Consider the following 134634-nt stretch of genomic DNA (forward strand, 5'->3'; position numbering starts at 1 on the left):
CCTTCCCATTCGTCATACAGACCAGTTAAAGGCACAGTTCCTGAAGGGTCAAGACTGAATAAAATTAATAAGTTTCACTGCTTCATAGAGGATATTCTTAAGTGAAACAGCATCCTTTTTTAAAAATTGCAAGTAGATGGCAGTAAAGAATACAATGAGCCCTAGTATGGTTTGGTGTCACCACTTGATTTGTGTTAAAGCATTTGCAATTTTTTTTAAGTTTATTTATTTATTTTGAGGGTGGGGTGAGGGGCAGAGAGAGAGAGAGAGAGAGATGCACAGCCTGACAGGGGACTCCATCGCACCGTTCAGGAGATTACGACCTGAGATACAAAGAGTCAGATGCTTAACTGAATGAGCCAGCCAGGCGCCAGGCGTTTGCAATTTTACTCACCATTTGTGCAAATGGCAACATCTTGGTGTTAATATGCATATAAACCATTCTCCCCTACCCCAAAGATTCCCAGATCACACTTTGAATATTACTGTTCCGAAGGCTTTCTACCCAAAGTATTTTCTGAAGATCAGCAGTGGCGTCAGAAAGGCAGACTCTCAGGCCTAACCCCAGTTATACTGAATCAATATCTGCATTTTAACAAAATCCTTAGGTGTTTGGTATCGTATTAACTTTGCACATTAGAATCACCTCATGACAGGGCACCTGGGTGGCTCAGTCAGTTAAGTGTCCGACTTCAGCTCAGGTCATGATCTCACGGTTCGTGGGTTTGAGCCCTGCGTCGGGCTCTGTGCTGACAGCTCAGAGCCTGGGGCCTGCTTCAAATTCTGTGTCTTCCTCTCTCTCTGCCCCTCCCTGCTTGCACTCTGTCTCTGTCTCTCTCTTTCTCAAAAATAAATAAACATTAAAAAATTAAAAAAAAATAGAACTACCTTGTGAACTTTTAAAACATTGCCATATCCAGGCTCCCCAAGACTGACTAAATCAGGATGTCTGGAGACCCTGGCATTGGTATTTTTTAAAAGCTCCTCAGGTTATTCTAATGTGTGGTTAAATTTGAGGACTACTGCTCTAGACTTTCCCCTCACAGAAAAATACATCTACTCATGGACACATTTTCCCCCTGTTTAAAAAAGACTTTCTTTGGGCGCCTGGGTGGCTCAGTTGGTTAAGTGTCCAACTTCCGCTCAGGTCATGATCTCACCAGTTTGCAAGTTCAAGCCCTGCATTGGGCTCTGTGCTGACAGCTCAGAGCCTACAGCCTGCTTCCAATTCTGTGTCTCCCTTTCTCACTTTCTGCCCCTTCCCCGCTCATGCTCTGTCTCTAAGAAGTAATAATTAAATCTTAAGAAATTAAAAAAAAAAGACTTTTTTTTTTTAGAGCAGTTTTAGGTTCACAGGAAAATTGAGAGGAGGGTACAGAGGTTTCCCATATACTTCCTGCCCCCACACACGTAGCTTCTCCCATTATCAACATCCCCACCACAGTGGTACATATGTTGCAATTGAATCCACACTGACACATCATAAACCTTCAAAGTGACACAGTATTTTTGTATACAATTCTAGAGAATTTAGAATACCTCAAATGTTACTCATGAACCCCAGTTCAAGAACTTTTACACTAATCCTTTAAATAAAAGAAGCGTTGATCTAATAAAACCAGAAGAGAGTTGCTTATCTTCTGGGCAGCAGAATAAAAATAAAATAATAATAATAATAATGTAGTAATTAATACAATAATTATTAAATTATTATACTAATAATTAAAATTATATTATTTGCTTTTACTGAATGGTATATGGCTGTAATGTTTTCAGCTTTTATTAGAGGCACTGTAAGAAACAGCCCTTCAAAATTGATCTCCATGCTTACCATAAGGAGGATGCTGTTGAAGGTGACATTGCTCACAAGATTTGCAATCAGAGAAGACACAGGAAAAATTGATGTCAAGCCTTATCTTCAGGAAAAGTAGTGATTTTCCTAAAAACAAGGCTGCTTTTGCCTGTGAACACTGCCAGTACTGTTGTAACTGATCACATTTTCATCTTTTTGTTAGTTGCCAAGGAGCTTGAAGTAAAAGTTGTTTTTGACCTTATTAGCAAGCACATAGAACTTCATGGTATGCATGTTTTGTAATTCCCTCATTCTTGGCTCTATTTTACTTGCCTCCCCTTATATGCCCTTTGCTTCACCTTTCTTATACATACTTTACATATATACATATATATGTATATATGTATATATTTAAGTTTATGTATTTATTTTGAGAGAAAGAGAGATCGTGAGCAGGGCAGGGGCAGAGAGGGAGAGAGAATCCCAAACAGGCTCCATGCTGCTAGCACGGAGCCTGACATGGGGCTCGAACCCACAAACCATAAGATCGAGACATGAGCTGAAATCAAGAGTTGGAGGCTTAACTGACTGAGCTACCCAGGTGCCCCTTATATATAATATATTTTGTCTTGCTCTTTGCTTTCACAACTTTCTAAGCCACCTTAAGTTCTCTTTGCAATAAGACAAACTATAGATGAATGAATTAATGAGTTCAATTATAAAATAAGGTGATTCCATAAAGCCCCATCCTGGAATCTCCATTAAAGACAGAGCTAGTCATTTTTCTTAGATGGGCTTTTAGATCAGATACTCTACATGTATTTAATAGTCATGAAATAAATATTTATTATCTACTTTCTGTCAGGCTCTAGGCTGGGCAACTCATCAAGAAGTAAAGGAGCCCACTTTTCTTTTTTGCCCTAGAAAACAAGATGTTTATTCTGCCCTGTAAGCACCCGCTTTTCTTTCTTTCTTTTTAATGTTTATTTATTTTTGAGAGACAGAGAGACAGAACACAAGCAGAGGAGGACAGAGAGAGGGAGACACACAATCTGAAGTAGGCTCCAGGCTCTGAGCTGTCAGCACAGAGCCTGATGCAGGGCTTTAACTCACGAACCATGAGATCATGACCTGAGCCAATGTCAGACGCTTAACCGACTGAGCCACCCAGGTGCCCCAGCTTTTCTTTTGTAATAGAAAAGCTAAATAGAAAGGAGGGAGTAGACAAGTCCTCCAAGTGAGAATAGTTATTGATGATTTGAAAATCTTTATATTCTTTGACCTGGTAATTCTGCTTCTGAAAATTATCCTATGAAAATAATTCAACAGAAGAATAAAAAAGTATATATGTGAAGGCGGATTATCTTTATCATAGTGAAAAATAGGTTTTTAAGCAAGGGTGTCAGATGGGCAATAGTAACAGCTACTTCTTAGAAAGGTGTGATAATTAAATAAGAAAATGCATGCAAACTACTTGGTGTAGTGCAAGGCAAAAAATAAATGCTTAATAAAAGATGCCTGGCATATATAGTCAACTAATATTTGACAAGGTGTCAAGAATACACCATGAAGGAAGAATAGTCACTTCAATAAATAGTGTTGGGAAAACTGGATATTCATATGGAAAAGAATAAAACTGGACCCCTATCTCATGCCAGTTGCAAAAATTAATTTGAAATGGATTAAGGACTCCAAATGTAAGACCTGGCACCATATAGTTCCCAGAAGAAAACATAGGGACAGATGTCCTTGACATTGGTCTTGACAATGATTTTTTGGATATGACACTAAAAGCACAAACAACAAAAGCAAAAGTAAACCAGTAGGATGACATTGAACTAAAAAGCTTCTGCACAGCAAAAGGAACAGTCAATAAAATAAAGAGGCAACCTATGGAATGGGAGAAAATATTTGCAAATCATATGTAAGATAAAGGGTTAATGCCCAAAATATATAAGGAAGACATAAAATTCAGTAGCAAAAAACCCCCAAATAATCTGATTTATAAATGGGCAGAGAACAGGAATAGATATTTTACCAAAGAAGACATGCAAATGGCAAAAAAAACACCCCAAAAAACAAAAAACCATGAAAATATGCTTAGGTATAAAAAATATATTTTAGTTTTCAGTTATCTCTATGCCCAACATGGGGCTCAGATTCATGACACCAGGATCAAGAGTTGCATGCTCCTGGTGTCTGGCTGGCTCATTTGGAGGAGCATATGACTCTTGATCTTGGGGTCATGAGTTCAAGCCCCACGTTGGGTTTAGAGATTACTTAAATGCATAAAACTTAAAAAAAAAAAGATCAGAAAAAAAAACTGTCACATACTGTACTGACTGAGTCAGCTAGGAGCCCTAAAAAGATGCTTAATTTTACTAATCATCAGGGAAATGTAAATCAAAACCACAATGAGGTATCACCTCACACTTGTTAGAATGATTCTTTCTAAAAAGAAAAGATGTAGGAAATGCTGTCGACGATGTGAGGAAAATGGAACCCTTGTGCACTGCTGGTGGGAATGTAAACTGGTAATGGCCACTGTGGAAAACAGCATGGAGGTTCTTCAAAAAATTAAAAATAGAACTACCATATGATCCAGGAATCCCACTTCTGGATATTTATCCCGAGGAAATGAAATTGCTATCTTGTAGAGCTATTTGCGCATTTCAGCATTATTTACAACAGTCAAGACATTGAAACCACCTAAATATCCATTGACAGATAAATGGATAAAGAAAATGTGAGATTATAGATATAGATATAGGTATGGAATATTATTTGGCCATAGAAAGAGAAGGAATTCCCATCATTGGTGACAACATGGAAACTTAGGACATTATGGTATGTGAAATAAGTTAAGCAGAGAAATGCAAATACTGTATGGTCCCACTTACATGTGGAATCTAAAAAAGCTGAACTCAAAAACAGAGAGTAGATTGGTGGTAGCTGGGGGGGCAGGGGGCGGGAATGGGTGAAGGTGGTCATAGGGCATAAACTTCTAGTTATAAGAGGAATAAGTCCTGAGAATCTAAGGTATAGTATGGTGACCATAATTACAATACTGTCATGTATACTCGAAAGTTACGAAGAGACTAAATCGTAATTGTTCTTACCACTACCACCACAACAAAATGGCAATTATGTGAAGCGGGAGGGGGGGGGAAGGGGCTAACTAACTTTATTGTGGTGAACATCTAACAATATATGTGTATATCAAATCATCGCAGTGTACCTTAAACTTACATAATGTCATATGCCAATTGTATTTCAATAAGGATGGAGGAAAAAGGTGGCTGGTCTTATGCTAGCAAGCAATCCACACCTCTGGAATGCTGATCTCCCCCTCTCTCCCAATCCTTCACACTCACACTTTAACAGACACTTGTACATTTACAGAGCTGCCTTAGGGAAGGCAGGAGAGCCATACCCAACCTCTGTTCCCCTGTCCTTCAAGTAGATCCCTGCTACCTCAATTTCCTAACTTTTATATATACATTACCTTAGAAATAGAACCTTAGAAGTTTATATATACATTACCTTAGAAGTAGAAGTAGAATTTTTGATGAATTTCTTAGGGGTGGAAGCTCAGAGAAAGAAAAGAATCAAGAATGACTCAGGCTTTTTTAGTAACTGAGCGGATGGTAGTGTCATTTACTAAGAAGGGACAAGCTCTGGGAAGGTCAGACTTGGAAGAAAATCAAGACTGATAGAAAAGAAAAGAAGGTCCAGGACCAAGCCTCAGGAAGCAACAGTGTGCTAGGTATTTGTCGTGTTTTTTAAATATATCCACAGTGGCGCCTGGTTGGCTCAGTCGGTTACACTTCTGGCTTCGGCTCAGGTCACAATCTCATGGTTGGTGAGTTTGAGTCCTGCATCAAGTTCTCTGCTGTCAGCATAGAGCCCGCTTTGGATCCTCTGTCCCCCTCTTCCTCCGCCCCTCCCCTGCTTGTGCTCTGCCTCTGTCTCTGTCAAAATAAATAAATAAACTTAAAAATATATATATGTATATATGCACAAAATCTTTGATACTCCTCTCTTCAAGCTTGATCCTCTTCCCTTTGAATGTGGGCTGGACTTAGTGGCTCGCTTTTATTGAACAGAATATAGCAGGAGTGATGGTGTTTGACTTCAGAGACTAGATCATGAAGGACATTACAGCTTCCTCCTTGCTCTCTCTCAGATCACTTGAGGGAGCATTTGTGGGAGGTGGCACACAAAACAGCCCTATGGAGAACTTGACTTGAGGAGGAACCTGATAGCCTTCTCCTATCAGCCATATGAATGAGCCCTCTTGTTAGCAGTTCCCACAGCCTTCAGAGAACTATAGCCCTTACTGACATCTTGGTCTCACCTTCACGAGAGACTCTGAGCCAGTTAAGCAACTCACTTTCATATTCCTGACCCTCAGAAACCGTGAAATAATAGATAGTTGGATTCAGCTACCAAATTTTGGGGCAGTTTGTTGACCAACAAAAAATAGCTAGTAAAATACTTTGCCTATATTTCCTCTGTTTTTTACAGCACTCAGGTAAATGGTATTATTTACACCCATTCTACCAAAGAGAGAACTGAGGTTCGGAAATAGTAACTGGGAGGATGACGGAATACGGGGCATTCTGGGCTCACCTCATCCCCTGGATACAACTAGGAGGCACCCACATCAGGGTAAATAACCAGAGAATAACCCAAAGACTGGCACAACAGATTCTCTATAGCTGAATGTAGAGAGGAGGCCACAGTGAAGAGGTCAAATAAAAAGTGAAGGAATAAAACGTTAACTGATTTGTCCAAAGACTTTTAGCTAGTGATTTTTGGAACAGATGGTAATTTATGGAACTAGATTTGAACTCACACTAGCAACAACTCTCATGTTGTTTCCTTGCCTTCCATGTGTGTGCGCGTGTGTGTTCTCTCTTTTCCTTTACCCTCTCTTCTTCCCCTCCATACAATTCTCTCCTTTCTATAATTGCAACTCTCGCTCTGTGGATGACCCCAAATCTGTATATTTCATTTAAGTCTCTCCTGAAGTCTCATTTTATTTTTGATTTTTCTGAGTGTACAAAACTTAACCTGTTCAGGGTGTCTGGGTGACGCAGTCATTTAAGTGTCTGACTCTTGATTTCAGCTCAGGTCATGATTTCACTTTTCCTGAGATCAAGTCCTGCATCGGGGTCTTGGCTGACAGTGTGGGGCCTACTTGGGATTCTCTCCCTCCCTTTCTCTCTCTGCCCCTTTCCTGCTCACACACACACTCTCTCTCAAAATTAACAAATAAATTAAAAGCAAAACAAAACAAAACTTAACCTGTTCCAAACTGAAGACATTAGTTCCTAATCCAGCATCTCTCAGCCTGTCCAAAATAAAAGGGTTCATCATTCTGACTTCCTCTTTCCTTTTTTTTTAAAGATTTTATTTTTGGGGTGCATAGGTGGCTCAGTCAGTTAAGTGTCCAACTTCAGCTCAGGTCGTGATCTCACGATTCGTGTGTTCAAGCCCCACATTGGGCTCTGGGCTGTCAGCACAGAGCCCACTTTGAATCTTCTGTCCTCCTCTCTCTCTGCCCCTCCCCTGCTTGCACACGTGCTCTCTCTCACAAATAAATAAACATTAAAAAAATTGGTGTGGGGGGGCACCTGGGTGGCTCAGTCGGTTAAGCATCTGACTTCAGCTCAGGTCATGATCTCACAGTTTGTGAGTTTGAGCTTTGAATCTGGCTCCGTGCTGACAGCTCGGAGCCTGGAGCCTGCTTTGCATTCTGTGTCTCCCTCTCTCTCTGCTCCTCCCCAGCTTACACTCTGTCTCTCTGTCTCCCTCTCAAAAATAAATAAACATAAAAAAATTTTTTAAATATTTTATTTTTAAGCAATCTCTATACCCAGTGTGGGGCTTGAACCCTCAAGATCAAGAGTCACAAACCAAGACAGCCAGGCACACCCAAAAACAAAATCATTAAAAACTAAATTAGTGCTATATGTCTATTGCATAAAATGTGGGCAAGCAACTATTTTTTAAAATTTAAAATTATCTTCTTTTTTTTAAGATTTTATTTTTTTAAGTAATCTGCACTCAACGTGGGGCTTGAACTCACATCCCTAAGATGAAGAGTTGTATGCTCCACTCACTGGGCCAGCCAGGAGCCCCTTAAAATTATCTTTCAACAACAGTATGAATAACTGTAAATAAGGAACTTGTGAAATGAGTTAGGGAACATCCATACAATGGAACATCATGCACCAATTAAACATTTTCAAAAAGAAGAAGTAAAGTTTAAATTTTATATTATAGAGGGGCGCCTGGGTGGCGCAGTCGGTTAAGCGTCCGACTTCAGCCAGGTCACCATCTCGCGGTCCGTGAGTTCGAGCCCCGCGTCAGGCTCTGGGCTGATGGCTCGGAGCCTGGAGCCTGTTTCCGATTCTGTGTCTCCCTCTCTCTCTGCCCCTCCCCCGTTCATGCTCTGTCTCTCTCTGTCCCAAAATAAATAAACGTTGAAAAAAAAATTCATAAATTTTATATTATAGATAAAGTCAACTTTCTCAACTATAGGTAATACTTGCAGGGCAATACTCATTTTCCTAGATATAGGCTGAAAAACAAAAGAAATGGATATATTCTCTTCATTGTCCACAGACTTGCTTCTCTTATATTCTTTAGCTTGGAGAATGGCAGGCAGTACCATCCATTCAGTTGCAAAGCCAGAGACCAGAGAGTTATCTTTAACCAGTTTCCACTGCTCACAGCTACAGCCCATAGGCAACTTCTTCCATCGCTTTGTTCTCTTCCCGCTGCTCAACAGATTCCTAGTGCCTCTTGCCCAGACGACCACAATATCATCACAGATCTCCAGGATTTTAGAATCTCCGTCCTCCAACCCATCTTCCACATCGCTGCCATAGTTATCAACCCTAGACTCTCGTAATAATAAATAATTTTTCTGCTGTTTGCTTCTAAGACCTACAGGAGAAAGTTTAACCACATAATAGACTCTCAAAATGACATGACTTTACTTATACCTAGTAATACTGTGTGTTTTTTTCTTCTTTGCCTGACAAATTCCATCTCATTGTTTTAAGGTGTCTTCATTTTTGAGAGAGAGTGTGTGAGTTGGGGGAGAGGCAGAGAAAGGGGAGACAGAGGATCCAAAGTGGGCTTTGGTTGACAGCAGTGAGCCAGGATGCGGGGCTCCAGCTCACAAGCCATGAGATCATGACCTTACCTGAAATCGGGTGCTCAAGCGACTGAGCCACCGAGGCACCCCAATTCCATCCCATTAAAAAACATTTTTTTTAGGGCCACATGGGTGGGTCAGTTGGTTGGGCGTCCAACTTCACCTCAGGTCATGATCTCTCATGGTTTGTGAGTTTGAGCCCCTTGTTGGACTCTTTGCTGTCAACACAGCTTTGGATCCTCTGTCCCCCACCTCCGCCCGCCCCTCCCCCACTTGTGCTATCTCTCTCTCTCTTTCTGTCTCTCTCTCAAAACAGATAATTAAACATTTTAAAAAAGGGTTTTTTTTAAATGTTTATTTTTGAGAGGGGGGAGGGGCAGAGAGAGAGAGAGGGAGAGAGAGAATCCCAAGCAGGCTCTGCACTGTCAGCACAGAACCTGACGTGGAGCTCAAACTCACAAACTGCCAAGACTATGACCAGAGCTGAAACCAAGGGTCGGTCACCCAACCGACTGAGCTACCCAGGAGCCCCTCCATCTCATTTTTAAACACAGCTCAAATGTCACTTCCTCTCTGAGTCTGCCAACATTACTGTACCCTTTGTGCTTCCAAAAGCTCTTTGCCCATACTCCTTTTATGACACTTATTATATTATACCACCCAGTTTAACAACGCTTATTATCTAAGAATTATCTTTATCTAACTTTTTTTTTTAACTTTTTACTTCTTTCTTTCTAGAAGGAAGCACAATACTATATGGGAAGTCAGAAACCCATTTTATATTAATCTTAGCAAATGTTTTAATGTACCATTTAAAATATCTATGTTCTTTTTTATTAAAAATTTCTAATGTTTATTTTTGAGAGAGACAGACAGAGAGCTAGTGGGGGAGGGGCAGAGAGAGAGAGGGAGACAAAGAATCTGAAACAGTCTCCAGGCTCTGAGCTCTCTCTCAGCACAGACCCCAACTTGGGGCTCAACTCATGAACTATGGGATCATGACCTGAGCCGAAGTAGGAGGCTTAACCGACTGAGCTACCCAGGTGCCTCTCTATGTCCTTTTAAAAAAATGTTTATTTATTTTTGAGAGAGAGAGAGAGAGACAGAGCATGAGCAGGGGAGGAGCAGAGAGAGAGAGAGACATACACACAGAATTCAAAGCAGGCTCCAGGCTCTGAGCTATCAGCACAGACCCCAATGCAGGGCTCGAACTCATGAACTGCAAGATCATGACCTGAAGTCAGATGCTTAACACACTGAGCCACCCAGGCACCCCCACGTTCTTTTTTTAAAAGTTCTATGCCCAGTGTGGGGTTCAAACTCATAACCCTAAGATCAAGAGTGGCACATTCTACCAACTGAGCCAGCCAGGTTCCCCTAAAATATCAATGTTTATATTTGAATTGAGTTGGGGTTGAAAACAAAGCACAGAAAATGGAAGGAAATCTATCTTTTGCAATTATTTAATTGACTCTGGGATATAGTCATTTTGGGTTTTTTTGTTTGGTTTATGTGTGCATGTGTGTGTTTTAAAGTAATCTCTAGGGGTGTCTGGGTGGCTCAGTCAGTTAAGAGACTGACTTTGGTTCAAGTCATGATCTCGCAGTTGGTGGGTTCAAGCCCAGTTAAGCATCCAACTCTTGATTTCAGTTCAGGTCATGATCTCACGGTTTGTGAGTTCAAGCTCCACGTTGGGCTCTGTATTGAGTGTGGAGCCTGCTTGAGAGTCTCTCTCCCTCCCTCTCTCTCTGCCCCTCCCCATCTCATCCTTTTTCTCTTTCTCTCAAGATAAATAGATAAACTTTAAAAAATATAAATAATCTCTACACCCAACATGGGTTTGAACTCATGACCCTGAGATCAAGAGTCGCATGCTCTTCTGACTGAGCCAGCCAGGAGCTCTGTTATTTAGTTTTATTAAGGCCAAATTGGTTTTTTTTGTTTTGTTTCAAAGACCTTATTTTTCAGTAACCTCTAAATTCAACGTGAGGCTCAAACTCACAATACTGAGATTAAGAGTCACATACTCCACCAACTGAGCCAGCCAGGTGCCCCAAGGCAAAATTGTTTTTGAATAGATTTTTTTGAGTAGATATTTAAAATCTATATTTATGACATGGAAAATTTTTTGATAGTTTTTCATCAAAGTGTGGAGTGATGGCATGTCAATAAAATATCAAGAATTCTATGAGTTAATGTTTAAAAATATATCTTTTTTTTTTTTTTTTGGTCTATGGCAGCTAAAGATGATTTCATTTGGCTTTTCAACTGTTTATATTTTTACAAGACGTGTTCTTCTTTTCGTATATGTTTATTCTTTGTTTCTCTTTTTTAATATATGTGTGTTCCCTGCTTCCTCTTTCTTTTTTTTTCCCTTTCTCTTTTTTTATTTATTTTTTAAAATTTACACCCAAGTTAGTTAGCATATAGTGCAACAATGATTTCAGGAGTAGATTCCTTAGTGCCCCTTACCCATTTAGCTCATCCCCTGTCCCACAACCCCTCCAGTAACCCTCTGTTTGTTCTCCATATTTAAGAGTCTCTTATGTTTTGTCCCCCTCCCTGTTTTTATATTATTTTTGTGTCCCTTCCCTTATGTTCATCTGTTTTATATCTTAAAGTCCTCATATGAGTGAAGCCATATGATATCTGTCTTTCTCTGACTAATTTCACTAAGCATAATACCCTCTAGTCCATCCACGTAGTTGCAAATGGCAAGATTTCATTCTTTTTGATTGTTGAGTAATACCCATTGTATATATATACCACATCTTCTTTATCCATTCATCCGTTAATGGACATTTGGGCTCTTTCCATACTTTGGCTATTGTTGATAGTGCTGCTATAAACATTGGGGTGCATGTGATTCTTCAAATCAGCACACCTGTATCCCTTGGATAAATACCTAGTAGTGCAATTGCTGGGTCATAGGGTAAAAATATACCTTTTTCTAAGTTTATTTATTTATTGAGATAGAGAGAGAGAGACAGAGAGTGTTGGAGGGGCAGAGAGAGGAGAGGGAGAGAGAGAATCCCAAGCACAGAGCCTGACATGGGGTTTGATCTCATAAACAGTGAGATCAGTGAGATTGTGACCTGAGCTGAAATCAGGGGTCAGATGCTTAACTGACTGAGCCACCCAGGGGCCCCTAAAATTGTATCTTTCTATACCTAGTTGCAGTATAGGTTTTTAGATTATCAAACATGGTTACTGGAGGCGCCTGACTGGATTCTTGATTTCAGTTCAGGTCATGATCTCACAGTTTGTGGGATGGAGCCCTGCGTCGGGCTCTGCGTGCAGAGAGTGTAGAGGCTGCTTGAGATTCTCTCTCTCTCTCTCTCTCTCTCTCTCTTTCTGCCCCTCTGGGCTCACTCTCTCTCTCGAAAATAAATAAACTTAAAAAAAAAAAAGAAACATGGTTACTGTAGTTTTGTATGCTAGAATTTGTCTGTGTCAGACAGGACTCTATGTTGCAAATGTTAGAAAATCCAACCAGCACTGCCTAAACAAAAATATAAAACAAAACAACAAAAGTTTATTGGTTCACATACCACTCAAACAGTTTCTTGCTTCTGATAGAGTTTGATCCAGGACTCAAACAATGTCTACTTCCTTGGTGATGACTCCATTTTCAGGCAGGCTCTCTCTTCTTGGTGCCAAGCCAGCTGTTAACAGGTCCTGGAGTTATGTACATCTATCTGGCAGAAAAGATTTCCCTGATAGCTGGAACAACAGTCCCAAAACTTAGGTCTTATTAGCCCTGCATATCCTGTCTTGGGACATATGCCCATTCCTGAACCAATTTGGGCGTTAGGGGAATTAAGGGGAATATGAGATATGGTAATTGGCATGAGTTGTTATCCAAGAGTTGCATATGCACAGAAAGAGGAAAGTGAAAGGGAAAATATTGGATCAGCCATTATTTTAAAATATGCTTTCCATAGGAGAAATGCCATAGTCATCAACCACAATATTTATGGAGCTTCTAATTTTAGAAACAGCTTGAAGGTCATTAGACTGATTTTTATTGCTTCTGCTTGCTTGCTACAGGAAATTTATTAAGGAAAAAAAAAAAGACAATCAATAATTGTCTTGATATTTCTTGGTAAAGTGTAAAATTATTTTTCTTTAAAAAAGATTCTGTTCTCATCATTTCCTCCAATCTTTCTGGTTTTTCGTTGTTTGGAATTTTCATTTCTGCCAGCAGGAATTTCATCTTACACAGGTCGAATACTGGGAGCGCTGTTAGCAGATTTCAGGGCAGTATTTTGAGTTCGGGTGGATTGTAGAATAAGGATGGCTTCATCAACTCGGGCATGGAGAGACTCAGGACATTTGAGCATATGAAGAATTTCAGCATCATCCATCTCCAATAATATGCCAGAGTTTTCTCCAGCCGGAGTTGGGTGAACAGATTGAAGCAGAGGAACCAGCTTCTCACCCAAGATCTTCTGAGTAATAGCTGATGCTAACACAGATACATTCAACATATCATGACCTTGTCTACAGACAGGGTTAGGCTTCTGGATGGATGATGGGCTTTCTACTTTAAACTTTAGAGGCCTGTGAACACCTGCAACACCTGCAACTTTTTTGAATCCTTGAGTCAGACATGGTCTTGAGGCAGAAGTTAGAAGGTGAATAGCCAAGGTCTGGGTTGTTGGACTGGTGATCTGACAGGCTGGCTTGACTGCTAGAACTTGCGGTGGTCTGCAGGTGCTAAATGATGATTTAGGTGCTGCTGCTGCTGCTGAGGGGATAACACCGCATATATTGGGATAGATGAGGTTTGGCCCTGACCACAGGCTTGCAGAGTTGTGCACTTCCGTGTTGTCTGAAGGACAATTGGCATGAAGTTACTTGATGTTGCTGCTGCCCGTGAGAGTTGATGATAGCATTACCTCCAATTCCCATAGTCTCCATTTTCTCCATTTAGTGCTTGGTGAGAGCCTGGCGCTCCTCCTTGCTTTGTGCAATGGCCACATGCAGCGGTTTGGTGCTCACAATTCTTCCATCCATTGCCATGATGGCTCGTTTGCTTCCTCGGGAGATGTAAAGCAAGTGAAGCTGAAGCCTTGGCTGCAGCCAGCCTCTCTAGTGACCTTGGCACTAGTGATTGTGCCAAAGTGGGAGAATTCTCTTCTTAGCCATTGATTAACAATAGCATCTTCAACAACTTTCACATAAAGATTAGCACCCTTGCACCTGGTGGGTTTACCGTTTTATTTGCTCAAATTTGTGCTTTAATTCAGATCGTCTCTCTGCTTCGTTCTGTGCCCTACTGGCATAAACTGGTTTCCATTAAGGATTTTTCAGTGTGTGCCTTGGATGGCTTTCTGAGCATTTTCAAAATTCTCAAAAGTTACAAACCCAAAGCCTCTGGAGTGTCCACTTTCAACAGTCATTTGGTGTCAATTTATGTATTATGTTTCAAAACCCTAAAGACTTCACCAAAAAAAAAAAACAACCCATCAGAACTAGAAAATGAATTCAGCAAAGTTGCAGGATACAAAATCAGTGTACAAAAATCAGTTGCATTTCTATATATTAATAACACACTATCAGAAAAGAAACTAAGAGGGGCACCTGGGTGGCTCAGTCGGTTAAGCATCCGACTTTGGCTCAGGTCATGATCTTGCAGTTCACAAGTTCAAGCCCCACATCAGGTTCTGTACTGACAGCTCAAAGTTTGAAGCCTGCTTCAGATTCTTTGTGTGTGTCTCTCTCTGCCCCTCCCCTACTTACGTTCTGTCTCTCTCTCAAAAATAAATAAAAACATTTTAAAAATTAAAAAAAAACAAAAGGAAACTAAGAAAATAATCCCATTTGCAAATGGAATAAAAAGAGTAAAATACCTAGTAATAAATTTAATCAAGAAAGTGAAAGACCTGTACATGGAAAACAATAAAACACTGATGAAAGAAATAAGGAAGGCACAAATAAATGGAAAGATATTCCCTGCCCATGGATAGGAAGAATTAATATACCTAAAATGTCCATATTACCCAATGCAATGTGCAGATTCAATGCAGTCGCTATCAAAATTCCAATGGTATTTTTCACAGAAACAGAACAAACAATCCTAAAATTTGCATGGAACTACAAAAGATCCTGAATAGCCAAAGCAATTTTGAGAAAGAAGAACAAAGGCATCACAGTTCCTGATTTCAAACTATATTACAAAGCTATATTCATCAAAACACTATGGTATTGGCATAAAAAGACACATAAATCAATGGATCAGAATAGAGAGCATAGGAATAAACCCACACATATATAGTAAATCAATTTATGACAGAGGAACCAAGAATATTAAATGGGGAAAGGTAGTTCCTTCAATAAATGGTGTTGGAAAAACTGGACAGCCACAGAAAAGAATGAAACTGGACTGCTATCTCACCCTATAGACAAAAATCAACTCAAAATGGATTAAAGACTTGAAAAGTAAGACCTGAAACTATAAAATCCCTAGAAGAGGGATGCCTGGGTGGCTCAGTTGGTTAAGCATCCAACTTTGGCTCAGGTCATGATCTCACAGTTTGTGCGTTTAAGCCCCATGTCAGGCTCTGTGCTGACAGCTCAGAGCCTGGGGCCTGCTTTGGAATCTGTGTCTCCCTCTCTGTCTGCCCTTCCCCCTCTTGTGCTCTGTCTCTGTCTTGCAAAAATAAACAATTACAAAAAAATTTTTAAATCCCTAGAAGAAAATGTGGATGGTAAGCCCTTTGACATTAGTCTTTGTGATGATTTTCTGGATTTGACACCAAAAGCGAAGGCAGCAAAAACAAAACTAAACAAGTGGAACTACATCAAACTAAAAAGCTTTTGCATAGCAAAGAAAACCATATGCAAAACAAAAAAGCCATCTATGAAATGGAAGAAAATATTTGCAAGCCATATATCTGATAAAGGGTTAATATTCAAAATATGTCAAGAACTCATAAAACTCAATAGCCACAAAACCAAAACAAACAGGCAAACAATCCAATAAAAAATAAGCAGAAGTTCTAAATAAACATTTTTCCAAAGAAGACATACGGATAGCCAACAGGTACCTGAAAAGGTGCTCAACATCACTAATCATCCAGGAAACGCCAATCAAAACCACAATGAGATATCACCTCACAACTGTTAGAATGGCTGTCACTGGGGAGCCTGGGTGGCTCAGTCAGTTAAGTGTCCGACTTCAGCTCAGGTCATGATCTCACGGTTCATGAGTTTGAGCTCGGCATCGAGGTCTGTGCAGACAGCTCAGAGCCTGGAATGTGCTTCAGATTCTGTCTCCCTCTCTCTCTGCTCCTCCCCTGCTCACGCTGTTTCTCTCTCTCTCAAATATAAATAAACATTAAATAATTAAAAAAAAATTTTAATCTTTATTTATTTTTGAGAGAGAGAGAGACAGAGCATGAGCAGGGGAGGAACAGAGAGAGAAGGAGACACAGAATCCGAAGCAGGCTCCAGGCTCTGAGCTGTCAGCACAGGGCCCGACGCGGGGCTCGAACCCACGAACCGCGAGATCATGACCTGAGCCGAAGTCAGATACTTAACTGACTGAGCCCCAAACATTAAATACATTTTAAAAAAAAGAATGGCTATTACCAAAAAGAAAAGAAATAACAAGTGTTGGTGAGGATGTGAAGAAAAGGGAACCCACATGTGCATTGCTGGTGGGAATGTAAACTGGTGTAGCCACTATGGAAAGTAGTGTGGAAGTATGGAAGTTCCTCAAAAAATTAAAAATAAACTACCATGTGCCAGCAATTCTACTTCTGGGTATTCATCCAGAAGAAAGGAAATCACTAGCTTGAAGAGATATCTGCACCCCCATGTTCACTGCAGCATAACTTACAATAGTCAAGAGATGGAAGCAACCTAAGTGTCCATTATGTATTAATAGATAAAGAAAACGTGACACAGGTGCACGCATGCACACACATGCACACACACACAATGGGATATTATTCAGCCATAAGAAAGGAATCTTGCCATTTGCAGCAATGTGGAAGGACTTTGATGGTATTATGCTAAGTGAAATAAATCAGAGAAAGACAAATACTGTATGCCCTCATTTATATATGGAATCTAAAACAAACAAACAAAACAAAACTCATAGATATAAAATAAGTAAGTCCTTATTAGGTTGTGATATGCAGCATGGTGACTACCGTTAATAATGCTCTACTGTATACCAGAAAGTTGCTAAGAGAGTAGATCACTTAAACATTCTCACCAGAAGAGGGGCGCCCGGGTGGCTCAGTCGGTTGAGCGTCCGACTTCAGCTCAGGTCACGATCCCGCGGTCCATGAGTTCGAGCCCCGCGTCGGGCTCTGGGCTGATGGCTCGGAGCCTGGAGCCTGCTTCCGATTCTGTGTCTTCCTCTCTCTCTCCGCCCCTCCCCTGTTCATGCTCTGTCTCTCTCTGTCTCAAAAATAAATAAACGTTAAAAAAAAAATAAAAAAAAAACATTCTCACCAGAAGAAAAAGAATTGTAAGAATGTGTGATGGTGGATGTTAACTAGAGTTATTGTGATGATCACATTGCAATATAGACATATATTGAGTCATGTGTGCACCTAAAATTAATGTCATATGTCAATTGTATCTCATTTTTTTAAAAAAGCAGGCAAAATAATATTTCCAGAAATACAATTAAGATCTTCAGGAATTAGGAGTCAGAATATTTGCCCACTTGCCATCCACTCCTTTCACTTAGTGGCTACTCCAAGCTATTTTAGTTTCTGGTCCCATGTTCTAGGTTGAACTTCGATTTCAACCCATTCTTCTGTTCAAACTTACTTCTTTTTTTTCTTTTTACCTTCTTTCTTTCTTTCTTCCTTAGACAGCACGTGTGAGCAGGGGAGGGGCAGAGAGAGACTCTTAAGCAGGCTCTACACTGTCAGCACAGAGCCCAATGCAGGGCTCCATCCCATGAGCTGTGAGATCAGGACCTGAACTGAAATCAAGAGTCCCAGGCTTAATTGACTGAGCCACCCAGGCACCCCAGAGGGGCAGGGGTAGAGAGAATCTTAAGCAGGCTCTATACTCAGCAAAGAACCAGATGCAGGGCTTAATCCCACCACCCTGGGATCATGACCTGAGCCAAAATCAAGAGTTGGAAGTTCGACCGACTGAGCCACCCAGAACCCTTCCAGAGACATTTTGACTGTCGCAACTGGAGGGGTTGTATGTTACTGTTATCTAGTGGGTACAAGCCAAGGATGCTACTAAACATTCTAGAATGTACAGGACGGCCCCCTGAAAGAAAGAATTATCCAGTCCAAAATGACAATAGTGCAGAGGTTGAGAAACCCTACAAATAACATCCTGTTATTATTACCTGTTTAAAGTGGCTTTATTTCATTGCCATGTTTATTTCCTTCACAGTACTTACCATAATATGAATTTATCTTATTTCTTTGTGTGTTAATTCTCTCCATGTTCCATGAAAACATGAGCTCCATGATGTCCAGATCCTCATTTGCTTTCATCACTGCTGACTAAATGGATGAATGAATTCCATGAACCTGTAACTACTCAGTTTCCCCAATAATTTAAAATTTTATTTTACAAATTAATCTAATTCATTACCAAAAAAGCATCTACTTTTATTCATTAATTCAACTATTATTTTGTTCTGAGTACCAACTATGTGCCAAGTAAGAAGCTAGATGCTGGATCTATAATAGGGAATAAGACATGGCCCTTGGTCTTAAAGAACTTATAAGTCAAGCACTGGCTGGGGAGGGTTACATATAAGTAAAAAGTCCATTTATAGTTTGGGACTGTGGGGAATTAAGGAGAATATATGGTCTCTGCTCTCAACAGGCTTCATTTCTTCCAAGGGCGGGGCTGTGGAATGAAAGATACAGATGAAATAAACAACTACAGATATCAGAAAAGAACACAAACAAGAAAAGCAAGATCCATACCAGCTATGGAAATCAGAGAAGGCTTTGCGGAAGAGGTGTTATTTGATTTGAGACATAGAAGACAGATGAGAGGTTGATAAAATAGAAGGAGGAGATGGAGAAAAGGGGAGAGGGCATTCCAGGCAGAGAGAATAGCATGAGCCAAGGCACAGAAGTGTGTGCGCCAGGAACAAGTAGACGTGCTTGGCTAAAGCACAGGAGACCAGTGAGAGCTAAGGCTGGAAAGGGAATCTGGGTCCAAACTGGGTCAATTGACTATGAATACAAATGACCCAGATCTTGCCCACATTTCCGCTATTTCAGAGCAGCATTTCCTTCATGCACACCGGGAAAGGGAAGCTTAGAGAAATCGGGTGACTCACAAGTCATTAGTAGACCTTTATTGTTTTGACTGTCAGGATTTGGGGGAGGTTCCTGGCTTACCATCCCTCCCAGGACCTTGGTATGATGACACATGTGAAGGGACAGAGCTCCTGATTTATAATAAGGACACTTCCTGTCTCAGTGTATAAACAATGTATTGCCAGATTGAATTTGGCAGGGGGGTAGATAAATAGGCTCGAAAACGAGTATTATTTTTCCTTTAATTCTGAGGTAAGATAGGAATGGGTGTACACTAATGAAGGAAGGATAAGGAAACAGGAGGGGGACCCAATAACGGAAAGAATAGGTCAGTTTGTTTGAGAAACAAGCTATGCTGAAGTATTTATTTGCAAAATTCCAGTTGCCATAGCAATTGGATGCTGTTCTTCCCACTGTTCCTCCTTTTATCCTTTGCACGGCCTTTAAAGAAGTCATTTCCTAGGCGGATGTAGTCCTTGCCGTTTATCTTAAAGATTTGGGGTCATTTCTTGCCACCTGCTTTCCCCTTTCCCTTTTAGCAGTCCAAATCCAGCCACTCATCTGGGAAGAACTGGATGGTACTGGCCATTTCAGGAGCAGGGTCTTCAGTACAGAGGAGGTTTACTCAGCCAGATCCTAGTGGAAATGCCCAGCTGCTGCCTTCTGTAGCATCCCAGTGTATAAATAAGTGATAAGTATAGGGACTAAGTAAAATGTGGCATGGCTTGAGAAACACACACACATACACACACACACACACAACTTGCAGGTTATAGACACTATAGTCAAAACTCTCTAAAACCCAAGGGTGCCTGGGTGGTTCAGTTGGTTAAGCGTCTGACTTCTGCTCAGGTCGAGCCCCACGTTGGGCTCTGTGCTGACAGCTCAGAGCCTGGAGCCTGCTTCAGATTCTGCATCTCCCTCTCTCTCTGCCCTTCCCCCTCTCGTGCTCTGTTTCTGTCTCTCTCTCAAAAATAAATAAACATTAAAAAAAAATTTAAAAACAAAAAACAAAAGCAAAAACCACAACACTCTAAAACCCAGAGTAAGGGGTGCATGGCTGGCTCAGTCTGAAGAGCATGCACGTGACTCTTGATCTTGGGGTTGTGAGTTCGAGCCCCATGTTGGGTGTAAACATTACTTAAGTAGATAAAACTTTAAAAATTGTTAAAAGAAATAAAATAAAATAAGACCCATAAGAAGAATTATCCCTTATTGGAGGAAACAATAATGGTTATGAGTCACATTGTCTTATTCCCCTGGGTCCTCCCAACAACCCTGTGAACCGATTGTAGGTAATATTTACTGAGTGCTTACTTTGTGCCGGACACTCTTCAGACCCTGTGTTATCTCATCTAAGCTATCCCAACAACCTTTGTTGCAGATGATTATCATTATTTCAAAATTGAAAAATAACATAGACTTAATTATTGGATACAGATAACATGCCAAGGTACTGGGTAAGCATTTGGCATGCATTTTCCTGTGGCAAAGTGGTTCTATATTTTACTGAGGATCAAGGAGGTTAAATAGCTTGCCCTAGTCTATATAGGGCAGAATGGGAAGAAGCAAGATTCAAAGCTAGGCTTTCTTATTCCAAAGCCCATGAGCTTAAGCTCTCCAAAAATAGAAATGGAAGTTCAGAGAGTTTAAAAGTCTTGCCCAAGTTTACACAGCCAGCAAGTCTCAGACTGAATCCAGGTTGATTCCACAGTTGAAATGCTGACATTTCACAATAAGGAAGATAATAGCATATAATTCAGTTCTTTCGTTTGAAGCTAACTCTGAGAGCAGAGCCATCTAACTGGGTTTGATTCCACTATAGTCTTTAAATATAGTTTCCTCTGGGGCACTTGGATGGCTCAGTCAGTTAAGCGTCCACTTTGGCTCAGGTCATGATCTCACGGTCTGTGAGTTTGAGCCCCGTGTCAGGATCTGTGCTGACAGCTCAGAGTCTGGAGTGGAGTCTGCTTTGGATTCTGTGTCTGCCTCTCGTTCTCTGCCCCTCCCCCACTCGCACTCTTTGTCTCTCTCTGTCTCAAGAATAAATAAACATTTAATAAATTAATAAATAAATAAATAAATAAATAAATAAAGTTCCCTTAGAAGTTAGTGGGTGAATCACTAGCCAGACTTTTTGGTATCTGGCTACTAAACTGTAAACTTACGGGGCAAATGCTTCCTATTCTAAAGGTGTTTACCAACTATTTAGGGGAAATAGACTTTAAAAAGGAGAGAAGGAAAGGAGGAAGGGAGGGAGGCAGACAGGCAGATAGGAAGAGAAGAAAGAAGTAAGGGAATAAAAATAATAGTATAGGAGGCAAGATACATTATTTTTATCTTTAACTTCTGGAGCTAGTGAAGATCGACTTTTACTATGTACATTTTGTAAGATGAGACCAGGATGGATTTTGCTACTAACTGGTGAGTGTTCAAACTCAGTGCTTTTCAAATTTTAATGTACAGATGAATCACCTGGAGGATCCTATTAAATGCAGATGCTGATTGAGTCCTCTAGGGCAGGGTTGCGATTCTGTGTTTAGAAGACGCTGATGCAACTCTTTGTGGGTCACACTGAGCAGCAAGGCTCTAGCTTAAGTGGTATGATTTATTTTCATGTAAAAATGATGAACATAAATCTGTAGAAGAGAAAAAAACCGAATTCACATTAAACTGTATTTATACTTACCTTATTACTTAATGATTGCCATGAGGATCTGCTTCCTCCAAAATAAAATTTCCACTGGCCTGTCAGAGCATCCAACATTTTTCACTATAGTTCTGCTTTGGGTTAAAATATGTCTCCTAAAAGTTTTATTCAAAGGCAAACATATGGGGGTGCCTGGGTGGCTCCATCGGTGGAGTGTGTGACTCTTGATCTTGGGGTTGTGGGTTTGAGCCCCACGTTGGGTGTAGAGATTACTTAAACAATCAAATCTTAGAGGCACCTGGGTGGCTCAGTCAGTTGAGTGTCCAACTCTTGATTTCGACTCAGGTCATGATTCCAGGTTTGTGGGATCCAGCCCTGTGTCGGGCTCCACGCTGAGCATGAATTGGGATTCTCTTTCTCTCCCTCTACCCCTCTCCCTGGCTTGCGGGTGCACACGAGCTCTCTCTCTCTCAAAAATAATAAGTAAACTTTAAAAAAATCTAAAAAAAAAAAAAAAGGCAAACGTGCCTCCCTGACTGTCTTCTTGCTTGCCTTCCTGTCCTCCTGACTCCCTCTCTTCCTACATAATCCAGTCCAAAAGCCATTTGGTGGCGCTGAGCAAAGCAGGTGTCCACATAAAGGGCAGTGTCAACTGGGTGAACATTGTTGCAGTGGGAGTGGGGTGGGGAGAGTGTTTGCCTGGGGAGGAGGCATCATGGATATGGGTGATTAGCCACTTTGCAAAATGAGGGAGAATTAATTCAATAAGTAAATATCGAGGATATTTCTCTGTGGGAGTCACAGATACAGAAAGGGAGAAAACTAGAATGGCCCTCTAATATTATATTAGAATTAGACTTACAGTGTGAACTCAAGGTTTAACGTGTATAGAAACGGACATAAAAACAAATATTATAGATGCAAATGTCTGTGTATGTACATACACATATATGTACACAATATATACATGTAAACAATATTATATATTGTACACAACATAAATTCTATACATATATATGTATAAACAACCCTTAGCTTCTAGAGGGTCTGGGAACAGCAAAAACCCAATAGCAATGAGCACACAGTACCCATATCTTGGTTTCTAAATAGTACTCTCTGTTAAAAGATATCAGGGATGCTGGGAGAAATAGCTTATTCCAAGGCTGGGATATGGAAAATATAAAATAAGCTTGGAACATCTTACTCTGGCAAAAAAAAAAAAAAAAAAAAAAGTACTCAAAAGAATGATAGGGTATGTCAAAAGGACACAGAAATCAGCTCAAAGGGACTAAATAAATAAAACAAATAATGACAGTAATGTATTATACAGAAATCTATAAGTCCATATTGATATAAATAAATAGATGAATAAACAAACCGGAGGACTAGAAAGATTTTCTTTACATTCAAATGCTAACTAATAACCACAGAAAGAAGACTAGAATGAGAAAATCACCATTTGGCAACCATTGTAGCCATAGTTAATTCAGCCAGGAAACATCGTGAATACTAAAATTAATGGGTGAAAATTTGATGAGGAACAGAATTTTCACATAGTCTCAAAATACTTCCCCATAAAATACTTAATTACAAAGTGAAAAAGAGAAACTTTAGGGTGGAGAAACCTGGCAGATACAACATTAATCAAGTGATCAAAGTTACCATCACCAGTAATGGCACAAATTGAAATTGTGTACCATTTGATAGGATGCGATGAGAAAAATACAATGTTACTTCTGTGAAAATTCTACCAAAAATGCACTACCTGAATCTAATTTTTTAATTGTTTATTTATTTTGAGAGACAGAGAACATGAGCAGAGGAGGGACAGAGAGACACAGAATCCAAAACAGGCTCCAGGCTCTGACTTGACAGCACAGAGCCTGATGCGGGGCTCAAATCTATGAACTGTGAGAGCATGACCTGAGCCAAAGTTGGATGCTTAACCAACTGAGCCACCCAGGTATCCCTGCCTTACCTGAATCTAATCATTAGGAAACATCAGTCAAACCCAACTTAAGAGGCGGTCTACAAAATCATTGGCCAACAGTCTTCAAACGTGTAAGATATTAAAAGTCAAGGAAAGATTAAAGAACTACTATTCCAGATTAAAGTTCACAACTAAATGCAACATAAAACCTTAGATCTAATCCGTAGCTACAAAGGACATTATTGGGACAATATGAATAGATTCTGAGTATTAGGTGGTAGTCACGTATCAGTTTTGATGATGGATTGTAGTTATGTAGGAGAACATCCATGTTTGTAGGAATTACATTCTAAAGTATTTGTGGATAATGGGACATCATGTTGGCAACTTTCACCCAAATGGATTGGGGTGGGGGAGGAGTTATTCATATTATTCTTACCAAAAAAAAAAAAAAAGTATACTTAGGATGTTGAAGTGACTTATTAAAGAGCTCTATTATCAATTAATAACACCTAAGTATACAGGATATTACTATCCAAACTGTATGTTTTCTGGCTTTAGCCTACGGGTGTGATGACATTAAATAATCACTATTTAGTAGTGTGGTTGACCCTGTTTGTTGCCTTCCCAACTGCTGCTCCCTTCTATTTTTTATCGCTAACAGAACCCCAACTTTATTGAGATATGGACACCTTGGTCCTTCCTATCTCCAGGAGGTGAATTTTTATTTGGTCTAAGCCAATCATGGTTTAGGCATGGGCATGTAATATAATTCTAATCAATGATGCATGAAACAGGTATTTTGGGGTGAGAGATAGACCCTTAGGGAAAGATACAGACATACAGAATGAAAAGTTTCTTTTGATGTGGCCATGTCTACATGTGATACCCTAGAACTGCAGCAGCCATCACACAACCATGAGGAGATAACCCTGAGGATAAACGCCAACACACTAAAGATGACAGAGAAGGAAGGGAGAAAAAAACAAACAAACAAAAAAAACCCATCAAACCTCCTATATCCATGATAATGTCATCTGCTGCTAAATTAAACATCTTAGTAACTACACTACCTCCTGTCTATTATGTGAGATAATAACTTTTCTTATTTATTTAATATTATTATTATTATCATTATTATTTTAAGTAAACTCCAACCCCTAACGTAGGACTTGAACTCAAGGTTCTGAGATCAAGAGTTGCATGCTTTACTGACTGAGCCAGCCAGGCGCCCCTAAATTTTCCTTACTTAAATCATTTGAGCTGGAGTTTTCTGTTGCTTGCAACCAAAAGCAGCTTAATTGAGAAAGACAGCCCAGAGGAATTTTTAGTCCCCAGATTTTCCAAGATAGACCTCGTTGCCCTCTGGCTAGGTAAACTAACATGTACCCCATTCCCACAAATTTGAATGGAGTTTGAACTCATGGAAAAAGACAGTTACCTGAACACTTATGTGGCTCACACATGAAACCTGACATGCTGTTTCTGAAAACCTAATGGCGTTGCACTGGCTGGAATATAAGCCTTTGATTTAACACTTCCCACAATCTGGACTGTTTTGCTTACTAGACAACAAAAGTCTCTGTAAAGATTTATATGGAACATTCCATTCTTTAGCATATTCCCAATGATATATGCTATTGTTTATTCTTTCTCATCCCTTAATCTGTTGATAAAATTTTATGTAAGGGTCAGAAATTAAAATTTTGTAAAAATCACTGTTAACTGCATACTAAATAGATTCTCATTGAATAAGCACATCTTTCTCTTACCCTTCCTTCGTAGTCATATACTATGAGTGCTTGAATAAGTTTTGTGTTTCTGTCTTACTTTTTTAAATAATCTTCACTTGTTTTTTTTTAAAAATGTTTAAGTTTAGGGGTGCCTGGGTGGCTCAGTTTGTTGAGCACTGACTTCAGCCTCCGTCATGATCGTGCAGTCCGTGAGTTCAAGCCCCACATCAAGCTCTGTGTTGTCAGCTCAGAGCCTGGAGCCTGCTTCAGATTCTATGCCTCCCCCTCTCTCTGTCCCTCCCCTGTTCATGCTCTGTCTCTCTCTGTATCTCAAAAATAAATAAATGTTAAAAACTGTTTTTAAATAAAATAAAATAGGGGCGCCTGGGTGGCTCAGTCGGTTAAGCGTCCGGCTTCAGCTCAGGTCACGATCTCACGGTCCGTGAGTTCAAGCCCCGCGTCGGGCTCTGTGCTGATGGCTCAGAGCCTGGAGCCTGCTTCAGATTCTGTGTCTCCCTCTCTCTCTGCCCCTCCCCTGCTCATGCTCTGTCTCTCTCTGTCTCAAGAATAAATAAACGTTAAAAAAAAATTTTTTTTAATAAATTAAAATAAATTTTTAGTTGATTTATTTATTTTGAAAGAGACAGAGAAAGCATGAGCAGGGGAGGTGCAGAGTGAGAGGGAGAGAGATGGAGACTCCCAGGCAGGTTCTCCACTGTCAGCGCAGAGCTGGATGCAGGGCTGAAACCCATAAAACCATGAGATCATGACCTGAGCTGAAATCAAGAATTGGACGCTCAACCAACTGAGCCGCCCAAGTGCCCCTAATCTTTACTTGTTTTATCAGATTTTTCCCAATGTTCAATTTCTGTCTTTTTGTTGCTCTTTTGGTCACGTGCTCATTCTTGGATTTAGAATAATATGGTGGTTAAAAGCTTGAGATAGGCTTTTCTTATTTGCTATATGATCTTAAACAACTTACATAACTCTTCTGGGCCTCAATTTTCAAATCCATCAAATGGGGATTCAGACAGCACCTACCTCACAGGGTGATTATTAGAATCAAGTGAGAAAATGAATAGAAAGATCTTTGTAGAACACCTACGATTTCATTTGGTAACTCATTAAATAATAGGAATGTAGTACTAAGGTATCACCTATACATCACCTTACATAACTTTCTGTAGGATTTTACTATTATAATTTGTTTAACTGTTTCCCTATTAATAGACTTTAGGAGATAATAGCGGTTGGAAGCATTTGGCTTTGGAGTTGAGCAGAACTGTTGAATCCTATATTTACCGCTATTTATTTATTTATTTATTTATTTATTTATTTAAGATTTTATTTTAGGTAATCTCTATACCCAACATGGGGCTTGAACTCACAACCCTGAGATCAGAGTTGCATGCTCCACTGACTGAGCCAGCCAGGCACCCCTAACACTTTTTATTAGAATGATCTTGGGAAAGTGACTTCACCTCTCTGATCTTCAGTTTCTTCATCTGAATAATGAAGATCATAAACCTACAGTCGATCCACATTATTTATAGATTCTGTATTTGTAAATTTGCCTGGTTGCTAAAATTTCTTTGTAATTCCCAAATCAGTACTTGTGGTGCTTTTGTGCCTCTTTGTGGACACGTGCAGAACAGTGAAAATTTATTTTTTATTTATTTTTAATTTTTAAAAAAATGTTTTTATTTTTGAGAGAGAGAGAGAGAGAAAGGGAAGGGGATGGGCAGAGAGAATACCAAGCAGGCTCTGCACTGTCAATGTGGGGCTTGAACTTACAAACTGAGAGATCCTGATTTGAGCTGAAATCAAGAGTCAAATGATTAACCGACTGAGCCACCCAGTCGCTCCCAGGGCAGTGAAAATTTTGAGTTGTCCACCTTGCAAGTTCCCAGCTTGAGATCTGCCTTCTCGCTTCAGCTCTCACACTGTAAACATGTGTCCTTTTTGTGGTCTAAATAGTGTGGTCTAACACTAAATAGTATTACATTTTTTTGCATTTTATGCTTTCTGTTGATTTCACCAATTAGATGGCCTCCAAGCATATTGGGGAAGTGCTGTCTACTGTTCCCAAGTACAAAAAGGCTGCCAAGGAGACGATGGAGAAAATACACGTATTGGATAAGCTTCATTCAGGTGTGAATTATAGTGCTGTTGGTTAGGATTGCAATGTTAAGGAGTCAGTATATATTAAATATGGTATCTTTAAACAGAAACACACAGAAAACAAAGTTATGTATTGTTGATCAGCTGAAAAAAATATTATGACCAGAGGTTCACAGGAACCTAATCTGGTATCTACCTTAGTAGCAATGGTTTCCACATTATAGAATAACTACTGTAAATAATGAGAATTGTTATTTATAATAACTATATAATTAAATAATGAGACTGGATTTCATAAGGCTGTTACGGCAAGGCTTAACTGAACTATTGCGTGCAAGCGTTCAGCATTATGCCTGGCACATGGAAGTTAGGACAAGTGTAAGATGGAGGGGAAGACTTTGGATAGATTTTTGTCATTTTGATTGTGACACGTATCTAAGTACCACATGGTTAAAAGCAGGAATATATTTGAGTGAAAACCATGAAGATCTAGAAATTTCACAATGAAACTCTCAGGCTAAGCCACCGGATTCCCCTTAAGGTTCAAATAGACCATTTCCTTGTAAACAACAGTTTACTTTTACAAAAATAGATGACCTAGCTCATGATCATAATTAGCCTTCTGGAATTGAATGACAATTGCACATGAGTGACTATTGTTCCTTCTTCTCACTTTCCTAAACTGCTGGAGAGTTCCTACTCCTTTTTCTCAGAATGGGCATTGTAAGAGTGAAAATGCCACACTTTGTTGATGATTCCATTATAAATACGCTTAAGTAATACAATAAAAAGGGCAAGTATTTTACAGATGAAATATATTGCACTTTCACAAGAAGCTCCAGAAGGAAACTCATAATTCTCATTTCAAGGATGTCGAAACAAGGCCCAGCAATAAAGTTGAGCAGCTAAGTGACAGATCTGAGTAAGACCTGTGCCTCGTATCCTGCACTGTGCTCTGCAATTACTGAGATTAGAAACAGTGGAGCCTAGACATGCCTTTCCGTAAGAGATTGCACTGATCCTCTCTCAATTACCCCAAGGCTCCAAACTTTTTTCCCCCTACTTTATGGGCTGTGCATATGCCATTTTCTTTTCCTGGAACACTCTTCCCCATCTTTTCCCCTAACTCTTACTCATCTTCTGGGTTCCGGCTGAAATGTCACTTACTCAGAGAGGGCATGTTGAACCACTCCCTTCTCCTACCCTAAAATATCCCCTCCCCCAATTATCTTTCATAATATTCTGTACTCTTCTCTGTAATCCTCATCACAATTTGCAACTATATGTCCATTTGTATAAGTATTTGTCTTCTCCACTAGGCTCTTGGCCCTATGCGAGCAGGGACCCCGTTCTCCACTGCAAATCCACTCCCTAGTACAGTGCTGCATGTATAACAATAGGCTCAGAAATAAATATTAACTGAAAGACTAAATGAATGAATGAAATGTCGTGTTTCACACACTACCTGGTGAAGATCGCTTGGAGTGGAAATGGATGTTACTAATAACACTTTAATGATTGGTGGTGGGCTTCAACATTCTCTACTCTCCCTGCCCCCCAAACCTCTACCCTCACCGTCAAGTAGTATTTGTCTAGTACATCTTAATCTCCTAGTGCCAGACCTAGTCTCTGTAAATTTGGAGACTGGTTTTTGGAACAGATACACATACCAGGACTGATTCAATTTGTAGGATTTTAGGCTTAAAAATCCTTTCTGAAATAAAGTTTGATTTCATATTATTTTGGAGTAACTCCAGGCATTCACCATTCAATGTGAATAATTCAATATTATTCTGGAGTAACTCCAAGGCATTCACCATTCAGAGAAAAAGACATTTGTTTTGTTTTGCTAAAACTGAACTCAGACTATTTGAGAGACACTGCTGCATTTACAGATAATTTTGTGCATTTTAGGTATCTAAGAATGGATATTGCTTTTGGATGGTTATAATATATTCTTTCTATTTGTACTGATACCCTACAAACTTTTTATCATATTTTTTAATTATATATGATAACTTTTTCTAATTGCAAAAGCAAGCATATTCTCTGTAGAAATTTTGGAAAATGCAGAAAAGCAGGAAGAGGAAATAAAAAGTATAAAGAAACAAATAAAAATCACCCCAAATTCTACCATCTAGAGATAACCATTGTTAACATGACACACACAGATATTATATATGACTTATTATACATAACATATAAACACATATATAAACTATATATTAGTGTGCATATGCAATATATGTACATACATACATGTATAATCTGAATACTGTATAATCTCTGTCTCTATATAATACACACACACGTATATATTAGTTATCATTTACTGAGAATGCCAGTTACTTTGATTTCCTTTTTATACATTTATCTCTTGTAATCTTCTCAGTAGTTCTCCAAGAAGATACTATCATTCTCACTTTACAGGTGAGTAAATTGAGGATGAGAGTTAATTGTTGGCCTAAGGTCATCAGTTAGTAAATGGTAGATCTGAGACACAAATCTAGATCCAATTCTAAAGTCTATAATCAACCATTATGCTGCAGGACTGCCTGTCCATTTCTATATCTTCAATTAAATTGGAATTACTGTAGAAATAATGTTGATCTTGCTTTTTGTTATATTTTGTATGACATACCATATACTTTGCTAACCTAATTTTTATTTATTTATTTTTTAATGTTTATTCATTTATTTTTTAATGTTTATTCATATTTGAGAGAGAGAGGGAGGGAGAGCACTAGCAGGGGAGGGGCAGAGAGAGAAGGAGACACAGAATCCAAAGCAGGCTCCAGATTCTGAGCTGTCAGCTCGAACTCAGGAAAGGTGAGATCATGACCTGAGCCAAAGTCAGATGCCTAACTGACTGAGCCACCTAGGCACCCCTTTACTAACCTAATTTTAATGGCTTTATGATATTCCAGAATATTACTGAAATAATAAGTGAATAAATGAAATACTGTTTATCATAAACAGTCAAGGATAGATTGAATAAATACTTTGATGTTTTAGAATTTTTCTGTCATCTTATTTTCTTTAAAAAATATTTTTTAATGTTTATTTATTTTTGAGAGAGAGAGACAGAGACAGAGAGTGAGCAGTGGAGGGGCAGAGAGAATGGGAGACACAGAATCTGAAACAGGCTCCAGAGCCCGATGCGGGGCTCAAACTCACAAACTGTGAGATCATGACCTGAGCTGAAGTCAGACGCTTAACTGACTGAGCTACCCAGGTGCCCCTCATCTTATTTTCTTAATCTTTTTTTTCATATTCTGCATAATTTTCTCTTTTTCTTGTCTCTTACTGTCTGGACTATGTATTCTTTGCTTTTTATTTTATTTTTTAATTTTTAATTTTTTAAAAGTGTATTTATTTTGAGGGGGAGGGGCAGAGAGAGAAGGAGAGAGACAACAAGCCCAAGTCAGCTTCACACCTCCACACTGTCAGCACAGAGCCCTGTGGAAGGGCTCCATCCCACAAACTGCGAGATCATGACTTGAGCCGAAATCGAGAGTTGAGTGCTTAACTGACTGAGCCACCCAGGTGACCCTCTTTGCTTTTTAAAGTCTGTTTAATGATTTGGGGCGCCTGGGTGGCGCAGTCGGTTAAGCGTCCGACTTCAGCCAGGTCACGATCTCGCAGTCCATGAGTTCGAGCCCCGCGTCAGGCTCTGGGCTGATGGCTCAGAGCCTGGAGCCTGTTTCCGATTCTGTGTCTCCCTCTCTCTCTGCCCCTCCCCCATTCATGCTCTGTCTCTCTCTGTCCCAAAAATAAGTAAACGTTGAAAAAAAAATTTTTTTTTTAAAATAAAGTCTGTTTAATGATTTGGAAGTTATATATCCTGTTTTTATTCTAAAATTATCTACACTTATTTTTACTTTATTATTTTTTTGCCTACCTTTAAATTAAAGAAAACAACTTCTTTTCAATATCACAGTGAAATCACAGCTCTTGATTTCTCCAGTGTAAGATGCAGTATTTAGCACACTTTATTCCCCCTCATTCTTTTTTTTATTAAATTTTTTAAATCTTTATTTATTCTTGAGAGAGAGAGAGAGAGCACAGCAGGGGAGGAACAGAGAGAGGGAGACACAGAATCTGAAGTAGGCTCCAGGCTGTGAGCTGTCAGCACAAAGCCCGACACGGGGCTCGAACTCACAAACCATGAGATCACAACCTGATCTGAAGTTGGACGCCCAACCGACTGAGCCACCCAGGTGCATCCCCCCGATTCTTTTTCTTTCTTTCTTTCTTTCTTTCTTTCTTTCTTTCTTTCTTTCTTTCTTTCTTTCTTTCTCTCTTCCTTCCTTCCTTCCTTCCTTCCTTCCTTCCTTCCTTCCTTCCTTCCTTCCTTCCTTTCTGTAAGGTCTATGCCCAACATGGGGCTTGAACTCCTGATCCCGAGATCAGACATCTCATGCTTTACTGACTGAGACAGCCAGGTGTCCTCCCCTCATTCTTTACCTCCCACTCTCCACCTCTCCCAGCTTGATTGTAGTGCAATCTGGCCCTTTCTACCTTGATTATTCTTCTTGGAAAAACAAATTTCTTTTTTCTTTTTTTAAAAAAAATTTTTTTTTCAACGTTTATTTATTTTTGGGACAGAGAGAGACAGAGCATGAACGGGGGAGGGGCAGAGAGAGAGGGAGACACAGAATCGGAAACAAGCTCCAGGCTCTGAGCCATCAGCCCAGAGCCTGACGCGGGGCTCGAACTCACGGACCGCGAGATCGTGACCTGGCTGAAGTCGGACGCTTAACCGACTGCGCCACCCAGGCGCCCCTCTTTTTTCTTATATTCTGTATTTTCTCTCATTTTAGACACTCAAAGATCTTTTTTTTTTTTTAATTTTTTAATGTTTATTTCTGAGAGAGAGAGACAGAGCACAAGGAGGGGAGGGGCAGAGGGAAAGGTGACAGAATCCAAAGCAGGCTCCAGGTTCTGAACTGTCAGCACAGAGCCCAATGAAGAGCTCAAACTCACAGATCATGACCTGAACCAAAGTCAGACGCCCAACCAACTGAGCCACGCAGACACCCCTGACACTCAAAGATCTTTTAAGCATAAGTCCTTTCATGCCATGACTTTCTTCTCTCTTCTTGAGTTCTAATTCAGCAGTATGTGTTTGAGCCATTTTTTCTTTCAGAACAGATAATCTGGGTGGTTTAATTTTTGAGAATTTAAGCCCAAGCACTTATTTTTGAGGCTCTCACAACTGCATGACAACTTGGCTAAGTCTACACTTAATTCTTAAATTATAAACATTTACCCTGAGAATTCTGTGGGATATGCTTTGACTTGTGTCCTACAGCGTTGCAGAATTCTGAGGCCAGCTTGAGTTCAGTTCCTTTGGAGATAAACTGTTTTGTTTTTGTTTTTCCCTGGCTGGATTCTTGAAGGCTTTTTTCTTTATCCTTGAAATATTTAATAATGTCACCTGGTTAGTCTAGATGTTGGTTTCTTTTCATTCATTTTACCAGCAGGCTTAAGTCTGGGGACAATTATTTAATTATTGTTTCTATTCCTACCCTGTTTCCCCCTTCTGAGATTCTTTTTTTTTTTTTTTAGATCTTTTTTTAAATGTAATCTCTACCCTCCACGTGGGGCTTGAACTCATGACCCCAAGGTCAAGAATCGCATGCTCCACCAAATGAGCCAGCCAGCATCCCCCCACACCTCCCCTCCACCAGATTCCTAATGTAATCAGTCAGCATATTCAACAAAGATTTATTGAGCAACTACTTAATGGTAGGCACTATTTTCTTTTCTTTTTTTTTTAATTTTCTTAAATGCTTTTTTATTTATTTTCGAGAGAGAGAGACAGAGCGTGAGCAGGGGAGGGGCAGAGAGAGACAGAAACACAGAATCTGTGCTGACAGTTCACAGCCTGAAGCAGGGCTTGAACTCATGAACTGCAAGATCATGACCTGAGCTGAAGTCGGCCGCTTAATCCACTGAGCCACCCAGGCGCCCCTAGACACAATTTTCAGTAGTGGGGAAATATTATTAGGGAATGCAAATGCTTACATTTTTGTTGATTGGATTTCCTGAATCTGCTCTATATATTACCCGCTTTTGTTCTGATTTTTCTTTTTTTAAAAAAAATTGTTTTTAACATTTATTTATTATTGAGAGACAGAGAAAGACAGAGCATGAGCATGGGAGGGGCAGAGAGAGGAGGAGACACAGAATCCGAAGCAGGCTCCAGGCTCTGAGCTGTAACACAGAGACCGATGCGGGGCTAGAACTCACAAACCGTGAGATCATGACCCACGTCAAAGGCAGATGCTTAACTGACTGAGCCACCCAGGCGTCCCTGTTCTGTTTTTTCAAGGGAACCTCATACCTTGAGCTGTGGCATCTTTGTATATGTGTTTTTTAAGTAAACTGTGCCCCCAGTGTGGGGCTTGAACTCACGACCCTGATATCAAAGTCACATGCTCTACCAACTGACCCAGCCAGGCACCCCAAACTGAGACATCTTTGAATAGTCCTTTGGTTTTTCTCCATTTGCTCATCTTAACATAGAGAGGTCTATGTGTGTCTAGCTTTGGTTAATGTTTAAGTAGGAATTGCAGTGGGTTCAGTTAGAGATTGAAATGGGTCTGAGCGTAAGGCTTGACTGTCTGTCCACCTGCCCTCACCTGGCCTTCAATCCTAAATAAGGGAATGCTCATGGACTTCTATTGGGGTGATAGTACATTTTACAGAAGTGGAATCTTGAACTGGCCCTTCCTTGTAATTGAGTCCTTTTATATTCTAACTAGCAGAAGTTCCTCAAAGTTTTTGGCACGTGGAAGACTTTTCTTCTATGTTTATTCCTTCGATCTTTTCTACGTAAACTTAAAATGAGGTGATTTAGAAGCCTTGTCCTCATAAAGACATTTTATTAAAGAAACCACAAAATAATATTTTTTCTTTATGTGAAGAGGGTGATAAAAAAATGCTCAAGACTCATAATTGTACGTAGTCTTGAAAGTTTTAGTAAAGGGTCTCAAACCCCGTGTGGGAGTCAGGAGGATGGAATTTGATGATTGTGATAGGTAATTTCACTTGTGGCTTTGAACAAACTATTTGAACGTCAGGTTCTCTAATCTCAGATCTCCTTACGTCATAGTGTGACAGGGAAAGCACCAGAAAAAAAAAACAAAAAAACAAATGTGGAATGAACTGCTCAAAGACAGACACTAAGGAAATCTGATTGTTTGTTGCTGTTTGAATGCTATTATAGCTTTGAGCACTTTCAAGCTAGCCCAAAGAGTGTCTGGGGGAGGGATAGCAAATGAGAACTGGTTGCTGGGAAGCTCAGATATGAAAAGCATTTCTGAAGTGTAGCTGGGAAGGAACGAACACTGCTTTGGACACTGTCATGTAGTGTAAGCCCCAAGAGAGTGGTAAATGAGGACCCACACTTCTGTTAGGTCAAATTACTATTCAAGACTTATCTGAAATTAGTTTGCCCTTGCTCTTCACGAAAATGAAGGCCTCTTGGTGGGTGAATCATGCTTTAATAAATGACTTTAGTACTTCTGGCCAGAATAGACAGCACGTGTTGTCTATCTTTCCGAGATGATTTGGAAGCGTGCAAAAGGAAACATCGGTACAGTTACCTCAGAAGCTTAAAGAAAATATCTTGTTGCCCCAGGCCAAACTTTCCGGCTTCTACCTGTTTACACTATTAATTCTTTCTGTATTTTATGATTCAATTTCTTTTTTTTTTTAAGTTTTTTTTAAATGCTTGTTTTTTTGTTTTTTTTTTAAAAAAAATTTTTTTTTTTTAACATTTATTTATTTTTGAGACAGAGAGAGACAGAGAATGAACAGGGGAGGGGCAGAGAGAGAGGGAGACACAGAATCTGAAACAGGCTCCAGGCTCTGAGCTGTCAGCACAGAGCCCGACGCGGGGCTCGAACTCACAGACCGCGAGATCATGACCCGAGCTGAAGTCGGACGCTTAACCAACCAAGCCACCCAGGCGCCCCTTAAATGCTTGTTTTTAAGAGAGGGAGAGAGAGAGAGAGAGAGAGACGGAGTGTGAGCGGGGGGAGGGGCAGAGAGAGAGGGAGACACAGAATCTGAAGCAGACTCCAGGCTCTGAGCTGTCCGCACAACTGTGAGGACAGCTCAGAGCCCAACGCGGGGCTCGAACTCGCCAACCGTAAGATCATGACCTGAGCCACAGTCAGATGTTTAACCAAGTGAGCCACCCAGGCGCCTCTATGATTCAATTTCTTTATGCAATTCCTGTAAAATTCAGTATGAAATTTCCTAATCATGGGAAAAAATATTGTCATTACTAAGATCCATAACACTGCAGCTGTTTCTGCACTATGGAGATAAATGGCCTTCTGTGTCATTTGTCATTTTCTTTTTTTAAGTAATGGACATGAAATGGAAGGATAAGAATTTCTCCCTTCTGGGCAACATTGTGCAAAATACACTTGTAACATAGAGACCAAAATAGAATAGGACACCTTAATTTATTCAACAATTGGTTCATCTCCTGCCACGTCCCAGACACTGCACTAGGAGCTAGAGATACATCAGTAAACAAGACACAGTTCCTGTCCTCATGTAGTGTCAAATCTAGTGGGGAAGACTAATCAAGTATTTTATTTTTTATTTCATTTATTCATTTTTTATTAAAAAAATTTTTTTAACGTTTATTTATTTTTGAGACAGAGAGAGACAGAGCATGAACGGGGGAGGGTCACAGAGAGAGGGAGACACAGAATCTGAAACAGGCCCCAGGCTCTGAGCTGTCAGCACAGAGCCCGATGCGGGGCTCGAACCCACGGACCGTGAGATCATGACCTGAGCTGAAGTCAGACGCTTAACCGACCGAGCCACCCAGGCGCCCCTTTTTTTTATTTTTTTAAGTTTATTTTATTTTATTTATTTTTTTAATTTTAAAAATTGTGTTTCCATATTTATTTTTTGAGAGAGAGCAAGCTGAGGACAGGTAGAGAAAGAGGGACAGAGAAATCCCAAGCAGACTCCGTGCTGTCAGCACAGAACATGATGAGGGGCTCAAACTCACCAACAGAGATCATGACCTCAGCCAAAACCAAGAGTCGGAAGCTTAACCCACTGAGCCACCCAGGGACCCCCCCCCCCACTTTTCTCTAATCAAGTATTTTTTTTTTAACGTTTTTACTTATTTTTGAAGGAGAGAGAGAGACAGAGCGTAAGCTGGGGAGGAGCAGAGAGAGAGGGAGACACAGAATCCAAAGCAGGCTCCAGGCTCTGAGCTGTCAGCACAGAGCCCCACGCGGGGCTCGAACTCACGAACCGTGAGATCATGACCTGAGCCGAAGTCGGATGCTTAACCGACTGAGCCACCCAGGCGCCCCTCTAATCAAGTATTTTAATTGGGAGAAGGTGCCAGGAAGGAAATGTATGGGATAAAGTAAACACAAATAAGAGTAGAGGAGGAAAGATCTGCTTCAATAGGCCAGGAAGGGAATCTATGAAGTGATGCTGACATTCAGCTTTAGAATGAGAAGGAACCTGCTATGGGAAAAGCTGGAGGAGAAATAATTACACCAGAAGAAACAGAATGTGCTGAGGTTCCTGACTTGTGCAAAGAACTGAAAGGCACAATGGATGGTTATAATACAGTGGTTGAGCAGAGAATGACATAACATGAGTTTGGAAAGAAATGCCATGATGGGATTTATATGTTAAGATTACCCCACCTATTTTGCTAAGAATGGAAGTAGAGAGACCAGTAGCTTAGACTAGGAAGTAGTACAGATGGAAAGAAGTAAATGCAATTCAAATATATTTGTAGGCAGAGTTCATAGGACTTGTGAATGATCTAACTGTGGGGGATTAGAGAAAGAGAGGAGTCAAAGAACCTAGAAACGCCTGGGTTTCTGGACTCAGCCACTGGTGAATGGCAGTGTCATTACAGATGGAGAAGCTCAGAGAGAAAGGGGCTTGGAGGAAAAAACAAGAGTTTGCTTTTGGACATGATAAGCTTGAAATGCCTGTGGTATAATGAAGAAGGTATAACAAGTAGGCAATTGTGTGTCTGGAGCTCAGGGGAGAGGACTGAGGCCATACATCAGGAATAACCCTGATGGTTATTGTTTGAGTCTTGGAGATGGGTGAGATCTCCTAGGAAGACAGTGTAAAGAGAGAAGAAAGGAGAGCTGAAGATTAAGCCTGGAGAACTAGCCAGGTGAATAGTTGTGCTACTAAAAGAAATACTGAGGGAGATTGAGAGGAGCACGTGGTTTGAAGAGGAAATGGATGCTTTATCTGTGGAACTTGGTAAGTTTGGGCTACTGGCTGGATTCTTGTCATTTCTAGTGTGCCGCTGGGACAAAATGTGTAGGTCCTCTTCATAATGTTAGTGCTGTATTTGTATCTTATTCTATGATTCAGTCTTAGGATAACTCTGAATTTTTCAGAATAAAACATTCCTAATCACGCCTGAATTCGAGTTTGGAAGAGGAGAAAACTCTACTAAGATCCATGACGCTGCAGCTGTTTCTGAATTACGGAGATAAATAGTTCTCTATGTCACCAGTCTTAGACAAGTGGCTATTTCTTTTTAGTAATGGGCATGAAATGAAGAAAGAATAATTTGTTCAATGTTTAGCGAGTCCGCTTTACTGGTAGCCCACGAGCTGGGGAGAATGCAGTGGTAACTACACATATATTGAGCACCTACCAATGTGTTAGGCTCTGGGGATAACTCAAAGAATAAGACATACAGGATTTGGGGCTTACAGACTAATAAAGGAGATGGAAAAAAAATTAATCTACAAACGAAATAACTACAAAGTGTGGCAAGTGCTGTGAAAGGAACAAACACAGGAAATAAGTGGGAGGTGGTACTTCGAGTCTAGATATTTAGGGAGATGTTCCTTAAGTAGGTGACATTTGCTTAAGTTGATTCCTAAGTCAGTCATACCAAGATGAGGGGGTGCGACTGGCCACTGATGATCCACCAAATGGTTTTATGCGGTGCTTGGTCCTGAAAAGTTAAGGCAGGCTGAATAGCTTACATTGAACTATTCAATGGTGGCCCACCAAAAGTAGGGGGGTATGGGGAGTGGGCTGTTCCCATGGGGAGTATTTTATCACTGACATTGCTTGAAATTGCCTGCACATGGTAATAATAAAAAGTAGACTGACATTTAGTCAGTTTTACTATTATTTTAAAATTCTTTACAATGTCCTGTTGTGGGATGAATGGTCGCCTCCAAAAAGATGTGTACATGTCCTAATCCCTGGAACCTATGAATAGCATCTTATCTGGCAAAAGAGTAAAGATTACCTTATGTGAAAAGATAGGATTGAGGATTGAGAGTGTATATCAGATTATCTTTTAGTTAAACTGAAGGCAGATATTAGACTGAGAAATTAAGTTCCCCAGTTCTTAAGGTAAATAGGTATATATATATATATATATATATTTTTTTTTTTTTTAATGTTTATTTTTGAAAGAGAGAGAGAGAGAGAACGTGTATGTGTGAGAGGGGTAGGGGCAGAGAGAAAGGGGGACAGAAGACCCGAACTGGGCTCTGCGCTGAAAGCAGACAGTCCAGTGTGGGGCTTGAACTCACAAACTGTGAGCTCCTGACCTGAGCAAATGACAAAATTCAAGTGGTTAAGAATATTTACTAATTTACTAAGTACTGAACCAAAACTTGTGACCAGGCCCAGGGCTATAGTCCTGTCTTGAGAGGGCCAATGTAAGCTGCCAGGAAGGAAGCCTCCTTGGAAAATAGGAATGCAAATATAAAATGCCTTCATGGGCCAGGCAGGTAACTTAACTTGGGTTGAGTTACTTGGGTGTCAGCAAACTTAGATATAAGAAACATTTCTCCCAACACAGCATCAAATTCTACAGTGATAGCTCTATTAAAATATATACATACCTAGGGCGCCTGGGTGGCTTAGTTGGTGGGCATCTGACTCTCGGTTTCTGCTCAGGTCATGATCTCACGATTCATGAGATGGAGCCCCACACATCAGGTTCTACACTGACAGGGCAGAGCCTGCTTGGGATTCTCTCTCTCCCTGCCTCTCCCCCTCTCCCCCCCCCCCCCAAAATGAATAAACTTAAAAAAAAAGAATATTTACTAATGTAAAGATAATGAGGAACTTGTGTGTGCTATTAGTGTACTTTCTCACCTTAAAGGCAAGTCATATATAATATGAGATTATATTCAGAATATAGCTAGGTGATGACATCAAAGCAAGCAGAATAAGTTTGATGGATGTTTTTATCTCTGCAGTAGGCAGGCTCTGAGATGACCTTCAATGAGAGTGTGGTATTCATACCCTCCTGTGTTCCTCCCCCCTTCTGTGTAGGTTGAACTCACGTCGAATGAATAAAATGAAGCACAAGTGATGGGATGTCCCTTCTGAGAATAGGTTACAAAAAGACTGTGGCTTCATCTCGAGGGCTCCCTCTTGTTCTATTGTTGATTCTTTTTATTTATTTTTTATTTTTTTTAATGTTTTATTTTATTTTTGAGACAGAGAGACAGAGCATGAGCCGGGGAGGAACAGAGAGCGAGGTAACACAGAATCCTAAGCAGGCTCCAGGCTCTGGGCTGTCAGCACGGAGTCCTACGCGGGGCTGGAACTCACTGACCATGGGATCATGACCTGATGTGAAGTCAGACGCTTAACGGACTGAGCCACCCAGGCGCCCCCTATTGTTGATTCTGAGGGAAGACAATTGCTATGTCCTGAGCTGCCTATGGAGAGGCAACAGCCAGTGAGGAACTGAGGTCCTCAGTCCAACACATCCTGAGGAACTGAATACTACCAAGAACCACGTAAGTGAGCTTGGAAGCAGAACCTCCCAGCAATTTCAGGAGAGGCCGTGAGCCGGCGCTCAGCTAAGCAGCACCTGAATTCCTGACCCTTAGAAATGATGAGATAATAAATGCTTGTTTTAAGACGACTAGGTTTTGGGTAAATTGTTACACAGCAATATGTAACTAACACAATACCAATTATATAACTTCTGAAATACTAATTTTAAAACACCAAAAGAGAATGGGGTGGGGGGAATAAAATTGATATGTTGTAGTTTTCATGTCTATTCTATTTATTTTCTTATAGCTTCTTAGACATTCTAATCATGCTGACTAGATTCCCTATTAGTGGTTAATTTCATCCAATTTATGCAGAGTCTTACCAGTTGTTTTTTCTCAGGGAGTGACCTTTTTAAAATTTTATTTTATTTTTTTTAATGTTTATTTATTTTTGAGACAGAGAGAGAGCATGAATGGGGGAGGGTCAGAGAGAGAGGGGGACACAGAATCTGAAACAGGCTCCAGGCTCTGGCTGTCAGCACAGAGCCCAACGCGGGGCTTGAACTCACAGAGGGTGAAATCATGACCTGAGCTGAAGTCGGATGCTCAACCGACTGAGCCACCCAGGCACCCCGATTTTTAATATTTATTTTTGAGAAAGAAAGAGAGAGGGGTGGGGGGAGAATGGGAGAGGGGCAGAGAGAAAGGGAGACAAAATCTGAAGCAGGCTCCAGGCTCTGAGCTGTCAGCACAGAGCCCGACACGGGGCTCAAACTCAGGGGCTATGAGATCATGACCTGAGCCAAAGTAGGACGCTTAACTGACTGAGCCACTCAGGTGCCCATATTTATTTTTATTTTTTAACATTTATTTATTTTAGAGAGACAGCGCATGAGCAGGGGAGGTGCAGAGAGAGAGGCAGACACAGAATCCAAAGCAGGCTCCAAGCTGTCAGCACAGAGCCTGATGCAGGGCTCAAACTCACAAACCGTGAGTTCATGACCCAAGCTGAAGTCAGACACTTAACCGACTGAGCCACCCAGGCTCCCCTAGGGAGTGACCTTTTATACAACTTCTGGACGCATCTAATTATGGACTCCAACAAACTGAGTATATATACTGACAACTGCAGATGTATTGATTATTTCAAACTTAAATTCATTTCATCTACTGGGGACTCAAAAAGGAATCCAAAATGGCATATCAATTCTCTTGGTCTTTTGGGGGGGATTAATGTTCACAGGATAGTTGGATGTTGAATTCATTAATTTTTTAAAGACACTTTCTTCTTTTCACAAAAGGGATAAATGCTCAACATATAACATTTAGAGAAAATAGCGAAGCAAAAGAGAAGAAAATCAAAGTCAGCTCTGAGCCTGCTGCTCAGAGAGGACTGCTATTGAGACTGAATATACTACTGCTTTTAGTTGACAGCATTTGCCTATCTATTTTTTTAACATTACTAATGACTTTTGTCACATTAAAAGTCTGAATTTTAATGTTTTTTTTTTAACAATTTTTTTTAAAGTAGGCTCCACATCCAATGTGGGGCTTGAACTCACGACCCTGAGATCAAGAGTCAAATGCTCTATGGACTGAGCCAGGTGCCCCAAAAGTCTGAATTTTAAACAGCTTCTTGGACTGGTGGCTTATTGCTATTAGCTTGTTCAACTTCAGCATCTGTCTCATCTGAAGCAGCTTTTTCAGAACTACCACCTTCATCATGAAGCCCCATGAGTTTTCCCAGTACAACTTTAGGGTTTTCAACATTTTCACTTTTCTAACAAATGTATCATGGAGTGGAAAAAGAATTGGGAAGTTTTTTCTATGTCTTTCCCAATGCTGTCTGGAACCAATATTTTTTCAAGTTTATTTACTTATTTTGAGAGAGAGAAACAGACCATACAAGAGGATGAGGGGCAGAGGGGGGGTGGGGGGAGAGAGAATCCCGAGCAGGCTCCCGGCTGTCAGTGCAGAGCCCGGTGTGGGGCTCGAACTCACCAACTGTAAGATCATGACCTGAGCCGAAGTCAAGAGCTGGACACTTAACTGACTAAGCCACCCAGTGCCCCTAGAATCAGTTTATTAACCACTTCTTTCAAGTCATTTGTCTGCACCTCTCAGGTCATGATTTCCATCACCTTCTTCTGGATTTGGCAAACCTATTGGTGCTTAGCGGGAGAGGTCTTCCAAATCTGATTATTGAGTTTTTAAGTAAAACCACCAACTGAATAGACAGAGAAAATAACCATCGATAGTCCTGACATCAACCTGAGCTTCAGTTATGGTCTGCCATTTTCTGACCACGGAGCACATTTGGCACTGGTAAAATCCATGCCATGGAAGTAAGGCAGTTTCTGCCCTGAACATCCTAGTAATTAGCTTGGATTTTCTAAATGCAACTTCATCATTCTGCAGATCAGCAAGGCTTCCTTCAAAAACTCGACCCTTGAGGCCATGAAATGCAATTTTCATTCCTTGAGTTCTCAAGACCAGTGTTTTTTATTTCTTATATTGAACACAGCTGGTGCTTTCACATCATACCAATATTTCTAGAAAATGGATTAGCCACTTTCTTCTTGGCAACCTTTTTGCTGCCTTTCTTAAAGTGCTTATTCTTGCCTACTGCCATGGTGTTGCTCAGAGAGCCAACAGGGCTATTTGCCTATCCTTTCAAAAATTGGGGAAAACACTCTATTCTTGGTTAACTTGCTAATTGAATTCTCTGAAACTCAGTTTCTTTAACGAAATATATCTGAGAGTTTACCTTTATATATCGAATATTTAATAATTTAGTATCAGTAACATTTAATATTTAGTACCACTTACTAATATTATAAACACTATACTCAACAACTTTGTTTATATTATCTTACTTAAAGTTCACTACATTTTGTGAGTTAGGCATTAATATTACTTCCATTTTTCAGCTGAGTAAACTAAGGTTTAAAGAGGTTAAATAATTTGCCCAAACAAGGTCACTAATCTAAGCAGTTTCAGAATAGGGATCCTATCTCATTTCTGACTACAAAACTTATACCACTCTGCTGTAGCTTCTCCCTCAAACTTTTCTCATAATACTCTTCATAAAAGCAAACTGTCATTTTTGAAAACTTTCATATTTGGAAAAGTTGTCATATTCCAGTTATTAAAAGACTAACCTAATTTACCCATACCTCTGTTCAATTCCTTTGAAAGTTTTTTGAAGTTAGTGTCTCTAGGCAAAAATATTAAGATCTAAAGGAAATATACATGAATAAAATTCTTTCCCTGCTGAAATAAAACAGTGGATGTTACCAGTGATTTGCCCCATTTTGAAACTGGAACTATCATCAGAGAGCCAATTTCCATTTATATAAAATGACATAATATTGTTTCTGATTATAATTTCTGTAAAGTTATAATCAATTGTTACAGTTGAAAACTTAACTTTTATCAGCTAAATTTCCTGCTGTTGTATAGTTTTATTATAATGAAATAAAGGGATAATCTGGGAAGAAAGTGCAGAGTTATGATCATGACATGTTAGAGTGGGAAGAAATTTGGAGGCCTCTTTACCCATTCTCCATAATTTAGACAGGAAAAAACTGAGGTCCAGAGACTTAAATATTTCTGTATCTCTTAAAGTTGTCATAGCACACAAAATGTAAGATTAACGGTATGTAAAAAGTGGTTTCCATTTGACAATTAAGACAGGCTTGCAGATATATTTAACCAAGATGCAAAACTGTGTTAATAAGAGAAATGGATTGAAAACACAAAACAAGGGGCACCTGGCTGGCTCAGTCAGAGGAGCATGTGGCCCTTCATCTTGGGGATCATGAGTTCGAGCCCCACTTTGGGTGCAGATATTAAATATATAAATAAATAAACTTTAAAAAAACAGAATGAGGGGTGCCTGGGTGGTTCAATGGGTTAAGTGTCCCACTCTTGATTTTGGCTCAGGTCTTGATCTCACCATATGTGAGATGGAGCTCCACATTAGGCTCCATGCTGACAGCGTAGAGCCTGCTTGGGATTCTTTCTCTCTCTCCTTCACTCTGTGCCCACCTCTCCCCCTTCCCCCCGGCCTCTAGCTTGCTCTTTCGTGCTCTCTGTCTCAAAATAAATAAACATTTAAACAAAGCAAAATGAAACGAAACAAAGCAAACAACACCCAAATAACAAAAAGCATAATTCCTGGTACCTCAAAAGTGCCTAATTGGGGGCACCTGGGTGGCTCAGTTGGTTAAGCATCTGACTGTCAATTTTGGCTCAGGTCGTGATCTGACAGTTCATGAAACTGAGCACCACATCAGGGTCTGTGCTGACAGCGTGGAGACTGCTTGGGATTCTCTCTCTCCTGCTCCCCCCACCTCTCAAAATAAACAAACTTTAAAAAAAAGTGCCTAATAAATGTTTGCGAATGAACAAATGAATAAAAGGCTTTTTGCTTTCATTTTTCAAGTTCTCTGATAGTCCTTGAATTCATATTTTTATATGCAATAATAATGTGTACATATAATTTGTTACTTTGCTTTTTGCACTTGAGTTATATTGCCAACATTTCTCCATATTGTTATAAAATATGACTATAATCTTTCAAAATACCTCTGAAGTTACAACACTTCTGAGTCAGATTCCCAAATGACTGTTAACCTGGGTACTCCTGGGTTTGGGGAGCCCTTCCTCATTAAGGAATAAAATACAAAAATATATTGCTTCAACAAATTTTACAAAATAATGAAAAAATATCTAGCTCTTTCAAAAGGCCATTTCTAGGGCCCCTCCAGGGCCTTAGATGGGCCTGTGCATTGAAGGGCTGTGAATCTTCATTAGCTTTGCAGTATGGATCTGCCTCTGTTAACCAGATACCATCTTTGTGGTGGTTATGATATAACTTGAATGTTTTTCAGAGATGTACTAAAATTTTAGAAATGTACATCACACTTTGGTAGGGTTAGATATTCTTTCTATCCAGCCAACCTGGAAGCTATTTCAGTCCCTGTTATAAATTTGGTGGCTTTTAATTATAAGCAAGTCTCTTAATGTCTTCAGGCCTCAAATTCCTCATCTGTAGAATGGGCTTAATATCTACCTTAAGACTTACAATGAACACCAAGATAAATACTTGGTACAGTTCCTGGCACATAGCAAATGCTCAATAAATATTAGCAACTGTGATTATAGCAATAGTTAAAACATTAACCTACCACACATAGGAACCTCCTATCTCCTTACAACTTCCCACATTGACTGTAGGTACAATATACTGTAAAATGAATTTCAAAGGATGGTGCAGATTCAATTTTTTATTACTTTAATTTTTAAAAATAATGTTATTATGCAGGGTGCCTAGGTGGCTCAGTTGGTTAAGCATCCAACTTCAGCTCAGGTCACGATCTCATGGGTTTGTGAGTTCGAGCCCCATATCGGGCTCTGTGCTGGCAGCTCAGAGTCTGGAGCCTGCTTCAGATTCTGTGTATCTCTCTCTTTCTGCCCTTCCCCCACTCATGCTCTGTCTTTCTCTCTCTCTCTCTCTCTCAAAAATAAACATTGAAAAAACAAAAATAAATAAAAATAATGCTATTATGAAAAGTAATAACTACATAACAGAACATTTGGAAAATAGAGAAAAGGAAAAAGAAGCATCCATAATTTTACCAGACTTGGTATATTTTCTTCCTTAATGCAGATGCATTTTATTGAAAAAATGAATTAAGTATACTCTTTTTTTTTAAGTTTTATTTTAGAGAGAGAGAGAGAGAGAGTTAGCTGGGGAGAGGGGCATAGGATCCAAAATCAAGAGTCAGATGCTCAACTGACTGAGGTTAGCCCTACAATTATTCTCTTTGATATTATGGCATTATTGTTTTCAAATACATGGCAAATCTCAAATATTTCACATAAAACTTTTAGAAAAATCAGGTGGAAGAGAAGGTACACATTCTCCTGTTATATTTCCATACTTTATATTTTTAATGTTTATTTATTTTTGAGAGAGTGTGAGCAGTTGGGGGGGTGCAGTGAGAGAGGGGGACAGAGGATCCCCAGCAGGCTCTGCACTGATAGCAGTGAGTCCGATGCAGGGCTTCAGCTCATGAGCCTAACCATGAGATCATGACCTGGGCTGAAGTCAGACACTTAACCGACTGAGTCACCCAGGTGCCCCTTCCATACTTATTTTAAAATGTTCATGTTTTTACAAGGTTATGATGCTAGTGTACATAGAATTTAATATTCTGCATTTTTTCTTACATTATATCACAAGCCTTTCTCCATACTACTACATGCCACTAAGGCAACATTCACAGTAACTAAAGCACTTGAAAGCAAGACTTAATTTCCAAAAATTCATACAATATATGTGAAGAAAGTAAGTCCAGCTAAGGTGTGATAAGTCAGAATAAATGCTTTTGGTTTGCCTGCAACTGTAATGTGGAAAATGTAGAAAGAGAAGTTAGAACTCAGGAATTCTGGCCTTCCAACTAAAAATCTAAGTTAGCAAAGAATATAAAGCCCTATCAACATAATTCTTTTTATATACACTTTTATTTCTTCTTTAATAGATGAGAAAGTGGTGGAATATTGCTCAATGGCAAAGACTTTTTGTTATGATGTTATTATTGGGGTTTTAGCTCTCAAATTTGGGTAAATGTACTCCCCACCACACCCCAAAGGGGTCTTTCTTCAAAATTTTGCAAGGCAAAGCCAATCCTTACTGTAAACAAGTCAAGAGCTGGTCATGGTTGGATTCAGTGACATATGCTGTTGTAAAAAGGCTTTTACCTTCTAATTATGCTTTTATGCTGACATTCACTAATTTCAGAGCACAAATTTTTCCTTTAAAGCTTCTTTATGCCTTTATTTAAAAAATTTTTTTTTAATGTTTATTTATTTTTGAGAAAAAGACAGAGTGCAAGTGGGGGAGGGGCAGAGGGAGAGAGGGGCACAGAATTTGAGGCAGGCTCCAGGCTCTGAGCTGTCAGCACAGAGCCAGACATGGGGCTCGAACTCACAAACCCACAAACCCACAAACCGTGAGATCATGACCTGAGCTGAAGTCAGATGCTTAACCGACTGAGCCACCGAGGCACCCCTCTTTACTCCTTTAATATTGTCCTGCTATGGGAAGTCGAGCCACTTATTTATTTATTTATATTTTATTTTATTATTTTTTTTCAACGTTTATTTATTTTTGGGACAGAGAGAGACAGAGCATGAACGGGGGAGGGGCAGAGAGAGAGGGAGACACAGAATCGGAAACAGGCTCCAGGCTCTGAGCCATCAGCCCAGAGCCTGACGCGGGGCTCAAACCCACGGACCGCGAGACTGTGACCCGGCTGAAGTCGGACGCTTAACCGACTGTGCCACCCAGGCGCCCCTTATTTATTTATATTTTAATGTTCACTTACTTTTGAGAGAAAGAGAGAGGCAGAGCATGAGTGGGGAGGGGCAGAGAGAGATGGAGACACAGAATCCAAAGCAGGCTCCAGGCCATTAGCACAGAGCCGGACGAGAAGCTCAAACTCAAGAGCTGTGAGATCAGGATCTGAGCCAAAGTCAGATGCTTAACCGACTGAGCCACTCAGGCACTCCAGTATTTATTTATAGTTTTAAGTAATTTCCACAGCCAATGTGGGTTTCGAACTCACAACCCCAAGGTCAAGAGTTGCATGCTCCATTGACTGAGCCAGCCACTTGCCCCCTAAGCCAGTTTTAAAAACTGTAAAATATATTGGGGCGCCTGGGTGGCGCAGTCGGTTAAGCGTCTGACTTCGGCCAGGTCACGATCTCGCGGTCCGTGAGTTCGAGCCCCGCGTCAGGCTCTGGGCTGATGGCTCAGAGCCTGGAGCCTGTTTCCGATTCTGTGTCTCCCTCTCTCTCTGCCCCTCCCCCGTTCATGCTCTGTCTCTCTCTGTCCCAAAAATAAATAAACGTTGAAAAAAAAAACTGTAAAATATACATTGAGGAAACTATCTATGTGCCCATTGCCAAATGAATGGATAAACACAATGTGGCATATACATACAATGGGGTATCTTTTAGCATTGAAAAGGAAGGAAAATTTGATTCATACCACAACAGAGATGAACGTCAAAGACATATTAAGTGAAATAATCCAGACACAAGAGGATAAATATTGTGTGGTTCCACTTGTCTGTGGTATAAGGTATCATGGACACAGAAAATGAAATATTGGTTAAAAGGGGATGGGGGAGAGGAGAGTGGAAGAATTGTTGTTTTATGGGTGCAGAGTTTCAGTTTGGGATGTTGAAAAAGTTCTGGTGACGGACAGTTGTGATGGTTGCACAACAATGTGAATATACCTACTTCTAGTGAACTTAAAAATGGTTAAAATGGTAAATCATACACATTTTATGCTAAATAAAAAAAAATCCGCTCAAAGAACATACACTGAGAATAGTATTATACCTATATATATATATATATATATATATGTTCAGTTTAAGAAATAATTATGAAGCAAGTATATGGATCATCGCCATCCAGGTCAAGAAATAAAATATTATCAAAGGGTACCAGTGTGCCCCTTCCCAACAAAACGTGCCCCTTCCCAACAAAACCCTTTTTTTCCTTCCTGAGTAATCACTGTCACAATGTTCCGGACTAACATTTGCTTTTAAAAAAATCAGGCTGTGATGTAATAATGCAGGATAAATTAAATCAACATTACAAAAGCAATAGAGTATTGTTTTTAAAATTCCAATATTTTCCATACATGCAATTATTTTTAACTCAATAACGTTTAAAGTGCCCTTTCCCCTGTCTTTCGCTCTTGAAACCACATATTCTAAAATTTATCTTGGTTCTACAGTTGACCTCACCTGCAGAGTTAAAAACAACAACAACAACAACAACAACAACAAAAACTTCGCTGTAGATTTTAGATTTTCATTCCTCCCGCTCTCCCTTGCCTCCAACTACAAAGAAACAATGATTTAAACCCTTTGTGCCCTTTTAGAAAATTACACAGATACCCCATTGTGGAACCCTATAATCCCTTCGTGGAAAGGAAGAGATTAGCATATGAATACAAAGCAAAATGAATCCAGAATACAAAATGATCTACTGGATTGTGAAGCTCTTGTATTCTTTCTTTTTTTTTTTTTTTTAATGCATTTATTTCCTCTTTTTGTATTGCCCCTTTAGTGGTCTCAGGGTTAAGGGAACTGAGCTTCCCCTCTGGTTACCCGGAAAAGGGTAAAAAAAAAAAAAAAAGCCAACAGATTCCAGGAGCTGCAAAACCAACAGATGACTCCCAGAGCCAGTGGAATTGCCAGTGGAATTGCCAGTTGAATCGCCAGTGGAATCTGCTACACTCGACGTGAGTTTGCTTGCGGGCGAGGAGTGTAGAAAGTGCTGTTCGCAGAATGCGCGGTGAAGGAGAGAAAGCGACAGAAGAGAGAGCCATAGTGCTGACGTTGAAAGCCCGGCCCTGTGAGGTTGCACAGGGTAAGTGGCGTTGGCCAGGAGGCAGTGGCGAAGGGGAAGGAAAGAGGATTTGGGCTAGGGGCGGGGCCTGCGGCGCAGCCTGTCTCCTGATTGCTGGAGCGCCGCTGCCAATCTCGCAGAATCGCTCGGTTAACCAGTGCGCTGGCTAGACGCGCTCAGATATACTGAGTGTGCCCTGAGAAGCAGTCTCAGATCCTGACGGTGCAGCAGCCCGCAGCCTCAGCCAGGGAGTCCCAGCCGCTTTCAATGGAGGAGAAGCCCGGCCAGCCACAGCCTCAGCACCATCACAGCCACCACCATCCGCACCATCACCCCCAGCAGCAGCAGCAGCAGCAGCAGCAGCAGCAGCAGCAGCAGCAGCAACAGCAGCCGCACCACCACCACCATTATTATTTCTACAACCACAGCCACAACCACCATCACCACCACCATCACCAGCAGCCTCACCAGTACCTGCAGCATGGAGCCGAGGGCAGCCCCAAGGCCCAGCCAAAGGCGCTGAAACATGAGCAGAAACACGCCCTCCAGCAGCACCAGGAAACGCCGAAGAAGAAAACAGGTCTGGGAGGGAGGACGAGTGGGGGAAGGGGAATGGGGGTGGGGGGTAGAGAAGATGGGGGTGGGGCTGGATCTGGAAAGCGCGGACGCGGTCGGAGTGTATGTGTGTGTGTGTGTGTGTGTGTATGTCTGTGCCCTGCGGGTCTGGAGAAGCCCCCTTCCATTCTCCCAAAGCCCGAGCCAGGCCGCGGGGTTTGCAGCGCCCTCTCCTTCCCCTCAGCATGGGAGAGGCCCAACCAGGCCAGTATGACCTTCCCGGCCCCCGCCCGGGCCAGAGGGAGACCCGGAGGGTCGGCCTTGGAAATCTGGCCTCATTATTCCTTTCTCGTTTACCTTCGTGAGGCCCTGGAGGAACCTGAATTTGGTGGCCCTGAGTTGGGGTGAACATAGCTCCCCCCCCACACACACCAAAAAGCCTTCGGGGTGTTTCTCAAGAAGGCCTACCTAATTCCGACTCGGGTGGTGTCGCGAGACCCTTTTGCAGGCGGCGAGGCGAGGGTAGGTGGGCAGAGTTGAGGAAGTGTCCTCCCTCACCCGCCACCCCAAGCCCACCTGTGGCCTTGGGGTTCCCCGTCTGGGGGGGGTGGCCGGGACCCCCCGTTTCTTGGGTTATTTCCACCTCTAGACACCCCTTTTGGGCACCGGATCCGGCAGTGTGCCCTCGCGCCTCCTCCCGAGGCCGGCGCCCCGGGCCCGCTCCCCCCAGAGCCGGCGCGGCTGGAATGTTCTCTCCTCCTCGCGGGGCCGCTTCCTGTCCGCCATGTTGGAAGCCGATTCCTGTCACCGACTCCGGCCCACTGAAGAGCGGAGGGGGAAGGGTGTCGAGGGGTGCTCGGCGCGGCGGAGCTGGGGGGCTCGGGATCCCCACCGGCGGTCGCCTTGCCCCCCGCATTGCGGGGGCGCAGTCGCCCCCGGCCCGCGGCCGCCCCTCCCCCCGCCGCCGGCCGGGTTGTGTAACCCGGTGGCGGCCGCGCGGCCCCGGGCGGGTCCCTGGGGTGAGGGGCGGGGGCGGTTGGGGTGGGGGAGGGAAGCGGCCACGAGGGGAGCGGCCTGCACCGGGCCCCGCGCGCCGGCGGCCGCGTTTCCCGCTCCCGGTGCGGCGGGAGGCGCGGGCGGTCCGGGCGGGGAGCCGGCCTCGAAGTGGAGCCGCGGGAGGAGGAGGCCGCGGGCGGTGGCCGCGGCGCTCCGTGGGGCAGGAGGGCTGGGGGTGGGGGTGGGGGGATACATTTTGGGTAGAGGCGGTGCCTGAAGGCCGGGTGGGGTACCCAGCGGGAACCAGGCTCCCCGGTCACGAGTTTCTCTGCCACAGGAACCTCGTCTCCTGCCAGGTTCGCTCACGACTCCGCCTCTCAGGCTTTCACTTGGGCCCTTTCCTTCTAGCAGCTCATTTTTACAAAAAAAAAAGGAAAAAAAAAAAAAAAAAGGCTTGTTCCGGCGGCCTCCAGCCCCCCAGCATTTACCCTCTGGGCCTAAGTAGTGCTTTCAGGGAGAGCGATTAGGAAAATGATTGGATAGGGGAAGAGGGCGAGGTGTTTTTTGACCCCTATTTCTTGTCCTTAAGGAAGAACCGCGGTGGCCCATCCATGAGGTTGGTTCACTACCATCTTGTCTCGGACGAGGCTTTTTTTCCATGTTAAAAGGAAAGGTGTTTTTCTATTTTTAAACTGATACCGAACCCCAAGTGCTTGGTTCTAACAAATGTTAAATTGAGGGTGAAAGTCATTTTAGAAAACATCTGAGAAGAAATGAACTTAAAAGTTTGTTGCCAGGCAGATTTTTACCAAATTGAAGGTTCTTTATAAAAATGAAGGGAGTAATAAGAAAATGGATGTTAAACCCAGGCTATCAAATTTAATGCAAGCAGTTACTGAGAGCTGGAGGAAAATTGCTTTAATTTAAAGACTGAAATTGGAATATCAGACTTTCCACTTTGGGGGGTAGGGACTGATGATGGCGTGCTGTAGCAATGAACATGTAAATATGTTCAGTATTTAATCTTAACGGATTTGGAACAGTTTAAAAACTATTAGAAAGTGTACAACACTAAATCTTTTAACTCTAGGTCTTTTTCAACTTAGAGATAAGAAAATCTTACTTTATTATCGTTGCTTGGAAGATCAAACAGTATTACTGTTCAGATTCGAAAATTTTATTTTGTTGTCTCTACGTATAGAAGCAGCCCCTGAACCATTCAAGGTGGCATCCTTCAAATCAGTAGGTCTTGTCCTGGAAGAGAATAAAGAGGGGAAACCGGGCTTAGCAGTTTTGAGAGAATGTAAACAATTTGGGATGAACGGTTTTTTATGTGTGGCCTGGTCACAGTACTGTTGCTTCAACATGTATGATGCTAATTTACTAAGAAAACTTAGGAGGGTTTTTGAAATATATCTGTTGTATGTTGAAGTGGGCTTTTATGACCCATTACCCACAAACCTATAAAGAGGAACCTGTTTTCTTTATCCAGAAGAGGGCGCAAGAGAGGGCCAAATGTGTTCACTAATTTCGGTTTCTAATCCAAAAGCGAGATTTATCAGGACTCAAGTTTTGCACAGTCCATTTGAAGTAGTATTAGCATGGCAAACCTAAATAATAAAAGTGCAAAGAGCCCTGTGATTTCTCTCAGTAATTCTGTGGTGGTCGCATTTCTCTTAAATACCTAAGTTTTAAAAAGAAAATGTCTCTGGTACACTTTTTGCATACCAACAAAGTTGCCATGGAAAAAATTTTAAGTAGTTAAATGAAAAAATGTTTTTTTGTTATTAAAACTTGGGAGTATAGTGGCTCTGAGCTGTTACAAAATTGGTGATTTCTGATATCGGAGCCACTAAATACTAGTAATTTTAGGAAAGAATATCCTGGTTCACTTAAAAATCTTGGCTTTGGTCCAAGTCAGTTTGGACATCGAATTTTTTTGTGTTTTAAGACTGTTTACTTACCTTTGAGAAAGTTATGACTAATGGGCTCAAGAGTACAAAACTTTGTTTAGCTTGTTAGCATGTTAAATGGTATGTTTTTCTTTTTGGTCTAGAGTTGTATACAGGTAAACTTGTATATGTTAACGTTGAGAGCTCCTGTTTAGTTAGGAACTTGCTGCTTCTCTAAAGAAAAAAGAACCTTTCAGAAAACATCCTACCTAAGCAGAGATTTCTTCTTTAGTAGTTTCTTTCTTCAGTAGTTGTGTGGTTAGAATTTTTCCACCAAAAGTTTGACTTGATTGACTGTCAAAGCTCTTTTCAGCAGCCATTATATTCTATTCCATTATATTTGGCGGGGGTGGGCGTGCCTGGGTGACTCAGTTGAGTGTCTGACTCTTAATTTCAGCTTGGGTCAGGATCTCAGGGTTGTGGGATCAGCCCCTCATGGGGGCTCCACACTGAGGGTGGAGCCTGCTTAAGATTCTCTCTTTCCCTTGCCCAACTCCACCATGCGAGCGCTTGCTCTCTTGCGCATGCTCCCTGTCTCTAAAACAAATTTTAAAACAAAATTATTTTATGGTACAAGTTTTGTATGGTCCAGACTTAGGAATGATTATGCCTTAAGTATATTTTCTTGAATTATTTTCTGAAAGTTAATACAGTGGAATAAAATGTCTTTATTTGTTCATTTTTAGTGTCCTTTCTCTGATACAAAATGAGTGCCTTAAAATTAATAGTAAATCCTGTTGTGAATCTTCCCAGACTATGTTCTGTTTCATATCACATTCTTTTGAAGCAGTGATTCTGAAACTTAAAAAAAAAAAAACTTAGATTCCTTATGGTTTTTTTCCCTTTATTTTCAAATTTACATTTATTTATTTTGAAAGAGAGAAAGAGCACACAGGGTGCAAGCACAAGCCGGGGAGGAACAGAGAGAGGAAGAGAGAGAATCCCAAGCAGGCTTCGTGCTCAGTGCAGAGCCCAACTTGGGGCTTGAATTCACAAATTGTGAGCTCATGATCTGAGATGAAACCAAGAGTCAGACACTAAACTGACTGAGCCACCCAGGCGCCCCTAGATCCCTTATGCTTTTAAAATGCACAAAGAGCTTTTATGGGTTATATCTATACCAAATTGGGAATTAAAACAAAATTTCAAAATAAGACTATACAAGTTCACATGCCTTTTAGCCTTCATAGGCTAAAGGACCACAAGGATGAACGAAAGTGACAAATGTAAATTAACTTGGTCTTATTGGACACCCTTCTGAAAGCTGCCTTAAATGAATATGTATCCTTCTATTTATCTGTTTCTAATGACCTCAAAATGCTTTTGGGAACATTTCATAAAAAGGTAGATAAGTAATATCTCTATTTTACTGGTAGGGAAATGGGAATGGTTGTTACCAATTGAATAGAGTGATGAACTGTTTATGGCAGTTGAAGGTCTTAAATAACGCTTGAACACGTAGCAGTTTTTAAATTAGATACCTTTCATTGTAGTTTTGTTAGTAATTATTACAGCATCACTTGTGTAGGAAGTATTACTTAGTGATAGAAAACCATGTTCCAGGCTGACTGGAGTTCAGGTTTCCAGTTATCTGACTTAGGCAAGTTAATTTCTCTGAGAGTTTTTTTACCCAGATGTAAAATGAAGAAAATATATCTTAGAGGAGTTAGAAATATTGGTACATAGGTGGTCTAGTTTCATACATTAACAGTATGATCTAATGTCTGGGAATTAATTGTCAAAATAGATTCAAGACTACTTTAGAAAAAGTTCACAATTGTTAGATTTTTGTTCAGCAGAATGCAGTAGACTGCTTGTGGTGACTGCCAGTCATTTGTGGTTTCATAGAAAGGGATTCTTTAATTTCCCTGAAATACATAGTTACTGTATCAGTATAACTTGATTTGTGCCCAGAGGGTAGCTCTGATGTTAATTGTAAAGGAATTTTTATAGCAGCCTTGTGAGAACAGTGGGGAAGTTGATTTTGTTAGGTGAGAGATATTATGGCATACTGCTTAAGAGGTCTTGTTCTTTCTGACCTCAGACTTCGGTTTGAATCCCAGCTGGTTCAGTTTCTTGCTTGGCAGACTTCTTTCTAATCAGTAATATGGGGTGACAAGTGTTCTCATAGTTGTGAAATAATAAACATAGTAAAGCTAATGCTCATAGCATAGTGTCTAGCACATAGTAAATAGTCTTTAAATGTCAGGTAGTACTGTAATTTATGTTTTGTAATTATAAATCAAAACCTTTCTTTTTCCCCTTTTCTAGGCTATGGTGAACTAAATGGTAATGCTGGAGAAAGAGAAATATCTTTAAAGAGCCTGGGTTCTGATGAAGCTACCAACCCTATTTCCAGGGTCCTCAATGGCAACCAACAAATTGTAGACACTAATCTGAAGCAGACTGTAAAGGCCAACACCTTTGGGAAAGCAGGAATTAAAACCAGGAATTTCATTCAGAAGAACAGTATGGACAAAAAGAATGGGAAGTCTTACGAAAATAAATCTGGAGAGAACCAGTCTGTAGAGAAGACCGATACTGTAGCAATTCCAAATGGTGTTGTAACAAATAATTCTGGCTATATTACTAATGGTTATATGGGCAAAGGAGCAGATAATGATGGTAGTGGATCTGAGAGCGGATATACCACTCCTAAAAAAAGGAAAGCTAGGCGCAATAGTGCCAAGGGATGTGAAAACCTTAATTTAGTGCAGGACAAAATAATGCAACAAGAGACCAGTGTCCCAACCTTAAAACAGGGACTTGAAACTTTCAAGCCTGACTACAGTGAACAAAAGGGAAATCGAGTAGATAGTTCGAAGCCCATTTGGAAGTATGAAACTGGGCCTGGAGGAACAAATCGAGGAAAACCTGCTGTGGGTGATATGCTGCGGAAAAGCTCTGATATTAAACCCGGTGTGAGCGGCAAAAAGTTTGATGATCGGCCCAAAGGAAAACACGCTTCTGCTGTTACCTCCAAAGAGGACTCTTGGACCCTATTTAAACCACCCCCAGTTTTTCCAGTGGACAATAGCAGTGCTAAAATAGTTCCTAAAATAAGTTATGCAAGCAAAGTTAAGGAAAACCTCAACAAAACTGTACAGAACTCTTCTGTGTCACCATCTTCATCTTCATCCTCTTCGTCATCTGCTGGGGAAACTCAGACCCAGTCTTCAAGTCGGTTATCCCAGGTCCCAATGTCAGCGCTGAAATCTGTAACTTCGGCCAACTTTTCTAATGGGCCTGTTTTAGCAGGGACTGATGCAAGTGTGTATTCTCCAGGGGGTCAGCCACTGTTAACTACTGCTGCTAATACTCTAACACCCATCTCTTCTGGGACTGATTCAGTTCTCCAGGACATGAGTCTGACTTCAGCAGCTGTTGAACAAATTAAATCTAGCCTTTTCATCTATCCTTCAAATATGCAAACTGTGCTGTTGAGCACAGCACAAGTGGATCTACCCTCTCAGACAGATCAGCAAAACCTGGGGGATATCTTCCAGAATCAGTGGGGTTTATCTTTTATAAATGAGCCCAGTGCTGGCCCTGAGACTGTTATTGGGAAATCATCAGATCATAAAGCGATGGAGGTGACATTTCAAGGGGAATATCCTGCCACTTTGGTTTCACAGGGTGCTGAAATAATCCCCTCAGGAACTGAGCATCCTGTGTTTCCCAAGGCTTATGAGCTGGAAAAACGGACTAGTCCTCAAGTTCTGGGTAGCATTTTAAAATCTGGGACTACTAATGAGAGTGGAGCCTTATCCTTGGAACCCAGTCATATAGGTGATCTGCAAAAAGCAGACACCAGTAGTCAAGGTGCTTTAGTGTTTCTCTCAAAGGACTACGAGATAGAAAATCAAAATCCTCTGGCGTCTCCTACGAACACTTTGTTAGGCTCCGCCAAAGAACAGAGATACCAGAGAGGCCTAGAAAGAAATGATAGCTGGGGTTCTTTTGACCTGAGGGCTGCTATTGTATATCACACTAAAGGTAACTCATTTGTTCCTATATGAAGATTCTTACTGCTCAATTTAGTATACATTTATAAGCTATTGTGTTAAGGGTGCATTTTGGAAATTACTATGAGATTCTTCAAGACTTAGAACTAAATTAAGAATAACCATGGATAAGCAGTTGATAAACTATTCAGGGTCTTTGGAAATAGTACTATTTAGAAGGAATGTTCACTTTTTCGACTTAAAACATTTCTTTTCATATTTACAAGTATAGTTGACTTCCGACCTGTTTCAAATAGTGAAGAGGAATGGGGTGGTGCCTAAAGGGAGGACATTATATTTTCTCTTGTTATTTTTAAAACTTCTTTGAACAGATGTCCCCTCTTTTTTGCTTTTTATATCATACACTTCTTTATTAGCTCACTTGATTCTTCTAATTTGTGTAAAATGAGGAGGAGTCCAAAAAGATGGAGTGTCAAACTATTTTTTCTGGGTGCTGAATGGGAACTAGAAAATAATTTAGACAACTGCAGTGGCAAGCCCAATGAGCATTGTAGGAACCAGGCTCTTGGGGTCTGTACTTTTCATAGCCCCAAAGCCTATGTTAAGAAAGGAATCCGGTATCTTTCAAGTTCCATGAGAATACGTTTTTTAGAATATGGTTTATTTGTATCTTAAAGATTTGCTGTATGGTATAACTTCTTTAAATCCCTACAGCAAATAATGAGGTTTAATGAATGATGTTTAAAACCTCAGTGCTATTGGGAACACTTCCATCTCTCCCTCTTCTAATAGAAATCTATACCCCACGTGTGCAGACACACACCTAATACATGCTGCACATTCCGATTTTTAACAGTGGCTCATTTAGGCAGTGACTTGGAACTGCAGGGAAGGGGCAGCATATCAGCTAAGTGGAGATGAGGTAATTCCCATATTTTCCCTGGAAGAATCACTGCCTCAGAGATGAATAACAAAGCTATTTATGTGACTTTTAAGCAAATTACCTCTCTTCATACCTTTCCTTATCTGCAAACTGGAAGACATTTAGTAAAATGAACAGATGTACTTTTTCTATTTTTCTTCCTTTAAAAAATGGGAGTAAGTAGTAGTATTGCCTTGTGGCAGTTTAGGGGCAGAAATCCTGGCAGATGAAATTACCTGTCTTAACTTTTTTCTCCAGCACTGCTGTTAGGAAGTAAATGAGTTAACCAGAAAATGGATGTTTTTAGGAAAGTTAAGGCAAAACAATTGCTTAGTTTCTTAAGACTTGTGGTTAATTATATAAGTTAAATCCTGCTGGGGAAGTTGGTGTTTTTGGTGTTTTTGGTGTTATTTTCCGTGCCATCTGCCCTCCAGAGACCATTGGGAAATTTTACCTGTGTATTTTGTACTGGTGGTCATTGTGTGAACCTGAGAGGATATCTGGTTATGTTCTTCCACAACAAGCGAAAAATTCTGGGACAGGTTCCCTTAAATGGTTGGCTGGTGGTTTTATATAGATTTTTATTGTGAAGAATTGCAGGCCTTTTTAAATGGGAAATTAATTTCTATTTATTACTAGGTATTCTGTGTGCTTTTTCCCTATAGATGGGCTAACTAGATGTGAAATCAGTGGTATTTAGATAAGCTAAATGCCTCAACGTGGATGCAGTTTATATTTAGTTTTGCTGGTATTACTGAAATACTTGCTTTAGTTGAGTGCATCAATTTGACTTTTATATTTGGATATTGAAATTAAATTGATATTGATTGCCCAGCCTCCCCCCAACCCCCAACAAATAATGTTCAGTTCAGTTAGGTCCCAAAGTGGCAGGTTCTTTGAATTACTGCCAAATGTGGATGGTTCATTAGGTCATTAATTTCCCTTTTCTTTGAATTTGTTTTAAATCACAACCTTTTGAAGATCTGAAGATCTTTTTCATAAGTGAAGGCTGGCTTATTATTTTTAAGTTGTCTTAAACTCTAAAGGAGGTAATAATCATTTGGGCTTATTGGAATATCCTTTAAAAGGGCCACCTGTATTTTCTTGTACCTTCAGTGTAGTCTTTTCTTTAAATGTTCAAAAGTAATCTCTTGGTTAAAGTTAAGCTTAGAAATGGAAGTTCTCTGCATACTTCCCAACTTCAAAAATAAGTCCTTCAATTTTATTTGGAAATAGGTAAGAACGTGCTTGGTATCAGTTCTGTAGGAATACTGCATTTTTTAGGTTAAACATTATTTGCAGCCTTAGAAGTACTGCAGATTTTTAAAAAATCTGTTCAGTATAATTGAGGAGATGAAAAAAAGATACAATGAGGCATAAAAAAGGGATTGATGAGAATTCTGGTTCTTGGGATTTTTCTTTTACCTTTTGACACGTTATGGTGTAAAGTTTTAAGAAACAAGAGGGTTAATCTTTCTATTACCTGGGGGAATAGTGTACCATTACATAGCAGTATTAATATTGACTGTGAGATGTAGGTCCTATTTTCTTTTGATTTCAAGTGGCACTTAAGAAGCAAACTTTAAAGTGATACCTTTTTAAGTTGATTATGAAAAAAATTATATTCTAAGTTTTAAATTGATTATAAAAGATTTATACTCTAAAGTGGAACCTGTAACGAACCCCAATGGACTCCTCATCCAGCCTGAACATTTAAATAGCATTGTCATTCTTGTTTCACCTATCTACCTTCACACTTCTTTTGGTAGGAGTTTCAAAAACAAATTCCGGGTATCCTAACATTTTGCTAGTTGACACTTTAGTTATGTTAGAGTGATGGCTTTTAATGCACATACCCAAGACAGAACTGTTGCCTTCTTTAAAACATTTACTTTCAAAGGCTTCTAACATTAGACCCTAACTTTTTGAGGTGAATCTTTGATTTTGAAATAATCATTTGAAGTCATTGATTTGAAAAAGTCATTTGAAGCCAAGTCTGTTGAAATAAGGTAGGTTGATGTGAGTTGTGTGTTTGGTCAAAGTGTTCGTTTAAACGGGTTGATTTATCATGCCTAATACTGCACTGAAGGTTATCAAGCATTCAAAAAGCATTTATTTGTGTGTGTGTGTGTGTGTGTGTGTGTGTGTGTGTGTGTGTGTGTGTGTGTGTATTTATGTTAACATCTTGCTATTTTGGAATATTCATTAAAAAATAATTTGAGGGTCGTCTGGGTGGCTCACTGGGTTAAGTGTCTGACTCTAGGTTTCGGCTCAGGTCATGATCTCGCTTTTCCTGAGTTCAAGATCTGTGTTGGGCTCTGGTCTGTCAGTGCAGAGCCTGCTTGGGATTCTCTCCCACTCTCTTTGCCCTTCCTCTGCTCGTGCTTGCTCTTTCTCTCAAAATAAATAAACTTAAAAAAAAGATAATTTGATAGGTAAATTATACCCAGCATATAGAGATGCGAGGGAGATGAATATGGTAAGATATAATTCTTGATAGTTGAGGTGAGTTAACATCAAAGTTATCTAGTATAAAATATCCCTGAGGTAACACTAAGCTACTACATGAAATTTTAAAAATTTATTTCTCTGTTACTTCCATAGGTTATTGGCATAAATTATTTGATTCACTAGATCTAGCCTACACCCTGGAATAAAAATGTATTTTAACTCTAGGTGGTTCTAATTGCCTGCTAGGATTGGGAACTCCTGAGTCTAGAGAGCTTTCATCAGCTTAATCCTTTTTTTCTTTTCTCTGCCACAGTTGTGCAGTAATAATTGTGTGTGTGTGTGTGTGTGTGTGTGTGTGTGTGTGTGTGTGTTTGTTTTCCTTTCCCTTAAGATGTACTTATTATAGGCAAAGTACTTTGCTTAGTTGAGGAAGATTTTGACAGGGTGAGTCTTTTTCTTTGAAGAGCTTAAGTAGAGGAGAAAACAATACACAAGTTTATAAGGCAAGATTTGAGTGTCATGGATATAAATAACTAGAAGCTTTCAATGGAGGGAGAATTTCTAATGGAATAAAGGTGGGAAGAGTAAGTGCAGGCAGGGTATGTTTTCATTGATGCAGCATCATTTAAACTGGGTTTTGATGGGTGGGGAAATGCAAAGAAGAGGAAGATAATAGATAAGTTGGAGAACCTGAGTAGATGTAAATGTTGGAAGGGATCCGCTTTGGATGTGGTGAGGAAATATAAAAGAGAAGGAAGGTAAGTTGCTGCCAGATCATCAGATCAGTCTGGAGGCAGTGGGAGAGCTGCTCAATATCAGTGATAGGCTGGTGAGATGGAAGTAACTTAAACACAGGGATTTTAACACTGCTATTCCCAGTTCCTGTGTACCTGAAAAGATCAGTTGTCATTTTTAAGCCTGGGTTTCCTAATTTATAAGTATATCAGTCTTTGTTTCATTCTATCAGATTGTACTACAGTGTTTCAGAAATTGAGTTGAGGGGCACCTGGGTGGCTCAGTGGGTTAAGCATCCAACTCTTCAGGTCATGATCTCACGGTTCATGAGTTTGAGCCTTGCACTGGAGTCCTTGCTGATAGCACAGAGCCTGCTTGGGATTCGGTCTCTCCCTCTCTCTGCCCCTCCCCTGCTTACTCCCTTACTCTCTCAAAATGAAAAATAAACTTTAAGAAATAAAAATAAAAGTTGAGTTAGTATTAAGTAATTGACTTACAGATCTGCTTTCTGGTAGGTTATTGTGGCCAATTTGTTGGGTATATTGAAAGCCATTTTTCTGATGAACTCTTGGAATAAATAGTTCAGGCAGAGAAATGACAAAAGGTTTTCCCTTTTGTATTTGCAGTCAATGTGAATGTATTATTTACCTGAAAATAAACATTTATTTTTTAAAAAGAAGGTTTTTGGGTTTACGAGTGAAGGAACTGGTAAAGACCTCTTATATGTACAGGGTGTGATGAGACCGGAGACAAGTTATGGTTAGTCCATAAAAGGGAGAGGGGGATTATGTATACAGTTTAGACTTTTGTTCATAGAATCTGAATACTAAATTTTCTCCTTTAAACACAATGCTGAAGAAATATTTTCACCTTTACTGCATTTTGCTCCATGATTGCTTATGGCATCACAGCTATCTTACAATCTTATTAACAATTGCCTGCAGATTTGACTTTGGTTTCAGCCCTAGTTCAATTTCCTAGATTGGGGAAGGGTCCTTTTTTCCATCCTCTCTCTAATATGGGACATATAGGAATGTTTGTAACAAGTAATTTAATATGGTTGTGAGATCCTTTCTTTTGCCAGTGACTTAACCATTTTAGTATCTATATAAGATGCTTGATTTCTCATTAAGTGTGTTTTATGAGTGTAATAATTATGAATTTACTTTGGTATTAGTCAAAAAGGTAGCTTACCAGGAATTTATGGAAGGTAAAATTTAATCCTCAGATTTTAGTAGCTTACCTCCTGAAGGTGAGGGAAGTAACCATCCGTGCTATAACAGCAGAAATTGTCTATTAGTATCTTAGTAGTAGCAGTTTCATTCCGAGCAACTTGAATTTGATATTTTACCTTAAAAGTAAACTGGATTCGGGGCGCCTGGGTGGCGCAGTCGGTTAAGCGTCCGACTTCAGCCAGGTCACGATCTCGCGGTCCGTGAGTTCGAGCCCCGCGTCAGGCTCTGGGCTGATGGCTCAGAGCCTGGAGCCTGTTTCCGATGCTGTGTCTCCCTCTCTCTCTGCCCCTCCCCCGTTCATGCTCTGTCTCTCTCTGTCCCAAAAATAAATAAACGTTGAAAAAAAAATATTTAAAAAAAAAAGTAAACTGGATTAGAATAAGTATAGCAGTAGAAATGAACAAAACCCCTCAAGCTCCAAGTTTCTAACGTATGTATTTAGAGGTGGTCAAGACAGTTCTGTTTAGTTGTTAGTTCCAAATTGGGAATGTAAGATTGAAATTGATGGGGTGAAGAGTTCATTAAGCATCTCCTGAAAAGGTGATGACTTCTAACTAAGTACTTGAGTCAAATTTACTTGAAAATAAGCTGTTACCAGAGTGCCTGGCTGGTTCAGTTGGTAGAGCATGCACCTCAGTCAGTCCTTAGGGTCATGAGTTGGAGCCCCATGTTGGGAATAGAAGTTGCTTAAAGTTTATTTTATTAAAAAAAATTAATGTTTATTTTTGAAAGAGTGCAAGCAGGGGAGGGGCAGAGAGAGGGAGACACAGAATCTGAAGCAGGCTCCAGGCTCAGTGCTATTGGCACAGAGCCTGATGTGGGGCTCAAACTTAAAACACTGAGATCATGATCTGAGAGCTGAAGTCGACGCTTAAACAACTGGGTCACCTTGGTGCCCCTTACTTAAGTTTTTTAAACATTTATTTGAGAGATCCCATGTGAGTTGGGGAGGGGCAGAGAGAGGGAGAGAAAATCCCAAGCAGGCTCTCTGCTGTCAATGTGGAGGCCCAACTGACTTAGCCACCCAGGCACCTCTAAAATTTATTTTAAAAAAGAAAATAAGCTGTTAATTCTCTGGGTATAGTCAAAATGGAAAAGGAAAGGGTGAGAAGTTTCTGGCAGCCTTCTTTGCAAAAGAATAGGGAGGTACAGTGGACTGGTTGGGAAAGGAAATCAGAAGAGCAAAAAACATGGTGGTGAGATAGCCAGTAATCATCAAAAATTGGGTAAATCTGGAATAGAAGGGGGAAAAGTAGAATTTAATAATGTCACTACCCCTGCTGGATTTTACAGAATTTGATCTAAATGGCTTGAATAAGGATTGGAAGGCAAGATCCATAGTAAATTGATCTGGGGATACTTAATTATGGGAGTCTTCTTTTTGACCTTATATATTTTGTTTGTTTGTTTTTTTGGTGTGTGTGAAGGGGAACCTGTGCTTTTTAAAAGTAAAAATAATAATAAGCCTCAAGTTGGCTTTAACCCTCTTAGCTTGTCTTTTTCTTTGAAGAATTAAAAGCTGAAATTTTGACTGGACCATATGAAATGACTGTTTTTGTAGGTCACAGAAGGTTGAATATCAGTTTCAAATGGGCCTACCTAATACTACTTTGTTCTATTATTACTTCCTGATGACTGATTTACAAGTTGTATTTCATTCAAAATCAATATTCACATATGGCACCAAGCTCTGTGCAAAGCAATCGTGATAATTAGATGAAATAAGGATTCATGTCATTAAGGTCTAATAGGGAAACATACATGGAAAGAAATATATTACTAGTGTGATTGCTCTGTAGAAAAAATATATAAAATACATTTGGAACATAGAGAAACCCTTAAGGTGGATGGTGGGGTCAGGGTAGGCTAGTCAAGACTCAGAAGAAGTGGAACCAATTTATTGATGTACACCTGTGTCCAGTGCTAGAAATGTAATACAAGACAAACAGATTCATTCTCCCTGTAGGCAGTGAGAATCCACTGAAGTGTTTTGGTCACTTTCAGGTTTGTATTTTTATTTATTTAAAAAATTTTTTTTAATGTTTATTTATTAATGAGAGACAGAGCATGAGCATGGGTGGGGCACAGAGAGGGGGAGACGCAGAATCTGAAGCAGGCTGTAGGCTCTGAGCTGTTAACACAGAGCATGATGCAGGGCTTGAACTCATGAACTGTGAGATCATGACCTGAGCCAAAGTCAGTCGCTCAACCAGTTGAGCCACCCAGGTGCCCCTCAGGTTTGTATTTTTAGAGGAAAAGAATGTTAGCCATGGTGTAGAAGATAGAAGGTAAGGCCCAATTAAGGGCAAGAGAGGCCTGTTAAAAGATTACACTGCAGAAATGTTCTGTAACATACCATTGCTTGAACCAGGCAGTGACATCTGGCTAGAAAAAAAGAGGGTGACTAGAAAGTTAAGTGTCTTAACTTTGAGTAAGGATTGCAGTAGTTGAACACTCCCTCCCTAAATTCTCTAATTTGCATTTCCTTAACAACCCGCTTTCCTACTTTGTACATCTTCAGCATAACCTTCCTTATATCATTCTCTTTTCCTCAAAGGTTTATGTTCTTTTGGTCTCCTTTTCATGCTACTCAAACTCCTGGGTAATCTCATCCAATTCTGCTGCTGTGTGTTAAGCTCGAAACTTCAATTGCTTTTACTCTGAGTTCAGACCATGTATATTCAGCATCACCGCTCCCAATTCTTTGTATATGAAATGGAATTCCAAACCCTGATTGTTAGGTTATATAGATCCTGTCTCTAACATATCCATTTTTTCCTTTCCATCTCTAATACAGCTGTCCTAATTTCTTCACTTTTGCAGTAACATTTACTGGGCTCTTTTTCTGTACAGTAGTCCCACCTTATCCGTGGTTTTGCTTTCCGCGGTTTCAGTTGCCCGCGGTCAACTGTGGTCTGGAAGCAGATGATCCTTCTGAATCGTCAGAAGGTCAGTAGTAGTCTAATGCTACATCACAGTGCCTATTGTCATTCGTCTCACTTCATCTCATCATGTAGGCATTTTTTCATCTCACATCATCACAAGAAGAATGTAAGTACAGTACAATGTTTGAGAGAGAGCCCACACTCAATATAACCTTTTTTTACAGTGTATTGTTATAATGGTTCTATTTTACTGTTAATCTCTCACTGTGCCTAATTTATAAATTAAACTTTATCATAGGCATGTGGTATGTATGTATAGGAAAAAACTTAGTATATATAGCGTGTGATACTATTTGCAGTTTTAGGCATCCACTGGAGGGGAGGGTCTTAATGTATCTCCTGCAGATAAGGGAGAGGACTACTGTGTTGTCATTTCATCCATACACTCTAGTTGAAACTTCAGTCATTACTAATATTTAGTACAATAATCTCAGATCTCTTCAGTGACTTCCTTCACCTATATGATTAAACAGTAAACTTTCCTTCATTTGTGCCTTTGTGCTGTCCCCCGAATAGCAGAATAGCATTTATCTGTGTGTAAATCTTTCATTCTTAGTGACTTTCAGCTCTGCTCCTGAATAGTGTTTTTTCTAAATCTTTTTGTCTTAGTGACTTCAGCCTTACTAAGTTAATTGTGACCACTAAAGCATAGATCAGTAAACTTTTTATGTGAGTGATCAGGTAGTAAATATTTTAGGCTTTGTGAGCCATAGGGTCTCTCCTTGGAATTCTGGTTACTTGATTCTGCCTTGTACACAAAAACAGTCATGGGTAATATATAAAATGGAGGTGGCTCTCTTCCATAAAACTTTATTTGCAAAGACAGAAGTCAGTTTTGCTGACCCCCTGCTTTTAGCACACCTCATACTTCAATATCACCAAGCTTTGTCCATGCTGATGCTTCTACCTAGAAAAGTTGTATATTCTACGAAGTTTACAGAGGCAGAGCCTTTGTTTTTGCATCTATATTCCTAGCCCCTAAATAGTACTTTTTAATCCACTTAGAATTTAGGATTTTTAGGTTATTGGACATTTATGGTAGGGAGCTCTGTAGAAAGTAATCTGCTTTAGAAAGTTGAATGTTAAATTTTCTTCAGTAACTATTTGCATAATTGGGTACTGGGATCCAACTCTAACAAAAACTGGGAAGTTAAAGACCAGGGGTGGGGAGCATTATTAAAAGTAGAAAGATTAATTACTGTGTAATGATTTTGTATAGTTGGATGTATCTTATTCTTCAACTTCTTTCTGTTGGGGTAATTAAAACAGTTACACAGAGTAACTCATTTTGTATTTAGAATCTGCATTAAGACTTGTAATTTAAAAGAGGGCAAAATGTAATTTACTTCTTTCCTATATATTCTCTCTTACTAGCTTCTTGTTAGCCTTAGTAAGGTTGTTTAAGGGTAGCAAGTAAACATGCAAATAGTATTTGATTTATTTCCCTTTCTTTTTGATTCATGGAAACTTGTAATTCTAATCAAGGAAATCAAGTTGCTACTTGTTATAGAAGTATTTAATATTAAATAACTAGAAGGGGAATTGCATTCATTTTTCAGTTCAACACTTAAGATAATGCTGATTTATTTCTTGGCCAGAAGCTAAGTTGGCCCATGGCTAATTTTTAGCTAGGTCATATGGCTCTTTCCTCTTCTCAAAAGGCATAGTCAAATTCACTATTCCAGAGCCCTGTTTGAAGGTAATAAAACTTTCTTACCAGAAATCATTTAAAATCTATATATTTAAAACCTAAAGCTGAATGTTCTGGTTTAAGCTAAGGAAACGTCTTCAACCCAATAAAGAAATTGGGTGACTGCAAATAGTTATTTTCATTTTTACTCTAACATTTATATGCTTGCCTTTAAAGTAGTATAGTTGTTACTGTGACAATCTTGAGTGTTGTCCCCTTCCCCCCCCCCCAAAAAAAAGATGGGAGGGGAAGGGGCAGGTTGAGGTTTGTGGTGGGAAAGAGAAAAGCATATTTTACAGCTTAGGGGGCTAAAATGAAAAGTTTTTGTTTTTCTAAACATACAACTAAATAATATATTTTTACATTAAGCAAACTTAACAATGAGCATCAGGTAACTGATGCATACAGAACTTGGGAATTTGTTGCAAAATGTGAGATTTCTGTACTTTCACTAAAAAATATGTTTGCTGAATTAGTTTTTTTGAAGATAGGTCAACAAAGGAAAGTCTTACTTATCTTTGGACTTAAAGCTCTTCTGAGGTACAGAAATGTGTAGGATAACAGCTCTAATGACCATTTCAACTATTCCTAATTGTCTGACACTAATAGAATTAGAAATTATATTAAAGTGATAGATATGAGTGCCATGACTAGAATAGCCTTTTCTGATTTATGTTCTTTTTTCCTGATTAGATTGATTACAATTCTCTCTCCTTAGACCTAGGAGACTTTTCCTGCCAATCTTTGGATGGGCCTCTGCCCAGCGATTTAAAGCCCATAACATCCATCTAAGCTCTTGGACCAAGTGACAACTAGTGAAGTACTTCCCGGTTTTTGTTTTATCAGGCACTTGTTGTGATACTTTGAATGCAATTTTATCTGGATAATTACTTTGATTTTTTTTTGAATAATTAACCTATTGGTCCAAACATCCAATTCTGATAAATTTTCAAAACTTTAAAAGTGTTTTTAAGAGGGAATATGATGAGGAGTACAAGGAAGTAGGGAGATTCTGATTCTACCATTCTTTGCCTCCAACCGTAAACATAAAATAAAAAAATAATTTTAGATTTATATACTTTTAGCCCTGGGGAGGGATTATGTTGTACCTTAACTGTAACCTATGTCCAGATATATCCTATCTTTTTTTTTTTTTTTTTTTAATTTTTTTTTTCAACGTTTATTTATTTTTGGGACAGAGAGAGACCGAGCATGAACGGGCAAGGGGCAGAGAGAGAGGGAGACAGAATCGGAAACAGGCTCCAGGCTCTGAGCCATCAGCCCAGAGCCCGACGCGGGGCTCGAACTCACGGACCGCGAGATCGTGACCTGGCTGAAGTCGGACGCTTAACTGACTGCGCCACCCAGGCGTCCCCAGATATATCCTATCTTAATGAGCTTCAGTTTTATTTTTCTTTAACTGTAATTGGTCACTGATAAATTGTATAGAAAACAATTACACAGAATCCAGTAATAGAGAATAAAATCACTTTTTTGTCTTTTAAAATGGTAGTTGCATGGCCATGGGAAGAGCACTTATTCTCAGTCATAGTTACAGTTCATTCTTACTACTAAGTTGTCTTTATTTACATTGTAAGTCTCTTAATAGGGTATTTCCTTTCAAAGTCCCAATTCTTAGGTGCTTGTGGTATAATAGTCATCTTCTGTCTTACGCATCAAGCCTTCAAATAAGCCATCTGTGAAGCTTTCTGGTATGCTTCCAGATACAATTTTTCTTGCTTTTTCTCTGTCACTACAGTTTGGTCATGTACATATTTCCTTTGCTGTGGGATATCAAAGTAATAAGCACTTTGTAGATAATCATATTTGAATGGAATTGGAGCAAATGAGGATTGTGTGTTACTAATAAAGGAGTATGGATTAGCATTTTGACCTTATGGGTTAAAAATAAGAGTAGGGGTAGGAGCGCCTGGGTGGCGCAGTCAGTTGAGCTTTTGACTGTCGGTTTCAGCTTGGGTCATGATCTCAGGGTTTGTGAGTTCGAGCTCCATGTTGGGCTCTGTGCTGACAACGTGGAGCATGCTTGTGATTCTTTCTCTTGCTCTCTCTCTGTCCCCTGCTCATGCTCGCTCACTTTCTCAAATAAACTTAAAAAAAAATTAAAAAAGAAATGAGTAGGTGTAGTTTGAAGAACAGAACCACTTGCCTATAGCAAAGAGTTAGGTAAAATTTTAATAAGGTTTTTTAAGCATCATACTTAATTAAATTTGGATGCTTCATTCAGAAGACTTGGGTAGCTCATTGGGTTATGATGGGTTGCCAAAAAATACTTCAAGGGCACCTGGGTGGCTCACTCGGTTAAGCATCCGACTTAAGCTCAGGTCATGATCTCATGGTTCATGGGTTCAAGCCCCATGTTGGGTGGGCTCTGTGCTGACAGCTTGGAGCTTGGAGCCTGCTTAAGATTCTGTGTCTCCCTCTCTCTACCCCTCCCCCATTCATACTCTGTCTCTCCTGTCCCCAAAATAAGTAAACATTAAAAAAAATTTTTTTAACCTCGTTTTTAGTAATAATGAGCTATTATAGGAAATATTTTATCTATAGAATTCTTCTGCATATCTTTGCTATTTGTGTAGACAGAATTGCTCTCTCGGTAGTTTGATTTCAGATAATTATTGACTATCTATAATCAACCCTTAAGGTAATCTGAAGAATACTTCTTGAGAATTCCAAGAGAATAAGAATGTCATGTCTGAGATTTAGCAGAACTGTGCTATTTCACCCCTACCTCTATCTCGGCAATAACCAGTCTAGATTTTTTAGGTTTAAAGTGGAAAGCATAGCTTTAAACTTTGCTCTGTAAAACTTACTGTATAAAATAATCTGCCTGTTTTTTGTTTTTTTTTTCTTTGCAGAAATGGAATCTGTTTGGAATTTGCAGAAGCAAGGTAAGAATAGTTAGGTTACCTAAAATGTTAGTACTAATGACTAATTGGGTTATGTTTGGGTGGTAATAACATGGAATAGTTCACCTACCAAGTGAATAGTCTTTGTATTTTGAATTATTTATATCTGGGGAAACACTATAAGTGAAACAAGAATATATGAAAATACTCTTTACTTGTTAGGTGAAGAAACTACATTTTTCCCTCCTGTGAAAGTAAGAACATAAATATTTTTAATCTAGGAAACCAACATGAATAAGTGTTTCCACTTATAGCCAGTCTTTATCTGTTTTGTGTGGTAGACAAGTGGTAGCCCAAGAACTGAAATTCATGGTTCAGAAAAATATTAGGTGTCTTAGAAACCTTATTTGGTCTGTATATTCTCTGAAAAAATAGATGGTTAAAAATCTTGGGGCGCCTGGGTGGCTTAGTCGGTTGGGCATCCAACTTCAGCTCAGGTCACGATCTCGCGGTCCATGAGTTCGAGCCCCGCGTTGGGCTCTGGGCTGATGGCTCAGAGCCTGGAGCCTGCTTCCGATTCTGTGTCTCCCTCTCTCTCTGCCCCTCCCCCGTTCATGCTCTGTCTCTCTCTGTCTCAAAAATAAATAAACGTTAAAAAAAAGATCTTAAGAATAGCAAATTAGCTTCCTTTATAAACTACAAGTATAAGATGTGAATAGCAAGAAGGCAAAGGGACTGAATAATCCACATCTGGAATATTTGGAATCTTCAAAAATTTTAAATTGGTTATAATTACTGTGTGCTTTTCCAAATATTAAAATGTGGTAGCTTTGGAATACCTGAAATAAAGTAAGTTTTAGTCTGGAGAACTAATAGCTAATACATTTGGGCTTTCAGAACCCTGTAGCTGAATTGCATCCTATTTCCCATCTACTTTGCTAGTTAATATAAGTGAGAGATTATGTAAGCTAGAAAGTGGCAAGATTAAACGTAGGTTTCCCTGATTTTCCCCCCAGCATTGTTCCTCCTTCCACCTCTCTCTTGTACTTAGGCCAGGTCTTTTGTCTAACACAGCTGTGGCCTGAATATAACTAGCAAGCTCTTAAATTATTTTGAGTTGCTTTCTGTGTGCTTTCTTGTTCAAATACAAGTGAAAAAAAGGTAGAACTAGAAAATACAGTCGACAAAAGTAGACCTACCTGTATTGACTGTAAGATGGCTATTAACTATTAAGAATGAGCATTGTATTCATGGCAGGATGCTAGAGCATGGCTGTTGCAGTCTTAAAAAGGATATTGTATTATCTCTGCACTAAATTAGATTGACTCTTAAGCTGAGGTGAGCTTGAGATCTTTAATATTATATTTGGGTCTTTATATACTTTTCCGTTAGGTGACATGTTTTATTGGTTTCCTAATTTTTATTAAAAGTATGTATACTTTTAAAAATTCAGGGGCGCCTTGGGGCGCCTGGGTGGCGCAGTCGGTTAAGCGTCCGACTTCAGCCAGGTCACGATCTCGCGGTCTGTGAGTTCGAGCCCCGCGTCAGGCTCTGGGCTGATGGCTCAGAGCCTGGAGCCTGTTTCCGATTCTGTGTCTCCCTCTCTCTCTGCCCCTCCCCCGTTCATGCTCTGTCTCTCTCTGTCCCAAAAATAAAAATAAACATTGAAAAAAAAAAAAATTAAAAAAAAAAAAATTCAGGGGCGCCTGGGTGGCGCAGTCGGTTAAGCGTCCGACTTCAGCCAGGTCACGATCTCGCGGTCTGTGAGTTCGAGCCCCGCGTCAGGCTCTGGGCTGATGGCTCAGAGCCTGGAGCCTGTTTCCGATTCTGTGTCTCCCTCTCTTTCTGCCCCTCCCCCGTTCATGTTCTGTCTCTCTCTGTCCCAAAAATAAATAAACGTTAAAAAAAAAAATTAAAAAAAAAAATTCATATGATAGGCAGAAATGGTGTGCAGTAGAATCATTGCCTCTCCAGAAGAGGGTGTAGCATACAGCTAAATAATTGGAATTCAGAAGAACAGTGGAATTTTTGCCTAGACCTATTTTGACTATTTTATACTTTGAACCCAGGTGATCACAGGTTTTTGCTACTGGTAAGAATAAAGACTGGTGGTTCTATGTGAAATTTGGAGGAAGGAAGAAATAAGTCATGTTTAGAACTGAACGGATAGTTTTGCCAAACTTAACCTGAAGTTTTTGGTGCTAGATACCAACTGGAACAGTTCCTTACTAGACAGTCCACTATGGTTAAAATAAATTTTGGCCTCATTTTGCTAAGAACAAAAATAAGTAAATCCAAGTGTTTATTTTAGTATTAGATTATTGATTATTGAAGCTTTTTTTTTGTTTTTGTTTTTTGTTTTTTGCTTTTTTCAAATGTACTGCATTTATAATTGGGAGAAACACATTGAAATAACCCTTGTTAACTGAACTCAACCCCTCTCTAATCTGTAGGAGTTGAAGCCCTCACTGGTTAGAGGACCCTATTGCTGGATATGCCAGACTATTGGGTTGTGATCATACATGTGTTACTAGAAAGAAGTGGTCTTTAAATTGTTTTCATAAAAAAAAAAAAAGAGGCAGCTAAAATGATGATGGTTATTTGGAATTTGTTGTGGAACATGGGCATTTTGGGATTCCAAACCTTATATTTATTTATGTATTTATTTTTTAACCTTCCTTCCAGATCCCAAAAGGATAATCACTTACAATGAAGCCATGGATAGTCCAGATCAATGAAGGACCAGACTGCCTATTTGTAACCTTTCTGCAGCATTAGAGCCACCGTTCATGGGGGACACAAGGCTTTTATGCTCCTAGATCTTCAACGCAGCAGAGGAACCATAAGTAGAATCACAGGATAATATATACAAATATATATATATACATATATATATATAGTTATTTAAAAAAAGGCAACTGAAAGTAATTAGACTTCATAAGGAATCAAAATTTATTTCAAGAGACTACACATGGTTATTTAATCTCCGGTACTGAATAGTTTCTTTTTTTTTTTTTCTTTTTTCTTTTGTTAGTTTTTGTTTTTAAGTGTGAATGCAAGTGATTAATGAATACAGACTTATTACCAAGCGTGGTTCTAAAGTTCCTGCTGTCATCAACTTGGGCAACAAATGACCCACTGGAAAGGCAAATCCACTTAAAAGATCTCTGTATCTTGTTCTGTGACTAAAGTGATACACTAATCACGGGGAACCCAGAATGATTCAACATTTCCCCCACTCCTCCTTTGATCTTTTGGTTATACTTTGAGCCCTGCGAGAATGCTGGATAAATGCCTTGAAGTTTGCAGGGGTGTATTTTTTTTAGCGAATATGATTTGCATGTCTTGCCAGGAGTTAAGCAGCCTCTGTGGGGTGTTGGGGAAAATTTTCTTTCTTTCCTTTTATTTTTTGTGGGGTGGGGATAGGGGAGGGTATTGAAGTTCTATAATTCTGGAATAGTTGGTGGTACATAGTTCACTTGGCTTTGGTTACATATTGGACTTTAACAAGTGAAGCATCCATGAGTGTCATTTAAAGAAAAGTTACAGAACAAACAATTGGCTTTAGATATTTAATATGGAAAAATATTCCTTTGCCCATATTTTAATGTAATTGTATAAGTGGGAGCAAAAATATACTCTGCTTTTCAACTGTAGGTGCTCCAGACTTGCTCTCTGTCACTAACACTAAATGTGCTGTTTTCCTTGTTTTTCATTGAACATCGAAAGAGAAACTTCTGTACCTTTCTGTAAATTCTCTTTTAATTTCTCAGAAATATCTAAAAGGGGAAGAAAAAACTCCATGAAAACTAGAAGACTTTTCATGTTTTTAGCCAGTGAGGAGGTGATAAACCCTGCCTGCAGAAGGTGTGTTTCCATGCAAACTATACTTCTGAGCTTATTAGCTTCTAATTATATCTTAATAAATATATTTTATTACTAGAGCAAAATGGGTTTTTTAAGGAAAATAATGTGAAATTCTGGAAATTTTCTTTTGGGCAGAGAAGAGCATTAGCCCTGTCTTATCATCACATTGCCATCCTGTTGCACTGCAGCTTGTATATAGCATGCTAAAATAAATTTTTTTGTGTGTGTGCAGAAACTAAGGGTCCAATTTAAGATTGGGTGATGTTAGTGGCATAAAAACAAGTTCTCTGGCCTGACATAGCATCACATCACACACACACAGAAATTAGTATATCCATGTATGTCAAATACAGGTTAAAAAAAGCAGGGCATTTATATAGAGAGAGGTGTAGTCTTCTAATAAAAGTAGACTGGATCCCCTGGGGTATTTGGGGGAGAAGGTAACTACTTTTGCTCAAACCCTTTGCTTAAGAAATGTCCAGTTTTGAGCGACTGTAGTATGGATGAGTTTTCTTGTTTTGTTGATTATTTGAGACTTTTAACAAGTAGTTTGTGAAAGAAGCTGTTGGACTCAACTTAGAGTAGAGAAAATATCTTTAGTCTGGATTTCTGCCCTGCTTAGATTTTAAAAGTATAAGCATGGATTGCCAATTCCACTTGATGTAAACAAAACTTTTTATACATAATATATATATATATAATAACTTATTGTATCAGTCCAGGTTCAGAAACTTGTGGTAGGCCAGTTCCAGATAGTTTCATTTCACCTGTAAACTGTATCACTTTTACTGATATTGTAATTTTCAAATGTATAATATGTTTACAGATGTGCCCTGCATTTAGTCTGCCTTGTTCCTATTTTGATTTTTGTTGAGTCTCCTGCCTGCTTGCCAAAAGCTAGGATGCTTCAGGCCCATGTACAATTGAAAGCAGAGGCATCCTTGAGCTTTAAAGCATTGAACAAACTGGAAAATGCAACATACCACATACTGAAGTGAAAGAAGTCTGTGTTTTTGTGTTTTTTTTTTTAAATAAAAATTTTCAAAAAGTTATAAAAAAAAGATATAAGGTTGATTAAAGGAAAAAAAAGACTCCAGTTTGTTTTATAGGTTTTAAAGTTCTGCTGTGTGTTCAATTGCCTTGTGTAACCACTTGTCGCCTTAGGGCCAGATTCCCCTGCACCCCCCTTCTTTTTTTAAAATGTCCATTTTGCTTGCCTGGAATTTAAAAGCTCTTCTGTCTCACAACTCACAAGAAACTTTCTGGGTTTGTGACATAGAGGTTGAATGAATATATATTTAAAAAAGAAAACAAAACAGCCCCTGTCTAAATTGGGCTTTTTAATTTAGAGGCAACACTTACTTAAAAAATATCTTTAGAAATCTCTTGTTGCTTTTCTACTTCCCTTCCCATAGCCCTCAGGCCTCCATGTTTAGAGAAGCCAAAAAGAATGTATCCCTTATCTGTTTGTCCAAAGGTTTTTGAGAGTCTCACTTCTAAATGAAACAATGCAACATTTCACCCTGATTTTCTCCACTGAAATTTCCTTGATTATATGGTTAGAGATATATAGTTAGGAATGTCTCTTTCTGGGAACCCTAGTGCCCCATCATATTGTCAGTATTTTTGGGCATTGGGTAATGGACTTAATTGCCTAGGTACAAGCAGGACTTTGGGACAAATCTCCTTTGTGCTGTTTGGTAACACTTAACTCTACTTGTCGCAGTCTTTCTCCCTAGGTCCTCACACAATTCCTTACAGAGCACTTATTAAAAAAAAAAAAAATCTTAAGAGTTGATTTGTTTTCTGATTATTTTTGTGTAAGCTTCTAAACAAACTTCAGCTGTGATTAATTTAGCACATTTAAATAACATTAATGTGTTATTGTTTGGTATACAGAATTTTCCTTCAACTCAGAGTATTAGTACTGTAGCATAAACCAAATACAGTCTAGAGGGGATTTTTAACATCCCTCCATTATAAAGACTGAAAAAGGAGTGTGTGTGTGTGTGTGTGTGTGTGCGCACGCGTGCGTGTGCGTGTGTGTGTGTGTGTGTGTGTGAGGGACAGATGGAGATAGTAAAAATTAGTAAATGAATGTGTGTAAGACATTATATTAGTATTCAGAGAATGAACTTGTATTTATTTTGTGCCATTTGTTTTCATTACACAGAATTTAAAAGTCAGGTGGTTTTAATCTTAAAAAGGGTAGTATTTGAAAAATGGCACTAAGAATGAAATCATGACCTATTTTTTTAATAGCTATGAAGATACTAATTATGGGTGAAGATTTCTTTTTAAATCTGTCTTGATTGTAGGCTTTTGTGTCACATACCACTCTCTTGTAGATGTCTTGAATAATTCCCCTTCCCCACAAAAGACAGGGTGTATTTATCTTTCTCTTTATTCGCCCCCACTTTGCTGAACTGAAGTTAATTGCATAGCCTTTCCTCTGACTTTCTTAGTAATGAACTTTCACATGAAGTATATTTACAGCATCTGTAGTTAGCCCTTCCTCCTCCTTTCTGGGAGGGGATAGACAATAATTAGGAAATTTGTTAATGCCAGTTTGTTTTCTCTCAGAATAAATGGCTGGAGAAGTTCTCTCCATTGTAGAATTTTGCTGTTCCCCTAATCATCTGCTTACACAGTCATTCAAAATCTGCAAAAACTTTATAAAGGAAAAAAAGTGCTGCATTGGTTTTTCAAATAACAGTTTCTAGGCAAAATCTGGCAAACCTCAGTTAGGAGTATTGTCCACAGTACAAAATGTGTTTTTTCACAAAACACTACATAGCAGCGGTAGTTTCATACTCGGTTGTTAATTTTGTGACTAACCCAATTGGAGGCATCTAGTGGTCTATCTTTTAATGAAAACTTTTAAACACAGGAAAGCCATTTAGTGTGAAATTTTGTGTCCTACCCAGTGGCCACAGGCAAGGAAAACTGGAAGAGGACTTTGATTTTAAATTCTAAATAAGGAGAGAATCATTCAGTCAAGGCTTTCTTCAGAGAACTAAATTAATAAAAGTCCCATTTCCAAGGATTAGGAGTATAGTTTATGCCATTGGGCCATATCAACACATGATCCTTGTATACCTATGCTAACTGCACAACAGGCTGTAGCAGGACAGATGCATGTTATGAACAATAATTTTTGTGATCAGGTCTGTTGATGTGGTACTAGTTGAATTAGATTCTTTGGGTGGGCTGTGTTCTTTAGCAGTCCTACCCATAACTTAACCTGCTGGGTTTTGAAAGAGGGTAGGATTTGCTCATCTGTTTTTTCCCCCAAGATTAGAGGGGCAGAGGACAAGACTAGAAGTATGTATGATAGCTGCTCGAAGTTTGCAGATACATGGGGTATCATTAGTTCTTAATGCTGATGTCATTTTTATTAATGTGATTAATCAGCAGAGCACCAGGATTATTTTATGGTGAGAAAGATGGGCTTATACTTCGAATATCTTAAAATGTCTCTTTTTAAATATACTTAAATGTGTTCACATGTTTGAGAGCCAGGACCACCCTGGGCTGGTTTTAAAGAATGATAAATCATTGGCCCCCCTCAAATGCACTGCTTTACTGAGTTTTAAATTTCACACTGTTTTGCTACTCCATATGAATAAATAGAATTTTAAGTTGTCTGCATAATAGAAACACCCAGGGAAACATGAGCGGTATGTTGCTTCTGCATTACTGGGAGTGTCCAATAGCAGTTATGGGCAAGACACCTATGGAACAGCCATCCTCACATGCGATGGGATTGCTGATTCAGACTTCTCTATTTATCCATACAATTTTGCTTATGTCCAGAGTTCTAAAGCCATTTTATAATACTGCAGTATCCCTTTTCTACAGCCTTACTAAAATAGCTACAAACATATTCCAATGCAGTATCCCTTTTCTACAGCCTTATTAAAATAGCTACAAACATTTTCCAGTTCAGTTTCACTTTTGTTGTATATCAAAGTTACACTCTACAGACCAAGAAACCAACTTGAGGTAAATTATATAGCTTTCCATATATCCTTTTTTCCTCAGGTGCTAAACAAAGGCTCCAAAAAACGGATACTGCTTTAGTAATGTCTTTTATTCGTAAACATTTCTTTTGCTAGACATAAAGATTTGGTGTTAACAAAAATGGTTTTAATATGTAAATATGAATGAATGCCTTTGGTTTGCCCCTGTTTGTCATATGAGTCTTGTTTCAATTATCGTCTGTAGAGGAGGATCCTTTCATAATCTTGAATACATTTCATTAGGAATTGTTGCATTTTTAGAGTGGAAATACAACTGTTTTCTGTCTTGGATTAATCCTGCTGCTGCTATGAGAAACTGAAAATCAAGAATGTGATGCACTTTTTACATTACTATATACCATACCTTTCTAAGTTGCTTTGAATACCTTTCCTGTAGCACAGCCACTAACAAAAGTGAATGAATTTAGAATTTTTCTTCAGGAGGGAATCAGTACAAATAACTATTTATGCTATTGGCCTATGAAGGGCAGTAACTTAGGAAAATAAAAATTCTGTTAGTATTACGCTTTTTGGCCTTAAAATGTCTTCTACTACTGAAAATCTTTTAAACCTTAGTTTTGTTTCTATTATTCCCTCTCTCTGCCTCAAAAAGAGGATTTGGGAAGAGTAGCTTAAAAGAAGTTTCATTGGTTGTTGCTGATTTATCTTTTAGGAAGAAAACAACTGTTTACTACATAAGCTGGGGACTTATTTTTTGTTTGTATTCAGAGGAGAAATAATGCCATCCCGAGCCAATCAGATTTCGTGTAATCAAATCCATCAAAACTCAGCTATTCTGCTTCTCTAGTATATTTTTACTTAGCAAAGATAAACTTACATATAGTAGGAATGCTACTTGACAAGAGGAAAAGTCATTTCTCAAGCACATACCTAGACTTGGAGGAGACTGAACCCAAAATAATGGAGGAAGAAACACCAAATGGGGTGGAGGAATATGAGATATGTGGTCCAAAGCTATCTGGTTATATTTTGATGTTGCCAATATTGCCAAGCCAAAATTTTAATTTGCTTATTTAATATATTTGTTGGCCAGAGATCTATTTTTATATCAATGTGCCTTGCATGTATATTAAAAAAGTTTGGAAAGGCCATGTAGTAATGCCTGAGATAGTTGATGGTTCTTACCACCACCTCACTAATTTTTATGCAGTATGAAATGCTCATTCTATCGCCCAACTGGTGCTCTCTGTTTAAAGTTATAGATCTTGTCACAAACTGGAACTGTTTTATAAACTGGGGAAGTGATTTAATTTACTTTTTGTTGTTTCTTTTTCTTAATCTGTTAGTGGCTGTTCTGTAGTGGGAAATAGTAAAAAGGATTCTTCACTCCCTTTACCCCCTCAGCACCTTCTTCAAGTAATGTGATGACACCATTTCTTGTGTGCTTTGAAAAAAGTTTCAGCTTGCTGTCTCCTTTAGTGTTATAAAAAAAAAAAAGTGTTATGAAAAGCATTGTTTGCAAAATCTAGGGAGATAATGGAGTCCACTTTAATTTGGAATTCTATGTGAGCTATGATCCAAGTTATTGGCTCTTTCCAACTTAAAAATTTTTATTGTTAAAGCACCTTGGCTTAGTAAATTTTAAATATTTATGTCTGCAACAATTGTCTCAAAATAATGAACTGTGCAATTCTTGTCATTAAAAAAAAAAAAAAAAAAATCTGAACTCTCCCTAATGTGACTTGTTAGTTTCTCTGTATTTCCTGCCAGTGTAAATGTGAAAAGCTTTGCTTGCATTACGTTTTAGAAATGCATTTTGCACACTCGAATTCTGCTGAAGCTCCATGAAAAGGTTAGATCTAAGTAGATGAATAAAGCTATGCACATGTTTTGAAAGTTTAATTTGTGTGTCATTACCAGAAGTGACCTGTCCTTATTACTTTGCTGTTCTTAGCTTTACCATCCTTAGAAACATGGCTCAAAGTAATAGTTCTGGGCTAGCTCATCAGCGGAACTAGAAGAGAGGAAAACTGGCACCTATTTTAATAAACTCCAGTTTGAATGAGAGCTGGACTTCTATCTACTAAAGGGCTTTTCTTGAAACAGGGCAGTTTTATCAGCTTTACAAACTTTTGGATGCTCTTCCTCGTGGAAATTTTGGTTTATTTGGTCAAACAGAAATGGAAGGTAATTCAAACAAATAAGAGGGAAGGACCTTTGCCACATGGAGTTCTGTGACAGTTCTGTCTTAAGCCTGGTTTAAAGGTAGGATAGCCTTTTTACCTTTATTGCTTTAGCACATGTTTGGTTTTACTGAGTGAATGACTTGAGATTAGAATCATTCAACTGTTTAAAGTTCAAAGCACAGGTTGTTTTAAAGATAATGTGTATCTTTTAAAAATTGCCCAAGCTGATTAGAATAAGTTTAGGAATTGGGCGAATTTGGTTAAATTGCTGCAGTCTGCATGTACTAAATAGCTTTACTTCACATGTATGTGTACTTAAAAGATTGTGTAGATGTACTGGCCAGGTTTGTCAAATCATCTTTTAAAACATTGTTTTGTAATCTCCTTAGGGCTTTTATAGAAGAGGCTAATAAGCTTAAGTAGAAGATAATGCTAGTGGTATTTTCCCCATGCTCCTCAATATAAAAGAAATATTTCTGATTTGTAAGGGTTTTCCTACCTATAGAGGAGGGTTACTTCTCTGTCATCAAGTATGCTCTTACTGTATGTTGTTGACTTTGAAAACCGCAAAATCCATCCTTCTGAAAGTGACAGTTAAAAACTAAATCTAGTAGTCAAGATTGGAAAAGTAACCCATGATGGCTGGCCTTAAAAGGCATACATGGGGGAAGTGTAGCATCATCTCAGATGATATGGCTACTCCTCAGCATCTGTCACTAGTTCACTTATGTTCAGTATGTACTGAAGGAGCAAAATAATTTCTGTGTCTTGTGTGCATCAGCACTTACGAGCTGAGTTACCTCTTCTTGATATGGGGGAAAGGATACTTAGTGGACTACAGTTATGTTGGAGGGTGTTTTTCCTTCCCTCTCCCAATTAAGATTTTTTTCAGTGTTTGTTTTGCCCAGTCAAAAAAGATAGGCCTTTTCTAGATAAAAGAACAGTGGCCAGAAATTTACCCCTTTGCTAATTGCTTAGGTATTTGCCATAGCTGTTTCTGATGTCATGGAATCTGAGGAAGTGTCAGTTACACTATGATCTTCCTTTATTGATGTCTTACTCCATGTTCAGTGTTTTAAAAATATAAATTACAAACACTCTACATCCATACCCAGATTTACTTATTTTATCAGAAAAAAAAAAAAAACTTGAGAAATTTGTAGATCAAATTAAGAGACAATAAGTGTACATTGTTGAATAAAAAATTTTAAAGTTTCAGTGGTGTTTGCGTTATCTTTTGTGTACTTTAAGATTATTGCCTTGATAATGACAATTTTTTCAAAGGGTCAGATGTACATCTTAAGTGTACCATGACCGTATGTCATGGCTTTAAAACAAATCATACAGGTTATCAAAGTGCTTAGAATTGGCATATTTACTGAAAAATCAGCCGTGAGAACAGCTGTCCTGGTTTTTTTGCATGCCATTGAGCCATATGTTCTGATCGAAATAAGCCAAAATTGAGCTCAGCAATTAAGCAACTAGAATAAGTTGCCGAGATTCTGGGTTTATTTGTAACTTTATGTAGAAATATATGGCAATGCCTACTTGAAAAACTTCCTGAGTTTGTTTAGCATTGATTTGTCACAAGTTGAAAAAAATCAATGCTGACACCAACATATTAGAGTAGCTAATGAGAAGAGCTGTGAGAACATTTACAAGTGTGTCTGTCACTATGTAGACTGATAGACTTCATATGTTTTTATGTTCTTTGAGTTAGGATAATTGTATCTGGTCTGGTGAGTGACCTGCAAGGATACAAAAGGGAATTCGGAGTTTTACCGAAGCTTGTCTATAAATTCTCAAGCCCCACGAGCGTGATTTATATAAAAGTATGGTAGTTAGTTCAGTCTACACAGTTGTTGTTTTTAATGACATTTATTGTGGATTTCAGCAGCTAACATAAAACTCATTCTAGATTGCTTAGCAAGGTTTCTCTTACTTTGGGGCTTTTAATCCACTACTGTTGGATACGGCGAATCGATTGAATCTGGGAAGTCTGGGCGTGAGAACCCCACTCTCTCCAGTGTTTATAGTCTCCTCCGTGGTGGTCACATTCCAAGATATATTGATACCCACGGTATCCAGGATACTGGTAGCAGACCCAGCTAGAAAATCCAAAGCACATTAGGTTATTAAAATTAGGAACCTGGTCAATACCTGGCCAGGAGCCTCTTTTCTCAACACAACTGATCGAGAATGCTTGTAGGTTAAGAAAACAATAGGCATCCTAAATGTGCCAGGCACTGTTCATGAGCATAATATGGCTACAGCTAGTTGAAAATGAACCTTGATCATGAAAAAACGTAAAAGAGTAGTCAGCATAAGTGCTTCCACAGAGGAATATTTGAGAGGGCCAACAACTTGAAATTTGAATATTAGTAATAACTACAATGTGCCATCCATACCAATTATGATCTAATGTATGAAATCTGATAAGATGTAACCATAGATGTATTAATATTCACAAGGCTTACAGTTGCAAGAGTTACTTTGAAATGTACCCCAACCCTGTTTTTGCACTTACGCCCCACATTGTATCTTCATGGAACCAACTTCGTTGTTGAGCCAACCCATGGCTTGCAAGGAGGGGTAGTCATCACAGATCTCCCATTGGCGTCCAATGAAGTTTTCCTTCTCAAAGATGGTAATCTTCGACTCCTTATGATTCTGTAACCCAGAAATTTTTAAAAACCATTTGGCATAAGCGTAATGGCTGTCATCTTAATTCTTTAATTACCATATTTTTCAAATTCAAAACACTTCTGGTTTACAGAAGGAAGTACACGATCATTGATTGTAAGAATATTGCAGGCAATATGGTGGTAAGAATTAATCCTGCCCGATCCAGTTTAATACCATAATATTTAAAATGTACAAATAATGGGCATCTGGGTGGCTCAGTCGGTTGAGCTTCCAACTTCGGCTCGGGTCATGATCTCAAGGTACCTGAGTTTGACAATGTGGAGCCTGCTTCAGATTCTCTGTCTCCCTCTCCCTCTGCCCCTCCCCTGCTCGCACTCTCTCTCTCAAAAATGAACATTAAAAAAAAAAATGTACAAATAACTGATGTGATACTTTGGGACAACAAAAGACATGAAGAAAATATAATAAGAGCAGGGAAAAAAGTACTTGCAGCAAACAGCCAACCAAGGCATTAATATTCACTAATGTGAGAAAAGATCACAGAAATTAATAGAACAAGTAAGCCTGTGTGTGTATGGTGTTGGAAATAACCTAAAGTCCAGTAGGGGATATAAACACTACACAAACATTAAGGCTGAGACTATCCCGTATGAAGTACACAGGCATAATTAGCTGTCAGTTATCCTACTGCGCTGTAGAAGATCTGAGCTCTTGAGTATCCACTTCCTGCCACCCTTGCTTTTAGCTTAATGAAAATACCTCTTAGTGGGGAAAAAAACAAATGGCAAACTTGGACTAGTGTCTTCTCTTTTATACTTTTATCCTTCCTGCTGCATTTCAGCATAACTGATGAGAAGTAATACTAAATGTCAATCCATCTGTATACCCTCTCTTACCGCGTCCCCCCAACATGCCCAGAAGTGAACATTTCAGAGACTCACAGCTGAACAGATGGGGCGGAAGGACATGAGGCGCTCAATGTGGTAGGCATTACTCCCGCTCCAGGCATCCCAGCGAGGGTATTCTCCTCTCTCCAGGATAAACTGTTGCCCACAGAAGCTGGTGTGCTCATAACCAACCCAGCTGCCAAAGACAAGTAGTGACGTTTGATCATGGTGTTCAGGGCCTGCATGGCCTCAGGGAGAAGGCATCTTTTGTTTTAGGTGTCAACCGTGAGGTAAACTATCAAGCCAATTCCAATAGAGCCATACGACGAAGTGATAATATTTATCACAAGAGGTGGGGAATGAGCTTGGCAGCTGCATTAAGCAAGTTTGTAGATGGACTATTTGTTTTGGGATTCTCCACTGAAAGGGTCTACTTCACTGACCTGAGAAATGTGTATTAGCAAAGTCAGTCTCAAGTTTTATTTCCTTTCTCTCCAGGTTACCTTATTCTCTACTTGGAGCTCCAGGTTCAGGATCTAGTGACTGACTATTGCTTTGGCTCCAGCCAAACCTATTGGCTTCTTCCTAAGGAAGCAAAGGGATGAACAGGCAGCTGATGGATTACTAGTCTCTTGTTTCCTTTTAACTTTGTGGGTTTTCTCCTACCGTCACACACCTATACCTTATTTATTAAAACACCTCAGGTCAATTTTGTTACCGATGATACCTTAAAGTATTTTACTCCCTTTAAAGGGTTAACTCAATTTGGTGGTGAGCAACTTGTGGAAGCCTATCCACTGCAGAGCCAGTTTTGCTTAGGCCAAAGGAGAGCCCTTTGCTCATGTTTTCAGGCTGATGGTAAAGGCCTCAACCTCCCTGCCAAGAGTCCGGAAGTAAGAGTCTAACTTGCCAAAGAAATTAATCATCAACAAGAAACTCCTAAAGACTCACTGGGAACTCATATGGCTCTCAAGTTCTGGGGTTGAGTTCCATCGCACATAGAGAAATTAGCCAGTAGTGGCTGCCCTGGGACATGCAGGAAAGGAGTTAGCTGTAAAGAGCTTGACAGTTTCCTCTCTATTTTCTGTAGACAAGAAAAACTAAAGGGTCTTGTGGCTATTCTGAGAAAATCCTAGGTAGCAGCCTATGGGCTCTAGAGGCACAGATCTAACGACTGTCACTGCCCCACCGCATGGTCTGCATGTTTTTACCCCCTCTCCAATCTAGCAAGCAACTAGGAACCTCCTGTTCCTTCTAGCTTTGCGTTACTAAATTACACATGTAGTGATTTCTTTTGAGATTACTTCCATAGGGAGGCCTGTCTCCAAGAAATGACTAGAGTCTGGGTGAACATCTTTCCACACCCCATCTGCAGAGACCACAAATAAGGACTATGGGGTCCATACTCACGCGCCACATTCCACCTTGAGAGACCGGACATTATCAAAACTGCGCTCAGAGACATTTGGGCAGGAGCTGGTGAACTCCATCCTCTTGCCCTGGAAATTCTCCTGGTCATATATGGTTATCTGAATGGAATTGAAAGGGAAAGAGCTAGAATATGGTACCTCAGGAAGAACAGAGGCCCAGGTCAAGAGCTTAACTTCTGTCTGACCCTGTGTTTTCCATCCCTAGCTATAGCCCAGGATGTCTGGTAGGGTCTCTTCCGGTATAGACAGGATAGGAAGGAATTTGAATTAATACCATTGGTTGGTGGTGTTTACATGCCCAGGGATGTACTGTGGGGTTTTGCTTATGATGGGAATGGTTTGCCAGGGACAATAGCTAGCCCAGTGGACAGACCAAGGACTTGTGGAATCATTCCACCATGCTCCCTGCAGAAGTGTGGCCCAGAGGCAAGGATTCTAGGTCCCAGGCCTTCCTGTGGATTATTTCTTATCTTCTCCAGCCACATCCTCAACAGAAATGGAAAGTATAAAGGGAGAGTTGTGATAAACCCCTTTTATACCTTGTACTAGAACTCAGCTCTTGAACCTTGGCTAGAGGACGACCCTCAAAGCTGTGAGCTGTCCTCAGAGTTGACCCAGTTGAAGGGATGTTGAGGAAAACAGTGAAAAGCTAAGTTTCAGCCACTTCAGGAAATGGTTGCAATCAAGTTCAGGTTGGGAGTCAGGAGTCCTGGTTTGGGATCTGGTGGGATCTCTTCGTTTCTGGGCCCCCGGTTTCTCCATGGCATCATAATCCACTCTGGGCTGCTCTATTTTAAGATGACTTTAGTAGTGTGGTGGAGAGGTGACCTAGAAAACTAGGTATCATTTGGGCTTCCAGGATCATCCTTCTGTCTAAATGGGGTATTCTGAAAGATCCATCCTGAGACAGCATCTCAACGGTGGGTAGGCCCTTCCCCTAAAACTGGCATTTTATTGGTCGGTCATTGTTGCATGGAAAAAACACAGCCCTGGGGCCTGTTCTGTGGCAGGATCTCATACTCTGCTCTGTGGAACTACTGAATATTCCATGTGATGGCAGGGAGCTTACCTTCCATGGCCCCACGGACCCCGGCATGGGGTTGGTTTGAGCCATCTTGGTGGTTGGAAGGGCTTCTGGAAGACAAAACACGTATCAGTGACTTGGCCTCATGGGGAGAGGATGAGGTGATAGAGCACAGGAAAAGGAAAGGGGGCATCAGATCCAACAGATAGACTTTGGGTAGGATCCTGGCTCTGCCTCTCACTAGTTGTTTTCCATCAGTAAAGCTTCTGTGTGCAGTTATTGAAAGGATTAGCAGTAATACAGGTGAGACACCGCACAGGTGACATGACCTCTTGATTAGTGTGGCTGTCGCCCTCTTGCCTGCCTCCAGGAACCCCCCTATGGGGGGCAGCATTGCCTAGGTCTCAAGTACCCCAGTATAAACTCCTTGGCAAGCATCTAGCCCAGACCCTCATATTACCAATGTGTGGTCCCCTCCCACCTGGCTCCACACAGCCTCCAGCCAACCAGCCATGCATGACCAGGCCACCATTCCCTCCCTCCGTCTCTGTCTTCTAGGCCTCCCTGGCTTTGGCCTGGCCTCCTCAGAGAGACATTGCTGCTTTTCCAGCCTGTGGTGAATTGCTTTCTTTCCTGATTTCTGGCACTCATAAGAGTACCGACCTTTCTATTGAATGTGTCCTGGGTGAACATCTCAATGGCAGGGTCTGGGTCTCCTCTGACTGATCGATGTGGCACCGTGCTGAGCCCCAAGTCCGGGCAGTACGGGGTTGTGGGGGAGGATGGGTGGCATCGGAAAAGACTTATTGAGGGGCGCCTGGGTGGCTCAGTCAATTGAGCGTCTGACTTCAGTTCAGGTCATGATCTCGGGGTTTGTGAGTTCGAGCCCCACATCGGGCTGTCTGCTCTCAGTGCAGAGCCGGCTTGGGATCTTCTGTCTCCCTCTGTCTCTGCCCCTCCCCAGCACATGCTCTCTTTCCCTTTCTCTCTCTCACTCAAAAATAAATAAACACTTAAAAAAAAAGAAAAAGACTTACCGAAGGAAAGTGAGCAAGAAAAGGGGGTAGTGATAGCCAACAGTGGCTCATTCTATGCCAGGCTCTGTTCTAAATGCTTGATATGCATGAATACATTTGAGCTTTGCACCAGGCCTATGAGGGAGGTACTATCATTATCCCCATTTTACAGATGAGGACACTGAGGCTCATAGAGATTAGGTCGACAGAAAAGATGGTAGGAAGTGTAAAAGGAAGGAAAGATAGGAGGGAGGGGAGGAGGGAACGAGACAGGCAGTTTTCATGGCTCAGAACAGCCATTCACGGCCCTTCTTTGGGGCCAGTGTTAGGCCCAGGGACTGATGCGTGTAAACTCTGTGATCTATCTTTCCATTCTGAACCTCTGAGTAAGTATTTCCCAGCTCCTGCCCCCCATGGCTTCTCCCTGTGCCCCAGGAAGCTGCTCATTTCTTGGAGCCCCATGCCCCCTCCCAGCCATAACTGCTAGGCCAGTGGTTATTGCCACATAAATGGCACTTGCCACTCCTCTTGGGGTGGCGAGAGCAGGCTGCCTCCCCACTCCCCGTGTTCCCTACTCTCCTCTAGCCATCCTCCGAGGCTCTGACCACAAGACAGAAAAAGCAGGGCCCCTCCTGGGCATGTCTCTGCAGGGGAAGGAATGGAAGGGCCAGGACACCTGCAGGGCCTTACTCACCCAGCTCCTGCTGCACAGTCTGGGTCTCCATCTGGTGCCACTTCCTCTGCGGCCCTGCCCTTTATAGCCCTGTGGCCGATGGCCTCTGGCCCTGTCAGCACTCTGCTTTCCCTCTGCTTTTGTTCCTCCTGATCCCCAGAGCTTTGGTGCTTCAGCCTGCTGGGCAGGCATCCCTCAGGCTTTTGTTTAAACTGGGGAAACAGAAATCCAGAGAGGCCCTGCTGCTGAGGGCAAGGCTGGGGGCTGCAGACCTTGGCTGCCGTGATCTTGATCTCAGAACAGCTGCGAGGTGAGGACAGGCCCCCGTGTGAGTGCTTGTCCCCTACCCCTCTCCAGGCTCCTCACGCTACCCTGGGACCTTCCGAAGACCCAGGTCGTACCTGACACATCAAAACGCACCTCACTTCCCATACGGGATATACATTTTTGTTGTTAAAAAACAGGAAAGGCCTATAACAGTTCTGAACTTCATTAAGACAAAGAAAAGAAGGTTCACTGTGTTCTCAGGAATCTTTCTTATACTATATCTATATATAAATATGTAAGGGCTGGATTCAGTTATGGTTGACTCGTAGACAGGAATCTCTCCATAACTATTTTATTAAATATTCCTTTTAATTTTGCGCTTTTGTTTTAAAAATTTGGAGCCAGTAAATCTTTCTGGGCTGTGACTATATTGTTTCAGGACCTTGGAAACCTCACAGGCCCGAGGTACTATGTCTATAATATCCTAAAGATTCAAAGGATTTCTCTCTGGAAGTTCGGGGTATTTGGTGAGATTAGTGTAGGGGAATCATTGGCTTCCCCAGAAGCCCTGAGGGGAGGATGTGGCTCAAATAGCACAGCTGCTCTGAGGAGCAGAGGCTTGCAGTGGGCGAGGAGGGCTTTGAGGCAGGCAGACACAGGTTCAAATCCCAGCTCTGTTGGCTAGGTGATTCTGGGCAAAGTCACTCAGTGTCTCTCAACCCCCCCAAAAGGAGATAGTATCTACCTGACACGTTATGGGGTTATTATTGCTTATTACTCTACTCTCTTTCTGGTGACAGATACTGGAGAAAAGTTCCATGGCAGCTTGGAGAGAGGAAGAACCTCTTCCCAGTAAAGTTCTCCCAATCCCTCTGCCAATCTCTCTAGTCTGTGACTCAAGGTTCTTTGGAGCCGCTTTCTTAGAACCAAAAACCAGGGAACAAGTTCTGATATATACACAAGTATGTGCAGATTTGGGTAGAACATTCCAAACATACAGGTCTGATGCTAAACACAATGTGCCACCCTGAATGTTTCTGCTGCTGGATTAATTGGTGATGTCTGGATCAGGGGCTGGCAAGGGACAGAGTTGACTTGGGGATCATGGTAGGTTCTGGCCAGCTGGTGACCATGCAAGGGCTTATGGAACCCACTGTCCATGGCTGGTGGTCCTTCCTCACTTTTCCTTCTCTTCCTCCGCGGAATTGGGGTCTTAGTGAAATACCGATTTGGTCATCTGTTCATTCATTCATTCATTCATTCATTCCCTACCCCCTGGACTGGCTTAGGGACCCTGCAGTGGTCCCTCATGCACCCTGTACTTCTCTAAGTATTGAGTTGATAATGCTGTAGGAATTACTTTAGAAACTAGAAATATTGGGCTCCAAGGAGGGAAACTGAGGCACTCAGGGCGCAAGTAGAGGACAAAACTTTTCACAGTATATTCTTCTGTACTTCTTGGGTTTTGAACAATGTGGACACAATTTCTATCAAGATAATTAAAGCTATTTTTGAAAATAAAAAAGCTGATTGTTTAAGTATCTGCTTCTTCTATTAGACTTCATGCTCTATGAGGGCAGGGGCTTCATCCGTCTTGTTTGTCATTGTATCTTCAGTTCTGGGCATAACTCCTAGCTCAATAAGTACATTTTGAGTGATTGGATAAATAAGTGAATGACATCCTCTGATGAGGTTTTGCAACTCTGGAGGCACAGAGGTAACTCTGATATAGTCCTTACCCGAGCGACAAATGACCTGCATATGTTGTCTTTGTGCTTCATATGCTCTCAGCATCTCAATGTAAGAGTTTTACACCCTATTTAAGTGTTAGTATAATGAAGACTGACTGAGCCCGTTTTTAATTTTTACAGAAAAGTGGGCTTTTATGTTTGGTCAAGAAGCTCAAACCCACACACACAAAACTATCATGTGTGTATGGAAGGGGGACCAGGGTTACTGTGAGAACAGTTTACAAATATACATTCAATATTCTTGGAGTCATGAGCAGCCCTAGCCTGTCTTCTCTCTGCTTTCCTCAACTACCCAAAATCCGAGAAAGCTGAAGAAGAATTACCAGGAATCCAACTAACTGCTATGCTTTCCAAATATCACCCCATTATGATTTTTAACCACGTTCTATAGAAGTCTCCCTCTGGCATTGCTTGGCACTGTGGCTTCACATGCCCCATGATGGTTACAGCATGGGCACTTTGGCCCCCACCACCGTCTCTTTCCAGGAAAGTCAGGGAAGAGCCACTCCAGGAGTGGAAATGAGGGAGCACTTAGTTTGTAATTCTTTCTCCCAAGCTGGGATTGGGTCTCTCCTGTTCATCTTTTTTTTTTTTTTTTTTTTTTTAAGTCTATGTATTTATTTTGAGAGAGAGTGAGCGTGAGCAGGGGAGGAGCAGAGAGGGAGGGACAGAGAGAATCCCAAGCAGGGTCCATGCTGTCAGCACAGAGCCTGACATGGGGTTTGATCCCACGAACTGTGAGATCATGACCTGAGCTGAAATCAAGAGTCAGACGTCAAACTGACCGAACCACCCAGGCGCCCCTCTCCTGTTCATCCTTAATAATAACTGCAGTTTACCGAGCATTTACTGTGAACCAGATAGCACTTCCCTTATCTTCGCAATAACCCATGAAGCAGATTATTATAATACCCATTTTACCGACGAGTTTACTGAGGTTCTGAGGGGCCACGTTCTGGCCCAGGGAACCCAGCAGCTTTTTGAATGCATGTCTGTCTGACTCCAAAGACCATATTCCTTCCTCCGGGCAGCCCTGCATCTCTGGCCTACAGTAGGATGATACTACCTGTCTGACTCACTGCTGTCAGACGGAGGTAGATGTAAGTTTCAGGGCAGCGTTAGGGATTCAGCTCAATAAATGGCATCTACGTTATTGATTGTTCCAAAGCAGATACCGTCTCGTGCCAGATTCTCATAGAGACCAGTGGGACCAAGCTGCAAAGATCTTAGAAAAATTTATCCGATGAAAAAGGGCTTTCTTTGAATTTGGAAAGGCCCACGTTCATTCAGTTTTTCTTTTTTCCCACTATTTTTCTTTACTTGATGTTAGCAGTACAGTCCGTCAGATCCTCTGAGGGCACCGCCGATCTACGGTGGACGTGGATTGTGAACTCTGTTCTCAGCCCACATACTCCTTGCACGAGCTGGTGGGGAAATGGAGGAACCGGCTGTCGGTTTGGAGGCGATGACGGCCCTTAGGGGGGAACGAGGCAGCCCCCCTGCGTGTCACCTGGTCAGTTTGAACTTTGACCTCCTCAAGACTAGGGCTACTTGCCAAGCACGGTGGATGCTCAGGAGAATCTTATGGCTGGCTTGGCCCCCTGGCCTTCCCTCTAGGCCCAGGGAGCCTCACAGGATGAGGCCCAGTGCAGGAGGGGTGAGGTCATGGGGCCCGGGCAGCCCCTGGACTCAGCACTTTGTGGCAAGAGCATAATGGGGCTGACCAGGCGGCTGAGCAGCACTTCTGTTGTTTGGGAATAAGCAGGATGGGTACAAAGCAAAGGGCCCAGTCAGCGTTCGGCCAGCACCTACCTCCCCCACAAGGGGCTGCTTCTGGGGGACCTGTTTTACCCCAGCCCCAGCAGGAGAGCCAAGGCCTGGCTGGGCCTGGGAAGGCCCAAGTGCTGGGAGAGAACTTGGGGACATCCTGAGCCTCCAATTCTTTCCGAGCCCTTGCTTTGGGCATCCGTTCCTCTGCGGCCAGGAGTAAAAGACACCCACCTGCTCGGGATGCTGTTGTCCTGAGGGCCAGGGCGTGGAGCTGGCTTGAGGGCCTTTCAGTTCCGTTCAGTCTCACTCAAGTCCTGGAGGCTGCCGGTCAAGTCTTTTCCTCTCAACCGAAACCCTTCAAGACGTAGAAAACATGTACAAGGATGGGCCTCATCCTGCTGGAGGACGCCTAGCCCCCCTGTTCACCACAGCCCAGTGGTCCAACCCTGTCCCATTGAGGGTGGCCAGATTTAGCAAATCAAAGCATAGGATGCCCAGTTAAATATGAATTCCAGAGAAGCAGTGAATATTTTGGAGTATAAATAGGTTCCGAACATTTTTTAAAAATGTTACTTTATTTCTGAGAGAGACACGGAGCATGAGCGAGGGAGGGGCAGAGAGAGAGGAGAGAGAGAAAATCCCAAGCGGGCTCTGTGCTGTCGACACGGGGCTCGATCCCAGGAACCATGAGGCCGTGACCTGAGCTGAAATCCAGAGTGGGACGCTCAACTGGGTCACCCAGGCCCCTCTTTCCAAATGTTATCTTATTTAATCTTCCCAAATAACCCTGTGAGATATGCTCAACTATTTTTATAATAGAAAAAACAGACTCAGAGAGGTCATGTTTCTTACCCAAGGTCACCTAGCTAGGAGGTGGCTCGGCCAGATTCAAACTCAATTCTCTTGGGTACCAAAATCTATACTCTTTACCATGTTGCTCTTACCATGTTACCTTTCACTCGTGTGAACAAGCACGGCTCATGGGGAAGAGCCACAGAAGCAACTTTATTTCCATCTCCTCTGCTCCTGTACGTTCCTTCAGCGGCACAAGTTTCCCTCCCCTGTCCTGGATGTAAACTTGGGCAGTCTCATGAATTTTCTGGTCACGTTTAGGTAATAAGAACGTGGATGGTTACTTTCAATCACCAAAGACCGTCTTGATTTTCAACTAGAATATTCCGTCCACCGCGGTAACCAAAACTTCAATCTCCTTTCAGAGGAAAGTCTTCTCTCTGCCACCCTAGCTAGGACCTGCTTTAGGCAGAAAGCCTGCAACCAGGGAAAGTACACTCTTTTTCTTCTTCCACTTACGCACTGGTTTCTAATCCTCTCAGGGTTAGAGGGAATGGAAGAGGAAGGAGAACAGGACACTTCTTCCTTGATGGCCCTGGGGTAAGATGGCTTCACATTCCGTACCCGGAAACTCTTCAAAGCTGCCTGTCTGGTGGGCACGTAGTGGTTCTTGGGAGGGCTCCCACCTGTAGTAGCCTTGACCTAGGTCTATGCATCTCCACTACGGCCCCAGATCCATTCTGACAAGGACTCATTGATCCTCCAGGACTTCTATCAGACTAAATCTGCTCCGGCCCCATGCCAGATCCTTGTGAGGCATGACCCACCTTTGGGCCACGCCAAACACTTGTGCGTACTCTGCCTGGGAAAATTCTGGTGTGTAGGTGGATTCGTATTCAGCCTTCCCTGCTTTGTCTCCTCCCTCAGTGGTTGTCCAGCCCAACGTCCAACCATTGGATTTTGAAGTGGAGGGACACACGGCAAGCTTTCCAAGTGGATCTTGGAGCCCTCTCCTTTTCTTGAGGTGAAACTCTTTGACTCCTTCCCCTGAAGGGTGGTGGGGTTCACAGCACAGCTTTCTCCCAATACTGTCTCCAAGTTCTGTCCCTAAATTCTCCGACTCTATACATCCTCACGGTAAAAAGGGAGGGCTAAGAGCCACCAAATCAGTTCTCAAACACCTTCAAAATTTCTGCGGAGTGGTCTATCCCATAACTGTCACGTACGACTACTACTTTAACGTCTCAGCCCAAATGTCCACATCTGTGCATTCTGTTCTGTGCTCTCCTCATGCTGTTCACCCACCTGTACTCCCTTTCCTCCCAGCGGGACATCTTACATCCTGTTTCATCAGCCATGACCTTTCTTCACTTCCTGCCCCTGGAACCTGCAGTACCTATAACACCACTATTTCCATAGCTCTCACCTCTTCACTACCCTCCCGGGCTGCTCACTGCTTCCTGTCCCGGGTAACATACTTTCACCCTTCTTAAGGACTTCATGTAGTCAATTAGTCCCTTCTTGTCTATAGTATTTTTTTAATAAAAAAAATTTTTTTTAATGTTTATTATTTGAGAGAGAGACAGAGAGACAGAGAGCATGAATAGGGGAGGGGCAGAAAGAGAAAGAGAATGAGATGTAAAATCTGAAGCAGGCTCCAGGCTCTGAGCCGCCAGCACAGAGCCCAATGTGGGGCTCGAACCCATAGACCGCGAGATCATGACCTCAGCTGAAGTCGGCTGCTTAACTGACTGAACCACCCAGGCACCCCTATAGTATTTTATTTATTTTTATTTTTTAAATTTATCTTTCTTTTAAAGTTTATTTATTTTGAGAGAGACACAGAGAGAGCATGAGTAGGGGAGGGGCAGAGAGAGAGAGAGAGAATCCCAAGCAGGCTCTGCACTGTCAGCACAGAGCCCCACACGGGGCTCGAACTCACAAACTGTAAGATCATAACCTGAACCGAAATCAAGAGTTGGATGCTTAACCAACTGAGCCATCCAGGCACCCCTATAGTATTTTAAAAAGTAACTTCTATATTTTATTATAGAAGTCATATATTAATAAAAGAAGTGTAACTTAAGAAGTCATATATTAATAAAAGATATATAATACATGTTTGTTTGTTTGTTTTTACAAACTCACAAGCCCTACTCCCCAGAGGCTCTCATTGTCAACTCTTTTAGTTTTTCTTTCATTGATTTTAGATGTTATATACAGATTTCCTACATTGGCAGAGAGGATTTTAGCTCTTTTCCCCTCCCCATCCTTCTATAGATATATTACAAATTCTGCTTGCATCCATATTCCGTGAATCTGTGTCTGTGACTTTGTAGATGTTGTTTAGTACTGGACCAAGTAACGCATGATAACGTTTTCTTTTTGAACCGTGTTTTGCTTTTCCGTTTTTTCATGGACTCAGTTTTCCAGCATCTTCATGAAATGCCTCTTAATACAATATTCTGCTCAACCCTGTCAGATAATCAACTGGCTCCATCTCTTCCCCTGGAAGCCTCTGTTGTCCTGCTCCGGTATGAAGGGCTTTCTTTTTTCTTCTTCTTCTTCTTCTTCTTCTAATGTTTTATTTATTTATTTATTTATTTATTTATTTATTTATTTATGTTGAGAGAGAGAACATAAGCAGGGGAGGGGCAGAGAGAGAGGGACAGAGGATCCAAAGCGGGCTCTGTGCTGACAGGCTAACAGCAGCAAGCCCGATGTGGGGCTTGAGCTCACAAACGGTGAGATCATGACCGGAGCTGAAGTTGGACGCTCAACCAACTGAGCCACCCAGGTGCCCCAAGAAATTTCTTTCTATGCTACTGCACAGGTACTGCCCAGAGACTTCTCTTGGCAAACACCCTGGGAATTTCCTGTGCTATGCTCTGGGATTGAATTCTGTATCTTTCTCTCTCATAGATTACTTTTTGGTTTTCTTGTTTTGTTTTGTTTTCATTTTTTTTTTAGGTAAGCTCCACACCCAACTTGAAGTCATGACCCTAGATCTAGAGGCTCATGCTCTACCAACGGAGCCAGATGGGCAAACCTCATGGTTTACCTTTTTGAGCGGGTAAAGCACATTCACCAATATCATTCTGAGAAATGATGAACGCTTTAAGATCAAAATGTCTAAAACTGTATTTTTATATAGTCACATTTGGTTGAAGGTTTGGCTGAATGTTGGAGTACTAGTTCTCTATAAATTGAGAGGGCATTTCCCCTTTGTCTTTTATGTGTGATGCCATTTTTTTTTTTTTTTTAGTTTACTTATTTATTTTGAGACAGAGAGACAGCATAAGTGGGGGAGGGACAGAGAGAGGGAGACCAAGAATCCCAAGCAGGCTCCACACTGTCAACATGGAGCCCGACGCTTGAACTCATGAAACCGTGAGATCACGACCTGAGCCAAAACCAAGAGTTGGACACTTAACTGACTGAGCCACCCAGGCGCCCCATGTGTGATGCCATTTTGATTCCTGATCCTTTATATGAGAATTTTTATTTTCTCTCTAGAAGCTTTTGGAGCCTTTTATTTATTTATTTTTTTTTAACGTTTATTTATTTTTGAGACAGGGAGAGACAGCATGAACGGGGGAGGGGCAGAGAGAGAGGGAGACACAGAATCCGAAACAGGCTCCAGGCTCTGAGCTGTCAGCACAGAGCCCGACGCGGGGCTCGAACTCATGGACCACGAAATCATGACCAGAGCCGAAGTCGGATGCCCAACCCACTGAGCCACCCAGGCGCCCCTGGAGCCTTTTTTTAAAAATCCCTAGTAATCTGAATTTCTTGAGACTGTGCCTTGATGAAAATCTTTCTCCTTTTTTTCCCATTTGGTAGATTCCACCTTCAGGAAACGTATGTCCTTCAATTATTAGAAACGTTCCTGTATTATTTCTTTGATCATTTTCTCACATCTGTTTCAAATGTCTCTTTGTCTGCAACTTCTATTGGTTGGATGTTGGACCTCCTGAACTGTTACTCCGGTTTTCTGATAGATCTATTCTATTTTTGTCCCTTCGTGTTTTTGTTCTGACCTCTAAGAGATTTCCTTGATTTTAGCTTTTAATCCTGTATTCGTTTCCCATCGCTGTTATTGCAAATTACCACAAACATGGTGGCTTCAAAGGAGAGAACTTAGGACCTCACAGTTCTGTGTGGGGCCGTGTTCCTTCTGTAGACTCGGGGAGAATGTGTCTCTTTGCCTCTTCCAGCAATTAGAGCCCGCCTGCACTTCTTGGCTCAGGGTTCCTTCCTCTAACTTCAGAGCCAATAGCATAGGATCTTCAGATCTCTCTCTCTCCTTCTCGCTCTGTCTCTGCCTCTGATGTTCTGGCCTGCCTCTCTCACAAGGACGCTGTGACTACAGACCCAGACAATCCAGCCTGCTCTCCCCATCTCAAGTTCCTTTATCATACGTGCAAAGTCTCTTTGCCATGTAGGATCACTGGGGGCTAGAGGGGGAACATCTTTGGAGGGCTATCATTTTGTCTACCACAAACTCTTTTATCAAATCTATCATTTTCACTATCACATTTTTATTTATGTATTTTTTGCTTTGTTTGAAAAAAATTTTTAATGTTTATTTATTTTTGAGAGGGAGAGAGAGACAGAGTACGAGTGGGGTAGGGGCAGAAAGACAGAGGGAGACACAGAATCCGAAGCAGGCTCCAGGCTCTGAGCTGTCAGCACAGAGCCTGACGCGAGGCTCGAACTCACGAACTGCGAGATCATGACCTGAGCTGAAGTCTGATGCTTAACGGACTGAGCCACCCGGGCATCCCTCACTATTACATGTTTAATGTCCAGGAGCCAATTTTGTTATCTCTGATTGTTTCATTTTAAAAGCATTCCATTCTTGGGGTGGCTGGCTGCCTCGGTGGAGTGTGTGACTCTTGGTCTCGGGGTTGTGAGTTCTTGCCCCATGTTGGGTGTAGAGATTACTTAAAAATAAAGTCTTAGAGGGGCCTGGATGGCTCAGTTGGTTAAGCGTCCAACTTTGGCTCAGATCATGATCTGACAGTTTGCGAGTTTGAGCCCCACATCAGGCTTTCTGCTGTCAGCATGGAGTCTGCTTGATCCTCTGTCCCCCTCTCTCTCTGCCTCTCTCCTGCTCACTCTTTCTCTCTCAAAAATAAATAAACCTTAAAAAAAATCTTAAAAAAAAAAAAAAAGGCAAGCAGGAGTGCCTGGGTGGCTCAGTTGGTTAAGCACCTGACTCTTGATTTTGGCTCAGGTCATGATCTCATGGTTCATGAGTTCAAGCGCCCAGTCAGGCTCTGTGCTGACAGTGCAAAGCCTGCTTGGGATTCTCTCTCTCTCTCTCTCTCTCTCTCTCTCTCTCTCTCTCTTTTTCTGCCCCTCCCCTATGTGTGCTTGCTCTCTTTCTCTCTCTCTCGCTCAAAATAAATAAAAAAAAGTAAAATAAAAGCATTCTATTCTTGTTTCATAGATGCAATATTTTCATTTATTTCTCTGAGGACATTGTACCTTCTTTGAAGTTTTCTTCTTCTCCCTACATTATCTCTGCTCCTTTTGGGTTCCTTTCCTTCTGTTTGTGTGTTTTGATTTTACTTTATGTTGGAGGTTCTTCTCAAATGTGTTATGATCTGTGGATGTCCTTTCTTATTAAATAAAAAGCTGGCTGGGGCGCCTGGGTGGCTCAGTCGGTTGGGCATCCGACTTCGGCTCAGGTCATGATCTCGCGGTCCATGAGTTCAAGCCCCACGTCGGGCTCTGTGCTGACAGCTCAGAGCCTGGAGCCTGTTTCGGATTCTGTGTCTTCCTCTCTCTGACCCTCTCCTGTTCATGCTCTGTCTCTCTCTGTCTCAAAAATAAATAAACGTTTAAAAAAAAGTTAAAAAAGAAAAGAAAAGAAAAGAAAAAACTGGCTGGAAGCAGATTGCGAAAAACGGATTAGGAGTGCTGGATGTTTGAGTGAAGATCGTCAGCCAGTGGGTTTCATTATAGGACAAGAGGTGGCCAACTGGCTCTTTTGTTGGGATCAGTATCTACAGGTGTTTTCCTTGGGGTGCTTCAGTTTCTGCTGAGAATGATGATCTCTCTGGCTGTTCGTTTTCTAGACCCGGGTGCAAGGGGTCAGGTGTAGAATGAACTCTCACTTCCTCTTACTGATGTCAGCTCAGCGGCTCACTTCCCCCCTCTGTGCCTAGTGCATTGTCTCCTGCAGTCCCTCGGATTCAAAGTCCAGACGGTCTTATCTCCTGAAGGGTTTTAACCGTGCTGTGAGTGGGAAGGTGGGGGAACTGAAACCTAGCTACTCTTTCTATAGATCATCACAAAGTCCTGCTTTGAGCCTCCTTGTAGAACCCAGCCTCCTGTGGGTATTTGGTGCCTCCAATTCCAGGCCCTTGTCAAAGCTTCTGCTCACTGCCCTCACTTAGATTTGACTGTCCTTTTTGTTGCGATATTTACCATTTTCCATTCACTTTTTTTTTTTTTAAGTAGTCTCCACACACAACATGAGGCTCAAACTCATGACCCTGAGATCAAGAGTCGTATACTTTACAGAGTGAGCCAGCCAGGTGCCCCCATTCCCTTTTTTTAAAGTAAATGTTTTAGGGGCACCTGGGTGGCTCAGTCAGTTGAGCATCTGGCTCTTGATTTCAGCTTAGCTAATGATCCCAGGGTCATGGGATTGAGCCCCTCACTGAGCGTGGAGACTGCTTAAGATTTTCTTTCTCTCTCTCACTCTGCACTTCTCCCCCATTCTCACTCACTCTTCTCTTTCAAAAAAAAAAAAAAACAAGAAAAATTGTAGGTATACAGCAAAGAACAGAATAAAGTTCCTACTTTAAAAAAATAGTAATGTAGGGTCACCTAGGTGGCTCAGTCAGTTAAGCTTCTGACTTCAGCTCAGGTCAGGATCTCGCGGTTCATGAGTTCAAGCCCCACGTCGGGCTTTGTGCTGTCAGCTCCGAGACTGGAGCCCACTTCAGATTCTGTGTCTCCCTCTCTCTGCCCCTCTCCTGCTCTCTCTCTCTCTCTCAACAATAAATAAACGTTAAAAAAAGAAAAAAGGAGGGGCACCTGGATGGTTCAGTTGGTTCAGTGTCTGACTCTTGACTTCGGCTCAGGTCATGATCTCACAGTTCGTGAGTTCAAGCCCTGAGTCAGGCTCCACGCTGACAGTGTGGAGCCTGCTTGGGATTCTCTCTCCCCACTCTTTCCCTCTGCCCTCCCCCTGCTCACATGCGCTCTCTTTCTCTCTCTCAAAATAAATAAATAAACTTTAAAAAAATAAAGTAAACTTCAAAAAAATATCAGAATAGTTTTAGATTTACAGAATTATTGTGAGGACAGTAGAGAGAATTCTCATATGCCCCAAACCCAGTTTCCCTATTATTAACATCTTACATCAGTATAGTCCATTTGTCACAATAATGAACAAGTAGTAGCACATTATTATTAACTAAAGTCTATACTTACATAGATTTCCTCAGTTTTTCCCTAATGTCCTTTTTCTGTTCCAAGATTCCAGCATAGATGCCTTATTACGTTTAGTCGTCATGTCTCCTTAGGCTCCTTTTTTTGTGTGTGTGACAGTTCCTCAGACATTCCTGACTTCTGATGACCTTGACAGTTTTGAGGAGTAAGTAGGGGTCAGGTTTTTTTTTAATTAAAAAAAATGTGTGTTTATTTTTGAGAGAGAGAGGAGGAGAGGCAGATACAGAATCTGAAGCAGGCTCTAGGCTCTGAGATGTCAGCACAGAGCCTGACACGAACCGAACCGTGAGATCATGACCTGAGCTGAAGTCGGATGCTCAACTGACTGAGCCACTCAGGCACCCTTCTGGTCCTGTAATTTTTAACCCTTCTCCTCCTGATTCTTTTTCCTCCGCCTATAAATACGCTTAAGGCTTCATCTCAAAACAAAACCCCAAGACCATCCAAGACTCCGCTTGCCCTTCTGGACATCACCCCTTGCTCCCACCATGGCCAGAGGTCTTAAAGAAGTAGTGATTATTTCAACATCTTCACCCCTCTCACTTTCTTTTTTTTTTTTTTAATTTTTTTAAACATTTTTTAATTTTTCATTTTTGAGACAGAAAGAGACAGAGCATGAACGGGGGAGGGGCAGAGAGAGAGGGAGACACAGAATCGGAAGCAGGCTCCAGGCTCTGGGCCATCAGCCCAGAGCCTGACGCGGGGCTCGAACTCACGGACCGCGAGATCGTGACCTGAGCCGAAGTCGGACGCTCAACCGACTGAGCCACCCAGGCGCCCCACCCCTCTCACTTTCAATAACAGTGATGTTTATTTCTGTCCTTGCCACTCTTCCAAAACTGCTTTGGCCAGGGAGACCACTGTGTGGCCAGTGTGACCACTTCCGTATTGTCACACCCAATGGACTTGTTTTTTCTCTACACTATCCATCCCGTTAAGCATATCTTTCTTTAGGGCAAAGTAAGAACCCAAGGAACTTAATAATTTTAAGGGAGAAAACTCGAGTTTTACATCGATACACTACTGATAGTAAAGCTCATTATAAAACCTTACAAAAAAATAAATAAAACCTTACAAATTAATCTTTTTTTTAAAAAAAAGCATATCCTTCTTCAGAAACTCTCTTTTCACTTCTCTTCTGAGTCCCTGCTCTCTGCAGGTGGCTCAGAGCCTGGAGCCTGCTTTGGATTCTGTGTTTCCCTCTCTCTCTGCTCCTCCCCCACTCGTGCTCTGTCTCTCTCTGTCTCTCAAAAATAAATAAAATGTGTAAAAAAAAAAATCAAGATGTCAATACGGTTGGTTCCTTCCAGAGTCTCTGAAATAGAAACTGTCCTATGCCTGTCTCATAGCTTCTGGTAGTTGCTAGCAATTCGTAGCAGTCAGTGGCTTGGCTTGTAGGTGTATCGCTTCAGGCTCTGCCTCCGTCTGTTCTCCTTTATGTGTCTCTCTGTGTCTTCAGATGGCCTTCTGATAAGGATGCCAATCATTGGGTTAAGGGTCCACTCTAATCCAATATGATCTCATCTTAATTTATGTAATTCCATCTGTAATGACTCTTTCCAAATCTCACACTTCTGAGATTCCGGGTGGACATGAATTCTGCAAAGACACTATTCATTACTCAACTCCAGTATTGAGTATTTGGTGCCTTCTAGACATCTCCAGTTAGATGGCTTCCAACCAATCCCTCAAACCCAATGTAACCAAGCTGTACAGATGACCTCTACTGTCACCCCTACCCTCAACCTGATCTTCCTCTGTTCTTCCCTGTCTCACAGATGGTACCACCACCCACAGTTGTCCACGTCAAAAATTTGGTAATCGATCTTGTCTCCTCTCTTGTTCTTACCCTCATATCCAGCCTTTGGCTGAATCTCGCTAATTCTATCTCCCTAATAGTTCTGTAAATCCCTGCTTCTCCATCCCCATTGTATCAGTTACTCTAAGTTTGTCTGCAAGTAATGGGAAACCCTAATAATGCAAACTGTCTTGCACAATAAGAAAATTATTTAGTTTACTTAGCAGACAACAATGCGGTAAGGTAATCTTCAGGCTTGGTTAACCCAGTGATGTTTCAATAGCCTGGGTTTTTTCCATCTCTGTTCTACTGATTTCAGTGCTGGCTTCATTCTAAGCCTGCTTGCTTTCATGATTGTTGGATGTTTTCCAGTAGCAATTGGGGCTGTGTGCTTCATTGTTCACATCCATCAGGAGAGAGAGAGAGACAGAGTGGCTTCCTGTGGCTTTCTGAAAGGCAAGGAAGAATTTTTCCAGTAGCCTCCAGTATCCAAACCTCATGACTTACGAGCCAGAATTAACAAGAGTTAACAATTTGTCATATTTCCTTCAGATCTTTTTCATTTTGAAATAAACCTTAACAAATAAAATGGAAGATTTCTTTGTTCCTCTCCCCAGTTTTAGTCTCCCTTCCTCGCCTCAGAGGCAACTACTATCTTGAAGCCAGTCTGTATGCCTCCCATCTATGTTTGTCTATTTTTCCTACATACTTATAAAACATATGCATAGCTTTTGTGTGTGTATTTTGTAAAAAAATATATAAATAATATACAGGCAAATTGTATACATGTAAATGTGCATGACATAAATTCTGCAAAGCACCTTCGTTTTTTTTTTTTTAATTTATTTATTTATTGGGGCGCCTGGGTGGCTCAGTCGGTTGAGCGGCCGACTTTGGCTCAGGTCACGATCTCACGGTCCGTGAGTTCGAGCCCCGCATTGGGCTCTGTGCTGACAGCTCAGAGCCTGGAGCCTGTTTCAGATTCTGTGTCTCCCTCTCGCTGACCCTTCCCTCTTCATGCTCTGTCTCTCTCTGTCTCAAAAATAAATAAAACGTTAAAAAACATTTTTTAAAATTATTTATTTATTTTGAGAGAGACAGAGATAGCACAAGAAGGGGAGGAGCAGACAGAGAGGGTGAGAGAGAATCCCAAGCGGGCTCTGTACTTCCAGCAGTGCAGAGCCCGATGCAGGGCTCGAACCCACGAGTGAGATCATGACCTGAGCTGAAAACCAAGAGTCGGATGCTTAACTGACTGAGCCACCCAGGCATCCCTGCAAATCACCTTCTCCTTTCGACCTTATATATTTTTGAAATCTGTCCATGTTGAGACATGTAAATCCTGTTCACTCATTTTATGCACTGTATAATATTCCATAGTAAGAAAGTACAACAACTTACAATTTTACTTTGTGCTATTTATTTATTTTGACTTTGTGTCTTTGTGTTTTCTATTTATCATGATTTTCTGTGCTTCTTCCCACTACCCTCACTCCTACCTTCTGACTGACTTTTTCAAATCATCTTTTTTTCTCTCCACTGGTTTGAAAAGTATGCATTCTATTTTTAGTATTTTTTAAAAATTTTTTTTCAACGTTTATTTATTTTTGGGACAGAGAGAGACAGAGCATGAACAGGGGAGGGGCAGAGAGAGAGGGAGACACAGAATCGGAAACAGGCTCCAGGCTCTGAGCCATCAGCCCAGAGCCTGACGCGGGGCTCGAACTCACGGACCACGAGATCATGACCCAGCTGAAGTCGGACGCTTAACCGACTGTGCCACCAGGCACCCCATCTATTTTTAGTATTTTTATAATTACACTTAAAAATTTTTTTTTAATGTTTATTTATTTTTGACACAGAGAGAGCGCATGAGCGGGGGGAGGGGCAGAGAGAGAGGGAGACACAGAATCCGAAGCAGGCTCCAGGCTCTGAGCTGTCAGCACAGAGCCCGACGCGGGGCTCGAACTCGCAAACTGTGAGATCATGACCTGATTGGAAGTCAGACACTCAACTGACTGAGCCACCCAGGCACCCCTATATTTTAATCTTAAATGTATCCAGCTTCTCTATCCTTCTGAATAAGATAAAGATCTTCATTCTAAACTTTTCATTCCCAACTTCTATGTTACTCTTTAGTTCCTTATTTTACTGTTTTAGTAATAGATGCTTATTTAGATTTACCAATTTATTTACTATCACACCTTCTTGCATTTTACTCTTTCCTTCTGGATTTCTCTTCCTTGTTCCTAAAGTGATCCTTTAATTGTTCTGTCAGTAAATTGCTATAACTAATAAACTTTTAAAAATCTTTGTATGTCTAAAACAGCATATTAAAAATTTTTTTGAATGTTTATTCATTTATTTTTGAAGGAGAGAGAGACAGAGTGTGAGCAGGGGGGAGCAGAGAGAGAAGGAGACACAGAATCCGAAGCAGGCTCCAGGCTCTGAGCTGTCAACACAGAGCCCAACGCAGGGCTCAAACTCACAAACTGTGAGATCATGACCTGAGCAGAAATCAGACACTTAACCGATTGACCCACCCAGGTGCCTCCAAAACAGTTTTTTTTTTAACTTTTTATTTTACACTCTTAATTTTTTTTTTTTAGATTTTATTTTTAAGTAATCTCTTCATTCAATGGGGGGCTCGAATTCATGACCCTGAGATCAAGAGTTGCATGCTCCACCAACTGGAACAACCAGGCACCCCATCACCCTCACTTTTGAATGTAAGGATAGCTGGGAATAAAATTCTTGATTGACAGTTGTTTCCCTCAGTATTTTGATAATTTTATGTTATTGTGTCCTGGAAACATCAGCAATGATGAGAAATCCACCATCTGATTCTTGTTCTTATGTAAGTAGTCTGTTCCCTTTTGTAGCTTTTAAGATTTTCTGTTCATCTTTGATGTTCCACAATTCCAGGCTGTATTAGATATGATATGGACACAAAACATCTGTTCCGGACTTATGCTTCTTCAATTGGTGTGAACTCAGGTCTTTCTTCAGTTCATGAATCTTCTCCACTGCTACTGGTTTGTGTACTTCTTCTCTCTTCCATTATTTTCTAGTTTTCCCCTCTGAACTCCTATTTGGAGTTTCTCATTCTAATACCCTATGTATTTTATTTTATTTTATTTTATTTTATTTTATTTTATTTTACATATTTTATTTTTAAGTAATCTCCACACCCAAAATGGGGTTCGAACTCATGAGAACAGGAGTTGTACTCTCCACTGACTGAGTCAGCCAGGTGCCCCTATACCTCATGTCTTTTATTCTCTTTCCTTCCTTCCTTCCTTCCTTCCTCTTTCTTTCTTTCTTTCTTTCTTTCTCTCTTTCATAGGCTCCACACCCAAATGTGGGGCTCAAACTCACAATCTTGAGATCCAAAGTCACATGCTCTACCAACAGAACCAGCCAAGTGCCCCATATTCTCTCTTATTTTCCATTTCCATATCTCCTTGTGCCACATCCTGAATGATTTCCCCACATTTGTCTTCCAATTCATTCATTCACTCTCTAGCAGGATCTAGTTAACTGCTTAATCTATTAAATTCTTTTTCAAAGCCTCAATGTCTACATGGTTTTCATTTCTAGAATTCCTATTTGGTTCTTTTTCTAACCTACCTTTCCTTCCATATCTCACTTATCAAATGGATTCTACTTCTTCCTTTACGTATTTGAACATTTTAAACATATTTATTTTAATTTAGCTTTCATGTTTCATGAATTGAAACAATTTTTTTCAGATTGTCCTTTTACCTGTAAATCCTGGGTTACGAATTTTCTCATTCATTGCATCTGTCATCTCTCTATCATGACATTTACTTGTTTACTTATTTCTTAAGGGGGCACGGTCTTGTTCATTCTCTAGCTTTGGAGGAACTTCAGTAGGGGTTATTTTGTGTTTCTCTATGCTAGTTTCACTACTTCCAGACCAATTTTTGTTAATTTCTTGGACTGGGGTTTCCACCCAGCAAGCATGTAGCATGTCCTCAGGTGCTAGCTCTGACACTGGCAGTGTTAGAGCTCTGATTTTCCACCCACACAGTGATCTCGCTGTGTTCCATGGCCCCATGGTGCAGTGTTCTTAGAAACAGTTTTATCTGGGGGCACCTGGGTGGCTCAGTCGGTTAAGCATCTGACTTCGGCTCAGGTCATGATCTCATGGTCTGTGAGTTCGAGCCCTGCGTCGGGCTCTGTGCTGACAGCTCAGAGCCTGGAGCCTGCTTTGGATTCTGTGTCTCCCTCTCTCTCTCTGCCCCTCCCCCACGCATGCTTTGTCTGTCTGTCTCTCTCTCAAAAATAAATAAACATGTTTAAAAAAAGAAAAGAAACCGTTTATCTGTAAGACAGCTCTTTTGTTCTTGGCTGTGAATGGAAACCTGGTTCAGGCTCATGGGACTAAGGCCACATCTCACATCCCCAGAGGGACATTCTAGTCCTGATTCTGATACCCTATAGAACACTGGGCTTCCACTTGTGACAAGCGAGGGCTGAGTGTATTCTGTGACTGGTCATGAGGGACCATCAAGAATTTTTTAGGTAAACTTTTCATCGAAATCCCACATACTTACAGAAAAGCACCCAAATCAGGAGTGAAGTGCCTGATGAGTTTTTATAGACTGTGCACCCAGTCTTGTATAATTGTATAATTGCCACACAGATAATTGCCACACAGATCAAGATATAGAACTTACTGGCAGACCCCACCAAAGCCTCGTCATAACCACTCTGGGCACAACACTACTCTCCTCTGAAAGGTAACTACGATTCCAATTTCTAACAGCATTAGGTTCATTTTGACCATTTTGTACTCCATATACACGGAATCATACGGCACGTATTCCTCAGTGTCTGGCTTTTTCTCTCATCATTATGTTTGTGAGATTCTCCTACGTCATCGCGTGTATTTGTAGTTCTCATTGTATGATAGTCTATTCTATGAAAATATCACATTTTGAAAAGTCATTCTAGTATTAAAAAAATTTTTTTAATATTTACTTATTTTTGAGAGAGAGCGAGAAAGACAGAACACGAGCAGGGGAGGGGCAGAGAGAGAAGGAGGCAGAATCCCAAGCAGCCTCCAGGCTCTGAGCGGTCAGCACAGCGAACCACGAGATCATGACCTGAGCCCAAGCTGACACTTAACCGACTGAGCCACCCAGGCTCCCCAAATTCATTCTAGTATTAACAGACACTTGTGTAGTTTCCACTTGAGGGTTATTATAAATAGTGTTGTTATGACCATTCTTACATAGATGTTTGGTTAAGGTATATACTCATTTGTTTTTTTATTGGTTTAATTTTATTTTTAATTTTGTATTTGAAGTTTATTTATTTTTGAGAAAGAGAGAGAGAGGGGGAGAGAGAGAGAGAGAGAGAGAGAGAGAGAATCCCAAGCAGGCTCCACGCTGTCAGTGCAGAGCTCGATGCAAGGCCTGATCTCACAAACCGCGAGATCATGACCTGAGCGAGATCAAGAGTCAGACACTTAACCAACTGAGCCACCCAGGCTCCCCTCTTTTTTTTTAAAGCTTATTTGTTTATTTTGAGAGAGAGAAAGCATGAGTGGGGGAGGGGCGGAGAGAGAGAGGATCCCAAGTAAGCTCCATGCTCAGCAGAGTCCAACACGAACCGAACCAGGAAATCACGACCTGAACTGAAATCAAGAGTCAGATGCTTAACCGACTAAGCCACGCAGGCTCCCCAAGGTATAAGTGCATTTCTTTGGGAGAATCTACTCAGGGATAGAAGTGCTGCGTCATACTATGCTCAGTGCTGTCAGTCACCTTCAAACAGTTTCCCAAAGTTGTCATCCTAATTTATGTCCCCACCAGGTCTGGAGCGGACTTCACGTCTTCACAAGTCCACACACATAGTAGAGAATTCGGAAAGAGATTTCTGTCCCTCAACTCCACGGGATTGAGAATTATCACTGTTTCCTTTCAAAGACTAAATCAAGACTGATATCAGAACTCCTGGCTTGTATCTTTTATACTTCATGATATATCACTGCTAAGTATATCAAAAACGCTTCAATTTTTTGAGCTTTTGCCATGTGCCAGGCACTGTTCTCAGAGGCCATTTCACCCTCATTACAAGCCTATGAGGGAGGTATTCGCATTGTTTCAGGTTTCAGGTGAGGCACCTGCTACTCAGAAAGACGAAATAACTGTTCCGGGGGCCCCAGAGCCAGAAGCCAGAGCTGCAGCAGCCTGACTACAAAGCCTGGGCTCTTCACGCTGTGCTGCAAATACGTGTCTGTGTTCTCGTTCCAGAGTGCGGGCTCAGCCTTTTGCAAAAAACTCTTCTGCAGCCTTTCTAAAGACCTAAACCGCAGAGCCGTGTATCGTCAAATAGGACTACTCGGCCCAGATGAAATTCGCCCAACTGTAGCTTGAAATGAATGCCTTTGTGTCAGTCACCTTGAAGAATTCTGCTCCCAAAAGTCTTGTTTCTTTCCAGTCTGCCCTGGGCTCCACTGGCTCAGTGCTGGCGCATAGCGGTGCCCCAGTAATACTGGCTCAACAGAATTGTGGAAAAATTCACATCTGTGGTTTTTGACCAGGGGCCTCTGGAGTGCGGCTCCGGACCTCTAATGTCTGACCACCAGGGGGCACACGCCCGTCCCTAGAGCACCCTTACTCCTACTCTCCCAAAGCCAGTTCCTGGGGGACACTTCCTAGGGTCCTAAGGAAGGGACGGGCTCTGCCAGAAAACGCTGAATTTAGAAAAAAAGAAGCAAGGGAATTGGGTTGTTGGGGATGTGGTCCGATGACCACCAAATCATAATCCCCTAGCGTGCGTGGTTAAAATATAGGCTCCGGGTTGTTCACCCTAGACCTATAGAATCAGACTTTCTGGGGGTATGGAATTGTATGGTAAACAAGGTTGCAAGGTGATTTCTTTTCTTTTTCTCTCCCCCCCACCCCATGCACAGAGCTCTCTATTCAGACTACCTGTGTTCAAATATTGACTTTGTCACATGTTATCTGGGTGACCTCGAGCAAGTCAGTTAATCTAAGCCTCAATGTTATCATAATAGGAGATCACAAAAGCACACTTAACTCTCAGAACTGCTGGAAGTAATAAATGAGACAATCCACGTAAAGAGCTCAGCATGGCGCCTGATGGTATCTTGGCACTTGTGAAGCTTAATAGACCATGATTATTGAATCACCCGGGGGGAGTATGGTGAGGTGGCAAGAACATGATGGATGCGAACTGGAGGACGTTTGGGATACGATCTCAGGCTAGGCTTTGCTATGTGTCGTTGGGCAAGTGACTTCACTTCCCTGGGCCTGTCTACACATACATAACGAGGGAGTGGAGCTAACTGGTCTGTCAGATCCCTTCATGAAAACTTCACAGCGTCTGAAGATCCTCTTGAACACGCAGACACACACACACTCCGCCTCCACAGCGCCAGTGGGTCTCACGGATTGCATTGCTAATTCTCTTCCCTGCTTTCTGTGAGGAGGGCAGGGCCATGCCTTCTTCCCCCCAGGGCTTCAGAGCCTGGCCCACTGCCTACCACGTGGTGCCTGTGCAATGGATGTCATTTCTACTGGAGGAAGTAGAAATGCAAAATGTGACACAGGTGTAAGCGATGAAGATCATTTCTATTCCTGGTGGGTCTTTAAGAAAATGGCTGCTGGGGGTAGAGCCGAATGGGGTCGGTGTCTAGCATAGTGATGTGCCGTCCAGGGTAGAACTTCAAATATTTCAAGTATTTAATGAAGAATCATGGCACGTGAGAGCTGGAAAGAAACAGGTCCGAGGCATTCCTTTCATCTTTACAACAAAAGCAGAAAATTACGAGCCAGAAAGGCAGAGTCTCTTGCTCAAGACAACAATCAGGTGGTGGTGGAGATGGGAATATGGTCTGCCAGCTTCCACCCTAGCGCCCCACCTTGGCCCCGCTTCTTCCAACACTTTTTTTGTTTCTTTGTTTTGAAGGTGGGAGCATTTATTTATTTATTTTTAAAATTTTTTATTTAATGTATTTTTAAAATTTACATCCAAGTCAGTTAGCATCCAACAAGTTTTTTAAGTTTATTTATTTTTGAGACAGAGAGACAGACAGACAGAGCATGAGTGGGGGAGGGGCAGAGAGAGGTGGACACAGAATCCGAAGCAGGCTCCAGGCTCTGAGCTGTCAGCACAGAGCCCGACGAGGGGCTCGAACTCACAGACTATGAGCTCACAGCTACCTCCAGCTACTCCACCTGGATGTCCCCCAGGCATCTGGAATGCAGACAGCCAAAACTGAGCTCATTACCCTCGTCCGGGTTGTCGGCTTTCTTTTTCTGTTTTCTCTTGCAGCAAATGGTGCCACTATTTGCTGATTCAATCAATCAATCAATCAATTAATATTTTTGGTGCCGCTATTTGTTATTCCATTACTCAGATTGGAAATCTGGGTGCCATTCTTGACTCCGGCCTCTCTCTCACCCATCATCACCAAAGCCTGCCAATCCCATCTCCTGCTCTCTCTCCATTCCATCCCTGTTCCCATTACTGGCACTTCAGTCCAGGGACTCCTCCTGTTCAGGTGCCTTACAGACTGCAGTCTCACTGCTCTCTGCTCAATATCGTCCCCAGCAGTCCTAAGCGTCACCTGCAGGCTGCAAGGTGCAAACTGGTCAAATATTCATTGAGGTCCTCTGCTCAACTGTAAGTGAATGACGATGAATGAGACAGACATGGCCAAGAGATGAGCAGAGCCAGGGTGATATGGACAGGTAAACGGGTAATTACAATAGATCATGGTAAATGTCATGACAGGGAAGAACGGAGTGAGGTAAGAACTTCAGAGAGAGAGAGCCATGAACTTGGTGCGTTAAATGAGTGCCTCTGGGTGAGTACCCCTAATCCTGTGTGATTTCAATATCCACCCACCCCTGTGTCTTGTGGGCTGTACGTGCACCGCATATTGTGAGCGTGTCTGTGTACATGTGTGTGTCTGTTAGGATTGGATCCAGCTGTGAGTGGCAGATAACCAAAATAGTAGCGGCTTAAATAAGACAGAAGTGTCTTTTTTTTCTCGGACTTCAAGTCCAGACCTAAGTGGCCCCCAGGCTGGCGCTGTGTTTTTAAAACAAGGCTGCAGATTCCTCAACACCCCTTCCATCGAGAAGTTCTCCTTCAATCTGGGTGGGCTGGTGACGGCTTTGACCAACGGAGTAGGCAGAAGTGATGTCGAGTGACTTCTGAGGCTCAGTTACAAAAGGCCGTGGAGTGTCTGTCTTGATCCCTGGATCATTTGCTCTTGGAGCCCTGAACTGTCATATAAGAAATCCAACTCTCCTGAGGCCATCATGCTGGAGAGGCCACAAGCTTGGCATCTGGTGGGTGCTCCAGCTGACAGTCCCAGCTGAGCCTTTCAGCTGTTCCTACCAAAAGGCCAGACATGTGAACGGAGCCGTGTTGGACCCTCCAAGTCAACCCGTGCACCGACTGCAAACCGCCGGGCGACCTCGGTCAATGGCACAAGGGGAAAAAAATTGCCCACCTGAGCCCGGCTTCGAAGTTGCTTCATATACATTAACCAGAACATAGTCACCCCTCCTGAAAAGAAGGCTGGGAAAGAGGTCTTTATTCTGGGTGGAAGTTGCCCAACTATAAATAAAAACTTCTATCACTATAGGAAAGATGCAATCTCATAGTAGGAGAAGGTTAGCAGTCTCTGTCACTGAGTGTGTGTGTGTGTGTGTGTGTGTGCACCCATATCCAGGAAACAGCTGGGCTTGGAATGTTCAGCTTTGGTCCCACCTGACCTGTTGCCTTCCAGGGCCAGGCTGCTGGCACCTGTTTCCCCTAATACCTATTTCCTGGTACCTACCTTCAATCCTGGGTGGATGAGGGGACCTGGATAGGGCGGTGATTTCCCAGCATCCTCCAGACAAGAGGGAAGACAGGCAGGAGGTGGCTCCAGCCTGGAACACGGGACAATGCTTCCGAGCCTGGCCTGGGGAGCCCGTGCCAGGGGGGCCAAGACCTACAGTCTGGTCTTTTGGTACTTGGGAGTAACCTCCTTCCAAGCCAACTTCCTCCTTCTGCATAATGAAACCAGTTCACACCAACGTTCCATCACATCCTCGCGCAGGAGGTGCCTGTCACACTTGTTCATGTACAACATTTCTCAGTGCTGGTGAAGGGGCAGCCTGAGTGACACTGGTCCTCCTCCTAGCGAGTCTGTAGGGTGCATCTGGACAATGTGTCTCAGTGGTTGCTGCACAGGCTTTGGAGTCAGAAAACTGGGTGAGAATCAGGCTCTCTACCTGTAAGCTGTGTGATCCTGGGGGCAAGGCTCTCTGAGGGTCAGTTTCCTTGTGTGTAAAATGGGAATAAAAAAAAGTGCCTCGTAGGATTTTTATGATAATTAAGTGAAATAAGGATAGCACTTATCACAGTGCTTGACCCATAATAACTACTCTACATATAGTAGCTATTATTATTATTGTTTGTTTGTTTGTTTTTGCTATTACTACAACCAAGCCTTGCAAGACTAAAACATCTCTGCCCCCAGGGGAAGAAGAATTGGGAAAAAGAATAGTAATAAGTTTGTACATGATTACTGACGTAAAAGTTTTAAGTTTGTATTTATTGATTTGAGAGAGAGAGAGAGAGAAAACCTGTGGAGGGGGGGCAGGGAGAATGGGACAGAGGATTCAAAGCAGGCTCTGTGCTGACAGCAGAGAGCCCGACATGGGGCTTGAACTCAAGAACCTCGAGATCATGACCTGAGTCAAAGTTGGATGCTTAACCAACTGAGCCATCCAGGTGCCCCTTGATGTAAATTTTTAGGCCCTTACCCTTTTTTTTTTTTTCTACTGGCAGTTTAACACCTCATCCCCACCACTACCTTCTTTTCTTTTTTTTTTTTTTTCTTTTTTTTCAACGTTTATTTATTTTTGGGACAGAGAGAGACAGAGCATGAACGGGCAAGGGGCAGAGAGAGAGGGAGACACAGAATCGGAAACAGGCTCCAGGCTCTGAGCCATCAGCCCAGAGCCTGACGCGGGGCTCGAACTCACGGACCAGCGAGATCGTGACCTGGCTGAAGTCGGACGCTTAACCGACTGCACCACCCAGGCGCCCCTCACTACCTTCTTTTCAAGGAGCTGGGTGTCCTGTGCTCATTGCCTCAGGGGATGATCCCTCCGAAATAAAGTTGCTTTCTGGCCTAACTCTCCAGAAACCTTGGCTTCACGGGGAATAGAAAGTCCTCTGAGCAGAGACTGGCAATTCGAGGAAAATATCCTAAGTGATAGCTGGATGGGGTAAGTTTGTTTATTTTTAAAATGTGTTTATTTATTTTGAGAGTGAGAGATAGAGCAAGCAAGTGGGGGAGGGGCAGAGAGAAGGGGGGAGAGAGAGAGAATCCCAGGCAGGTTCTGCACTATCAACTCAGAGCCTGACGCGGGGCTCGAACTCACGAACCATGAGATCATGATGTGAGCCAAAGTCAGACTCTTAACCAACTGAGTGAGTGGGGTAAGTTTAGGAGGGTGGGGCTCCCCCCAGAAACTAGAGAAGCTTCCTAGTGGTTTCCAGGCCAGGTCTCACCTCACCCCTCCATATGAATGAGGAGGTAGGACCCTCAGGGCATCCACACCTGGGGAGGGAATTTCTCCCCAATCTAGAAGGCCAGGCCCACCACTAGCTCCTGAATGTTGGAGGGTGAGGGGATTCTTGCTGCTTCTATTATGCTAAGCTCTGAATGAGGGATGCCCATTGTGTCCCCCAGATTATTCTGACTTCCTCCTGCAAGGCCCCAAGGCTGGGGATGAACAGCACTGTTCTGTGTGTTTCCTGGTGTGCATCCCTGAGCAGGAGGCAGATTTCGTTTTGCTTCCATATCCTGGTGACAAGTATTCCTTTCCAGATTAAAGGGTGGTGGTCCTGGCTCTGAGGGTCTCCAGAATCCAGAGTCATGATAGGAGGGATTTCAAATAGACTGAAGGAATCCCTTGTTGACGGGGAGAAGGATAAGGCTCCAAAGCAAGCCTTTTCTTTCTTTTTCTTTTTTTTTTAAATGTATTTATTTAAATTCAAGTTAGTTAACATACAGTGTAGTATTGGTTTCAGGAGTAGAACCCTGTGATTCATCACTTACATATAACACCCAGTGCTCATCCCAACAAGTGCCCTCCTCAAGACCCATCACCCATTTAGTCCATCCCCCACCAACCTCCCTCCATCAACCCTTAGTTTGTTCTCTGTATTTAAGAGTCTCTTACGGTTTGCCTCCCTCTCTGTTTTTATCTTATTTTCCTTCCCTTCCCCTATGTTCATCTGTTGTGTTTCTTAAATTCCAAGTATGAGTGAAATCATACGACATTTGTCTTTCTTTGACTGACTTATTTTGCTTAGCACAATACACTCTAGTTCCATCCACTTTGTTGCAAATGGCAAGATTTCATTCTTTTTGATCCCCAAGTAACATTTCATTGTATATATATATCACTTCTTCTCTATCTACTCATCCATCGATGGACATTTGGGCTCTTTCGATAATTTGGCTGTTGTTGATGGCGCTGCTATAAACACTGGGGTGCATGTGCCCCTTTGAATCAGCATTTTTGTACCCTTTAGATAAATACCTAGGAGTGCAATTGCTGGGTTGTAGGGTAGTTCTATTTTCCAACTTAAAAAAAATTTTTTTTAATGTTTATTCATTTTTGAGAGACAGAGAGAGACAGAGCATGAGTGGGGAGACACAGAATCTGAAGCAGGCTCCAGGCTCTGAGGTGTCAGCACAGAGCCTGACGCGGGGCTCTAACTCATGAACTGCGAGATCATGACCTGAGCCGAAGTCGGACGCTCAACCTACTGAGCCCCCCAGGTGCCCGTATTTTCCAACTTTTTGAGGAAACTCCATACTGTTTTCCAGAGTGGCTGCACCAGTTTGCATGCCCACCAACAGTGTAAAAGTATTCCCCTTTCTCCACATCCTTGCCAACATATATTGTTTCTGGAATTGTTAATTTTTCCTTTTTTTTAAATTTATTTTTGAGAGAGAGAGAGAGAAAGCACAGTGGAAAAGGGACGGGGGGGGGGGGGTGGTGGACAGAGGATCCAAAGCAGGCTCCGCACTGATAGCAGAGGACCTGACATGGGGCTTGAACTCTTGAACCTGGAGATCATGACCTGAGCTGAAGTTGGGTGCTCAATCAAGAGCCACCCAATCGCTTCTTAGCCTTTCGGCTAAGATCAAGTGTAGTAAGAGCCGCCCAGGCACCCCTCCTGTGTTGTTAATTTTAGCCATTCTGACAGGTGTGAGGTGGTATCTCATGGTTTTGATTTATATTTCTCTGGTGAGGAGTGATACTGAGCATCTTTTCATGTGTCCTTTAGCCGTTTGGATGTCTTCTTTGGAAAAGTGTCTCTTTATGTCTTCTGCCCACTTCACTGGATGATTTGTTTTTGGGGTGTTGAGTCTGGTAAGATTTTTATAGATTTTGGATACTAACCCTTTATCTGATATGTCATTTGCAAATATCTTTTCCCATTCTGTTGGCTGCCTTTTAGTTTTGTTCATTGTTTCCTTCACTCTGCAGAAGCTTTTTATCTTGATGAAGTCTCAATAGTTCATTTTTGCTTTTATTTCTCTTGCCTCCGAAGACATGTCTAGGAAGAAGTTGCTGTGGCCAAGGTCAAAGAGGTTGCTGACTGTTTTCTCTTATAGGATTTTGATGGTTTCCTGTCTCACATTTAGGTCTTTCATCCATTTTGAACTTATTTTTGTGTATGGTGTAAGTGGTCCAGGTTCATTCTTCTGCATGTCGCTGTCCAGTTTTCCCAGCACCACTTGCTGAAGACACTGTCTTTATTCCATTGGATATTCTTTCCTGCTTTGTCAAAGATTAGTTGGGCATACATTTGTGGATCCATTTGTGGGTTCTCTATTCTGTTCCACTGATCTATGTCAGGGTTTTTATCAAGAAAGGATGCTGTATTTTGTCAAATGCTTTTTCTGCATCTATTGAGAGGATCATATGATTGTTATCCTTTCTTTTACTAATAATAAAGTGTGTGTGTGTGTGTGTGTGTGTGCTGGTACCATACTGTCTTGATAACTACAGCTTTGTAACAGCTTAAAGTCCAGAATTGTGATGCCTCCAGCTTTGTTTGGTTTTCCTTTTCGATATTACTTTGGCTATTTGGGGTCTTTTCTGGTTCCATACAAATTTTAGAATTGTTTGTTCTCTTTTGTGAAGAATGCTAGTGTTATTTTGACAGGGATTGCATTGAATGTGTAGATTGCTTTGGGTAATATAGACATTTTAACGATATTTTTTCTTCCAATCCATGAGCATGGAATGTTTTTCCATTTCTTTGTGTCTTCTTCAATTTCTTTCATAAGCTCTCTATAGTTTTCAGTATACAGATCTTTTACCTCCTTGGTTAGGTTTATTCCTAGGTATCTTATGGTTTTTTGCAATTATAAATGAGATCAATTCCTTGATTTCTCTTTCTGCTGCCTTATTATTGGTGTATAGATATGCAACTGATTTCTGTACATTGATTTTATATCCTGTGACTTTGCTGAATTCATGGATCAGTTCTAGCAGTTTTTTGGTGGAGTGTTTTGGGTTTTCCATGTAAAGTATCATGTCATCTGCAAAGAGTGAAAGTTTGACTTTCTCCTTGCTGATTTGTATGCCTTTTATTTCTTTTTGTTATCTGATTGCTGAGGCTAGAACTTCCAGTACTATGTTGAACATCAGTGGTGAGAGTGGACATCCCTGTTATCTTCCTGACCTTAGGGGGAAAGCTATCAGTTTCTCCCCATTGATCTTTCATATATGGCCTCTATGATGTTGAAGTAAGTTCCTTCTGTCCCTACTTTCGTAAGGGTTTTTATCAAGAAAGGATGCTGTATTTTGTCAAATGCTTTTTCTGCATCTATTGAGAGGATCATATGATTGTTATCCTTTCTTTTACTAATGTGGTGAATCACACTGATTGATTTGTGAATATTGAACCAGCCCTGCAGCCCAGGGATGAATCCCACTTGATTATGGTGAATAATTCTTGTAACGTACCATTGAATTTTATTTGCTAGTATCTTGTTGAGAATTTTTGCATCCAGTTTCATCAGGGATATTGGCCTGTAATTCTCCTTTTTACTTGGGTCTTTCGTTTTGGAATCAAGGTAATGCTGGCTTCATAGAATGAGTATGGCAGCTTTCCTTCCATTTCTATTTTTTTAATATTAATTTTTTTAATGTGTATTTAATTTGAGAGAGTATGAGTGGGGGAGGGGCAGAGAGAGAAGAGGACAGAGGATCCCAAGCAGGCTCTGCACTGACAGCAGTGAGCCCGATATGGGGCTTGAACTCATGAGCCATGAGATCATGATCTAAGCTGAAATTGAACACTCAACTGACTGAGTCACCCAGGTGCCCCTCCAATTTTATTTTTTGGAACAGTTTGAGAAGAATAGGTATTAACTCTGCTTTAAATGTCTGGTAGAATTCCCCTGGGAAGCCATCTGGCCCAGGACTCTTGTTTGTTGGGAGATTTTTGATAACTGATTCAATTTTTTTGCTGGTTATGGGACTGTTCAAATTTTCTATTTCTTCCTATTTCAATTTTGGTAGTACATGAGTTTCTAGGAATTTGTCCATTTCTTCCAGATTGCCCAGTGTGTTGACATATAATTTTTCATAGTATTCTTTTATAATTGTTTGTATTTCTGTAATGTTGATTGTGATCTCTCCTCTTTCATTTGTGATTTTATCTATTTGGGTCCTCTCTATTTTCTTTTTGATAAGTCTGGCTAGAGGTTTATCAATTTGGTTTATTCTTTCAAAGAACCAGAATTTGATTTCATTGATCTGTTCTACTGTTTTTGTTTGTTTGTTTCTATATCGTTTATTTCTGCTCTAATCTTTATTATTTCACTTCTGCTGGCTTGAGGCTTTATTTGCTGCTCCTTTTCTAGCTCCTTTAGGTATAAAGTTAGGCTATGTATTTGGGACCTTTCTTTCTTCTTGAGATAGGTCTGAATTGCAATGTACTTTCCTCTTAGGACTGCCTTTGCTGCATCCCAAAGCGCTTGGACTGTCATGTTTTCACTTTTACTTGCTCCCATGTATTGTTTTATTTCTTCTTTAATTTCGTGGTTAATCCATTCATTCTTTAGTAGGATCTTTTAAATGTTTTTATTTTGAGAGAGAGAGAGAGAGAGAGAGAGAATGTAAGCAAGGGAGGGGCAGAGAGAGAGGGAGACACAGAATCTAAAGCAGGCTCCAGGCTCTGAGCAGTCAGCACAGAGCCCAACACGGGGCTCGAACTCATGAACTGTGAGATCATGACCTGAGCCAAAGCCGAAGCTTAACCGACTGAACCATCCAGGTGCCCCATAGTAGGATGTTTTTTAACCTCTATGTACTTGAGGGCTTTCCAAATTTTTTCTTGTGGTTGATTTCAAGTTTCATAGTGTTGTGATCTGAAAATATGCGTGATATGTTCTTGATCTTTTTGTACCTGTTGAGGGCTGATTTGTGACCCAGTATGTGATCTATTCTAGAGAATGTTCCATGTGTCCTCAGGAAGAATGTGTATTCTCCTGCTTTAGGATGAAATGTTCTGAATATATCTGTTAAGTCCACCTGGTCCAATGTGTCATTCAAGGCCGTTGTTTCCATGTTGATTTTCAGCTTAGGTGATCTGTCCATTGTTATAAGTGGGGTATTAAAGTCTCCTACTATTATGGTATTATTATCAATGAATTTCTTTATGTTTGTGATTAATTGACTTATATATTTGAGTTCTCTCAAGTTGAGGGCATAAATATTTACAGTTGTTAGATCTTCTTGATGGATAGACCCCTTAATTATGATATAATGTCTTTCTTCATCTCTTATTTTGGTTTTTGTTTTAAAATTGAGTTTGTCTCAGGGCGCCTGGGTGGCTCAGTTGGTTGAGCATCCAACTTCAGCTCGGGTCATGATCTCGTGGTTCGTGGGTTCGAGCCCTGTGCCAGGCTTTGCACAGACAGTGCGGAGCCTGCTTCAGATTCTCTGTCTCCCTCTCTGCTTCTCCCCGGCTCGTGCTCTCTCAAAAATGAATAAATGTTTTTAAAAAAATTTAATTCAGTTTGTCTGATATAAGTATGTCTACCCTGACTTTCTTTTGACATCCATTAACATGATAGAGCATTCTCCATCCCCTCACTTTCAATCTGCAGGTGTGTTTAAGTCTAAAACAAGTCTCTTATAGACAGCATATAGACGGATCTTGTTTTTTGAATCCATTTAGATACCCTATATCTTTTGATTGGACCATTTAGTCCATTTACATCCTGAGTGATTATCGAAAGATATGAATTTAATGCTATTGTGTTATCTGTAGAGTCGGTGTTTCTGGTGATATTCTCTGGTCTTTGTAGTCTTTGTTGCTTTGTTGTTTGTTTGGTTTTTTTTTTTCTCCACTCAGACATTTCCCCTTAAAATTTCTTGCAGGCTGGTTTTGTCACAAACTCCTTTATTTTTTGTTTGTCTGGGAAACTCTTTATCTCTCTTTCTATTCTGAATGACAGCCTTGCTGGATAAAGAATTCTTGGCAGCATATTTTTCCCATTCAGCACGTTGGATATCTCCTGCTACTCCCTTCTGACCTGCCAAGTTTCAGTGGACAGGTCTCTGCTGCTAACCTTATGTGTCTACCCTTGTAGGTTAACCTTTTGTCCCTAGCTGCTTTCAGAATTCCCTCCTTATCTTTGTATTTTGCAAGTTTCACTATGCTATGCCATGACGTTAACCTGTTTTTGTCAATTTCGAGGGGAGTTCTCTGTGCCTCTTGGACTTGAATGTGTTTCCTCCCCCGGATTAGGGACGTTCTCAGCTATAATTTGTTCAAATAGATGTTCTGCCCCTTTTTCCCACAGAGCAGGCCTTTTCTATAGGGCTGATTCAATGGTATTTTCCCCCTGGAATCAGAGAGATGTGTAGGCTTTTCTCCTGTGTTTTTCCACCCCTAAACCATGCTCATGTCTCCTTTAGGGGCAGCGCGGCAAAAAGGGCACAAGCTTTGGGGGCAGCAGACCTAGACTGACATCCTGGCTCTGTGGTTCAGTTTTCTCATTTGCAGAATGGGGATAATCACATCTCCCTTAATGAGCTGTTGGGAAGAAGGACTTAAGTATGAATGTGTGTGAATGGCCTGGCATGGGACAGGTGGTTGCTGCCCCTCCTTTCCTGGAAGGAGGGTAGATTCTGAGAGATTTTCTGTTGGTTGAGGGACTCCTGGGGGCCCATCCTGGGACTATGTGGCACAGGAATTTGGGGAGAAACAGAAGAGAAATGTACTACCTATTTATTTATTTATTTATTTATCTTAATATTTATTTTTGAGAGAGAGAGAGAGACAGAGTGCAAGGGGCAGAGAGAGAGAGGGAGACACAGACTTTGAAGAAGGCTCCAGGCTCCGAGCTGTCAGCACAGAGCCTGACGTGGGGATTTAAATCAGGAACTGCGAGATCATGACCTGAGCCAAGGTCGGACGCTTAACCGACTGAACCACCCAGGCACCCCCGTTACTGTATTTTTAGTCCAGAAACTTTAGAGTAGGAGTACCAACATGGATGCAAACAGGCAGCAGCGTGCTGGCAAATGTTCAAAAACTGGCTCCCTGGAAAGACGAATACATGCATAGTTTATTACACTTTTTTTATTTGAATAAAGAATGTGTAGCACATAACTTACAGCTAATAATAAAAATATAATAACCTTTAATGTAAGTTCCATAGAGCCAATTAATATCTACAAAATACTTTCATTGGTTTTTGAGGATCCCTGCATCAGAAACCAACCTTAGGGGAGCCTGGGTGGCTCAGTCGGTTAAGCATCTGACTTCAGCTCAGGTCACGATTTCGCAGCTTGTGGGTTGAAACTCCTCATCAGGCTCTCTGCTGATAGATCAGAGCTTGCTTTGGATTCTGTGTCTCCCTCTCTCTCTTCTCCTCCCCTGCTCATGCTCTCTCTCTCAAAGATAAATAAACATTAAAAAATTTAAAAAAAAATAAAGGAGAGAAAGAAAGAAACCAACCTTAGGCCACAGATGATAAATATAGTTTTGACATTAAAGTTGGTTAATTTTTTTTTCAAGATTTGATTTTTAAGTAATCTCTACACCCAGTGTGGGGCTCAAACTCATGACCCCATGATCAAGAGTTTCAGGCTCCACTGACTGAGCCAGCCAGGTGCCCCTGGTTGACGTTTTTAAGTTAAGGCATAAGGATGAAAGCGGAACAATGAAGATTCTTGTCTGAACTTCAGTCATTAGTCAGTGATTTCGTCAGTTAGTCCATTTCTTTGCTGAATTGCGTTGTAGTTGTCAAACACTGGAAGGCGATTTCCCCAGATTGTCGTGCTTTTCACAATGTAACTGCTATAGACATGACGCACTATCAAGTTTAATCTGCATTATTAACATTTTCTCCTTCAATACCTCAGGTCTAGACCATCAACCAAACAACAGAGCAAGCCCTGTTTTGCAGCATTTGCTGACTTCTGCGGTGGGACCAGTGTGACATAACTGAACACAGAGTTCAGACAGGACATGCCGCAGCACACCAATCCGTATGCACGTTTCTACCCTACGGTACAATGGCTGTATATAACCTCAAGAGCACAGATGATAGTAACACGGGGTAAAATAATTAAGAAATTGGGGGTGCAGCTGGGTGGCTCGGTTGAGCATCCAATTTCGGCTCAGGCCATGATCTCATGATTCAGGACTTTGAGCCCCAAGTTGGGCTCTGTGCTGACAGCTGGGAGCCTGGAGCCTACTTCAGATGCTGTGTCTCCCTCTCTCTCTGCCCTACCCACCCCTGCCTCCCACTCTCACTCTCTCTCTCTCTCTCTCTCAAAAGTAAATAAATATTAAAAGAAAATGATTAGGAAATTGGGAGTTTTGTTTTGGATATAATCTGTTTAATTATTAAAAAAAATTTTTTTTTAAAGGGGGGCGGCGCCTGGGTGGCTCAGTTGGTTAAGCGTCGGACGTCAGCTCAGGTCATGATCTCACGGTTCGTGAGTTCGAGCCCCGTGTCATGCTCTGTGCTGACAGCTCAGAGCCTGGAGCCTGTTTCAGATTCTGTGTCTCCCTCTCTCTCTGCCCTCCCCCACTCATGCTCTGTCTCTTTAAAATGAATAAACATTTAAAAAATTTGAATATAATCTATTTAATTTTAAGCTTAGATAATACAATTTTTTAAATAATGGCTGCGCTCAACAACTCACTCTGGAAACTTGATAGCTCTTGTGAGCTGGAACCAGCCATGCTGGCTGCACAGGACATCAGGAGGTCCTCGTAATCGGGAGAAGTGGGCTAGGTGTGGCTGAGCGACATCACCCCTACCCTAAATGGGAAACCACTTACCAGATCCCGGCAGTTCGTGTGCGTGGTATGGAGTGTTGTCAGATCATCCGATTTTTATGTGATTCTTTTGACTTTAAAAGATTGGCAACAATCGGGGCGCCTGGGTGGCTCAGTCGGTTAAGCGTGCGACTTCAGCTCAGGTCGTGATCTCGCGGTCCGTGAGTTTGAGCCCCGCGTCGGGCTCTGTGCTGACAGCTCAGAGCCTGAAGCCTGTTTCGGATTTTGTGTCTCCCTCTCTCTCTGACCCTCCCCCGTTCATGCTCTCTCTCTCTCTGTCTCAAAAATAAATAAATGTTAAAAAAAAAATTGGCAACAAATCAAGACACTTTAAAAAATACAGAGCTAGCCAAACAAAACACATTTAGGTGCAAATTCGGCCTATGGGCTCTCATTTGTGACCTGCGCCTTCACAATGTGCCTCATGGGCTGTCCTTTTGGGAAGCCCGTGAGCAGGGCCAGGAAGAGAGAGTGAGGTGAGTGAGGCACTAGCCCCAGGCACAAAATTTAAGAGATGATGAAACAGCCAGTAATCAAGCTAAAGAATATCTTAATGCAATGTTTTAAAAATTAAAACTAACGCCAAAAAAAGTCTATGTTGAACAAAATAACGTGTTCTGTAAAGGCAGGTAAGTAACAGTGTTGTGCCCGGCCACCTTGGAGCCTGAGACAAAAGGAAAAGTCCGTAATATTGATGTGGGACCGGAGGAACTTAAGGAAGCTTCTATCGGTTCCTCTCTCTGGCTCTGTGTTCTGGGGCTCTAGGGAGGGTGGAGATACTCTGAGATTTGGAGCTGAAAGTATTTCCAGGCCTTGGCTTTTCTTGCAGGTTTCTATGATCTGTGTGGCTTCAAGGAAGGCCCAGAGAAGTCTCCCTAACGGTCTACCTCAACCCCAGAAGATCTGAGCTCAACGGAGGAGCAGGACCTGATTGGCATAAGGCCTGTGGCTGCTGAAAACCTGAGGATTCACTACTCCTGCGCCTGCAAGGTCTTTGCTGCATGACCTTGGCGCCTGGCTGGAGCACATCTCAATTTCCTATGATACAGGGGGTCTACAGTCTTCTCCCTGACTGCTAGCCAGTCCCAGCACATTGTTTATCCCTTTTGGAGTTTTTCCTTTTTGGATCCTAGAATCTCCATGTCAACTCCTTCATCCTCTGCCTCCAAGCAGGAAAATACTCTGCTTACCTTAGACCAGTGGTTCTCAACGGGGGGGGGGGGCAGTTTTGTCCTCCAGAGGACATTTGGCAATGGAGACATTTTTTTAAATGTTTGTTTACTTACTATTTATTTATTTATTTATTTACTGGGAAGCGGGGCAGAGAGAGGGGGAAAGAATCCTAAGCAGGCTCCATTTAGGAGCTCTGTCGGTGCAGAGCCCGACGCGGGGCTTGATCCCACAACCTGTGAGATTGTGACCTGAGCCGAAATCAAGAGTCAGACACCCAATCAGCTGAGCCACCAAGGCACCAACCCTCCCAAATTTTTTAAATGTTTGTTTATTTATTTTTTAGAGACAGGGAGAGAGAGTGTGCAACAATGGAGACATTTTTGATTGTCATGACTAGGGTGGTTGGATGCCCCTGGCATCTAGTGAATAGAGGCCAGAGAGGTTGCTAAACCTCCTACGATGCACAGCACAGTCCCCGATAATGTAGAATTATCCTGTCCAAAATGTCATTGCTGAGGTTGAGAAATCCTGGCCTGCACAGAGAGATCTCTGCTCCATTTTCAAGCTCTCCCGAGAGACTACGTTTTCATCCATTGCCTTAAAGCCCTGCCAACCAGAAACATCTCACTTCATTCACCCATATTGCTATTGGGAAACTATTTCCCCCCTCTAGCTTTTAAGGGAGATAGAAAATAAGTTTCTCAGTCCCCACACTCTTCTTGGGCTGGCTGCCATTCCCCACCCCCCCTCATTATTTCTATGTCTCATTGATTTCTCTCTCTTCCACCCTTCTCCCGCCAGGGTTCAAACCAAAGGGATGGGGCTCAGTTCTCATCTCTTGGATTTGAAGATGGGAGGACAGATGGTTTCCTCTTGCTACCAAATCCTGACTATGCTGTCAACAGGAGAAGACACTTTCCAGACACTTCTGTCTCCCAGGTGCCTCCTCCTGACTGAGGAGGCAGACATTTGCCAGTTGGATGGCAGCACCTACTTCCTGGAGGGAGTTTGAATAGCCTGACTGGGAGTTTCCAGTATCTTCTTTTTTTTTTTTTTTTTTTTTTACATTTATTTATTTTTTAAACTTTTTTTTTTAACGTTTATTTATTTTTGAGACAGAGAGAGACAGAGCATGAACGGGGGAGGGGCAGAGAGAGAGGGAGACACAGAATCGGAAGCAGGCTCCAGGCTCTGAGCTGTCAGCACAGGGCCCGATGCGGGGCTCGAACTCACAGACCGCGAGATCATGACCTGAGCTGAAGTCGGCCGCTTAACCGACTGAGCCACCCAGGCGCCCCTATATTTATTTATTTTTGAGAGACAGAGACAGCATGAGCAGGGGAGGGGCAGAGAGAGAGGGAGACACAGAATCCAAAGTAGGCTCCAGGCTCTGAGCTGTCAGCACAGAGCCCGACTTGGGGCTCGAACCCATGAACCGTGAGATCATGACCTGAGCCAAACTCGGTCGCTCAACTGACTGAGTCACCCAGGTGCCCTGTATCTTCTTCTATTTATACTGAGTACCTACCAGGTGACAGGTACTAAGTAAGGGTGTTTTAGCTCCCTTTGTTTATCTAATTTTTTTAAGTTTATTTATTTATTTTGAGAGAGAGAGAGAGAGTGAGCATGAGCAGGGGAGGGGCAGAGAGAAAGAGAGAGAGATAGAATCCCAAGCAGGCTCTACATTGACAGCTTGGAGCCCGACGAGGGGCTTAAACTCACCAACTACTAGATCATGACCTGAGTTAAAACCAAGAGTCAGATGCTTAACCGACTGAGTCACCCAGGCGTCCGGAGATCTAAATATCTTTGTGGTAAAATATAACATACAGTTTACCATTTTAACCATTTTGAAGTTTACACTTCAGTGGCATTAAGTATATTCACAATGTTGTGCAACCAGCACGGCTGTCCGTTTCCAGAACATTTTCTCGATCCCACACAGTAACTCTGTACCCATTAAACAATAATTCCCCATTCATCCCTCCCCTAGGTCCTGGAATCCATTCTGATTTCTGCCTCTGGGAATTTTGGGCAAGCAGCTTCTTATTTTTATTTGTTTATTGAAAATTTTTATTTATTCTGAGAGACAGAGAGAGAGAGAGAGAGCATGAGTGGAGGGGCAGAGAGATAGAGAGAGACAGAAAATCCCAAGCAGACTCTGAGCTGTCAGCACAGATTATACTTTGGGGCTCATACTCACAACCCATGAATTCATGACCTGAGCTGAAAGCAAGAGTCCGACGCTTAACCGACTGAGCCAGCCAGGTGCCCCATGCAGCTTTTTGAATATATAATCTACCAAGCATCACTATGTCTCTGCAATTCCGTAATCTGCAATCTCTACTTCTCAGATGGGAGGACTGCCCCCGAAGGTGAGTAAGCTGCATCACACTCGCGTAATTAGCAAACGACAGAGACAGGATTTAAACCCAGACCTCGCTCTCATTCATCCAATAAACATACATCAAGCACCTAATTCGTGTTGAGCACAGGAGCAGTGACAAATAAGATATTGACCCTGTCACCAAATGATTCCCATCTAGTAATTGAGATAAGTTTTTATGTAAATAAATGGGATTTTATGTAAATAAATGGAAATGACAGACATTATGTACAGCAGTCAATGCACTGAGTATGAGACCAGAGTGTAGTCAGTCCTTCCCGGGATAAGGTCAGGTAAATTTCTTAGTGAAGGTACTGCTTGAGCTGAATGTTGAAAGATAAGAATTAGCTGGAAGGGCAGTGGGGCTGGAGGGGCAGAAGGAACAGGGTGAGTAATTGCTCAGAAGCGTGAAGCTGCCTGGATGTGTTAGATTTCCAGGAATTCTGAGGGCTGAAGGGTAGGAAGGGCCCAGATGGGGTTGGAGGTGTAGACAAAGGCCTTATCAGGGAGGGTCTATGCCATCCCAGGGGGGGCGGGCTTTATCCTGAGGGCAATGGGTGGGTGGCTTGGAGGGTTTTAAGCAGGGAAATGAAGCGACCATTTAGAAATGCAGCCATTGAGTGGGTAGACCAGAGGGCCAAAACTGGAGGCAGAGATGCTCCCTAGGACTATAACAATTCTGGGGAGAGAAAAAGTCCAGATAAAGTCTGGACTAAGACTATGCCATGGACTAATGAGAAGGCAATGGGTGTGGGAGATATTAAGGAGGTAGCTTTTAGGGGATTCAGTCAGCAGTTAGAAGTGGATAGGAGGGGTGCCTGGGTGGCTCAGTTGGTTGAGCATTTGACTCCTGATTTCAGCTCAGGTCATGATCCCAGAGTTGTGGGATTGAGCCCACCTCAGCGCAGGGCCTGCTTGAGATTCTCTCTCCCTTTCCCTCTGCCCCTCCCCAACTCGTGTCCTCTCTCTCTCTCTCTCTCAAGAAAAAAAAAAAAATTAAGTGGATAGGAAGCAACAGGGAGGAATTATGGGTAACAACCAGGATTCTGACTTGGGTAATGGTGCTATTCACCAAGACAGAAAGAAGAATAGGTTTGGGAGAAAGATAAAGATACCCAACATTCCTGGCACCTGACCGGCTCAGTCCGTAGAGCATGAAGCTATTGATCTCAGAGTTGTGAGTTTGAGCCCCACGTTGGGTGTAGAGATTATTCAAAAATAAAATCTTAAACACACACACACATACACACACACACAATGTAATACTCATGAAACAATATGCACACTTCTCTTAGTCCTTTGCATATATTAACTCAGATAACCCATACAACTCCATGAGGTAAATACTGTTACTGTCTCCATTATGCAAATGAGGAAACAGAAGCCGAGAGAGATTAAGCAACTTGCCCAAGATCACACAGTTCTGGGGACATCTAAATCCAAAACAGTGCTGTGGCCACAATACCACTCCTTCCCGAGGGAACAAGTTTAATCCAGACATGCTGAGTTGGAGATGCTTGTGGCTATTCTAAGAGACCACTTCCTCCAGGATCAGCAAGAGGTTGAATTTACCTCCAGGAGAGTTGAGGAACAGGCAAGTTGACCAGCCAGGGAGATAAGAATCAAGAGGGTCTGGTTCTTTGAAAGTTAAGGGGAGGCGGGGGCGGGGGGGGGGGGTGGTGGTGTTCCAGTGACAGCTCCAGGAATCTGTTCAGGAGGAGATTAGGGAAGTCAATCAAGTCAGTGGCAAAGGCTGGGGTCCTGTCTTGACCCTGGGTTTACACCATAAGCATGCCACTGCTCTATTTAGGTTGTATATGTATTTGGGAGGCTGAAAGAGGGTGCTGACGGAGGTAGTGGGTGTAAATGCCCTCCAAACTATGCCTTGGAAATATTTGGAGTAATTCCCGAGATCAGAAGCAACAGAAATATAGGGGCGCCTGGGTGGTTCAGTAGGTTAAGCGTCCAACTCTTGATTTAGGCTCAGGTCATGATCTCACAGTTCGTGGGTTTGCGCCCTGCTTCGGGCTCTTCGGGGAGCCTGCTTGGGATTCTTGCTCTCTCCTCCTCTCTGTTCCTCCCCGCTTGTGCTCTCTCTCTCTCAAAATAAAGAAATAAACTTTAAAAAGAAATTAAAAGAAAAAAAGAAGTAACAGAAATGTAAACTGAGATGAGATTTTTGCAACACGATGCCTTTAAGGAACATCCATTGGGCAAGGCCAGGGGCTGTAAGACCTCTCTCTTCCAAACCCTGGCATGGTGACCAAAAGTCATAGGTCACCCTGGAACCTGGAGAAAAAGCAATCTAAGCCAAGAATAGTCTGCTGTGGCACCTTGGGGGAAACATGCCTCGTGCTACGTAGGTCTGAAAAAAATGCCCTGGAAGGTTCAAAAGCCCATTTAGTTAGGAACCTTTCAGCGGAAGCCCGATTGCAGCGTAAGCGTGCAGATGGTCTTGGTTAATGTGGGGTTGCATCAGGGCTCCTTGTGAGAGTCGCTGCTTCCGTCCTTTCTTCCTCAGTGTCCTTTTCTCTGCCAGCTCGTCTTCTTGTCCTTGTCAGGCAGCGAGTGGCACGCCTGGGCGGCAGGCACAGATGGAACCAGAGCTCTCTGCTGTGATCCAGAAATAGTCATGCAAATGTCTGGCTGCTGGGGCTCTATGTCTTCACCCCTTTCCTTCCCTATTCCTACCCCGACATCCATTAATTGTGTAAGGTGGCTCATTGGCCCCCTGGCCACAGGGACCCAGGCTGCGGCTCCTGGGGTGTTCTCACTTCCTAGAGGGACAGTTCTTGGTGGCAGAGAGGAATCTCCCCAAATGCCTTGGGGCTGCAGCCCAGACTCCAACGCTGAGGTCGGACAGGGTTATCTCCATCTCCGTTGTCACAATGTGCTGAGGACCTTTGTGGGGCTGGCCCTCCTGGTGGGGCCATATCGTCTGTTTAGGTTTGATGTTCCTTAGTTTCACTGACATTCCTACCCCTGGCCCACTAGCACTGACTGAGGTGTTTCCAGGGCCAGGGAGAAGATGATGTACTTGAACTTCAAGTTCAGGGTGGGGGTGGGACACTTCCTCCTGAACCCGGTGGAGCTGCACCACTTGGGCTCCTTCCCCTGTTTGTGGCCCAGCAGCTGCCACTCCTGGGGGTGGCCTGCCCGTCCTCCCCTGCTCTACTCTGATGAGGACAGGACTGGGCTCCATGTTCCCTCCAGCCGGTCGGTGCCTGGACAGTTCAGGCCCCAGCACAGACCTCTGCCCAACGGTGAGTGACACCTGGCTCAAGGTAGCAGCAGAGACCTGAGATCTTACTGGGAAGGGCCACCTGGTGAAAAATCCTGCCATTGACGTCCCTCTCCTGCTTGATCCTTGAGGGTGGGGAACGTGGAGGGGAGTGGGGAACCCCGCTTCCTCCTGAAGGCATTACCTCAATAGCCACAGTATAATGAAAGGATCAGGAGCAAGGCGACTGGAGGCAGGCTGCCCAAGTTCGAATCCCAGCTCTGCCATTGCTGTGTAATTTGGGATGAGTTGCTTAACCCCTCTGTGCCTCAGTTCCTTTACCTGGAAAATGGGAATAATAATAGATCCTGCCTCGTAAGAATGCTGTGAGGATGAGATGAATTTGTACATGCAAAGGGCTTACCAGTAGTAGTAGAGAGTCATAGGGAACCTCGGCCGCCATGTTAACCTTAGCTGTCTAGGGCATTGCTTGCTGCCCGGTCCACCCAGAACTGGATGAATGGGCAACTCCTTCCTCACCTGCTCCTACGGCTGTTGGTAGCTGTGTCCCCACACGAGTCTTTTCTTCTGTGTTTCTCCTATACCTGTCCCCTCCTGCTGGTCCCGACAGCATCCGTCTGGCACAGACTTGCGTGCTCACTGCCCTGCTGCTGCTGAATGTGCCCACGCTGCCCCCTCCCTCCATTGCAACCCGTACGTGATTACCACCTGAAGCTCCTGCGCTTGGCATCCAGCGCCTTCCCTGAGCCAGCCCAGACCTCCCTTTCCAACCTGGTCGTTCGCCCTTTCCCAGGCCAGCCACATCAGGACCTGTGCCCCAGACCTGCACCAGATCCCTCCCACCCTCTGCCCCTCCTGGGCAGCTTCGACCTCGTAGGCTTCAGAGCCAAACTAATCCTTCTCAGCTATGTGACCTTGGGCAAGCTGCTTGGTGTTTTGAAGTTCAATTTCCTTCCGTATAAAAAAAAGGGACTAATAGGGGTGCCTGGGTGGCTCAGTTGGTTGAGCATCTGACTCTTGCTTTCGGCTCAGGTCATGATCCCAGGGCCGTGGGATGGAGCCCTGTGTTGGGCTCCTTGCTGAGTGTGGAACCTGCTTAACATTCTCTCTCTCTCTCTCTCTCTCAAAACAAAAGGGACTAATAATACCTACGTACTAGGTTGTTGTGAGGATTCGACGAGACAATGTAAATAAAGTACTGGGCACACAATGTCCCTCAGCAAGCAGTGGATGCCGTGATTATCATAAATTCTACAATCATGGACTCAAACCCTACCTTCTTTCTATGAAGCCTTCCTCGACCCCGCCTCTGTTTTGTTTTGTTTTTCCGCTCCTCTGAGCCTCCTCGAAGACTCCATCTGATACTCAGTCATGCACTGTTTTGTGACTTCCCTTTACTGCCGCCTGGAGCTGTTATTTAAATCCATCCCGCTGCAACTTCGCAAGTGTCTCCAGCTGGGCTTTGCACCTCCGTGGCAGACAGGATAGCAATGGGGTGCTTTGTATGGAATGGGGGCTCACTCATACACACCGATTTAATTTTGTTTTGATCTTTAGGACAGAATGAGGCGTGGGTCCAGACAGGGCGTGTCGGGAAACCAGGAGAGATGGGCCTTCCTCCACCTCCCTCCACGACTTGGGCCAATCTTAACAATCCTTCAATAGCTAAGTTCTTCCCAAGGTCTAATTAGAGTCCTGCTTGCTGTCGTGGAAGCTGTTTTCCTCAGGCCTCGGGCTATTGATGCCTAGGTCCTGAGAGGAGAGGTAGCCAATAGCCTTTTGGGTGATGCAGAGAAGCCTGGGTTCTATCCTATAGGCCAGGGCTCAGCAAACTCTAGCCCTCGGGCCCCAATCTGGTTCACCACCTGTTTTTATAAATAAATTTGTATTGGAACACAGTCATACCTATTTGTCTTTATATCGTCTGTGGCTGCTTTTGTGCTATCGTCGTGGAGTTGAGCAGTTGAGGGTAAAGCCTCAAATATCCGCTATCAGGCCCTTCACAGAAAAAGTTTGCTGGTCCCTGTGCTCGGCCATCATTGGGAGCCTCTGAAGAATTCCAAGCCAGGGAGGGAGTGACAGGATCGTATGTGTATTTTAGAAGGATCCTTCTGGCAGCCAGGCATATGGAAGACAGGTTGGAATGAGAAAGCTGTTGCAATTGTCCAGACGACAGCTGACGAGGCCTGAACTAAGACGAAGGCAGTGGAGATAAACAGCGCAGATTGGAGAGCTATTTGTGGAGTAGAACCGATAGATCTGGATGCCTGAGTGGATGGGGGCAGAGGGAGGAGGAGGCAAGGAGAACGCACTGTTGGCTCCCCTACCAAGGATTAGGGTCATCGGCTGAAGGGAGGAGTCATCGAGGAAGGTCGTACATCTGGCTCTGGACATGATTCATTTGGGATATTTGCACGAGATGGTGAAAGCTCCAGGCTAGCCTCTAGAGTGATGTCTGCCGTGGACATTTGAGACTTATCTGTTGTGTGGGAGTGTTTATTGTGGTAAAATATGAATAACATAATATTTACCATTTTAACCATGAAAAAAATTTTTTTTCTTTAATGTTTATTTATTTTGGAGAGAGAGAGAGAGTCAGAGAGAGACAGAGCATGAGTGGGAGAGGGGCAGAGAGAGAGAGGGAGGCACAGAATCCGAAGCAGGTTTCAGGCTCTGAGCTGCCGGCACAGAGCCACATGTGGGACTCGAACTCATGAGCGAGATCACGACCTGAGCTGAAGTCGGACACTCAACCAACTGAGCTAACCAGGCACCCCCCATTTTAACCATTTTTAAGTGTACAGTTCCGTGGCATTAAGTTCATTCACAATATTGTACAAACATCACCACTCTCCATTTCCAGAACTTTTTCATCATCCCCAACCAAAACACTGTACCCATTAAATAATTACTCACCGTTCCTTCCCTCCCTCAGCCCCTGGTAACCTCTATTCTACTCTCTGTCTCTGTGAATTTGCATATTCTATATACCTCATATAAGTGGAATCATACAGTATTTGTCCCCCGTGTCTGATTTCTTTCACTTAGCCTAATGTCCTCAAAGTTCAATTACGTATGGCTGAATAATATCCCATTGTATGTAAATGTCACATTTTGTTTATCCATTCATCTATGGATGGGTGGGTTCTTTTTATATTCTTACACTTCTAGTAAAGACAATCATATTTCTGATGTCTTAAAGTGTCATTTTAGAGACAACGGGACACTACGTGCCTCCTGTGAAAAGAAGATTATACCACCTCTGAAGTATTCTTGCCAAAAAAAATTAAATTCAAATCTGTCCAAGCCTCTAGATGTACCTACCAATTTATAGGAAATACAGAGATCAGAGCATCATATTAAACTACCCTATGGGGATTCAATCAGCAAAGTCCAGACTGTGAAAAATTTATAGGATAAATGACCTAGTTTCTTCAACAAATAAATTGCAGGAAGAAAAAAGAAAGAAAAGAGAAAAGTTTAGATTAAAAGATACTTAAAAGTTTTCAGCTTACTGAAACATGTGGATCTTGATTCAAACAAACAAGCAGTTTTTTTAAAAAGACATTAATGGAGACAATGAGAAATTTTAACATTGTTTGACAATACTAAGCAATTATTGTTCATTTATTTAAAAAAATTGGTGGGGGGGCGCCTGGGTGGCTCAGCCGGTTGAGTGTCCAGCTTCGGCTCAGGTCATAATCTCACAGTTCCTGAGTTCGAGCCCCACATCAGGCTCTGTGCTGACAGCTCAGCCTGCTGGAGCCTGATTCAGATTCTTTGTCTCCCTCTCTCTCTGCTCCTCCCCTGCTTATGCTCTGTCTCTCTCTCTCCTTCAAAAATAAATAAAAACATTTTAAAAAATTTAAAAAGGCGTCCCTTTTGGAGGGCATCCCTGGGTGGCTCAGTTGGTTGAGCGTCTGACGCTTGACTCTGGCTCAGGTCATGATCTCAGGAATCGTGGGTTTGAGCCCCACGTCAGGCTCTGTGCTGACAGCTCAGAGCCTGGAGCCTGCTTCGGATTCTGCGTCTCCCTCTCTCTCTGCCCCTTCCCTGCTCATGCTCTCTCTGTCGCTCTCTGTCTCGCTCTCTCTGTCGCTGTCTCTTTCTCTCAAAAATAAATAAACATTAAAAGATTAAAAAAATAAAATAAATAATTTTTTAACATTTATTTATTTCGAGAGAGAGTGTGCATGCACAAGTGGGGGAGGGGCAGAGAGAGGGGGACAGAGGTTCCTAAGTGGGCTCCACGCTGACAGGAGAAAGCCCGATGTGGGGCTCAAACTCACAAACTGCGAGATCATGACCTGAGCATGACTGACTTAACCACTGAGCCACCCAGGCACCCTTTAGGTGATTGTTTAAAATCTTTAGGTGTGATCATGGTATTGTGGTTTTGTTTTTTAAATAATCCTTATCTTTTAGAGATTTATACTAAAATCTTTTCAGATGAAATGATATGATATCTGGGAATTGCTTCAAAACTCTACTGGGTAGGGATGCCTGGGCTCAGGTTATGATCTCAAGGTTCCTGAGTTCAAGCCCCGCATAGGGCTGTCTGCTATAAGCACAGAGTCTGCTTCAGATCTTCTGTCCCCCTCTCTGTCTGCCCCCTCCTCCTCAAAAATAAAATAAACATTTAAAAAAATCTCTACTGGGTAGGAGGGAGTACAGTTGAAACAAATTTTCCTTGAGTTGGAAGCTATTGAAGTTGTGCAATGGATACTTGGGGCGGGGGTGGGGGGCGGGGATGGTGTGTGTTATATTATTGTTTAGTTTCGTATGTGTTTGAACTTTCCTCAAATAAAACATTTGCATGTCATATCAGAGATGTGCTCCTTTATTTTGGACTGAACTTCTGCAAGTACTGTCTTCTAAGAATTTAGATTTAAGGGGCGCCTGGGTGGCTCAGTTGTTATGCATCTGACTTTGGCTCAGGTCATGAGCTCACAGTTGGTGAGTTCAAGCCCCCTTCCGGTGAGCCCCACTTCAGGTTGAACCTGGCTTCAGGTGAGCCTCACTGCCCTCTCTCTCCCTCTCTCTCTGTGCCCCTCTCTCAAAAAAAAAAAAAAAAAAAAAAGGAAAAAGAATTTAGACTTAAGTTTCCTGGAGAGCATTCTCCACCCACACTCCAAGCTTCGAAGCAAAGAAAAAGGATCTTAAGCTAATAAATGCGTTTTGAGGGAAACTATTCAAGGTGTGCCTTTGTCATCTGAATAGCACTTGTTATCAGGCAGATTTGTTAATTCTGTGGGCTTTTTAAAAAAGCTGGCTTGCTATTCTGCGACCCTTTTGGGACGGCCATGGTATGGTAGTTTGCCACCATAACAGTCTCATCTCACATGTCATTTGCCATTTCTCACCAGCCTCGCAATAACTCTGTGACCTACATGCTATTATCAGCCCCCATTTTACAGATGAGGAACTAAAGGTTCAGAGAGATTGATAACATCTGTTAACCACTTACTATGTATCAAGTACTGGGTTAATTGCTTTAAACGAATTTGCTTGTTTTGTCCTCTCATACCCTTGTGAGGCAGGCGTTGCTATTATCCCCTTTTTATAGAGGAGGGAATTGAGGCGTAAGGAGGCTAAGGAATTTGCTAGCAGCTGCTAGACCGAGTGTCCTCTCCGGCCGTGTGGCTCCAAAGCCCATGCACTTTCCACTGCACC

General features: G+C 41.7%; 2 protein-coding genes and 1 pseudogene across 2 annotated transcripts; 1 reads left to right on the top strand and 2 right to left on the bottom strand.

Annotated features, from left to right (window-relative positions):
- Window positions 1-42077: 42077 nt before the first annotated feature.
- Window positions 42078-43085, bottom strand: LOC122484726 (annotated as a pseudogene).
- Window positions 43086-50021: 6936 nt separating this feature from the next.
- On the top strand, window positions 50022-81455 carry NUFIP2 (nuclear FMR1 interacting protein 2). Its single transcript, XM_043583507.1, has 4 exons — window positions 50022-50468; window positions 55663-57387; window positions 70211-70243; window positions 72887-81455. Exons 1-4 carry the CDS (start codon window positions 50156-50158, stop codon window positions 72937-72939), a joined length of 2124 nt encoding a protein of 707 aa, XP_043439442.1. The 5' UTR covers window positions 50022-50155; the 3' UTR covers window positions 72940-81455.
- Window positions 81456-82099: 644 nt separating this feature from the next.
- Window positions 82100-87999, bottom strand: CRYBA1 (crystallin beta A1). Its single transcript, XM_043583508.1, has 6 exons — window positions 87935-87999; window positions 86270-86334; window positions 85181-85299; window positions 83825-83966; window positions 82765-82907; window positions 82100-82345 (listed from the first exon to the last, which is right to left on the bottom strand). Exons 1-6 carry the CDS (start codon window positions 87963-87965, stop codon window positions 82198-82200), a joined length of 648 nt encoding a protein of 215 aa, XP_043439443.1. The 5' UTR covers window positions 87966-87999; the 3' UTR covers window positions 82100-82197.
- Between the last annotated feature and the right edge of the window lie 46635 nt (window positions 88000-134634).

Source organism: Prionailurus bengalensis, chromosome E1 (genome assembly GCF_016509475.1).
Source record: "Prionailurus bengalensis isolate Pbe53 chromosome E1, Fcat_Pben_1.1_paternal_pri, whole genome shotgun sequence".
Taxonomy (NCBI): domain Eukaryota; kingdom Metazoa; phylum Chordata; class Mammalia; order Carnivora; family Felidae; genus Prionailurus; species Prionailurus bengalensis.

What these genes read in the sequence shown, in the direction of transcription:
- CRYBA1 (XM_043583508.1), bottom strand. Translation starts at nt 87,965, where the DNA reads ATGGAGACCCAGACTGTGCAGCAGGAGCTGG. An exon ending in CTCAAGGTGGAATGTGGCGC is followed by an intron (nt 83,967 to 85,180) that starts GTGAGTATGGAC and finishes TGTCTTTGGCAG; the next exon opens with CTGGGTTGGTTATGAGCACA. An exon ending in TCCGCCCCATCTGTTCAGCT is followed by an intron (nt 82,908 to 83,824) that starts GTGAGTCTCTGA and finishes TCTGGGTTACAG; the next exon opens with AATCATAAGGAGTCGAAGAT.
- NUFIP2 (XM_043583507.1), top strand. Translation starts at nt 50,156, where the DNA reads ATGGAGGAGAAGCCCGGCCAGCCACAGCCTCAGCACCATCACAGCCAC. An exon ending in AACGCCGAAGAAGAAAACAG is followed by an intron (nt 50,469 to 55,662) that starts GTCTGGGAGGGA and finishes CCCCTTTTCTAG; the next exon opens with GCTATGGTGAACTAAATGGT. An exon ending in TATTGTATATCACACTAAAG is followed by an intron (nt 57,388 to 70,210) that starts GTAACTCATTTG and finishes TTTTCTTTGCAG; the next exon opens with AAATGGAATCTGTTTGGAAT.